The following is a 139,192-nucleotide window of genomic DNA, read 5'->3' as shown; positions in this document are numbered from 1 at the left end:
ATTTTGCTTCTTGGAAGGGTCTAGAATTGCCACTCATCCCAAATACTCTTAACATTATAAATAATATCAAATTAAATTAATGTTGAGGTTTGACTTGTCCCCTTCCACGATTATTGCCTGTGAAATGTAGTTATATCATGAAGGCCCGAATATGGTGTTGCTGTAAGGTTCCAGCTACTCTGGAAACCTGGGTTAAAGGCTGGGTGGGGTGGCTCCTCTCCCTTTGCTGTAACATTAAATAGTTTCTTTTATAGGATTTTGCAACTAGAGCAAAACTGGCTGTTCAACATATTGTGCAGAAAGTTGGATTCTTTGGCATACTCGCCTGTGCCTCTGTAAGTATACATAATGACATGGTTTAATGCCCAAATCATTTACTTCGTTAATATTGCTAATACTACTTTCTCAGTGTCATTGTAATATTTCTGTGAAATGCTCAATGTTTGATCAGAACGGGAAGATTATAAAATGGTGAAATCCTCATTATTCTACTTTCTAATTAAAGGGGGGTTGTGGTAGCCTAGTGTGTTAGGAAGCGGACTCGTATTCGGAAGGTTGCGGATTCGCATCCCGAAAAGCCAAGGTGCCACTGAGCAAAACACACACTTTCATGGGTGCCCTCTGCTCATAAAGGGTGATTGGATAAACGCAAAGGGAAATTTCTTTGTCTGCACCATCTGCTGTGCTGTGTATCACAATGACAATCACTTCACTTTGATTAAATGTGCCTATGCATTCATGGGCATTTTTCAGAACCTACAGTCAGTGTCAGTAATGTAAAGCTGCACCTTTTATAATCAACGACAAAAAGTGTGTGAACCATTTGTTCAGTGAGCATAAGGCAGTTTTTAAGTAGACTGTAGTATTATGATGGAGGCAACAATACATGCTTACCAAAATGAGCTTTTCTTGTTCTGCAGATCCCAAACCCACTGTTTGACCTAGCTGGCATCACATGCGGACACTTTCTGGTGCCATTTTGGACCTTCTTTGGAGCAACTTTAATTGGCAAAGCAGTCATTAAAATGCACATTCAGGTAATATGCTGTTCTAACTACTCAAGCTGCTGACACATGATTGGCACTTTTAATTTTCAAATAAAGTATAATGGGGTCCTATGTTGAGTTTCGATCATTTGAGATTTTACAATCATTTGCCAGGATGTGGTTTCTGCTCTAGTCCATATAAATCACTTGAATTCTCTTACCTGTAAAATTATTCCTCCATAAAATTGACCTCATCAAATGACTAACCAGACCCTGGCTCAGTTCAAACTGCTGTAATTCCCCCCACTACTTGAGTCACACGCAGCTGTGACTTTTTTCAGGTCAGGGGTTGAGGTGGGTATTCCCACAGACCCCCTGGTTTTATTTATGTCTGGCTGGTGGACATTAATCCCTATGCCCCCAGCATTGCCTGTCTTGTTGCCATTGCCTCCTAGTATACTGCACACATCACGAACAGTTGAATCACTGTCTGAGGGCTTGTGTCCATCTCTTTCTTCTCACAGAAACTGTTCGTTATCATTACATTCAGCAAGCACATAGTGGAGCAGATGGTGTCTCTTATGGGGTGAGTAATCAAACCCTTTTGAGGGGGTTGGGGTAACATTTTTCATTGTGTGAACTCCGTGTGAGGTTTCAAATTAAGTGTATTTGTATGATTCATGAGTTAATTTACCTGCCATTTACCATGCCATTTTTTTACCTGTGGACTTTGTGAAAATTCTTGAAACCCTGGACTGAATAAGTTGGATTAGAAAATCAATGGATTGACTGTTAAATGGTTAACAAAGATCGGCAGTCCGCTGACAAACTCCACTGATAAGTACTGCTCAGCAAAACCAAAAAATGAAGCTAAGCTCTTGACTGCACAAGGACACTTCTGAGTTAAACTGCGTCAATTAATTGCTGTAAGACCATGTTCCGGAAAGTGGGTGTTGGCCATGACTCATGCATCATGACTGTCTTTCCTGTACTCATTCTGATGAGCTTGACCAGGAAATTAATTCCAAATATGCATTATATACAACACAAATGGTAGTAACACGTGTATGACACAAGCCTTTTCAATAAGGGCCCTTATTCGATTACTCTAATTGTTATTTATTTCTACATACATAGTGTAACATTAGCATGTGTTAAATTGATGGGCTCCTAATATGGCCTTGGTAGAGGAGGAGAGCAGCGTTCCCCCTTACTCTCTGGGTGGTGGCCACGTCTTTGTGTAATGCAGTGATGACACAAGATCGACTCACTTCCCCATTAATTGGCTGAAACCAGTTCTGGCAGGGGTAAGAGCGATATAAGAGAAGGGCTCACTGGTCTTGTTCAGCATTCAGCTGAGGCTCTCTTGAGGACCCACCATGGGTTTTGTCACGGTATACCGGGGCTGTAACTCCCAGACCTTCTCCTTTCACTGTGGTGAGTAGCTTTGCTTTGTGTGTGTTCTGCTTTCTGTACAGCGCTGTCCCAGGAGTGGGGCCATCCCTTCAGAAGCCTTTTAGCGAGTACCTGGAAGCCCAGAGAACCAAGCTGCACCACCGAGCTGGAGAAGGCAGTCCTGCTGTAAGCATTTTTTCTTTCTTCTATCCTTCTACGTATTGACCTGGATAGCTTCTGAGCTATCTGTGAGCCCCACGTTAATGTCACAGTTTATGCGAGTTTAGTTGTGATTTTGTGTACGATGACTTTTAATAGTTAAAAATTCAGTGGAGGGCGTTGTGACCAATGATGTCAACATCAGACTCTAGCCATAAGGGAATCATGTTATAATAATGTAAACCACTTGAAAATGACACAAAGGAGTTGAAAGGGGTTATTTATTCTTTCCTTACAGGGCGAGAGCTGGCTATCGTGGGTCTTTGAGAAAATAGTGCTCATCATGGTCTGTTACTTTATTTACTCCATCATTAATTCAATGGCGCAAAGCTACGCAAAACGACTTCAGCAGAAGAAGTACTGTGAGGACAAGAGCAAATGAAACAGTCCTCCAGCTAACTCCGTGGCTTCCATCTGGATGGATGAGAAAGAAAAAAACTCATGAAGCTGAATGTTCAGAATGTTCTGCTGCCTTTGGTCTCTTTAGTTTGTATAGATCTTGTGTGTGTGTGTGTGTGTGTGTCAGGGGTGACCTTAATTAAACAAGAATAATTAGTTAATTTATCAATTTGTAATTCTTCTCCGGACTTAGCGAAACAGCATCTTTTTTTTTTTACTTAAATGTCTTATGCAAAATGGGGGAATTAACTGAGGTCTTATTTTATTGTGTGTATTGTACTCTGTATGAATGGCCAGAACCTGACATGTTGAGGGGAAGGAATACTGATGGTTTCACTGATTAATATAAAGTTAAACGCTTATTTTAATTTTACAAAAATAGCAATATCAAGTCGGATTAACATGGTATTGACATTTTGCACATTCTGTGAGTGGTTCTTTTTGATGGTGTTTCTTGAAGCCTGGAAAGGAAATGGTAACAGTGTGTACAACTTTTTTTTTTTTTCATTTTGTAAATGTCAGATCAGAGACTAAAATGCCTCGTTAAATTAACTTTTTTTTCCCCCCTTGCCTGGATTCGTTTTTGTCTCCCATCTGCTGTGATGTTTTGTAAAACGTTTTAGGAACTGGAACTATAATTGTTAGATAACTTGTAAGGTAACTTGTTGCTGTAGAAATAAAGTAGAAGTAATACATACAGATTTTTTTTATTACTTCCAAAAAATCTTTTGGTTCCAGACCTCTTTTTGTTAGTTTATTTCTACAAGGTGCTACCCTCCCCAAGATGGTTCTGGCTGCTGAAGGTAAGTTGTCAGCTACTGGAATATACAGAGTTGCAAATGAAATATCATGTATTCACTGCATTTTTATGGATGTTTTATGGAACATTATGTTAGTGTGGATGGGGACCCTGTCCGGATTCATCGCAGTCAAGATTTTTATTTTTTCAGAATATTCCATCCTGTCGGATAGCTTATCAGACTGGTGTTGGCTCTTTTATGGTAAAGCAACAACAGTCTGTAGGCTGTCTGACATTTTGGGCTGAAGCAGCAGGTGAATTGTGATGTCTGCACGTTGTGTACTCTTATGTGTGAAAATGATTAAACTTAAGACATTTTAATACAGAAATCTGCCCATTCTTTAATTTCTCAACATTCCACTTTACATTTTGTAATGTTCGATGAAGCTTTATTTACAGAGCAAAGAGAAAGGGTCATCAAAGTGCAATAAACTCACGATTCAAATTTTGAATCATATTTAACCTTGAGAGAAACCTCCATCAGAAATGAGTGTAGCTAGATATGACCTGCTCAAGGACTGTAAAACTATCCAGGAAATCCTCTTCTGAAATCCCAAATTTTGTGTACTGATGAATGTATGCCCTGTCAAATAAAGATCCATCAAAGAGGGAAATGTAAGTCCACAAAGAACAACACTTGTCACATCCATTCCATGATTCCACAACCCAGGCCAAGGAAATCCTGAGGCTCATAGCAAAGATCGTTTAAAAAACCATAAACATGAACTGTGTTGTATTAATGAAGAGTATTCAGGTCAAAAGGTCTAAAAATGCAGAATGTTTAAATTGTATAAGCTATAAGTGTAGAATGTATGTAATTGAGAACTTTTTTTTGAGAAGCTATTAACCTTACCTGGAAGCAAACATATTCCACGCTTTCCCAACTATGTAATCCAAGGGTTTCAGCAAAGATTGGCTGTTACTGACCAGAGTGGCAGCCTTCTCATATCCATTAAATGAAACCGTGGAATTCCAGGTACTGAAGGCCTCTTCCACTGGAAGCCAGGGTGTGTAAAGTCCAGGGTCTTTAAAACTGGCTGCCTTGCAAAAATAAAATGTGACATTTGGAAAACGTCTCACCGTCCAGTTTACTGGCAAAAATATGGTTTTGGGATTTTTTTTTCCCACCTTTCCAATGCTTTTCCATGTTTGTAATATGAAAGTATAGCCTGTTTCTACAGTTTTGTCCTGTTTTTTGGTGTTATCCCAATTTCACATCAGGACCAAAAAATGGATAATATGTATAGATGCTATAATTTCACATACAATCCATAAAAAAATGTTCTGCCAAAAGTGCTCAAAAATGAGAAAACTACTTGCCTGCATCTGCACTTGCAACATCTTTTCCTCGTAATATGAGTAGGTTTGCCAAGGATGTGTTGAAGCCCAACTGTTGTGAATTTCGCGCTCTCTCATTTCCAGTCCTGCCTGTGGCGGGCACACACACCTTCCAGTCAATACCTGAGAGGGAAATAAGATGAAATAAGCTTCCCAGAACTTCACCCTTACACACCCTGCAACGTTTAAGGGTCCACACCTTCTTCCATCTTGGAATCAGCCACAAGCATCTGGCGCAAGTGCTTCAGCAAGCCAGGCCAGGTGAAGCTGCTGTAGGCCAGGGAGGAGGTGGACATCTGAGGGATGTTATACACACTTAGCAATTTGTATTCAGGGTGATTGACCAGACAGCTCAGCAATTCACCTGTGGACAAAACATAAATTGGCATTAAACCAACAAATCTATATTTCCAAACCTCACATTTTATTATTTTTGTAAGATTGTTTTTAAAGCCCATATAAATTTACTGCCAGCATACATGAATAGGCAAGGATCTCATGATACGACATGTATCATGATACATGAGTCATGATGCGATTATATCACAATATATTTATATACTGTACAAATGTAATATTTTACAGTTCACTTAATATATATAGAATCAGCTGAAAAACAAGATGCTGTGATTAGTCTGTCTTGTTTTACAATTACACTCTGCCTGAGATGCCAAGCAGTACGTTGCCAGCTGTACAGCGCCATCTACAGGAGTGGAGGTGGTAGTATGTGGTAGTAGCCTAGTGGGTAACACACTCGCCTATGAACCAGAAGACCCGGGTTCGAATCCCACTTACTACCATTGTGTCCCTGAGCAAGACACTTAACCCTAAATTGCTCCAGGGAGACTGTCCCTGTAACTACTGATTGTAAGTCGCTCTGGATAAGGGCGTCTGATAAATGCTGTAAATGTAAATGTAAATGGAGGTTGTAGTCGCTGACTCTGCTGACCTCACTAAAGAACCTCAGGATGGACTAAATAATAAAAAAATATCGATATTTGATGTGCCTGTATCGATACAATATCGACACCATGTAAAATTTTGCATGATATATTACAGGTATCGATATTTTCTAACATCCCAAGTGTGTATTTTTTTCGGCTTCTTTGTCTTGGCAGATTATCTTCAAATTTAAGATTCTGTCACTAACCTATAGGGTTTCTGCTGTACAGGCCAGCCAAACTGCTTGTATATGTAGGCTGGAGCACGCTTCCAAGGTGGTGGGCGATGACCTTATTCACATCACTGAAAGAAATGTGTTTGATGTTCAAGAGCTGGGAGCATATTCGGTGCACCGTGTCATTCTCATGAACCAAAATGGCATCAGAGAACTGGTAGAGATGAGAGAGCGTGAGCACAGAGTTGTAGTTCTGGACAATGACCTAAAAGAGAACAAAGTAGAAATCAAGCAACACTAAGAATCAGATGTTGAAACAGACACATACAGAATCACCAAGAAAGTAGTGATCGTCCTTCCACTTCTCCTGTTACGGGTCGCCACAGCGGACCAACCTGACCTGGCAAACGTTTTCCACCAGATGCCCTTCCTGACGCAACCCTCCCCATTTACCCAGGCTTGGGACTGGTAACAAGAAACATTTTTCAATATGTTTTGGTTTATATAGGAGATTTCAATAATTCCACTTTTTACATTTTAATGGAGTCATATTGTATTAATCACCTTAAAGTGGCCTTCAAAAATACAGTGGGATGGGCCTTTCAACTTTTGGACAAGCAAATATACATAACCGAATATATGTTGAATGAACCTATGAAAACATGTTCTATGTAACTTTTACTACAATCTTGAGTGAGAAAATTACTCAAGTAATTTTTTTGTGTCCCTTACCTCCCCTGTGTTGTACGGCCAGGTCACATGATTGAGAAAGAGGGAATGAGGGTACATGTCCCGCAGACACTGAGTGACATAAGTACCCGTTCCAGACCCTGTGCCCCCAGCCATGCTCATTACTGTTAGGATCCCAGAGAGGCGGTCACAGTGCTCCACCTCTTTTTGTACAAGGTCTTGGATTGCCTCTTCATGACTGGGCCCGTGAACACAAAACCTGCAAAATAAAACCATGGGGTTGTCACAAATAGGCTCTCGGGTCCAGTTTGTGTCCTCCATTCATGAACATCGTCCTCACCCATTAGCCCAGTTATTGCCAGAGCCCTGTTTCTGAGAGAAGTGTGCTTTGTCGCTGTATTTCCATTTGCCAGATTTAGCTGCTTTTGTGATGATCTGAGAAATGACTTTTGGCTCCATATCAACAAGCACTGCGCGTGCAACCAGCTCTGCATGCAAATCAAAGTGACAGAAGACAAAGACTATGAGGCAATAAATACTATAATTAAAATTGCAGTTTGACTATACAAACACCGCACGTGCATTTTTTATTTTTACAAACTACAACTAAAGTGGCACATGCACCACGGGATGCATGCCGTACATGTAAAGGGTCAAACTAACCCACACTGTTCTCATAGTAATCGCAGGTAAAATGTAAACTGTAAAAAACAACAACAACTCTGCACCTTCACTCGGCCCGTCTCTGAAGAATCGCTCCCGGCTGCAGTCCCCATACCTCTTCTCCCTGGCATCGCTAGAGTCCCTGCAGAGCACGCCGAACAGCTCCTGGCCGACCTGGTTTCCACACTGGCCCAGCTGCACAGTCACCACGGACATGTTGACTGGTCGCCCAGACTCAAACTAGGCAATCAATCTTGGACAATGCATTAAGCTTGCATTTGGCTTCTTTTTTTCTCACAAAAAGTTCAAATGACTATTTTATCTATGTTACCGAAACCTGCAAGTCTAACGATCCCCAAATACGTTGTATTTACATAGGCAGACGTCATCATTTCACGGTCTGAATCACAACGATCAAAAATGAATCTAACCCGGAGGACAAAACATTTCTTCTTTTTTTAAAATAAAAGTTCAGGATCTCTTATTCACGGTTTCATCCCGTGCGGCACTTAGATACAACACGAACAAAATGTACCATTTACATTTACAGCATTTATCAGACGCCCTTACCCAGAGCGACTTACAGTCAGTAGTGACAGGGACAGTCCCCCCTGGAGACACTCAGGGTTAAGTGTCTTGCTCAGGGACACAATGGTAGTAAGTGGGATTTGAACCTGGGTCTTCTGGTTCATAGGCGAGTGTGTTACCAGCTAGGATACTACCACCCGTTTAGAAAAAATATCTAGTTAATAATTTGAGAAACGCTCTTGTTTAGGAAACCACTGGGACTTTTATTCTGACTCCATGTTGAATTCACTTCCGGGGCGAGTCCGGCTTCCGCTCGACGTCGTACGTTGTTTTGTTATTAGGAAGATGCCCGCTGATCTGATGTTTTAAACGTTAAAGCGCACCAGCCGACCGGCGGCTGCTGAAAACATGCCTCGGCTTCCCATCTACCAGCAGAAGGAGCGGCTCGTCGAGGCTGTGAGGTGCAACGCGTTCCTGGTCGTCACTGGCGAGACCGGCAGCGGGAAAACCACGCAGCTGCCGCAGTACTTGTTCCAAGCAGGTAGAGAGGCTGACTAATTCATGTCAATTACTAATTACTGGCATTTACTAATTACTGGCAATTAATCACTGTCTCGCAGTGATCGCTTCGGGTGTAAATGACACATGGTTAATATGAATAAGAAACGCCACATATCCAATGGCTCGGGCTGCTTTGTGTTTGTTAAATTCTACATTTGTTCTTGTTCACGTTCTCTTTTTGCTGAGAAAAAAGTGCGCGAAGTGTTGATCCAGCAGCGTTGTTGATTTGAAGCCATTTTATTTAACGCAGATCGTCTCATATCCAAAGAACTATTTACTCACATGTGCTTTTAGGTTTTTGGAAGGGTGGCAAAATTGGAGTAACTCAGCCACGGAGGGTGGCAGCCATCACCGTGGCACAGAGAGTTTCCCATGAAATGGGCTTCACGCTGGGTCGGGAGGTTGGCTATCAAGTGCGCTTCGATGACTGCACGAGCAAGGTAAGCTTGACATTGTCCCCGCTCTCATGTTAATCAGAACGTGTTCCCACGTAATAATCAGGTCTAGGTGTACTTTTTCCCACAAGTTCATACACACTTTTTGGGGGGGTAGCGTAAACCCGGCCTCCCGAGCGAACGCGTGGTTTGTGTGCGAACAGGACACGGTGATTAAGTACATGACTGACGGCTGCATGCTGAGGGAGATCCTCGCGGACCCGGGTTTGACACAGTACGGAGTTGTCATACTGGATGAGGCTCATGAACGGAGCTTAAACACGGTGAGTGCAGTTGCCTGTGGTATGTACGTTTTCAGCAGGTCACATCTAGGCGCATTCGAATATGTTTTAAATCATTAAGTCATTTTTAAAAAATTTTTTTTTTAAGGATGTCTTGCTTGGACTTATGAAGAAGAACCATTGCAGAGGTGGCAGCCACAGTCGTTCATCTTCCTTGAAAGTCATAGTTATGTCAGCGACCTTAGAGACGGAAAAACTCTCTGCGTTTTTTGGACGTTGTCCTGTGTTCACCATTCCTGGACGAACCTTTCCGGTGTCTGAGCAGTTTTGCAACCTAATTGGACCTAAAGACATTGACGGTTCAGGTTATGTCAAAGAGGTCGGTTATTCATAAATCATTATTTGCATACATATCTATAATTAATCATGTTGAATCCTTGTTGTGTAATCATACATGTTTATGTTTGAAAACTTTGCTTAGTACGTTTTGTACTAATTAATAAAAAAAAATTAGGAATTAGAACGATCCCAATCTTTATCTTCCAAATATAAATCTTTATGTATAATATAATTTGTTGTAATTTTTCATTTTACCACTGTATCTAACAAAATAGAATGTCATGAAAAAGATCATTTGTGTTCACAGTTTACTTCAAATAAATAAATAAACAACATTATGAAAATGAAAAAAAATAATAATAAAAAATAGGTTTTTGTCAATACAAAAAAAATGTATTGACGAATTTGAACCAGGGTGGATGTACTTTACTGTACTGAGCAAAACTTTTCTTGCCAAAGGTTAGGTTGTCAACATGGTGCTGGATGTCCACACCAGTGAAACTGCAGGAGATATTCTGGTATTCCTGACAGGTATGTAACCCCCCCCATCTCATTCCTGTTTGATTCTTTACATGCAATCTAATCAGTTCTTTTTGACCAATTATTTTGTACAGGACAGTCAGAAATAGAAAGAGCCTGTGACATGCTGTTTAAAAAGGCCGAGGCAATTGACTACAGATATGATGTTCGCGACCGTACCGTGGACGGCCTTCTGATTCTTCCCTTATATGGATCTATGCCAACAGGTCATTTCCCCTTTATTTTTACACAGTACTCTTACATTGTATTTCTCCATGTGTTGACAGCGTTGTACACTATACAATCATACATGATACAATATATTCAATATATGGAAATAAGTAACATGACAATAAAACAAGCATAAACAAAACAAGGTTTTAATGGTTTTAATAGCTGTAATGTCACTTGAATGCATTGTGCAACAGAAACAAATGATAATTGGGTTAACTTGGGCTTTTTCTGATGTGAATATAGAATCACAGCTAGTTGTTTGTACATGTGTACAGTCAGCCAGAGTGCTTTAGGAAAAATATATTTTAAAAATAAATAAATAAATAAAAAATTTCTCTTATCTTTTGCAGATCAGCAAAGACAAATATTTCAGCCTCCACCTGCAGGGGTGAGGAAATGTGTAGTGGCAACCAATATAGCTGCAACATCCCTGACCATCAGTGGCATAAGGTACATTCAGCATCAATACGTGGGCTGCAAAACAGGCTGTAGATTTAACTTGTATACTGTACATGTCCTGCCCAGCTCCAGAAAGACATTTACAGTACAAAACAGGAAGTTCACTAATTCAGCACATGTGGAAACTGTGACTGCTGTATCGTGATCACTGGGAAGAATTTAGAATTATTGTTTTAAGTAAATATATTCTAGGCTATTCAGAAATGAAAATGTTTGCATATTGTGTCCTGCTTTTCCAGGTATGTTGTTGACAGTGGATTTGTGAAACAGCTTGCCCATAATTCCAGGGTCGGCATGGATGTTTTAGAAATCGTGCCCATTTCAAAGTGAGTCGGGGGGAATGTTAATTAATATCTGAAAAGGGTGTTTTTATCTTTTATCACACTTTATCGCCTGAGCCTTGTCTATTTGTGGTTTTGCAGGAGTGAGGCTGAGCAGAGGGCAGGAAGGGCCGGAAGAACCTCCGAGGGAAAATGTTTCAGAATCTACGGCCGAGAATTCTGGGAGAAGTACATGCCTGATTACATGGTTCCAGAGATTCAGAGGACCAGCTTGACGTCTGTCATCCTTACACTCAAGTGCCTTGGTGTTCACGATGTCATTAGGTACTTACAAAATTAAAACATGACATTTATATTATATTGCAATAAATAAAAAAAATAAATTATATTTATTGAAAATAAAATAGATTTTTGTCCTCCAGGTTTCCGTATTTGGATGCCCCGGAAGAGAGATTTATTCTGAGTGCTTTAAAACAACTGTACCAGTTTGATGCCATTGACAGGTGGGTTTTATGGTTCTGTTCGCATGCATTTTTGTGAATGCGTACAGATGCGTAGGTTAGGTACTTCTATTACAATGTATTGAAAATTGTGAAAAGTCACATCAAGTGGTTTCACTCTATTACTCAAATTCAAAAATTGTTTGGAAATATGTGCAGCATGTTACAAACCATATGTGCATTTCATAAGGCTGCATCACGCTCATCTGCTGCTTCCTCCCTGTTTTAGGAGAGGTCACGTCACTGAGCTGGGCAGGCAAATGGTGCAGTTTCCCCTCCCTCTCGGCCTCACTCGAGTTCTGCTGAGAGCAGCTGCCCTTGGCTGTGAGGAACTGATGCTGCCCATTGCAGCCATGCTGTCGGTGGAAAACGTCTTCATTCGACCGGGTAACCGCCAGTTCACTGATTGGTGTGCGGAATCTTGAAGGGCCCAGCTAGACGGGCTGGTCCTATTTTGGTGCACTTTAAATTTTAAAATGCTCATCTTATTGCAATTTCACAGGACACCCAGAGAAACAAAAAGAAGCAGAAACAAAACACCGAGAAATAGCTTCGGATGCAGGGAAGAACAACGACTTCACCATGATGTTGAGTGTTTTTGAAAAGTGCAAATCAAGGTACTTCTGTTTTCATTAAAAATCTTAATGTCAACTCGCTATTATGGAAGTAATATGTACGTTGGATGCCACGGTACTCAAGTTCATAAGTTCTTATTAACCAAACAAGTAGATTTTCTCCAAAACCACAGTCTGATGACAGCATTGCTTCCAAATGTGTCAAATAAATATTTGCTGCACTTCTGTGATTATTCAAATTATGAAGAGGTTCAGAATGGGCCAGTTTTGTAAATTGGTTGTAATGAATCGGCAATCACTGGGTTAGGGCAACTTTAATTGTGTGCACCGTGTGCTGTTCCGTGTATCACAGTGTTAAAAACGGTCGCTTTCACTTTATAAGGTGTAAAGTATAGCCCATAAGATTCACGTGGCCTGTATTCTGGTCTTCTTTCAACAAGTCTCACAATGAAACTCTCTTAGAATAATTCATACTAATACCCATTTCCACCCTTGAGCAGCGAATCGCCTTCTTCGTGGTGCAGAGAAAACTGGATTCATTGGAGGGCGGTGAAATCAGCCTTCAGTGTGGAGTCACAGCTCAGTGAAATACTTCTCCGAATAAAACAGGTACCTGCTGCCTACCGGGTTTTTTTTTTTAAGACAGTAATGAAGCCATGAAGATAGAAACGCGGCACACATTTCCTTTTCCAGCAGAGGGATTTCTCCACTGAGGAGTTTGAAGGCAGTCAGAGTGAGCTTTTTCGACAATGTCTCTGCTCAGGATACTTTACGAATGTGGCCAGGAGGTGATTGTTCCTATTCCTCAACGTTTGTCACCATTTCACTAGCCTGACCCCTGATGCTTAAAGTGATTTATATATATATATATTTTTTTAATTTTATTTGTTAAGGTCCATTGGGAAGTCCTTTTGTACAATGGATGGGCACGGATCCACTGTGCACATCCACCCATCTTCAGCGGTAAGAACGAACCTCGAACCTTCACATGTTGCCTCTGCACCTGTATCGCCATTAAAACTTGGCCCAATGTGATCTGCAGCTTTTTGGGGAGGAGTCCCAGTTGGACTGGATCATCTTCCATGATGTGCTAGTCACCTCACGGATGTATGTCAGGACTGTGTGCCCCATTCGCTATGAGTGGGTGAAGGACCTGTTGCCTAAACTACACGAGGTGGATGCATATGAGCTGAGTAATGTAGCGAGGGAGGAGGTCACAGAAGAAGAAGTGGCCAAGTGGGAAAGCAAGGAGGCCTTCAAAAGACAAATGGGTAAATGGCATCACATTAATATAGCTGTGTTTTTTTTTTATATATTAAACACATAATTTATATGAGGAAAAAAAAGCTCTACTACCTAAAGCGGAGATGCCCAAACGTTCCATGCTACAGGTTTTAGGTGCAGCCATAACTTGACTTCTACTTAGAAACATTAGTGCACTTGACAGGATGCATAAATGTTATGAGAGTCGAGAACAATAACTTGAATATTGAGGTGTCAATACTGGTTTTGAAGGTGTGGAATTCATTTCAATTATCTGACCTTCCTGAGGCTTTCAGTTGTTATGTGATGTAATCCTGACTTTTTGCCCTGTGACCATTTTTCTTAATATGTGCGCTTCATATGATTTAACGGCCAGTTTATTTTTCAGGGGACCAATGTGACTCCTCAATAAAACTTGACAAAAGGAGCGACGAAAATTCCATCACAGAGGCTCGAGCTCGATACATGCAGCGGAAACAGAAGCGACGTCAAGAAAAACAACAGTGACGTCTGCATTCGTGGACTAATACGCGTAATAAACCCCGACACCACAGTACGGTTTTGCCATGGCGCGGAGACCGCATAGACGCTGTCTTAACCAGCATCTGGACATTACTCTGTGCAAGGTTGTAAGGTTGTATAGTACTTGTTTTTAAATACTTTCTCCAATTCGCTGACATGACAGTGGCACATTTTAAAATCTATATTTTGAACAATTTGCTTTTATCATTTGCTCACATGGAGGCATATGAGAAGATGTAAGTTAGATGCTGTGTGAAACCAATGTCTTTGTGCTGATTTTTTTTTTTCTTTCTTTTACATATTCATCTTCACATTAAAACTTTTGTGAATTCAAATTTATTTGTCACGTACACAGTCATACATGGTATGATATGAAGTGAAATGCTTATGAGACTGTTATAGACCACAATATTGCAAGTATTCCAGTGGAACCAATATGCAAATATTGTAAACATAACCAAATATTACAATTTTAGGTTTTTAAACATCAAATATGTGTAACAGGTAGGGTGAAGGTGTGCATATGTGTAAAGTAAAGTGAAAATTTGTGCAAGATTCTGGGGGAATTGAGTACAGAAGTGATTGAAAGTGAAAGTGCTGGAGTGTATTAGAGTTTTATGTAATGTTGTGATTGTTGAGAGCTCGTATGGCCTGCGGGAAGAAGCTCCTCCTCATTCTCTCTGTGTTGGACTTCAGGGTGCGGAAGCGCTTCCCTGATCGCAGCAGAGAGAACAGTCCATTGTTGGGGTGGCTGAGGTCCTTCACTATCTTCCTGATCAGGCCCACCACAACCGTGTTGTCAGCAAACTTTATGATGATGATGGTGTTGGAGTTTGTAGTGTCTGCACAGTTGTCGGTGGACAGAGAGTACAGCCGGCGGCTCAAAACACAGCCCTGGGGGGCTCCAGTGTTTTTGTAAGTATATGCATGTTTCCTCAAATGTATGAAGTGGTGGCCCCGTAATCAGAAGGTTGCCGGTTCGAATCCCGAAGTGGCAATGTGCCACTGAGAAAAGCACCGTCCCCACACACTGCTCGCCAGGCGCCTGTCATGGCTGCCCACTGCTCACCAAGGGTGATGGTTAAAAGCAGAGGACACATTTCGTTGTGTGCTGTGCTGTGTATCACAATGACAATCACTTCACTTGAAAATATGTCTAATATAATGGTTTCTCCTTAGAAATGTAGGTTAACATTTGATAGTAATATGACTGTCTAATACTAATATTCAGAATACTTCTAATTACATCATTATAGAGAATTATTTAAATGAATTAACAATGGGATGTGAAATTATACTATATAAAATATCTCTTGTGGTTGTTAATTTTTAAATGAATGAACCAGGATCTCCCATCATCTGCATCCCTGCAGCGCAGCGCTGCCTTTAGCTGAGTTCCCCGAAACGCCCGGAACTGACGTGTAGCTCCAAGGACAAACGATGTGGCAAAACGACGGAGAAGCGTCGCGACATCGTTCACGTCGCGAAACGCGTGTCAGGTCTACGCGCCATTTCTGAGGACCGTGCCCGCAGGGGACACCCGCTGTGGAGATCGCCGTGTCCACGTCCTTCCGACACACGCCGAGCGTCCTGGTGACGCGTGTTCTGGATTCGTTCACTGACTCGGTTCGTTCACCGAAGAACCGTTCGTTCCAGACATTAATATTTGATTCAGATCTGATTCAAGTCGAGGAAATTGAGTTTTCAACACAACATACATCATAATAAATGGTGGTAGTACCTATGAACCAAAAGACCCGGGTTCAAGAACCACTTACTACCATTGTGTCCCTGAGCCAGACACTTAACCCCGAGGGTCCCTGTAAATACTGGTTGTAAGATGCTCTGGATAAGGGCGTCTGAGAAATGCCATAAATATAAAACGTAACTACAATGCGTTAACGCCACTGTTTACAGGCGGCATGCAGTCAAATCTCTGCAGCTACTGCTACAACAGTACAAGCTATGCTTGTGAGCATGTTTGAGGTTCTGTTTCGTATTGCTCTATGCTGTTCGACTTGTTTCACCAGTGCGGTCATATATGACTATGTGTTCTGCTGAATCATTGTTTGGTTTTCATTTAGTCAGGCCCACACGCAGCAGCGTGCATGAGAGTTCATTTCTTCCTTCATTCACTGTACTGCACATGCCAGATCACTTCAAGATTACAGATTTTCTGTTTGTCGCATGCATAGTTATAATAGTGCAGTATGCATTGAATTGCACCCCACACCGCAGAGTTTTTAGTTAAATTCATTGTAATTATTAAATAGAAAGCAAGCGAAAAATATATATGTTCAAAGAAACCATAAGACACAGACATCACTAGGGATACTGCACTGACATAGTATGTAACCGAATATGAAAGATAATTAAAAATCTAGCAAAACAGCGAGTTACAGTGTAGAGATTATAACTAAAGTGCATTGTGTGTTGATTGTGCAGTGACCAGTGAAGCAGTGACATTGCAGGGTAGCGACAACACCGTCTAAAGGGTCTAAAGCAGGGGTCACCAACCCTGGTCCTGCCGCCACACCTCATTCAACTCAACAACTGGGTGATAACGAGTACAAACGTTGAATCAAGCGCGCTAAAACACAAAATGTGCAGGACAAGTGCCCTCCCTGGTCTAAAGCGTCAGCATGATATTTTTTTTTCCTGAGTCACTATAAAGGTTTTCACGTTCGCTTACGAGGCCAAAAAAAAAGATGCTCGGCTCGCCTAAATGAGTCGGCTCAGAACCGATTCGTTCACGAACGATGCCGTACTACCGCTTCCGGATTCTGACTTCGTAGCTGCTTCCGCCGCCATTGCGGTTTTTCGGAGTTCAGGCTCGGGACCACCGATTCTCGTCAGGGCGGCGGGGGAGAGCACGAACGGCTCGCAGGCCGGCCGGACGCGTTTCGTACCGCACCCAGGAGCCCCATCAGCCCGCCTCCCCCACCCCCCGCGCTCCGTCGCCTGCGACCGAGGTCGTGTGGCCGTGTCCGCAGGCCGTGAGGACCGACTGCACGCAGCGACCACCATGGCTCAGATCCTGCCCATCCGCTTCCAGGAGCATTTGCAGGTCCGTGTTGCGTTCAGAATCGCCTCCGTCAGCCAGCTGTTACCTCATCTTAACGCCGCCGGTGCGTTATCGGCACCGGGAATCTGACTTCCAGAGGGCGTCGGATGAATTAACCTCCCGCTCGTCGCCCCGTTTCCCACGAAGTGGCTGTGCCATCACGTCCCCTGACACCGATAAATCCACCTTAAACCTGCTCTGCGTGTTCAGCGTCGCGCACTGTGCAGTAATTGACAGATTTGTTTTTCGTTTTTGTTTATTTGTTTGTTTGTTTGTTTGTTTATCTCCGCCGTAATTTCACGTTTATTTCCACACATTATACGTATAATTCAATCTGTACTGCGCGTGGCCGCAGGAATGTGATTGATTGAAATGTGAACTCCCTGTGGGCAGCGATCCTGGCACCGTGGCATCCCCGAGGGTTTAAAATCCGGGATTATGCCGGAGAGCGGGTCACGTACGGACCCAGACAGGCCTGCAGCGCTTCCACCATAGGCTTCCAGAAGAAAGCAGAATCCACTTTTCACGGTAAAATCCGGATTTATTTCCGCAGCTCCAGAACCTGGGGATTAATCCCGCCAACATTGGCTTCAGCACGCTGACCATGGAGTCGGACAAGTTCATCTGCATTCGCGAGAAGGTCGGCGAGCAGGCGCAGGTCGTGATTATTGACATGAGCGACCCCAACACGCCGGTCCGCAGGCCCATCTCGGCGGACAGTGCGATCATGAACCCTGCCAGCAAGGTCATCGCTCTCAAAGGTAAGACGCCGGGAGATAAACTCGCGGTGGATGCGGCGTTGATGTGAAACCAGATGCCTTGGTGTTGACCGTAGTTTATGGCACCAGTAAGGTTCTCTTCCGCTCCGTATTTTCATGTAAATTACGCCGCCGTGGCATTGTCTGTTTTCTTGAACGGTGTGATGCATATGACTGATATTATATTGTGTACATTATAAAAGCTTTGCCCTTTTTTTTTTTGTCTTAATGCTTCTTATTTGCAGACGGTGAGTTCCGTTTTTGTTCTGAGTCGTGCGAGATGTTTCACTCCTTTTTATTTGTGGACTTTGTTCCCTCACACACGCCGATCAGCCATAAAATTATGACCACTGAGAGGTTAAGGGATGAGCCAGTTCCAGCGTGTGGGTTACGTTAGGCAGCGAGGGAACGTTTTGTTGGAAGCAGAACCTCCAAAACCACAGGACTTTGGGCATGTTCCTGGTCTCCAGTGTCCAGGAAGTGGTCCAAAGGAGGACAACTGGTGAGAGGATCGTGCAGAGCCAAGACCAAATTATAGTTAAAGGTGTCAGAACACAAGCTGCAGATGGGCAGCCTATGCTGACCTATGTCTGCTGCCAAAAGCTCCTACAGCGGTCACATGAGCGTCCGCTCTGGACCACAGAGCGATGGAAGAAGGTGGCCCGGCCTGAAGAATCCCATTTTCTTCTGCGTCGTGTGGACTGAGGAAGTCAGTCCTCCAGATCTCGACTCATTCGAGTGTCTGCGGGGTTATCTGAAAAAAAACATTCTCGTTTACGTCTGCACCACCTCGCATCTTGTGGTTCTTGTGGTGCGTGGTACTACGGCGTGCCTTCAGAGATGTAGCACAGTCCATGCCAGAGCAGTTATGGGGAGCGAATAGGTGGTCATAATGTTATCTCTGATTTGGTTTAGACACTAATTTCAAAATTGGAACTTAAGTATTATTTAGTATTAACATACATATACAGTGAATTCATAGCTAATGCGCAAGTCTTCGTTTCCAAAAAGATTTGCCCATTTCTACCCATTATCCTGTTGTTTGTGCAGTTGTAGTGTCAAGTGTTCTCTTCCAAGTGCATGCACAACATGTACACACATTTTTATATATATATATGTGTGTGTGTGTGTGTGTGTGTGTGTGTATATATATTGATTGTGTGTATGTGTAGAAAGATAAATATAGATGCATTGTGAACAATATGCCAACAGTATTCTAACTCAAAAATGTCCATTCAAGTTTCAGTTTGATATAGTTTAACTTCTTGTTGTTCTTCATGTTTTTCTTTTATTATTTGATGTAACATTTTGTGTTACTACGTAATAATGAATTATGTACTTTAATGAAGTATTTTAAAATAGTACTGTCCACATGACCTCTGCATGTGGTCATAATTAAGCAAATCTAGCTTCAACCTATTATTTTGTTCATCATAATTTCATGTGAATAATACGCGAAATGACAAAATTTCGTACGATTTGCGCGGCACTATAAATGCATTCAATGCTATCAATTCCAGCTGCAAAAACACTCCAGATTTTTAACATTGAGATGAAGAGCAAAATGAAGGCCCACACCATGACCGATGACGTCACTTTCTGGAAGTGGATCTCCCTCAACACGGTAGCACTGGTGACGGACAACGCGGTTTATCACTGGAGCATGGAAGGAGACTCCCAGCCGGTCAAAGTGTTCGACAGACACTCCAGTTTAGCCGGCTGCCAAATCATCAACTACCGCACGGACGCCAAACAGAAGTGGCTTCTTCTCATCGGGATCTCGGCGCAGGTAAACCAACGGCAAACGCATTCTGTGAAATGATCAAATATTTGAGATTAGTTTTTTTTAGTTTTAGTTTTTTAGTTTTTTTTTTTTAATTAGTATTTAATTACTGAAGGCTTTTTGAAACAATCCCTCTATGCTGCGAAGCCAGAGATTCTTCAGCATTCTTTATACTGGTTCTAACTTTGAGGCTTAATGTTAAAGGGCAAGAACAAATGCGACTAATGGATATAATCGGAAGTGAAAGGCGAATTATCTTTGGTTGGCGAAAGCAAAAAGCATTTAACTAACTCACCGGTAGCATTTTGAGGGGACACTTTTCAGAGGATGAGGAAAATCTGAGCGCTTGCGAAACCAATCATGGATTGAATCGCCCCTTTTAAAAGATGAATGTTTACGGATCGGTCATGTCTGTCATAATTTTAGCCAAAGTCTTTTAATGATGAGAGGATTTGCCCCCACACCCTTCAGCAAAACCGTGTAGTGGGAGCAATGCAGCTGTACTCAGTGGACAGAAAAGTCTCCCAGCCCATTGAAGGCCACGCTGCCGGATTTGGCCAGTTTAAAATGGAAGGAAACGCTGAAGAATCCACACTGTTCTGCTTTGCCGTTCGAGGGCAGGCCGGAGGAAAGGTAAGTGTGCATTTATTTTTATAGCATGTCATTCCTGTCAAAGATAAAATCACTAAAGCAACCCCCCCCCCCCATTTAGTTGCACATTATTGAGGTTGGAACCCCACCTTCTGGAAACCAGCCATTTCCAAAGAAAGCAGTCGATGTTTTCTTCCCACCTGAGGCCCAGAATGACTTCCCTGTTGCCATGCAGGTTGGTGTCCTTGTTTGACTTTCTATTTTTCTTCCAAGGTGAAGCAGGTCTTTGCGTCTGAACTCTCTGCATCTCTCACCACGACCTCTCTTCTATCTAGATAAGCTCCAAGCAAGATGTTGTCTTTCTCATTACCAAATATGGCTACATCCACCTCTATGACCTTGAAACTGGCACCTGCATTTACATGAACAGGATCAGCGGGGAAACCATCTTTGTCACAGCTCCCCATGAAGCCACTTCTGGCATAATAGGGGTCAACAGGAAGGGACAGGTACGGCCTCGCACTAAATTGGAAGAGAGGAATCTCACCAAGGGACATGTCATCAGCCATCTGCCATCTTTGGGCTTACGGGACTGAGTGTCTTAGATTGAGGGGAAAACAAGTGAAGCACGTCTGTGAAAGCGTGACTCGGGCGGCGGCGGCGGTGGGGTGGTGGCAGCAGTCATTATTGGTTTGCACTTTGTACTTCCAAGCCAAAGAACTACACCCAGGCAACCACATATGAAAACCTATCAGGCATTAGCTAGGAATTTGTTTAATTTGGACACACAGGCACAAGCCAGGCCATCGAGAAGCAGCCACCTACTTGCTGTCGGCGTGCTGTCTCGAATTGTGCTTGGCTTTGCGTTTTGCCTTGTTTGTCTCTGCCAGGCAAAGGTGTATTTATGGCACGCAGACATTTTATAAGCATTTGTAGTCAGCAGGGTAGGTCCACTAATAAACGAGAGCCTAGACGTCACATTCTCTACTTTCCATTTGCGGTCATCTACATGACTCACTTTATTCTGATAGTCCCGTGGGTTTTTATTCATATTTAAAAAAAAAAAAACAACAACTCCTTTTTGTAGAAGTTTAGTAGACTTGGTGATTTTTGTTGTATTCTTTTCTCTCATTTGTATTTGTCTCTCTGTGCTAACACTCTGTGACCTTGAAAATAACCATAGCAACAACTTAATGTCATGTACGCATGATGCACAGCGGAAGGCTCTGGTAGGATTTATAATCTTCTTATGGTGTTTACTTCATTGACAGTCGCACAGGCTGTACTATCACCATCCTTCTAACCTCCTCTTTTTATTCAGTGTAAAATATGAACCTAAATCTGGTTTATTTTCCCTCTGTTCTGTAATACACTGTTTAGCACTTGAAAGGATGTTGGTTGGAACAATGAAGCGTTCGTTCATGGAATGCCAGGTTTCACCATGCTTTCAGCTCTCAGCTCTCACTTGCCACCTCATAAATAAGGTTTCCTTGCTCAGGTGCTGTCCGTGTGTGTGGAGGAGGAAAACATCATTCCCTACATCACCAACGTGCTGCAGAACCCAGACCTGGCCCTGCGCATGGCCGTCCGAAATAACCTGGCAGGTGCTGAGGAACTGTTTGCCCGCAAGTTCAATAATCTGTTTGCTGGAGGAAACTATTCTGAAGCTGCTAAAGTGGCTGCCAATGCACCAAAGGTATATATTTTTTTCTCTTGTAACTATAAAATGTTACTTTAGTTGACAGCAAAAATGGGGCATGATGAAGATTTTACCCCAAATAGATTTACGGACTGGACTGGAATTAAGGCACTTTTGGTTTTGTTCTGATGGAAAAAAGGAACCTTCAGGAGGGCTTAAAGTGAATATCTTCAAACATTTGACCTCATACATTAAAGCAAAAAGAACAATATTCATTTGGAAAAATCTTTATAAGGTATTTCATTGCATACATTTTCTATGGTAAATACCTCTAGAAAGTAACACCATGTATTTGGGATTAAAGAACTTGAACAAGAAATATATAATTGCTGGTGGCGGTTGAGAACCATTACCAAGAAATAGTTATCACAAAATAGTTATGACAGGAAAACTTTAAATAAGTGCATGTATATTTCACTGTACCTTTTCAAAGAAGATGACCGTATTTGTTCATCAGAAACTGGAACAATTTGTAGTGTGAATATTAACCGTTGTAGATTCCTGGTTAACCACCAGGGGGAGCTACTGTTGGAGGCCTGGTAGTGGACACATACTAGAAACTCATTAAGTGAGGGTTTCGTTCTGAAATACATAATTTCAGACAACCCTTAATGGCTTCTCATTTGATTTTGATTTAGGGCTTGTCAAAAGGACTTCCCAAAACACTTAACTTGCAATTCTGTCTTGTCAGGGCATTTTGCGCACCCCAGACACCATCAGGCGTTTCCAGAGCGTCCCTGCCCAGCCGGGACAGACATCCCCACTGCTGCAGTACTTTGGGATCCTGCTGGACCAGGGTCAGCTCAATAAGTTTGAGTCTCTGGAGCTCTGTAGGCCCGTACTGCAACAGGGCCGCAAACAGCTACTGGAGAAATGGCTGAAGGAGGATAAGGTATAAGAGACTCTCTCATTTCTGCCAAAATTCTGGTCTGAGAAGATGTGCTGATGAAAGCCACCGAAACATGCTTATCTCTGACTTTTCTAGCTTGAGTGCTCTGAGGAACTTGGAGATCTGGTGAAGTCTGTGGATCCCACTCTTGCTCTCAGCGTTTATCTGAGGGCCAATGTTCCCAACAAGGTCATTCAGTGCTTTGCAGAAACTGGACAGTTCCAGAAGATTGTTCTTTATGCCAAAAAAGTAAGTGTCTGTCATGTCTTCTGTTGTTGAATCATTCAGGCTCTGTTTCTGTAGTCACCTTTCTCACGTTCATCTTGTGCTCTCAGGTGGGCTACACCCCAGACTGGATTTTCCTGTTGAGGAACGTTATGCGCATCAGCCCAGACCAGGGACTACAGTTTTCCCAAATGTTGGTCCAAGATGAGGAGCCTCTGGCCGATATTACCCAGGTTCGTAATTCATTGCATACTACTTTATTAACATTTTAAGGTGGTAGTAGCCTAGTGGGTAAGACACTCGCCTGTGAACCAGAAGACCCAGGTTCAAATCCCACTTACTACCATTGTGTCTCTGAGCAAGACACTTAACCCTAAGTTGCTCCAGGGGGGACTGTCCCTGTAACTACTGATTGTAAGTTGCTCTGGATAAGGGCGTCTGATAAATGCTGTAAAATGTAAATGTAACATTATACGGTAATACTAAGCATGACTGAGCTGCTCTCTAATATGCATCTTGTGCTGTTCCACCCAGATTGTGGATGTGTTTATGGAGTACAACCTGATCCAGCAGTGCACTTCTTTCTTGTTGGACGCGTTGAAGAACAACAGGCCCGCAGAGGGTCCTCTGCAGACTCGCCTGCTGGAGATGAACCTCATGCATGCTCCACAGGTGTTGCACTATTCACCTTCACAGCACCTTGTGTATCTGCGTCTCGTTTTAGCGTTCATGGGAAACCGACCATTGTATATTGTGCGCTCGTCTGTCTTCAGGTGGCTGATGCAATCCTTGGCAACCAGATGTTCACTCATTATGACCGCGCCCACGTGGCGCAGTTGTGCGAGAAAGCCGGACTGCTTCAGCGGGCTCTGGAACACTATACTGACCTGTACGACATCAAACGTGCTGTAGTTCACACCCATCTCCTCAACCCTGAGGTACGTTCAGAGATCCTGTTTAAGAGGGATTGGTTTTAGGCTGAAGCCCTTCAACATTTGTCAGATTGGTGCGTTGTCTGTTCTTCAGTGGCTGGTGAACTATTTTGGCTCTCTGTCGGTGGAAGACTCTCTGGAATGCCTGAGAGCCATGCTGTCAGCGAACATCAGACAGAACCTGCAGATCTGCGTCCAGGTAGCCTCCAAGTACCATGAACAACTTTCAACCCAGTCCCTCACTGAGCTCTTTGAGTCCTTCAAGAGTTTTGAAGGTAACTAAGACAACAAATATACACAGTTTTAAATGGTAAAGGGCCTTGCTTTCTTAAAACCAGCTTGGTCAATCTTTTGTTGCAGGTCTGTTCTACTTCCTGGGTTCAATTGTCAATTTCAGCCAGGACCCAGAAGTCCACTTCAAGTACATCCAGGCCGCGTGTAAGACTGGGCAAATCAAAGAGGTGGAAAGGATCTGCAGAGAGAGCAACTGCTATGATTCTGAGCGTGTTAAGAACTTCCTTAAGGTGCGATCAAATGACCAAACGTTGTGGGGGGAAAAAACTCCCAGTTTACTTCATAGTTTACTGAATGCATTTCTACTCTTGATTGACAGGAGGCCAAACTGACCGATCAGCTGCCCTTGATCATTGTCTGTGATCGCTTTGACTTTGTCCACGACCTGGTCCTCTACTTGTACCGCAATAATCTTCAAAAATACATAGAGATATATGTACAGAAGGTAGGATGGCGATGGATAGATGTGCTTTAATGTTACAGTATATAGTTTCATATTATGTGGCTTCTAATTTTCCATTCGCAATATCCCATAAACTAGGTGAACCCAAGCCGTTTGCCTGTTGTAATTGGAGGTCTGCTGGACGTGGACTGTTCTGAGGATGTCATAAAGAACCTCATCTTAGTGGTCCGGGGCCAGTTCTCTACTGACGAGCTGGTGGCTGAGGTGGAGAAGAGGAACAGGTTTGCAACCTTTTTGAAGAAATTTTGTTCAGACCTTCTCTCTCTTGATCTAATGTCCTCTTTGCATTAACAAATTATATATATAATCAACATTCTCATTGTGACCAGATTTTATTAGATGCCATAATTTTATTGAATTTGAGAATGACACAAATACTGGTTTTCACAAAGTTTGCTGCTTCAGTGTTGTTAGATCTTCTTGTTAGTTGTTTGAAGTATAATTACAATCATTTTAGAAGTTTCAAAGGCTTTTATTGACTATTAAATCAAGTTTATGCAAAGAGTCAATATTTGCCATTTTTTTCAAGCCCTGACATGCTGGCACTCAACTTCTGGGCCAAATCCTGACTGATGGCGACCCATTTCTTCATAATCCGTGCTTGGAGTTTCAGAATTTGAGGATTTTTGTTTGTCTACCCGGCTCTTGAGGATTGTCCAAACGTCCTCAATTGGATTAAGGTTAAGGGAGTATCCTGGACATGGACCCAAAATTTCAATGTTTTGTTCCCTGAGCCACTTAGTTCTCACTTTGGCCTTGTCTTGTCTTGACTCTTTGGTTACTTTAGGGACTCCCGTACACTACCCTTTGTTAGGTCTGACCTCTGTCCCTTGTATAAGAGACTTAATATGAACAACTTTCTGGTACATCCCATCTCTTTCCCTTGATGAGGTCTGATAAAATGGTTATAGGACAGGATTGCTGAGAATATTATTTTCCGTCAGGCCTTGTAAATCTTGGAGATTTTAAATGTGAGCCTTGGAAGATATAAGTGAAAAGATGAATTTACTCGATTTTAATGATTAAGGACAGTTTACAGCAACATCTTTTTTTCTCTACAGTTGATCTGAGTAATGTGTGACGCCGGTTTTCGGACCAGCCTTGGTCTTGGTATCGCCTTAGTGTGTCTTGGTCTTGGTTTCAGGGGATTATCTTTCATCTGATTACTCTTCATAACACTTTGGAGAATATGCCGATTGTAATAATAAATACGTAAGCAGCAAATTTCGTGAAAACCAGTATTTTTGTCAATTTCAAAACTGTACTTGCCACGATTTGTACTTTTCAGTAATTTCTGCTGATCCAGATCAATAATTTTATCTAGGCTTTATTTTTATTTTTTTGCTGTCCTTACAAAACATGATTAATTGAAAATTGTACTCCGATTTTGCCAAGTTTTTATATCTTAAATTAGTTTTATATTAAATGCGAGCGGTTCCTCGACAGACTGAAACTGCTGTTGCCGTGGCTGGAGGCTCGCATCCACGAGGGCTGTGAGGAGCCTGCTACACACAACGCTCTGGCTAAAATCTACATCGACAGCAACAACAACCCCGAGCGCTTCCTCAGGGAGAATCCGTACTACGACAGCCGCGTGGTGGGGAAGTATTGTGAAAAGAGGGATCCCCATCTTGCCTGCGTCGCCTACGAGAGAGGACAGTGTGACCAGGAGTTGATCCATGTAAATACGAACGTTCTCCACTCGTTTGTATAGTAGCTTTCGTAGAGCTCCATAAAGGAAGAGTTGATCATGTGACCAAAATAGTTTACAGTTCTTTTTTCTTTTTTTTTTTATTATTTACAGGTCTGCAATGAGAACTCTTTGTTCAAGAGCTTGTCTCGGTACCTAGTTCGCAGGAAGGACGCAGAACTGTGGGCCAGCGTGCTTCTGGAGAGCAACCCCTATAGGAGACCTCTAATAGATCAGGTATTTATGAGTTATTTTTTATTAACCGCTTTGTTAGTTCTTAGTTACCTATTTGCTCAGCTCCTATTTGCTAGGCTTCAGATTAATGATTTCTTGATAATCAGGAAATGTTTCCAGATTGGATTTTCAAATGGGTTTTCCAGCAAATATAAAAAAAAAAACGTGCTTAATTTTAGAATATGCCAAATTCTCAACACAGCAATAAAAAAAGAATCCCAAATTGTTTGGCCTCGTTTAAGTGCTGAGTAATGTTCTGTGGCTCCTGTTTAATCACAGAACTCATTTTGCAGGACTACATCATACACATCTGCCTGACTTGTGGGATTCCAAATAAATTTTGTCTTCAATCCTTCTTCTTTGAACAGGTTGTACAGACTGCACTCTCTGAAACCCAAGACCCGGAGGAAGTGTCCATCACAGTCAAGGCCTTCATGACTGCTGATCTTCCTAATGAACTGATCGAGCTCCTGGAGAAGATTGTTTTAGACAACTCTGTCTTCAGTGAGCACAGGTAATAATACTGGAGTGGACGTGTTCAGTAGATGCTTAGTTGAACCTGCATGGATGTCTAAATTGAAATGATCGAAAGATGATTGTCCTTCCGCAGGAACCTGCAGAACCTCTTGATCCTCACCGCTATTAAGGCTGACCGCACCCGTGTGATGGAGTACATCAGTCGTCTGGACAACTATGACGCACCTGACATTGCCAACATTGCCATCAGCAATGAGCTTTTTGAAGAGGCGTTTGCCATCTTCAGGAAGTTCGACGTGAACACTTCGGCGATACAGGTTTGTCTGGAGCCGCGGCCGTCTGCGCTTTACGTCGCTTTATGTCTCTTCTACAGCGTCCGCCGTCTCTGCACTAACTGTAGGTCCTCATTGAGCACATCGGGAATCTGGACCGGGCGTATGAGTTTGCGGAGCGATGCAACGAGCCGGCGGTGTGGAGCCAGCTAGGCAAAGCGCAGCTGCAAAAAGGCCTGGTGAAGGAGGCTATTGACTCGTACATTAAAGCAGATGATCCCTCAGCCTACATGGAGGTGGGACAAGCAGCGGCACAGAGTGGTAAGAGGAAAGAATGAATTAAATAAATGGTTCTACTGTTGGTTATTTGTCCTGGTGCGCTCAGATTTTCAATACTTTCACCTCAGGCAACTGGGAGGATCTGGTCAAATTCCTTCAAATGGCGCGGAAGAAGGCCCGGGAGTCTTATGTGGAGACGGAGCTCATCTTTGCTTTGGCCAAAACCAACCGTCTGGCTGAGTTGGAGGAGTTTATTAATGGGCCGAACAACGCTCACATTCAGCAGGTTTCTGATGCCTCTGGCTAGATACTTCTTTTTTTTTTTTTTTTTGTCCGTAATGTTTCAAGTTGAAATCATCCAATCACCTTTTTTCTGTATATCTGACAAGGTTGGAGACCGATGCTACGATGAGAAAATGTATGATGCTGCAAAGCTGCTCTACAACAACGTGTCCAACTTTGGCCGCCTGGCCTCAACCCTCGTCCACCTTGGCGAGTATCAGGCTGCAGTAGATGGAGCTCGTAAGGCCAACAGCACAAGAACCTGGAAGGAGGTGACAGAATGATTTAATGACAAATAATATCTGCCACAAAACTGGCCTTTACGGTTATTAGAAGTTGTGTCTGTTTTTTTAGGTTTGCTTTGCCTGTGTCGATGGGAAAGAGTTCCGTCTGGCCCAGATGTGTGGTCTTCATATTGTGGTCCATGCTGATGAGCTGGAGGAGCTTATCAACTATTACCAGGTGTTGCCTTTCTCTACACTCATTTAGTTCCTGAACACATTGCTGGACTTGATCAAAATATTACAACAGAAAATAATAATTGAGCATCCAATTTCTAATAATGTATTAGTACATTGTGCTTTATTGTTATTTGCATTTTTATTGCAGTATGTAAAAATGATGATGCTAATTTGGGGTCGATTATAGTGAAACTATTTTGTGCAGCATAATGACGTTTGTTCATTATGTAAAAAAAAAAAAATAATCTGGCTTGTGGGGTGGCTTTAGATAACAATTTCAGCTTTATATCGTCACGGATTTTGTTGTAGTAAGATGTGACATTAACTGATTACGTGTCCTATCTCTTCCTAAGGACCGTGGCTACTTTGAAGAGTTGATCACTATGTTGGAGGCGGCGCTGGGACTTGAACGCGCGCACATGGGCATGTTCACCGAGCTGGCCATTCTCTACTCCAAATTCAAACCGCAGAAAATGAGGGAGCACCTGGAACTCTTCTGGTCGCGTGTTAACATTCCGAAGGTACGGTGGGGGGGTGCGAGACAAGTCATTATTAAAGGGAGGTTCTGATCTGGACCGGTTAAGAGCGAGTTCGATATGTCTGCACGCTGCAGGTCCTGCGTGCGGCTGAGCAGGCTCATTTGTGGGCGGAGCTGGTGTTCCTTTATGATAAGTATGAGGAGTATGACAACGCCATCATCACCATGATGAATCATCCCTCTGACGCATGGAAAGAGGGCCAGTTTAAAGACATTGTCACTAAGGTAAAACGCATTGCTTTAACCCAGTACAGCCATTTGAAGGTCATTGTACTGTGCTGTTGTATTTCAAATTTTTTTGTTTTCTGTATCCTAGGTGGCCAATGTGGAGCTTTACTATAAAGCCACCCAGTTCTATCTTGAATTCAAGCCCTTGTTACTGAATGACCTGCTGATTGTCTTGTCCCCGCGACTTGACCACTCCCGAGCGGTCAACTTCTTCAGCAAAGTAAGAACTGTTGGATATATTAATTCAAATGACACACTTATCAAAGTGGTATTATATAAACCAAGGGGATAGACATCCCCACGTGGAGCATCGTGGGGTTTGGAGTATATTGTTCAGGGACACAGTGGCAATCAGACACCGTCAGCACAGTTTTGCGTGTTGTGATCGGACTATAACGAGGGGATCTCTCTCCATTTCAGGTTAAACAGTTGCCATTGGTTAAACCATACCTTCGCTCTGTACAAAACCACAACAACAAGTCCGTGAATGAAGCTCTGAATAACCTCTTCATCAAGGAGGAGGATTTCCAGGTGCGACATGATTGCACACTTGCATGCGTGGCGTAATCCGTATGTCAGAGAACTCCTACTGTAATGAGTATAAAATGTATATTTCTCCCTGCTCAGGCCCTGCGCACATCCATTGATGCCTATGACAACTTTGACAATATCTCTCTGGCTCAAAGCCTAGAGAAGCATGAACTCATCGAGTTCAGGAGGATTGCTGCTTACCTCTTCAAGGGTAACAACCGTTGGAAGCAAAGTGTGGAGCTCTGCAAGAAAGACAAACTCTACAAGGTGCTGATCTGCCTGTATTATTCTTCATCCAAACACACACTGAGTTTTACTTTTACTAAAACAAACCAATCAAGCAAAACAATATTCCAATATTTTACATACAAATCAAAATAAGATGGATTAACAAAATAAATATATAAATACAGAAAATGTATTTACGCCCTTTACAATATTCAGCTGATCAGCTCTGCAGTTGTGGTCTTCTGTTTCATTACACATTCAATGCATTAATCAGACGGTAACAATGGTAGTAAGTGGGGTTAGAACTTAACCCACTAGGCTACTAGCACCCACACGACAGCTACTGAAATGCATTTGATTGACACGAGATCTTGTGGTTCTGTATAGGATGCCATGCAGTACGCCTCCGAGTCGAAGGACACCGAGCTGGCTGAGGAGCTGCTGCAGTGGTTCCTGCTGGAGGAGAAGAGAGAGTGCTTTGCTGCTTGTCTCTTCACCTGCTATGATCTGCTGCGACCGGATGTGGTGTTGGAAACCGCCTGGAGGCACAACATAATGGACTTCTCCATGCCCTACTTCATCCAGGTCATGAGAGAATACCTGTCGAAGGTGAGCTGACACTAGTATTTTACCTAATAGTCATGTTTTTAGGTTTTATTAATTAACACTGGATTACTTGTCTGTTTGCCGCACATTTAAAAAAACACATCATATCCCATTCTTATTTTATTGTGTTTGCTGGGGCAATTTCTTATCCAGTATTTTGGTATGATGCGCCTTTTCCTCTGGAGATCCCCTTTCCTGATGAGAGAATTCTATTCTTAGGTTGACAAGCTTGATGCCTCTGAATCGTTAAGGAAAGAGGAAGAACAAGCCACTGAAGCTCAGCCAATAGTCTACGGTAACTGTCTTCTGCTTATTCGATTAGGTGAACGTTGTGGCAGTAAAGACGCCTGACATGAATGACAGACAGATGGATGCATACAAATATGGATACACAATTCTTTATTGATCACAAAGGTTAATTTAGGACCTTAAGAGATTGGAAGACTGCAAGGTCTATATGGAAAGTCTATATAAGATTCTTGTCTACTTTTCCTTGTTTATAATCACACTTCGCAACATATGCCACTGAATACCCATAAGCCTTTTGTAGTTGATAGTTAAGGTGTTAAATGTATAGAAAAATACTACTATTTATCAGTTCTCCACCGGGTTTTACCTTGAAACATGAAACATGCATGAAAATCCAGAGCTTAGTGGATGCACGTTGGACTGGTGCAAGTTCGCAGTTGATCACAATTTGTTCATTTCTGGTTCCAGGCACTCCGCAGCTGATGCTCACCGCAGGCCCTAGTGTGCCAGTTCCCCAGCAGCAAGCATACGGCTATGGCTATGCTCCACCAGCGGGCTACGCACAGCCCACGCAACCAGGCTTTGGTTACGGCATTTAAAGAGCTCTGTCCACCATTATGTCCATTTCTGTTCATGTTCCTGAATATGACTGTGACAGACATGAGCTACTAAAATTGTGCATTTTAAATTATTCTACTTCTTATACTTATTATTATTATTATTATTATTATTATTATTATTTCTTTACACTTGTAATGAAGGACTTATTTTTATTGTTCATGAAAATAATTGGACCATTTTTGTTTTCACATTCCATATGTAAGCCTACCTACATGTACCGGAGAATGAGGACTACAAATGGAGTTTGGGGCTTGTGATTTAAGAGCAGTTAACATGATAAAATATTGAAAGTAAGAAAATAAAGAGGAAAAAAAGAAAAGAGTTGCACTCTGCTGTGAGGGAAAAACTAACATAGACTCTTAACGTTGATGTACTGTATGTGGAAAAATGTAAACGCTTCTGCTGTTTGTCTGTATAATGCACTCATGAAAAAGACGACCGATTTTAATTTGATCTGAACGTGCCCATCTTCCAACACTAAGTATAACTGTTTGTTCTACGCTGAGGTGTAGCCATGTTACATTTATAAGGCATACAGGCATATATAAGTAAGCAATTTAACCCCTTCCAGCCTACGTAGACATCCCAGTAGACGTTACTAGCATCTTTTCATTTTGTCCATGTGTAACCGGTGACCTTCGTTGTGCTATAAACAGTGCTCTTGTGTGCGACTACTTCCATATGTGAGCAAGGGGATAAACAGAAAAGTCTTCTGATGTTATTAACCCACCCACTTATTTTAAGGTTTGTGTATGACCAATGTTGTGATGTTCTAGTTCACTATTTTGAGTGTACAGAAGAATGAATATAGAAGTGAATACAGCTCTCGTCTTGTGGTTTTGTTGGTTGGGGTGTGCTATCAAAGGAGAGAACAAAAGAAAGAAAAAACATACTAGTGCTTTCATGAAAAATGTGAAATGCGCTAAATACGGAGTCCAAAAGACAGTGAAGAGTTGCTATAGGATTTTTTTGTTGTTTTTTTTTTTTTTTTCTTAGTGGGGCTGGCTCCACTTCTCTAGCAATACCGCTCACACCATCAGCTTTAAGAAATCTTCTGCATATACTTGTAGTTTGTGCTTGTCTGGAGCATCTTGATTGGTCTTGATTGATTATTTATAAGTGGCATAAAACTATAATTTAGATTTGCTGTTTAGCCAGGGAAAAAGACCATATTTGACTGCGGGTAACCCCGAACTCTTTTTAGCTGCAGTTTCTGTTGAAGGGGTGTAGCCGCTTCAATTCGTGTGAAATGAAAGAAAAGGCACTGGAATCAGCATTTAGCTTCTTTTGGTTTCCCCAGTGGTGCAGTGATGATCTAGCGGGTAAGGAAGCAGTCTCCACCCTCTGCTCCCCGGGTGCATGTCATGGGTGCCCACTGCTCACCAAGGGTGATGTGTGACCGTATGCTGTGCTGCCCTGTATCAATGACAAAAAAAAAAAAAAAATCACTTTCATATACTGACAAAAAAAGGTGTCTATAATTTAAAACCTCCTTAACTCCCTAATATGTGATGTTTTTACTGTATAGTAGTTTTTTCCCATCTGTTTTTCCCCTCGTTTTGTAATCCTTGTCAGGGTATCTATGAAATTTATGGTAACTGCTTAAAATTCATGTCAGTTTCCGGATATTGTGCAACTGGAGAATTGGGGCAAAGAAAGTTTCCTGTTATGCAAGTTTTCATGAAAAGCCAGAAAGCGCTGTTTCCTCTATCTGAATATAAAGCCCCCCCCACTGAAAAGCAAATCAAACGGATCAAGTCGCAATGTCTCTGCTGCTGATACTCACCGGTAAGGAATTTAAAAACCTTTGGATTGGGAGCAAGCCATGAGTTTCTTTTGTTAAACCACTTCTGTTTTTTTTCCAGTTGTGTTAATACAGCCTTCATGGACCAAGCGTCCAGGAAAACAGGAAGGTGTGTAAATATTTCATATTATACATACTGTTATGTGATGTTCTGTCATGTGGAGAGGGTTTTGCATTTTCATGTATCATTGGATCCTTACATCCAACAGAAAATGCATTTTTAAGATTAATGGGTAGCAATGTTGGTTTTTTGTGTGGCTCTGCTGTCCAATCAAACATGCAATGCAACAAAATAATAATAAAAAATATAATTTTTGCATGTTAATGTTTTTCTGACTCGTGACAAATCAAACCACTTTAATGAAGTCAAATCAAATATGTTACTGTATATATAACATATATCAACACCAGGACTATAAATATATGGAAACTCACCACTTGAGTCCTGTCACTCAGGGTTGTGACTGCCAGAGCCCATCTGAGGGGGCATAGACACACACACACACACACACACACCATTCACTCTTACACTGACACTTGTGTTAAACTTTTGAATATGAAAATATATCCAATGTGATTATCTGCACAAGTGAATTGAAAACATGTTGACCATTATATTAGCTATTATATTTTAAATATAGAATTTCATTCATAACTTATATCTCTTGTGGGCTTAAGTGAATTTGATCCTAAAATGAAACCATCCTTGACAGTGCTTTCTATAGATGTGACACTCCCACCCCTCAGAGCTGTGGTTGAGTTGGCCACGGGGAGGCCAGAGCTGTTGTCAGGCGACTCATTTCAGCTGACCTGCCACGTGCCGGAGGAGCCCTCACCTTTCTGGAGTTTCCAGTGGTTCCGTAACGGGAGGTTGGTGGGAAATGCAACGTCATATGAAATCACTAAGGCTCGAGTCCAACATGGTGGCTTCTACACCTGTAAAGGTGCGAGGGAGACAGAGCTGAATCCTCAGGGTGTCATGCACACGCTCACCAGTCCTCCCCTCAAGATGCACGTTGATGGTAATTTTTTACTGATAAACTGAGATTGTACTGCTAGACGTTCTAGAAAACGGCCATACGGCCATACCAGCCGAAGAACGCCCGATCTCGTCTGATCTCGGAAGCTAAGAAGGCTTGGGTCTAGTTAGTACTTGGATGGGAGACTGCCTGGCAATAACAGGTGCTGTAAGCTTAAACTGTTGGGGCCGTGGTGGCCTAGCGGTTAAGGAAGCGGCCCTGTAATCAGAAGGTTGCCTGTTCGAATCCGCCAAGGTGCCACTGAGCAAAGCACCGTCCCCACACACTGGTCTCCGGGCGCCTGTCATGGCTGCCCACTGCTCACTCAGGATGATGGGATAAATGCAGAGGACGAATTTCACTGTGTCACATGTGAATCACTTCACATTTTTTAGAAAATGTACTGAGACAAAGCGGCTTTTCAGGCCTGTAACCCCAAGCAACGACAAGAAGGCTGAATCACATAATTTAACTCTAAATACCTGCTTCATAATATAAAATCCCTGTAATTACACAAATTATAAAACATTTAGCTTTTCTGTATAAATGTACACATCTTTTTACTTTGGCTTTATCATTTTAGGGGGTTGGGTCATCCTACAGGCATCTACTGATCCAATGATTGTTCAAGAATCACTCATTCTGATGTGCCGTATCCGTGGCAACCCTATCCCAAGTGAAGTCATCCTGTACAGAGATGGAACTGAGATTCTGAGACACCACCACAACATACTAGTCATACCCAACCTTACCCTGGATGACCAGGGAATGTACTGGTGTAGAGCTACCTGGGAAAACAAGGGGCTCTCCCAAGCTGCTCAGTCGTTAGCGGTTAAAGTCAATGTTTTAGGTAAGATCCTCTGTTATATTATTATTACAATAGTTCAGTATTCACATACCATTATCATAAACAGATGTACTTTAAACTACAATAGTCTAACTTTTAATAATGTAACAAAGTGTTGCTTTTTATCAGCATTTATATAAATGAATAAAGAATACAGATGAATAATGATCATTATATACTAGGTTGAGACATGTACATATTTTAACGTTTTAAAAGACAAAGACATAGAATGCATACTCTAGGAGTGCTAAGGGATTCATCTTCATGAAATAATCTGCAAAACAGGGTGTGTAGTAGCCTAGTGGGTAACACACTCGCCTATGAACCAGAAGACCCAGGTTCAAATCCTCCTTACTACCATTGTGTCCCTGAGCAAGACACTTAACCCTGAGTTGCTCCAGTGGGACTGTCCCTGTAACTACTGATTGTAAGTCACTCTGGATAAGGGCGTCTGACGAATGCCGTAAATGCAAAAAAAAAAACCAGAATGCATTTTTCACAATGTTCCTTTGTACCAAACCAAAATGAATATCATGAAATATGATGAAATCCTCTCAAAGGAACAGTGAAAAGAGTGAGGATGGATTTTTATTTTCTGCATCCATTTTGCTGCAGACATTCTAACAACACCAGTGCTAAAAGCAGAATCTGGGGACTCCACGGTTCGACGGGGACAGACACTGACACTGAAGTGCATAACAGAGTTCAACACCAGACAAACCGACTTGGTACTTCACTATTATTTCTTCAAGGATGACAAGATAATGGCTCCAGCCACCTCCAGCTCTGAGTTCTCTCTTCATAACGTGGCCCCGGGGAACGCAGGACTGTACCGCTGCAAAGCTGGTGTTTTTAAACTGGGACTGGAGAAGTGGAGTCATGAGTTAAATATACAAATATTATAGAGGCTCCAAATAACCATCATGCAACTGTGCTCAGATAAACTCTATTTAGAAACCACAGATCAACAAGAACACAGCAAAGCAGAGCTTATAAGACTCAATAATCAGGTTGTATGCTCTTCAGTGTTCTAAATCCATCCATAAATTAATTACAATAAATTGCATTAAAAGTTGCCATCTTTGTCATATTTGCATATTTCGCTTAAATAAAAGTTCAGTCTTGCATATCCAGTATGTGATTTTATTTCAGAAGTGAGCAAAACAGTGTAATGTCCAAAACATTGTGTTTGCAAATCGATTCGTGGAACCATTTTAATGCTCTAGCAATAACATCACTTGGACCAGCACTTTATTCTTCTACAGTTTACTGAGTCGCAACCTTTACTGTAATGTATAGAGATAGAACCAGTTTAAATAAAAAATGACTATACATACCTTGACAATAATAAGTGAAATCTGAAAAAAAAAAAATTGTCTAGACTACCAGGACTAGTCTGCTGCTGATTGTCAGGGGCTCCTGGGGGAAAGGGGGTGTAATTTTATTATTCAGTTCCGTATCCTCGGTTCCAAAGGTCAAGGTAAGTCTGAGTAGAGAAGGAACCCAGAGAATATGCTGTCATCCTCACTGCTGGAGTAGGCACCATTCCAATCCCTCAGTGTCTCCACCCAGACCTGGTCCCCTTGTGCAAGTCGAAGCAGGACCATATTGGACGCCTGGTCAATGTCCTGTCCATAGAGCGTGTCCCGGGAACGTACCCTGCGGACTCCGTTTACCACCAGCGCGGCTCGCAGGGGCCTGTTGCGCACTGTGATGTGGTAGGAGAAGACATAGACCCCCGGGTAGGTGCAGTTGAATTTGCTGGCCGCGAGGTCGTAATGACTCTCTCCGTTGTAGAAGACCTTGTCAAAGCGGACAGGAAAACCTGACGGAGGAAAGGACTTGCTGGGAAAGAGACCCATGCTGAAAGCAGAGCGGGGACGAGTTTCACTCAAACCGTTCGCGCCTTTCATTCCACGAGGTCCACGGTCACCTCTCTTCCCTTGAGGGCCTCGGTCACCTTTTGGTCCTCTCTGACCCCTCATCCCTATTTGGCCTGGGGGACCTCGCACCCCCAATTCCCCTGGGGGACCGGGTAGGCCTGGTTCTCCTCGTTCACCTGTCATGCCGGGGGTCCCATGCAATCCATTCAGCCCTGGTGTGCCAGCCTCACCCCGTAATCCAGGGGGTCCTGGGTCACCTTTGTCACCCTTAAGGCCTCTTTCTGCAAGTATTCCACATTCTCCCTTGTCACCCTTTTCACCTTTCCCTCCAGTCATGCCTTGGGGTCCTGGTGGTCCAAGCTTCCCAGATTCACCCATTTCACCTTTAGTCCCATTCTCTCCGGCCTCTCCTTTTTCACCTTTGTCACCTTTAACCCCTTGAAAGCCAATGTCACCTTTCTCACCTTTGAAACCGACCTCACCTATTTGATTAAAAGAGGAAATTCAATTAATAAAATGGCATAGGCAAGCTGTCATACATTGGTATATACAATCCCAAATGTGATTGTGTCTGTTTTTACTTAATTCTGTAAAGTTTACATTTCCTAACCATGCCACCCTCATTTTCTGTCATATTCCTTCCTTACAACCTCATATAAATACACAAATTATCTGTGATAATTCTTTGAAGTTAATATTGGGATCCATCCTATTTTACATAGACAAGTTAAGTGAATGAATTATAGAATTCAGTCTTTAATTGATCAGAATCAATGTGTTAAGGGTCATGACTGTTTAACTGCCTACTGAAGATCACCAATATAAAATACAACAAAGCATGTTTGTGTTTTACAGTGTTTCACCTCTTTCTCCTGGTTTCCCTGGAATTCCAGCAGCACCTCCAATGCCATTGTTTCCATGGTCACCTTTCTCTCCTATCCAACGAAAGTCACTGACATTAAATTGACATATCATACTGACAACATAATGTAAACTGGTTTCTCTTACAGAAGCATTTGCAATTGGTTCCAAGCCATGTGTGTATCCTTAAAGTTACCTTTATCTCCTTTTATACCCATAGTTCCAGTAAGTCCTGGAGGTCCAGGTGTTCCTCTAGGTCCTGGGTCCCCCCTTTCCCCTGGAGATCCTGTAAAAGGTTATAACCTTACAAGGGTTATTATAAAAGATCAGAAGAACGTACAGCCTGTCTGTATGCATACTTTCAAAAGTTTGGTATACCTGGCAGTCCCCTATCTCCTTTTGGCCCCCTTGGTCCCTTCTCTGGTGGGCAGCACTCACAGAAGTTGAAGTAGCATTCATTGTAGTCTAATGTATAGTTCTCCTGTGTACCCCCAGGTGCCACTGTTCCCCCAGCAGGATAGTCAGAAACCACATCGCTGGCATAAGTGGTGCTTTCTGTAGCTGAAAGCGGAGCTGGCGTGGGGTGGGTGGTGCCAGCACCTTTTCCAGGGCTGCTGTGCCACCCTGCATATGTTGTGGTCTGAGGTAGCTCACGCAGGGGCTTCTTCGTGTAGGAGTATTTGGGCTTTGGAGTGGTTTTGGCAAAAGCATGAGTCACAGTAAAGACCAATACTGTTGCAGCGAGGGCTACCAGTTGAGCAGCAGGCATTGTCATTATGCTACCTGCAGATGAAAAATTTTGAATCTGGTAAATTACTTTCTTTTCAGTGCCAAGCTGAACACTCAGTTGAGCAAATTATGTATGAATATAATCATATATTTGACTATAATAAACCGATTAATTTAGCAATATTCATTTACTTTTTTGGAATACAGACGGCAGTTTGAAATATGTTAGACAAATACAATACAAAGTCTGTTAAAGAAAATGATAATATTAGATATTTGAATAGATATTTGAACAGCAACCAGAACAGCCCTGATTCACTGAGGCATGAACTCCACTAGACCTTCTGTAAGTTGTAAGGATTGGTCACATCCCACAGATTATTAACTGGAAAGTGAAAGTGAAGGGATTGTCATTGTGAAACACTGCAGCAGAGCACACATGCACACAACTAAATGTGTCCTCTGTTTTTAACCATCACCTTTTGGTGAGCAGTGGGCAGCCATGACAGGCGCCTGGGGAGCAGTGTGTGAGGATGGTGCTTTGTTCAGTGGCACCTTGGCAGTTCTGGAATCGAACCGATAACCTTCGGTTCCATTCCCTTACATTTGGAGGCCAAGTCAACAGCTCGTCAAAAAACATTTTTGGTGTTCCTTGGTGTGGAAGAAAACATTATCCAGGGTGTTATATTTTCATGAAGGGGGTACGTGCCAAGGTAACATCCACATGACTGTCAGGACTCAAGGATTTCCCAGCAGAATATTCTCCAAAGCACAACACCAACTCTGTTGTTTTGCCTTCTTCCCATTGTGCATCTTGGTGTCATGTCTTCCACAGGTAAGTGACACAAATCCAGATGATATAGAAGAAAACAGTATTCATCAGACTTGGCTGCCTTCGTCGTTAGCTGCATTGTCCAGTTTTGTTGCTAACATACCCATTGTGGGCACGTTTGGTAATGGCCACCGGTCAGCTTCGACACCGTGACCAGTCTGTGGCAATGAGGTCCCACACCCAACAAACTGTGATGCACTGTGCAACCTGACACCTTTTTATCAGACTCAGCAAGAACATTTTCAGAATTTGAGCAACTGGACAACACGGGCCGGCCTGTGCTCCTCACATGGATCAGTGAACCTTGGCTGCCCATGACACAAGATCCTTCCTTGGACCACATTTGCAGACCAGGCAAATCCTGGTCACGAGCTGCAGTTTCAGTGATACTATGATCCAGTTGTTTAAGTATTAGAGTTTGGTTCTGTCAAAAAAAACTAAAATCTCTTATCCTTGTCCATGTCTCTGCTTCCAACATATCTACAACAACCAAATGTTCACTTGACGGCTAATATATCGTGCCCACTGCCACACGGTGAGCAGTGAATATTCTTAACATCACCTGTCAGTGTCATGATGTTACAGCTGATTGTCATGTATTTGCCTTAAATTATTCCCAGATTTATATATAGAGAGTGTTAAATAAAAATTATAATGAACTAAAAAAAGTTTGCCATGATGCAATCCCTTCTTTTTTTAACAATTTTGGTAGAATTTTTTACCAATATATATACTACATTTTTCACATCTATTCGATCACTTAATTACCAGGGCTGGAAACAATTCTTCTGATCATTCAACATCTGTTCACAATTTTCCAAATAATCTCTGACCTTTTCAGCGAAACTGGCTGATTCCAGCACTACTACTAACGTTATGTGGCTAATCATATCTCCAATAGTAGTCACTTTTCATACTTCTACAACAAATCTATAAACATCACACATCTAATCAATAATACCTAAAACTCTTACACGGCCATTGTGAACATAAAATACAGTTTTAGAAATAAACGTATGCACCGAAAAAAAAAACATATGCAAGAAAATAGTCAGATATTTGTCATGCAACATGGCAAAGATAGGAAAATAATCAGTGCAAAACACAAATTAACCTTCACGTACCTTGGTTTTGAGAATTTCATTCACGTGATCAGTTATTCTCAAAAAAATGAGGCATTCATTCTAGCATGTGAAGCGAACAGGAGTTCTAGATTGTTTGATATGGCTTTAATGCTTCAATAATCAACAGCTCTACCAATAAGACCCTGGGGGGGGCGGGGCTGGCTGAAATTTGAGGACAGACTAATCTTCTCGGTGCTTGGGGGTGGACCATGCAGAACCCACTGTAGAAGTGTACTTACTCTCTTTAGCTCTCTTGTCTGTGCTGCTTTTGTGATATGTGATACAGCACCCTCATGAATCACTCCATCCAAAACGCACTGAAAAAGTGGTGGGGGGGAAGAGAGTGAAAAAGAGGAAAGTCTGGCAGCTGGACCAAAGGGCGATGGGACCGGTCACTCGATATGGGAGGAATTCCTCCAGCATCCATCCTACCCCGTGGATGGATGAGCGCCAAGGGCACAAGATGTGGGGTCTACAGCCGAGCAATGCTGATACGTCAAGTAAAATAACTCCATTGATAAAACATGGATTCATGTGCAGTGATATTGCATTAAACTGATTTCTGTGCTTTTCTGTGTCTGCTTTGTGTTTATTTTAACTAACATTTTAAGCATACATGTGTACACAAACCTTTTGGGCATGAAACAAAATCATATCCAGTCTGTCGATGAATGAAACTATCATCCCAATCTCATTTGTAGTTATCCAGGAAATCTTTTGCACCAAAGAACATTGAAAATTGCACTCGCTCAGCCGAGTCTGAACTTAGAGAGTAACTTCTGAGTAAGAAGTTAAGACGCTAAGCTCACAGGGATAAATTGGCCAATCCACTTCTCCCTAAAAACTATTTACAGTTAAACAAGTCTAAGACATGTTCCCCAATGTCAAAAAAGAAAGAACTGAATTCTTATCTTTCTCTCCCCCACTTCCATCTTCCTCAAGGTCCTCAAGAAGCTCAAATTTGATCACCCCATGGGATTTTCCCTTAGAGCTCCCAAGCCAACAGAAGGAAGATAGGACTCTTGTCAGTGCTTACTTCTCCTTGGGATTTCATTATCAGTCGTTCCGACTAGAACTCGCAACGACAACAGTCAATTTACCTGTCTCCACATCAACCAGCCACAGTTCATGCCTTCTCTAACTCTGACCTTGTAAGACCTCTCAAGCTAGAGACAGGCAGAATAGATAATAAGGACGGGGTAGGACTTCAGAAAACCCATGAAATTTGGGTAGGAGGGTTACAGTGTCATCTGAGTCCCATGGACCTTTATCTTTCCAAATCATAGGGCCACTTGGGTTACTCAGGGTGTAAACACTTTTAATGGGTTTTTTTGTCACCTTGCAAAAAATGACAGGCTATAAACCCATTTTCCTGCCATTCACGTTTTGTCACGTCCCCTTGCTTTTTTTCCTTCAGTTCACTATCTAAATGACTGTATACTGCAGTTGACACTGGTTAATCAGGAGAAAATGGGTTCACTCTGATACTGGGGGAGAGTAGGCGATTGTCTCGAGAGATAAAACCAGGCTCGCTTTCTTCCTCACACATAGGCTTCTCGCATACTTTCTCATAGGTGAGTGGACTGTGTTGGTTCTGCACCAGTGGCCCTGACTGGACCTGAAAGCGATGCCAGGCCACACTGTTATCCACTGTGACCCAGAAACCTGACCCTACTCCCCTGCTCCCCTTAACACTTCAATACTTTCCACGAATGTGCCCTTCTGCCACTGCCTCCTTCTCTCTCTGTTTGTTAATTGTAAATTTCATGACATTTCAAATATTTCACGATCTTAGATTTCCCGAATTGAGTTTGCACGGCTGATGATGAATTGTATGTATTTTTAGTTTATGCAGTGTCATAAACTGCACCTCCCTCAGGCCTTTTCTCGGTTGAGCATTTAAAAAAGGAATATATTAGTGCACATACCGCACAAAGAAAATAATGTTAATGTATCATGGTTACAAATGTACAAAGATTGATGAAAAGAAAATGCCTTCAGTCATTGTGATGCACTCTGTCACCAAGTTTAAACCCTAATTACAAGGTTTAGATTTAATTCTGTGATTCTGTGATTGACTCGGGTGTGAGAGAGGAATTTCCACCATTTTGCCATCTGTAGCCACTTTTAGATAAAGCCAGAACATGAAATAGACAAAATTTTATCATTTTGACATAGCGGTCTTCATACTTCAGCTAAAAGTGCCTCTGTAAAGCTATTAGACATAAAAAAAAGTGAAAACTTAACTGCGGAAGTCATTGTGCTTTTTTGTTCATTTACTGCTCTACAAAAAGTGCCCAAAGAAAATGCCCATAACCTCACGACAAAACCGAGGAAGCTGGTCAGTTCCATGTGACCAGCTAGTCTGGCACTGACAAAGCACTTAACTTTAGAGTATACTTCCCAGGACTGAAAATAGATGGAGAGTCTGAAACTCTTGGTGAGCAGTGGGCAGTCATGACAGGTGCCCGGGGAGCAGCGTGTGGGGAGGGTGCTTTGCTCGGTGGCACCTCAGTGGCACCTTTACAACCTTCCAATTATGGAATTATCTAGGCCTCCACTGCCTAGCGGATGAGGAAGGGCCAAAATGCCAGTTCCAACGTTATAAGTTGTTTCACTCCTCATGGACATAAGTGACATTTACAGTAGAGCAAAGTCAGAAAATATTTTTTATAAAAAGAATTTATTCACATCCTTTTTTTGCCAGTGGACTTAGTCTATCGATTTCATTCGACACGTATATCTCAACTTTGTCCAAAGCGTCACCAAATGATCACGTTCTATGCCGAGGGCGCTCAGATTAATCTCGGCCAGCAGAGGGCGCTACAGCACCGCGTATTTAAAGTGCTCACCATGGGGGCGATCGTTTTGGTTTGTTTTTAATTGCCTCGTCCACTGCATTCAATTTGTCTCTCGGCCCTCCGATCACTCCGGGGGAGGGGGTTCTAATTGAATCATTTTACACAGGAAACGTGAAATCAACAACTCGCCGTGATGGAAATTCACCATGAATTCAGTCGTATGTTAGAGCCGTCAAAGTGTTTCTCCGCAGCCAATAAACGTGTGACTTAAAAAAATGTGCAAGTAAAGGCGTGTAAGCTGCGGGAATTTTGAATTTTCAGCAACATCTCGCGAAGATGCCGCCGCTGCAGCAGCAGGATTCCTGCCGGCGTCACCAACGCAGAAGCTGACCAGCAGACGCACGCTGGCACATTTAAACCATTACTTCCCATCCCAGGGACCTCGTAATGAAACAGGAAAAAAGAAATAAACGAATATAAGAAAGAGACGGTCGCGCGCGCCAGCGCGCCTGACGTCACGCGCCGTACTGCGGCGCGGCGCCGCCGTGCGCGCGCCTGCCAGACGCGACGGGGCCGCGGACGAGGGCCGCCCGGCCGCCACCCGCAGTCGCGACACGAGGGGTGGGTGTGGTGAGGACCGGAGGGTTAAAGCCGGCGTCGGCGGACTGGCAGGGCGGCCATTGGCGTGGATCCGTCCCGCGGTAAACTTTGTCCGTTCAGCAGCGAGAAGCCCCGACGTCGCGGAGGTGAGTGTGCGGGTTTTATATATAAATATGCCTTTATTTACCTGCTCACATTTCTAATGATTTCATGCATCCGAGAAGTAAATCCGAACTGCGTCAAAGTTGCTACCAAGACGCACGCGCCCTGTACATTAATATACGGATAATAATTAATATGATGAAAAAGAAGTCTTATTGCCTCATCTAAAGGTTTAAGACAAATGCTGTGATCCCAAACACCATTAGACTGAGAGATTGTGGCAGGCATGTCCAGAAATGGCATAAAGAGCACTATTACATATTTACACGATTTTACAGGAAATTTACAGAAAATCGTGTAAATATGTAATAGTGCTCTTTATGCCATTTCTCAGTCTAATGGTGTTTGGGACCAAAAATTGGGCATTCCAGGCAACCAAATGCACACACACAAAAAAAAGGAGTGCTAAAAAACATGAAAAAACGTGACATTCCCACATTACAGCAAGTGTCCGGTGTGCCTGTGGAAATTCGTGCCATTTACCAACAGAATGCGTCCAGTGCTGCTTGTGCTGTTTACTTTTGCCCTTTCTTCCTTGTAGCACGTACTCAAATCACGCATCACGCCTGCTGTCACCTCGCTCTGTTTATTTACTTCAAATTCGTCTAGTTGACTTTTAACATATTTACTTCACGTTCGCTCTGGTGTGACCTCTACACTTGTGTGTGTCGCGCTGTCGTATTGATCATGCACGGGTTGTGATGCTGCCTTGGGACACTCGTACCCCTGTGTGCATCCTTAGTTGCCCTTGGGATCCGGCCGTCCGGAAAGCCGTGTTCAAAATGGGCCCGTTACTTTCTGGAACTGACACGGAACCAGTCGGAGGCACAAGATGCCGTTTAATGCTCCCAACACAAAACATCTTCACCACATTTACTACACGAAGGCGCGGTTGCAGCAGGTTACAGTTATTGCTGTTTATGAAAAACAGATGCCGCTTCATAGATGAAGAGGAACGAGTGGCATTTCAGTTTCATCAATTTATTGAAGCAGTTTTTTTTTAATACCACATTGACATTATCGCTTTTTTGTCTGCTTGTTATCGTTACCTTTTGTATGTGTGTGTGTGTCTGTGTTTCTGTGCTTATTGCATTACCCCGAATCCCAGAACCCCCCTTCCCCCTCGTCCCCACTCCTCCGCGCCCACCTCTGCAAGCGCGACAGCTCAGGGATGGATGTGAAGAACATGAGGGAGTACATGGGCTGGCTGTACTACCAGTACTTGCTCATCACTGGCATCTATGTGCTGGAGCCCTGGGAGCAGTCCATCTTCAACACCGTCCTCTTCACCATGATCGGCATGGTTGTATACACCTCGTACGTATTCATTCCCATCCACGTGCGCCTGGCACTCGAGTTCTTTTCTGGCCTATGCGGCGGCCAGCCAGAAAGTACTGTGGCGCTGATGAACTAAGAGCTGGAGGCCCGCAGCTCCAGTGATTTATTAGCCAAAGCTTTAAACTCAGGAAGACGGTGGATGGACCACCGAGCAGAAAAGTGCAAGCTTTCCCCTAACTGGACCCAAGAATCTTTACCAAAACCTCCCCCCGACTTTTCCCAGACTGACGACATGCATGCAACACTTTGGCCAGCAATTCCCTTTGGTGTGACTTCCTGATGGAATTCAAACGTCCCAAGACGCTTACTTAGCAGGCTGAATCACAGTTACTATCCAGCATGTAGCACTGAAAGAAGGCACTCGCCACCCACTTCTACACTTTAAGCATTCACATGACAAACTCTTTTTATACATATATGTGTGATTTCAATCAATACGGTGTTACATATCATGATGCCAGTGATTAAAAGATGATAATGTTGGACTCTTGGAATTATGTGCAAGTTTTGCCATGTGGGAGCAAATATTGATTCAGTACCATTACAAGGCTTGGTTCTCTTCTCTTGAGCAACAGTCATTCGTTCCTGTTTACTGTGTCAAACATAAACGACAAAATTCATCTTCCCAGCATGCACTTGAAAAGATCATTTCATAAAGCATTGTAATGTTGTTTTTTTTACATGTATTTATGAAGGGTTTTGGTATCGGGCTATTTTTTTATTTATTTGCCAATGTCTGTCCAGAGCTTGACGTATTACACAATGGCTTGATTTGTATTTATGTACAGCGGTATCTACACCTTTGCTAGCTACCAAAATCTTTTGGATTTGTTTATCTATATTTTTATATTTTAAGTCAATTTGTCATTTTTTTTTATTCTTGTTTTCAGATGTATCACATTTTAAAACATTTTAATTATATTCTGTAATATACACTTAAACTTTCTCACATGTTATTTTATATTCATTTTTATTGTCATTTACAATAAAATATGTAAATCATTTGTGAATTTGTTTTTTGTGTTATTCCTCTTAATGACACTTAATAAAAGGTTTTTCCTAAAGTTTCTGAATGCAAATTGTTCAAAATGTTTATATTTAAAAAAAAATGCTCCATACATTTATGCATTAATGATAATTGTACTTTTATCAGTATGAATACATCACTAAGATATATTAACATGGTTTATAACCAGTAGGTTTATGCTGTTTCATCCAGAGTTTCTCAGTGTCAAGTTTCTCAGTTTGTAACCTACCAACACCAAGCAGTGCTCATCCAGCTCTACGTCACCAAAAACATACTTGCATCATAAAAGTGGTCAAACATAAACCATCATCTGGACACATAAGTTCTTAAACACATGGATTAAATTGGCATGCTCATTAGTAATAATACTGTAGTAAATGCAGTCTAATTCAAGTAATTAGGAACTCTAACCTATAGTGTAAGAGAGGCACAATTAGTTTATCACTAGAAGGAATAGCACCTCCACCTTGTTTCCCCCCCAGGAGGTAATACAATATGGCTGTTCTTCGACAAACGAGGCGTGGATCGTATATCGCAAGATAGAGCAGCCGCACCCAACACAAGGAGCTGAACCACCTGCACGGTGGCACTGATTGTTCTTGGCGTGTAGATCTATCTATCTAACCTTTAACATAGATAGTTGGATTTGACTCTGCCTGCTATAAAAAGTCTATTTTCATGGGAGATGAGATATTAACAAACCCAAACACCAGTAAACACATCAAGATAAGTGAAGGATGGGACAAAGTCGTTTTAAAGAGTGCTGATGTGTGTCATGAATTACTTAACACAAAATGAATATGGCCACTGAATTATAATAAATGTTTTATTAATGCCAACTTTTGTCCTTTGTTGCTATTCCTTTTCTAGACGGCCCCTGACACACACACACACTTCATAGTGGCCAGTTTACCTAGTGTTCATTCTTTTCGATGGTGGGAGGAAACCGGAGAACCCGCACCAACACGGGGAGAGCATACACACACACACACACAGTCGGCGCTGGGAGCCATGTCGCTAAGTGCTGCACCACTATGCATCCCTCCTAGTCAGCCATGATGTGTTAATTATAGAGATAGTCCTAATTTAGTGATTAAGTGCTGTGATCTGACAATCAGATGTTCTCACCTTTGCGCATCGGCAGGTTTTGACAGCAGAAGAACGTTCCACCCTTAGTTCCTGGTCAATGCCGAGTGAAGTAACACAGCTAAACTTTTATCTTCCAAGAACATCAGCCAGCCGCCATCAAACAATTTCACCAACAAGCAGTGCACATAAGATCAGATACAGTCTTCTCAAGCCTTGCCCCATGCGTCCATGAAAGCACTGAAAATATGCGCTGTACCTCTGGCCTTGTACCTTTTCAGTTGCTGTAATAATGAAACCGTATGTTTTTCTAGTCACATCTGAATTACTTTGATCCCATTTGCCTTTTGATATGCGTCTGCATTTGTATTTTGGGTTTTCCAACCTCATTGTTCTCCTAACTGAATGGACTCTGCTTGAAGCAGCCCACAGGCGCCACGACTGAATGGTCACTAATGCTGCCTGAACGGTTGCAGAGGAAGAAAAGAGGAGATGAAGTGACGCTGCACGCCCTGTTTGTTGGACTTACCCCACCAGCAACTGCCGCACACACGTGCTGATCCTCCTCACGGGTTTATTATCCCGCGTATCACGTTACAGACTGCGACAGCAGCAACGTACAGTTCAGAGCGTCGAGAAATTACATAGCAACCATAAGAAGAAAAAGGACAATCACAATTTCATTTTGTTAATATGCTAAAAGGTCACAGGCAAAAAATATCTTCAGTTCAGACAGTACTGTCTTTGGGTTAATTCTTCATAACCCAATGGGTGTGTGGATCGCTTTATCTTTTATTCCTCATTCTTAGTTACAGCTCTGCTGATGTCCTTCTTACGAGCCTGACGCCTCTACAGTGATTTAATTAAACAAAAGGACAGAATTAAATGCCACATATACTAAAGTCGGCAAATCTTCTTATACTACAATGCATCTACTTTTGCGATGGGGTAACAAAAGCTTTACCCAGGCCAAGGGGGTATCAAAGTACCAAGTCCTTTTAATACATCTGTCCATAGTATTTAGTTAACACTGATCTGAAGCCTGCAACAAACAGACTCTGAATGAACCAAGGGAGAGGCGCTCTTTTGATTTTAGGCCAGGCACTATCATGGCAGTTTAAAACAGGAGCAGAGTTACGAGAGAATTCCGTAATGTCAGACTGTTGACACATGGTTGAAAATCCTTTGAACCCTGACTGAACAAATGGGCCTAGGTGCAGCACTATGCGTATCCTGCACCTGTGGGCACACACCCGCTAGGTCAAGTCCAGTAGATAATATTACGCGTAAAAAGGAAACAAGCAGACATGTATGCAGCTCATTTAAATACACCAGAGCATATATAACTCATTTATAAAAAAAAAAAAAAAAAAAAAAGTGTGTGAAGGAGACCCTTACTTTGTATTGGAATATGTACATAACATCTCAACATAAAACTTTAATTATGATATACTCTACCGAATAAATAATTGCATTGCAGTAAAAGTTAAGTAGAATGTAGTAAAGTGTAGTTAAATGATACAAAATGTTACATTTATTGGTCTAGTACTAATGTTAATTGACATTTCTGCTTTCTAGATTTTGCAGACGACAGAGTTTTGTTTAAAGTTCTCTCATAAAGCATAATAACTTAAAGGTGTGACCAAGAGGAGAGAAAAGTGTGCAGTCTTCACTGCATACTTCCACTACAATGAGACGTGCGGTTACTTTCCCAAGCAGATCTGCTTTCCTCTGCTTAGAGCATAACATTTCCACAACACAACCTACAAGAAATAATCTTAAACCTTATATTGGCAGACTCAAGCCTTTCCTAATACATACCTTTCCATTTTCTCGCCACCCTTCTTCGACCCAAGGTGTACAAGGGGAGGTGGCAGATACGGTTTCAAAAAGGATCAAATGTTACTGTAACCAAGTCAACGTCACACAAACGAGTAGCATTCTTCCCCGTTTACGGTCTACATGCTAATTACAGAGTTTGTGGTGTTTACTGGAATCATAGAGAACATTGCTTAAGAACATTTGCAAGCGAGCTGTCTTTATTCAGTCATTTTAAAGTTCTTACAATAAAGTCAAAGATGACTGTAACCGAAGCTAAACGACTTTATTTAAATCATTCGATGTATGCAATTGAAATGCAGGAACATGCATTAACAATAACCACAACATTTTAAAGGGTGAATTGCATATCCAGGGATTTTTCAGATCTGGGCTGTGATGAGTCCAGCCACTCATCACTCCCTGCACTTCAGACCAACGGGTTTCAGCTTTAACTTCTTTTGATTTTTTCTTTCCCTATTTCAAATTATGTATAAAATACATAAACTGTATTGTACACTCACAGAAAAAAACGTCCATTATTATTAGAAAAACATGATTATTAACTGGCCAATTTATATTATTAGAGCCCCGTATTACTCAGCATGACTTGCCTGCCGTATATACAATCCACACATCAAACTGACTAAAGATTTTTTCCTACGGCGATCGGAATTTCATTTTGGGAATGTAACGCCCCCTGCTGGAGAAAGAAGAGAACATGCACCATAATGTACACACACACTCGGGTTTATGACTCCTTCAAAAGAATATGGATTTCGGCAGACCATAAAACGTGGGTCCTATTAACCACCACTGCAATATGAGTTTCTACACAGGCCTTGAGATGTGAAGTACTCAAGTAATCATGAACCGCTGGCATGAAACACTTCAAAATTGCCTAAGAAAGATTTAAAATATTATACAATATAATGGGGTGACTTGGAGGGTCAAAATTTACCAAATAAGTCAAAACAACTGGGGAAAAAAAGGACCTTGAACCAAAATGTAATTCTGTAATCAGTTATTTTACATTCTGTCTTCATCATGTAAAAGTCGTTGGAGCACTTAATTTTAGTAACAAACCAATTAAATCACAAAGTTCACAAAAGGCTTACAAATTTCACTTATATATTTATTTGTATGGCAATTCATTCAAAATGCCTGCGCCACCATAACATGGCTCTAAACTTATAGCATGTAATTTACATACCCCTTGCATGATTTAAATACAAAAGGAAGAGGAAGACTGTGGTATAGCAGTTTATATAGCATACAATCAACGAGGGCCATCAGTCTGTCATCATGTCAGCTCCTGATCCGCCTGTAGCATCGTTTAAGCTCAGATCTTCCAGCATCTCCATCAGAGAGATGCGTGGCGCACCCTCATCATCTGTGTCACTTTCCACTGCTATTTTGGAGGCATCTGCAAAAAAAGGAGATTACATGTATGCAAATCTATCCAAAGTCAAAAGGACTTTAATTTCTCTAATAACTCTATAATTTCTGCATAGTGTCCACCTACACAAATATAAAGGGTTCATGTCAGTTTTTCATGACCAAATGTTTTTTTCATGACCCAATGGGCCCTTGACACCAGTCAGTCGCATTGTATGAATCATTTGTGACAAAATCATGGTCTATTTCAATGGCCAGTGAGAAAAAAATTAAACATACATATATCTAATGTATCTTATGAAGTACTACTGTGAAGTGCTATGAAATGCAATGCTATGAATTAAGCAACTGAAATCAAAGGCCTCAGAAGGCCCCACCAACCTCTGAAGATGTTCACGTTCTTTCTCAATGCTTCGTCTTCCTCCAGATCTTCCAAGAAGTCCTGATATTGCCTAAGAAGACAAATGTGATATTGCTCATAAGTTTTAATCTTTATTTCAAAATATTTGGCCCTTGCTTCACTGATCATAGGCCTCTCTCCTCCTCCTTACCTCTCATCAGTGCTGTCCATGCCCTCTCGGTCTCGGTCCATCTCCTGTAGTTTCCAGTTGCGCCGTTTAACTCTCTTTGTACGGTTGTAACTCTTCTTAATCAAAACCTGAACATACAAGTCGTGTTTGATCAAAGTTCAACTGGTTTCACAGCGATTCTCAGATGTCCCCGGCACAAGCAAAGACTGCAAGAGGCAGCATTAATGGGAAGAAATGTATATAATATATATACAATACGTGGCCATGTGTGTACTCAACAGGAAAATCCATTCCAGTGCTTAGTTTCAGTAGTATTCATACCATAGCTTTAAAACCTGTATTTATATATTACATTTAGACTAAAATGGGGCATAAATTGAAAATATAAATTATAATTCTAAATTTATATAAGTTGATAATATTGATACTATGTTCAGTCAAAACACCCAGTTGCTATAATCAACCGCTCCTGCGTGGTTTAAGCGCCCTCATCGATGCTTTTTTTTTCTTTTGGATGCGTGTTAATGTGTCAACTTGCAGGGGTCACAGTTCAACAATATTCAACTTCGACTACAGAGTCGGCAGAGGCTCGCGGAGTGTTGCTTCAGGCGCACGCATCCCATAGGCTACAGCGGGATTCAGAGCACAGCGCGGCACTAGATGCGTTAAGACCTTAAGTACCGACGGCAAACTTTAATCCATGCCTTTCTGGTTAAGTTTGCCTGGGCTATTGGAGACAGGGAAGAGAAAATTCATGTGCTGTATAGCTGTAGTGCATTTCATGTAAGGAATCAAAATTAAGAAATTATAGGGAAATAAGAGTCTTGGAAACTCTACCAATGGCTCCGTCACAGCATTCACGCTGTAGCACGAATCCATTATAAACCCAACATGAACTCACAATAGATCTGATATGAGGACAAAAAATAAATGAGAGAGCTTACCACATCTGGCACGTGATGAGGATTCATCTTGTTGAGGAACTCATCGTTGATGTTTGCATTAGCAAAATCAAAGCTTGGGGAGTAAGAATGGAAATGAATCACTTTCAAATGCAAAAAAAGCAGGATTCAACAGGGCTGTTCGAGTCTTACCCAAAAACCAGGTCTCCAATGTTCAGCAGGTGGCCCAGGAAGGTGCGGCAGTGGTACTGCTGACCAGTGTTCATTTCTGAGGTCTTCTGCACCCACACTTCCGCAAGGGTGTGCTGGAAAACATGCGGCCAGAAACAATTTATTGTCTGCTAATGCAGTTGTCCAAATTTAAAGTGAAGTGATAGTCACTTGTGATACACAGCAGCACAGCACACGGTGCACACAGTGAAATTTGTCCTCTGCATTTAACCAATCGCCCTGAGTGAGCAGTGGGCAGCCATGACAGGGGACGGTGCTTTGCTTACTGTTGATCCTGCTGCGTGTCAGAACTTCATCTTCGCTGCTAACATAGTTGATGAAAACCCATTCCGAAACCGCTTACCTTATTAGATCTGAACCCAGCTCCCGCTCCTAATTTCTGATCTCGGATGATGTCTATATCCATGACTATGAACTCTTCCAGCTGTCGGGGGCTACAGAGGCTGCTGAAGGGGTTCCGCCAAAACGTATTACCATCCACCTCAGCAACTGTGATGAATAAAATGTTTTAAATAAGGAGAATCTGTATTTTCAGTGTAACGCTAGGAAGAAGAGTACTGCTCACTCTGTAGAGTATTAGGATCGATAAGGTGGATAGTGCTGGTGACCCGGATGCAGACGCAAACCTGACCCATATTCCCCAGGCTCTGTGCCAGACGTGGGGACAAGCACACCACATTGTCCTGGGAAATATAAAGTGGAAATATAAAGGATTAAGGAGTCACACAATTCATCTTTACAGGTCAAACTCCGGAATATGATACACCAATGACCCTGACCATAGGAAGCACATATTTTTTTAATAAGAAGCACAACCAAATAAAAAAAAGAAATGAGAAAAATGAAAACACAGCTGGACAACTTTATAGCTGTGCAAAAACCTGTCCTAATTAAGTGGCAAAGCACTTAAATGGCTTTACATGGAGATCGTTTATAATTGCGAGAAATACGGTGAAGTACCTTGCACACAGGAACAATCTCAACAGAGAAAGTGCTTTTGTAATTGTAAGAATTCGAATGGACATCATGGGAGATGAGGCGCTGGGAAGCTTTTGACCTTGTAAGGAAGGGAAAAAACACAAAGCATACATAAGAACACCCAAACCTGGACATATCGATCATTTCTCATCAGGGTAAAAATGCTTCATACCTGCAGGGAACAGTGCACTGAAGGAAATCCACCATCTTTTGTGCATGCTGCTTTGTGCCATAGTAGAAATCAATCCCCTCTGAATAGAGAGTAAAGGTTTACACTATAAAAACCATTGAAATTCATTAAATGTAATGGTTCAAATTAATCAATTTTACACTTGTTCCAAATGTTATTGATCATATCCAGTATCAAATGGCTGGAGGCTGAACTGCATAAGACAGTGAGAGTAAATAAGAATAGTTCAGTTGGTTAGTTGGTTAAAGCCATACCATGGATTTCTTTGATGCGCAGTGTATTCTGATGTAGCTTGTGCTTCAGAATCAGCTGTTCCAAGTAGTAAAATGTTTTCTTGTGGACAGTCTTTCAAAAAGTAAGACGTGAAAGTGAAGCTTTTTAGCTTTGGATGCCCAATAAAAAAATACATGCTTTAAATAACACATTATAAAACAACATAATTATAAACATTATAATTATTATAACCTAAATAATATATTTGGAATGAACCCACCTTCTGCCTCACTTGAATCACAGCCTTCCAGTAATCCTTAGCCTCCACTCTGTGGCAGTCATTACACATCTGGGACTGAATGACAAACTCCACCACAAACACTTGTTGGAGGATGGCTCCATTCATCACCTGTAGATACAAGTAGACAGCACCATCTGAGTCAAAAACCTGGCTTTTGTTAATTGAGATATGCGTTATGTTGAATACAACATTAACATACTTCTTTCTGAACAGTAAGTTTCATCTTGATCCTCTTGGAGTGGGGTTCTGTCCACAGGAAACCTGCATCAATCAGTCGAACCTTTTGGAAAGAGTTTAGTGGGACTGAATGATGACCCGAGCATTAATGACTGTAGCTTCCTGTGTAAAAGTTTGTACCTTAGACATGGATCCCTTCAACTTCTTGAGGCAGAGGGCCAGCAGCTCTCGGGACTCTAGGGCACACTGCACCCATGTCGCAGGAGGCTGCAGGTACCTGCGGGAATGGTGCCCACAACTTAGTAACATAGCATGGAGTCTACGCAAATAGTGGGGCTACAAAAGATACAATTTTCTTTACTTAAAATCTCTGAGTATTGGAACACACTAGCACTGGTTTCGTCTACAAAATTTATGATTAAATCTCTCATAAAACCTTTTTGAAGATGAGATGAGATGTACAATCTGGTCATGGGAAAATAACTACATCAAAATATATCATGTAATTTTGATATGCATTTCAGAAGTAAGTACATAATTCCACATGTGTTCATTCATAGTTTTGATGCCTTCAGTGAGAATCTACCAATGTAAATGGTCATGAAAATAAAGAAAACACATTGAATGAGAAGGTGTGTCCAAACTTTTGGCCTGTACTGTATATATCTGTGTTGTCACCTACTTCTTCCGACATTACATCGCACTCTGTCATGATTTGAGGTTGCCGCTCATACAGTCTATGCTTTTGTTCGACCCCTTTGATATGCAGCAATGTTAATATCGCCAATCATCATCTTAATTTAATTGTGGCACCCAAAATACTGATTAAAATTTTATTAATTGTGCAGCCCTATCTACTATCAAGAGATTAAAATACTATTTTCGTCGACTAAAATAATAATTCAGACTAAATTACAAATGCACAGACTTTTAGTTGACTGAAACTCGACTAGACTAAAATGAGTATGGATCATGTGACTAAGACTAATGAAGACTAAAATGACTCCTTGATGCTTAAGACAGGGTGCCAAAAACAACTATAGAACACACCATACTTCTAATCAAAGAAACATGCCGTTTAATTTCACGGTGCCCAAAGGAAATCACTGAAGCGATTGAGGAAGACTCCATTCCACTCTCCAACCCACAAGGTTTCTTCTCACAGTAATCTAAACTCCGGACAACCAACTAATCTACCAAGCAATAAACTAACAAACCCCTTCCCCGACAATGTTTTGTCCCAACTAGTATTTCCAGTGTTCAAGTGTTAAACGCAATGTGGCCAAACCTTTCGCACTGCTTGCAGAAGTGCACAGAGACCTGCTTCGGGATTCCCTCTGATATGTCCACCTGCGACCTCAGGCAGGAGACGCACATGTTGGCTGGGTTCGGCTGTACGGGGACGCCGCAAGTACAACACAGGCTGCGATGGGACGGAAAAAGCATCACCACAGTTACACTCATGGGCCCGATAAAATAACTAAACATTTCATAACGTAGTACAAACACATTTTCAACGTAACCCTTTACTTTTTTTTTTTTTTTACTTCTATGACGTAGTGGATTAAAAACGTACATGTTTCCATGAGTACTTGTTGCAGGGTTTTGCATATACTCCATGTCTGATGCTGTGGAGGGGAAAGAAAAAAAGTCTCAATGTATCAAATTGCTTCGAGCAAAATGCAAAAACATGCAATAAAGGTGTTAACAGACAGAAAAACGCTGCATGTCCTAATCATTTTCCCTGAGCGTCCAACCAGCTCATGTACGTGCATCGCTTATGCCTCGCATTTGACAGACATCGCTTGCTGTTTAAACGTAAATTTACAAGTGGCTGTCGGTGACATTGGTACAAAAGTCCTGTATCGAGTAATTCATAAGGCAGAAAAAAATAATTTATGGGGAATGAAGACGGGCATTTTGGTCAGTGCGTGGGGCGGCTACACTGCTAACAGCAATCGGACCAGCGCAGCCTCTCAGCATTAAACTCAAATAATGACATCGCGTACTGTTAAACAACGAGTAGACGAAACGACCACACAACAAATCACACAACAGGCATTCAAAACTCAAAAACTTTTACCCGGACTGCGGCCTATTTAGACACGCGTTTTCCACCAGACAGCGTGTGGGACCTGGACAGTGACGTCACTTCCTGGTCGTGCCTCATGGCGGAGGACCCAAGTGTGGCTGTCCTCAGAGCGCCGGACCGTCGTGATCAGGGAGAATTATCTGGTGACAATGCAGCGCAATTGTCTTTAGCTTGCAATGTGGGCCTAGCGGGTTACACACTTGCCTATGGCCCAGACCAGACGACCACAAAGTCCCAGGTTCAAATCCCACTTAGTACCATTGTGTCCCCGAGCCCTGTCCCTTAACCCCGAGTGTCTCCAGGGGGGACTGTCCCTGTCACTACTGATTGTAAGTAGCTCTGGATAAGGGCGTCTGAAAATGAAATAAAATCCTGCTGTCACAACTGAAGTGAGTAACATTGAATATCTGGGCAAGTGACAAGGACCAAATTGTGATGGTCCCATGAGCCGGTAGCAGGGTCATGGGTGGCCAAGTATGTTAAAAAACCCACTGTCCCATGGGGCAATGGAAGAATGTGCCCTGGTCTGATTTGCATCGCTCACCTGAAGAAGAAATGTCATCTGAAACAGCCTTCCTGCTGAACAATTAAACCCTTTGTGGAAACATCATTCCTTGGTGGCATTATTTTAGGAACAAAACATCCTGGACCATCTTTTTTATACTCACTAATGTTACAGTGGTCCGGGAGTGGAATGGATCTTTAAACATCCATTCCAACATGCAGTTGAGTTACATGCAGTTCTGATACAAGAACAGTGGTCGGAGGAGGGTCAGCACAGTGCAGTGATTCTGTTGTGCCAATTCAAAGTGTTTAGATGGGTTTGTGAAAGTGAAGTGATTGTCATTGTGAAACACAGCACACGGTGACACAACGAAACGTGTCCTCTGCTTTTAACCATCACCCTTGGTGAGCAGTGTGTGGGGAGGTGCTTTGCTCAGTGGCACCTTATGGTGCTACGGTCTTATGAAACAAAGCTGAGCTTCATTATTTTGGTGGAAAAAAAAGATGTTGAACTTTATCTTTATCCCAATTGAAACATACATCCAAATCAACATAAAACAACATTACCTGGCCACCCTTTTGAAATAGGGGTGGGGTGAGCTGAAAAGGCGAGTACATAAACGCATTTATTGTGCGGCACATATGCACCTTGTAGTTGTTTCATTACAGATATTGAGCAAACTAGGACCAAATGAACCAAAGATTTGACAATGAAACACAATGAGTGGGCGCCATCTCGTGGGAAAAAGGAGCAAGCGAATGTTTTGCCCGTGTTTTTTTTTTCGTCCACAATCGGTTCATGTATTTCTATAATTTATATCGATACATTATTCATTTTTATGACTAACAATGGTGGATCTGAGCATAATTCTGCTGACTATAATATAAGGCATCATTATAATTCTATTCTAATGATGTGTATTAAATGCAGCTTTTAAATTGCCTGGATGTGCAGGAAAACAAACAGTTCATTCATGTAGACTCATCAATATGATTTTTTCATTTACTTATAAACACGAATGTTAAACGCATGGTGTGATTGCAAAAAAATGTATGTGTTATGTTTAATTACTTTCTATATCACATTTTATTGAGCCCACATTCGGATCTTAAAGAGACCACCATTCGTCCGGATCTTTCAAGTGAACCGAGTCAGTAGATCCGGATCACCGAGAAGAGCCGGAATGCCCGGCGGCGGCGCTGACGGAACCGGAGGCTCCGCGGTCGACAGTCAGATCCCCACTGCGGCGCCGCGACCCGCAGCTGCCCGCGTCTCGTTCCCCCGTCCGGGTGTCGCGCGTTCGCCTCCGGCATGGACCCCCGTGCTTGAACAGTCGGAGGTATGATGACTCTCTTGTCCCTCCTGGGTCGGATTATGCGCTATTTTCTGCTCAGACCGGAGACCCTGTTCCTGCTGTGCATCAGCCTGGCTCTGTGGAGTTATTTCTTCCACACGGACGAGGTGAAGACCATAGTCAAGTCCAGCCGGGATGCCGTGAAGATAGTGAAGGGGAAGGTGGCGGAGATCATGCAGAACGACAAGCTCGCCGGGCTCGACGTGCTCAACGCGGAGTTCTCCAAGACCTGGGAGTCCAGGGGCAAGAACGCCGCGGTGTACTCCATCCAAGGCCGCCGGGACCACATGGAGGACCGCTTCCAAGTCGTCGCGGACGTCGCCAATAAGAGCCACCCGTCCATATTCGGCGTTTTCGACGGCCACGGCGGTGAAGTAAGTGGGAGGCTGATGGAGGGTCTGCGGAGGACGCTGGACACTTACACAACGGTCTCAATGTCCAAAGTCCATGTCCAACAAAATAATATTAGGACCATATTATCTAAATATTTTTTATATATATATAAAAAAATGCGCCTATAAGCCAGGAGAGAAGTGAACTGTTGGAGGCAGAAGATGAAAGGGAGGAAGGAGACATTTCTCATCTTCGGTCACGTTACTGACTGCACACCTCTGTGTGTCCTTGACTCTGATTTCTGGTTCTGGACAGAAATCGATTAGCGTTATAGAACACGTAGAACGTCCCCTAAACGTGAAGAGTTTGATATGTACATATTTAATAACACAGAGGGCATTTTAATGAAACACCAGACTTATATTTCACCTGGGCGTGTAGTGGCCTGGTGGGTAACGCACTCGCCTGTGAACCAGAAGACCCGGGTTCAAACCCCACTTACTGCCATTGTGTCCCAGAGCAAGACACATAACCCTGAGTGTCTCCAGGGGGGGACTGTCCCTGTAATTACTGATTGTAAGTCGCTCTGGATAATGGTAAATATTAATTTAAGTGTAATTACAGTATGGGATGCAAGGATCTCTGAATCAGGAGAATCTCACAGGTTTTGGATTGATTTTTTTTAACTCCAGAGAAGTAATTCTTAGTTTGCTGACATGGACTGAATTAAGATGTTAGCAGACCGGCTTCCCTAACAAGATATACCGCGAGGAGCTCAGCAGATGCGGCAGAACGAAATGAAAGTCATTAGGAAATCCGATTGCTAATGGCGGCCAGTGGAGTGCATGCGGTGCAGCAGAAAGAGGGGTGTGTGTGGGTTCAGGCCACGCCCATTTCTGATTCCCTACACCTGTTTTCCCTCCTTTAAAGGAGTGCCTGCACGTGTGCGCGGTCAGTGGGCTGGCAGGTCCACAACAACATTTATTTCTTATATAGCCCAAAGTCACATACAGTATGTCTCAAAGGGCTTTGACAGACCCCCCCCACACTTGACCATTCTGCACACAAAAAAAACTCTAGGAGAGAGAAAAAAGAAAGAAAGGAAGAAACCTTGGGAAGGAGTGATATAGAGAGGGTAGAGGGAGCCTGCAAGTGGTGTCAGTGCAGGGTTGGTGATGGTTTGTCCAAAAAGACAAAAAAAAAAAGTCCTACAGTTGAAGGGTTGGAGAAGTCCCGAGTGTAGTGTAGAGTCCAGCCTGGTACGTGTAGGTGGGTTGTGTGAGTGTGTGTGCGTGAATGGAATGTCCCCCGTGAGACTGAGCCTTTCCTTTCCCATATAGATTCCAATATGTTTGTCCTGCATTTCAATAAACTGGTTTTTGTTTAAGCACCTTCCTTGGTGTCGTCACATGTACCTTGTCCACACCCTACGTCTCAACCCATCCAGCAACGGTTATTGACAAGTTCACTGGGCAGATATTTTAATTGTTGGTTTTTGTCAATGTTGATAGATGGTTGCGGCATAGTCAATTATGGTAACAAGTAATAACAATCCTGCACCCATTGCCCTCAAATTCTATTTCAGATTAATTTTGCATCTGCATCATAGGTCCGACCCAACACAAGATGTAAACAAAATACATTGGTGTTAATTGCATTAATTTATTTGACCACGTTACATATTTGTGAACCAATGGCAGTGATTAAGGTGTTAATATTTACGCTTTTCCTTTTTATCTGCTCAAGGCAGACCTCAGGTTAGAGCAAGCCATTTGCATTCGCTCCGTAATGGGATGGAGGTTGTCCGTACCGGACTGTTTCACAGGGAACCGTTGGAATGATGGACGAACAGGGTTTGGTGTTCATGCGAATGTAACAGGTTCCATCTGGCGAAGGCAACAGCCATTTTTATCTGCAGACCAGATGGGGCAGTCTGACTGTTGCCCGGCGCTGAATGTCCTTGTCTCTTATCTCGCGTGTAGCTCCAGTTCACACCCTTCATCATATTCAGTTGAAATGATTCGCAAAAGTTTATTGGAATTTTTGGGCCCTCGTACGTTGGCATAATGTCCATCTCCCCTGTGTTGTACGAGAAGTTGTAGGAATGGCTTTTGCTTCTGGAGCAACATTTTCCAAGTCGAGCATCTGCAACCTCCGTGACACTTGCCAAAATAACTCCACACATTCCTGCTCCGGCATCTGCTTAGAGTTTCGGTCGGCCTCTGTGATGTGAGTTCTTTTCTTCTCATAGTTGCCTGAAAGTCCCCATAAAGAAAGATGCGACCGCAGTGCCATTCATGCGTATTCATGCAGGATTCGCTTTACTTCAGAAGGTGGGGCATTACATTTTTCTTTTATTTGTTTCTCTGAAGAATGGATGATTTTATCACACCGCTCGCATTTGCAGTCCGGGAGTTTGCATTTGTTTTTGTGGGTTTTCCCACACTGGCGGTGAAAACCTGAAACCGGGTCCTCCTTCTTGAGCCTAAGGTCTTTCCAAATGGAACGAAAAAGTGTTTGAATGGAACTCCGTGCTGACTGTATAGACGTTTGGGGTCGGGTCGGGTCAGTTCGCTTGGCGCACATGTCCACTTCCGCCGCAAATCACTACAAGCCTTCAGATTTTCTGCCTCATTGTGAGGAATTTGCTTTGACAAATCGAATGCTTTCTCATCTCAGGAAAGGCAGGCTTATGTTTCTGGTTATTTCACTTCGATCACTTCCAGCCTGCTGTGGCTCTGCGTGTCGGAGAACTGACACCCCGAAAATAAGTAAATTAGGCTGTATAGCCATTGAAGGCGTGTGGTGTATAAATATATATATATATGTGTGTGTGTGTGTGTGTGTGTGTTATCAGTCCAGGACAGACATGTTCAGACCCACGCCTCTAAAACCTCCGCTTGCTCACCCACACCGCAGCACAGGCACTGCTGCTCTGCCCTGGTGGTGCCGGCTGCCACATGACCTGACAGCCCCGTGAGAGATGAGCCAGGAAATGGATGGTGGGATGCGTCTCCCACAGCCAGGCTTCTCCGGGGAATCCCACGCAAAACACCACCCTGTGTGCACAGCATAATAATCTCCTTCATGCACGTTACATCCCCTTATTATATAAAGACTAAATCTTAGGAGAACCGAAGAAACCTTGTCGGTTTAATTATGCTTTTTACATTTAATATTGGGGCATAGTGGAACCCAACATTCTTATTCCGTTGAACAGACAGACTGTGAACTGTAGAGTTCAGGGTGAACTGTCCGCTAACGGATGCTAAACCCATGCCCCATTCCCAAGTGTCCATCCATGCTGAAAAATGACCTGACAAAAGGACAACGATCTGTCCAACCATCATCATTGTTCCTCTCAGTCTCTGATGGTTATTATTTCTCCTTATGTTTGCATATTATGTGTAGAACTGACTAGAATAACCTGGCTAAATAACCCAACCAATAAGTATGCATGGACTTTATTGGAATCGCAGTGGTGTTCAGTGGAAGCAGTTTCTGCTGCTGTAATTGAATTTCTGTTCTTGGAAAGCTGGAAGGACCGTCCAAGCGGGGTTCCTGAAAAGAAGCAGCCTTCCGATGGCCTTCTCGGACCACCTCGCGGTTCGAGTTTTTGACACCTGCCTGTTTGGTGGCCACAACTCAAGGTCGCCGAAGGCCCGGAGCTCTCAGAGGGAGTATTCATGCATTCAGTGGCGGCGCTGCGCCTATTGAATCGCTATTTCAGGAAAAACAGCGACCTCTTTCACCGCGGCCATAGCAGCAGCTGCCGGGTGCGACGCTGCCAGCCAGCCCTCAGCGTTTCTTGGGGCGCGTGCCCATGCAAAGTCACCGTTGTGTCACTCTGGCGTACGAGCGGCCATTTACACCGTCAGTGGCTCCCACGATCCCAGGAGTCCAGAGTGGTTCCTTTGTATTCAGGACTTTGTTCGCCACCTCACAAGCTAAGTCGTGAAAACCTCTGTGGTTTATGGGATGGAACACCTCCACGCATTCCACTGACACACCCTAAAGTGGAACCACTTCGGCGCAGTAGAAATGCACATCGAGTGAGCAGCTGTACTCAGCAGCACACACGGGAAGAGATTTATGGATCTTAGCCGGAACGGAGACCTCGTTAAAAAAAAATACATTTAATTTTTGGTTCTAAAGCAAAAAAAAAAAAAAAAAAACATTTCTGCAGCAACAAAATGGAAAAAAATGTCTAAAATAATGAATAGAAGGATGGCTAAAGGCAATGGAAATAATAGAGCTTCTAAAAAGCTTGCTGTTACTGTGAAAATGGAAGACTAATTTAAATACTGTAGATGCAACCTCTCCCCGGTGATCTGTCTTGTGATCAAAAAATGTTTTACGCTGAATGCCAATTTTCTGTGGTATTCCCGTATCTGGACTGGAATCCCACTCCTTTTCCTTCAAAATGGAGTGCAGCAATGCATAGGATCAGCACCAGGGATTACTTCTGTACGTGTGCCAGATTGTCCGGTTGCTTTTGCCCTTTCCTGCACCCTGCCTCTGAAACTGTAGGTTTTTACCGTGGTTGGTGTAAATGATTTACTTCTGTCATTCTTAGGCTGCTGCTGAGTATGCGAAGACGCACCTGATGGAGGGTTTGAAGAAGCAGCTGCAGACGTTTGAGAAGGAGAAAGAAAACAGCCTCCAGTCCTACCAGTCTATTCTGAAACAGCAAATCCTCTCTTTGGACAAAGAGATGCTAGAGAAGCTCTCCGCTAACTTTGATGAGGCAGGTGAGAGTACAGCCAACCGGGGGTTGTGGCGCCACGGAGTAACAGACATACAGTACAGGCCAAACGTTTGGACACACCTTCTCATTCGATGTGTTTTCTTTATTTTCATGACCATTTACATTGGTAGATTCTCACTGAAGGCCTCAAAACTATGAATGAACACGTGTGGCTCGTTCGAAACTCTGTGGTTCATTATACTAATTAAAACATGCTAGAAAACTGAAGGCCATGTTCCATTTATGACCATAAATCTCATCCTCAGTGACACATGTTGCACTTTTTAAGTGCAGCGGTGGTCTAGCGGTTAAGGAAGCGGCCCCGTAATCAGAAGGTTGCCGGTTCGAATCCTGTTCCGCTGAAGTGCCACTGAGCAAAGCACCGTCCCCACACACTGCTCCCGTCCCCACACACTGCTCACAAGGGCCTTGTTTACATTTCCAGTATACTAAGACATATAATAATACAGGTTTCCTTCAGTTCCTGAACTTTATTTATTTATTCATTATTATACGCCCTGAAACATTTACTATAATAGCATGTTATACCTGATGCTCCATGGGCAGTGGTTGCCTGGCGGTTAAGGAAGCGGCCCCGTAATCAGAAGGTTACCGGTTCGATTCCCGATCCGCCAAGGTGCCACTGAGGTGCCACTGAGCAAAGCACCGTCCCCACACACTGCTCCCCGGGCGCTTGTCATGGCTGCCCACTGCCCACTCAGGGTGATGGGTTAAATGCAGAGGACACATTTCACTGTGTGCATCGTGTGCTGTGCTGCTGTGTATCACATGTGACAATCACTTCACTTTATGTATCTGAAGCAGCAGGAATCCCAGGCTTAACAGCGCCTGAGAAAATGTGACGCCTGGTCCAACGTTGTCCTTCCTCCGGTGGTGGAATGTAGGGAGGCTACACTCAGCGATTGAAATCAGCGTAGAAAATCCTCAGGGAGTTTACTCTGTAGGAGGACCGATGGCGTCATAAACCTCCCCGACTGCATTTTTTGCTTTTGTGCGTCAAGCACTTGCCAAGTTCACCACTGGACAACATTGTCTCCGCAAAGCTGCAGGTGTAGAACTAGGGGCATTTGTCTCAGTTACTAACCTGCTTTTGTCTGATTTATCTGTGCATGCGGACCCTCTTCCTCTTCTCCAATTCCTGGTGTTGCACGAGGAATGTAAACATCCACAACAGGAAGAGTTATGATGGCATTAACCCACCGAGACAGCGCCGTTCTCCATTAAACTGAACACAACTTCGCAGATGCGGCTGTGTAGAGATTTCAGCAAGTCTTTGCGAGAAAATGAGTAGTTACATGCAGTCGAGGCGGATTTGTAAGATTAGGCTGCATGCCATGCTTGCAGTACCTTTTGATGGATGGACCCTTTAGGCAGAGCAGTGTCTTCTGTGCAGGTGCGTGACTGGTTCCTTTCCTTTAAAAAGGCGCTGTAATCCAGATCGTTTCTCCGTTTCTCTGCCGATCTCATTCTTAGGTACGACCTGCTTGGTAGCCTTGCTGTCAGAAAAAGAACTGACTGTGGCCAACGTTGGGGACTCCAGGGGGGTCCTGTGTGACAAGGATGGAAATGTAATCGAATTGTCCCATGACCACAAACCGTATCAGCTCAAAGAGCGCAAGAGGATCAAAAGGGCAGGTAGGATTTGTAACAGGGTGCTACATAAACTGTCCAAAACCAGGTTTTAAGCTTGGGGTGACATGTTGTAAAATGTTTTTTTTTTTTTTTTTTTAGGTGGGTTCATCAGCTTTAATGGCTCGTGGCGGGTGCAGGGAGTACTGGCTATGTCCCGCTCACTGGGTGATTATCCACTCAAGAACCTGAACGTGGTCATTCCTGATCCGGACATTCTGACCTTCGACCTGGACAAGCTGCAGCCAGAGTTCATGATCTTGGCGTCGGATGGGCTGTGGGATGCGTTCAGCAACGAGGAGGCGGTGCGATTCATCAAAGAACGCCTGGACGAACCGCACTTTGGCGCCAAGAGTATCGTGCTGCAGTCCTTCTACCGTGGCTGCCCTGACAACATCACTGTCATGGTGGTCAAATTCAAGAAGGTCACAGACAAATAGCACAGAGTCTTATGTAACAGCCCAGAGGGAGAAAGAAGGAAAATAGATATAGACAAAGGCATGTTTAACCCTTGTGTGGTGCTTGGGTATTATCTAAAATGGCCGAATTTCCTCTGTAGAACATAAGATAACACATATTCAATACCATATTCTCTACCACCACCTCCACTGGTCCCACAAGAACATGAACAGCTTGTAAAACATTGTGAAATAAGGTTTTAACCTAAAATACTGAATTCTATAATTATAATCTATAATAATAAAGCATACCAGCCATACCGTGAGCATTTACACGTCTGTGCTTTGTTATGTGATGTAACAAAGCTGATTATGTTGTAAATATCCTGCGGTCTCATGGCATTAATCACTCGGATCTGGGATCAATTTTTAACGTATGGCCGTGTACTTTTTTTGCTTGCTTAAATGCCATTCCATCCTCAGGAACAAATGCAGTCAACGGTGGGGAGGAAAATGGTTTATTTGGAGAAGCGTGTGTCAGTGTGACAGAAAGGCATCCTGTGTGTGTGTGTGTGTGTGTGTGTGTGTGTGTGTGTGTGTGTGTGTGTGCGCGCGCTAGATGCATTCACACAGTTCAGAGGATGTCTGGGCTCTGCGGCAAGTAGAATGTAGGCCCGCCTGCGTGCACAGTTTAAATGTAAGGAACATTGCAGCAATAATCACATCCATATCCATACAACGACTAAAATGAATTGCCTTTTTTTTTTTTGTAATGTCTTTAAAATAAAAGAAGGATCGTCCACTTTAAGAGTTTATACAAATTTAAATGGTAAGGCAAACGTTTAATGGTTCTGTTGATCTCGTTGTTTAGTATGTATATAAGGTTTTAACAAACAGAAATGAACCTGTCCATGATCAAGACGTTGTTCAGTGAGTATTCCAATGTCTTATTATCTGTATTCATTTTCCTCCCACATCAACCAGGTATTAACAAAACCCGACAGTTTAAAGAAAAACTATTTGCAATGTATGAAATGTTACTGTTGCCTTAATGTTACATTTTAAAAGGTAATTTATTGCCTTATTAGCACGTAAACGTAACTACTATGGCATGTGCTCATTCCTAGTCCGCTAAATAAAAACATTTAAAGTGCGAAGAATGGTTTAAATTTTTTTTTTTTTTTAGGTTTGTAATATTTAAAAGCACACTTTGGGCACACTGCACTCTAGTTTATAGTCTTGACGCTAGTGCTTCTCATGTGTTTGTCCATTTAATATAATGTTTAAATTATATAACAATAAAAAATTGTGTTCCAAGTTTAGGATGCAGCTTATTTTTAAATAAATTACTGTATAACTCGTAATTACTGTAATGGCCTGCTTCAGCACACACAGACAATTGGGTGGGTGTTTTTGTCTCCGTTTTAGTTTTAATGGACAGAAACAGTCTTGGACTGGGGATGCAGGGAAATGTTGCCATCCAGTGGTAGATTTGGTTTGTGTTCAGACACGTTAAATAGGTAGATTTGGAAGAAGGAGCTCTGTGCAACGCAGTGCAGACGAATCAACACATGGTTCCCAAGAAACCGGAGGTTAACGATGGCTGTGACCAGCCAAGAGGACAACAGGACAACCGTGACAGGGACACAGATCCTGCGGGTGACACCTGAGTAAAGTTGGCAGTGAGTTCTGTGTTCAGACATTCATAGAACTTTTCTCCTAGAAATGTCGTGCATGTCGGTGAACTTACACACACACACACACACACGTTGGTTTATCAATTACTGCAGACAATAAGTAGTGAAAATGATAAATAATACAGCCGCTCTTCCACTCGCTGAGGTTTTTTGACTCCATGCAACATTTCAAAATAGAACCCTCACCCCAAACCATATTATCTACCGTAAAGTATTATTACAAGTAAATTATGTAAATTCACGATTATTTGACCCCAAGCAGAAAGGCACTAAATTAATGTATATTAAACCCTTCCCTGTCTTTCCTTTTGGAATTTTTATTTTAACTGATACTGAGGTGTGCTCCAGTCCCACAAGTTCACGTTTTAGAGCGGCCATTACCCAGCCATCTAGCCATCACCATTTTGTCCCTGTCAAAGTCACTCTAATGCTTACCATATTTTGTCTCGTAAAACTGAGGGACAATATGTTAGCTTGCTCTCTAATAGTTGCGACCCTCTCTCAGGAGCCACTGCGACATGTAACCATCATCCTTGCATCAATATGCTCTCAAATGTCTTTAATAGTTCAGCCTGCTCTTTCATGCCTGTCGCCATTCTGGAACTGTGGCGTCTATCTAGCCAAAGAAAATTCTGTTGATTCGAAATCGCCTGGATGGTTAATGACCCTCGTATAGGGGAAAATGTTTCATGTCCACAGCGACAGGCCTGAGCTCATTCTAACCTGTGACAGAGGAGATTATATTGGTGGAGGATCCGGAGCACGAAAGTACTTTGCTTTTTGAAAGGAGGGGAAACACATGCCAACACAACCAGAAATGAAGACAGAACCTTCACCTATCCACAATCAAGACGTTGTTCAGTGAGTATTCCCATGTATTCATCCCATGCCAACCTGGTATTAACAAAACATTTTAAAGAAAAACTATTTGCAATGTACAGTACAGGCCAAAAGTTTGGACACACGTGTGTTCACTATCATGTGTTCATTCATAGTTTTGATGCTTTCAGTGAGAATCTACCAATGTAAATGGTCATGAAAATAAAGAAAACACATGTCCAAACTTTTGGCCTGTACTGTATTTCACATGAAATGTTACAGTTGCCTTAATTGTACATTTTAAAAAGGTAATTTATTGTTTATTAACTATAAAATTGTAAATAAAAAAATATCTGATCAATTAAGATAAAGTGCATTGACCATCACCCATACTGAACAGTGGGCTGCAGCCTGCGGGATTCGAACCGGCGACCTCCTGATTACGCCGCCCGACGCTCCCCGAACATATAACGAGATTATCGCGCGCCGACGTGACGCGCTTCCGCCTTGCGTAACGGTCCATGGGAATCCCCTCCCTCTCTACGCAGGAGCGGGGCTGTGTCACCGGCGTTCCCAGAGTGCACCGCGGCGCGCAGGCGAGAAGAAGAAGAAGAAAAAAAAAAAACAAAAAACAGTCGAAGTCCGGTAGCTGAACGGGCCGAAAAAAAAAGGAGCTTCGGCGACAACGAGATAAAAAAAAAAAAGAGGCATTAATTTCCAAGCATGGCCGACAACGAGAAAATGGAGAACCAAAGACTGAAGAATTTCAAGAATAAAGGTCGCGATTTGGAGGTAAATGTGAGCCCCTGGACGGGGTGTCCCCGCTCCCCGTTAGCGCCGTCCCGCTGCCCGGGTTCCGCTGTGGCGTCGTTGCTAATTTCCAGGCCTCGGGCTCGCACGGCCGCGGTTGCCCCGATAGGCGCGCCGTTTTTAGGCGTTTGGTGCCTCGCGTCGGGAGGAATCGGGCGAAAATCGGCGCTGCGGATGTTCGCGGCGGTTTTTGTTCCTCGCGGGCGGTTCGTGGCCGGCGCTGACGAGCACGACCGGCCGCTCCGACCGCAATCGTCCCGTCTTTCCCGCGTTCGGAGGTGGTTTGGGCGAAATAAACCGGCTGATGCTCCGGCTAATCTTTTTTTTTTTTTTTGCCATTTCAGTCCAAAACGCCGGTGAAGCTCATTTCCTCATAAAACACCGCGCAAACAATCGCCACGTTTTTTGTCGAAACGCTTCTATCATTATCAACATTTTACGACCTCCAACGACGCGAGTTCCTCTACTGTTCTTGTATTTTTTTAGGTTGTATTTTTCCTTCCGAATGAGCAGGGCGACGTGAGTTCGCGCCCGGCCCAGGCCTGCTGCTGTTAGCCGGCTAGCTTGTTTCGAGGGCGCAGGCCGTGCTGCTCCAGAAAACCGCCGACGCCGCCGGGTTTATGCCCCGAAACCCGCTTTACACGGCGACCGATCCGAACCGGCAAGGGCCACGAACTCGGGATTCCGCCGGTTTCCACCTCGCGTCGGCGGACGACCGAGAGAACCGGGGGCCATTTCACGTCTCCACAAAACAGACTTTCACATCCGCGTGTATCCGACTTACGGATCTGCTCGTCCAGAGAATCCAGGTTAATTGACCCGCTATTTCGGGTATTGATCTTTCTAATAGGCGTGTGAGTCTAAAAAATGCTTCCACGTACATTGGTGTTTTTTTTTTTTTTTTTTTAATTATGCGTGTTTTGGGCCAAGGCATTTGGCGTTTTCCCTGTTTTCGGCACCGCGCAAACGTATAGTTAACGCCTGGAAAACGTTTAATTTGCTGTCCACACCGGACCCTGCGCGGCGAAGGTTCGAGCCGACCTCGCCGTGTTCGCCAGCCCGCGAAGTGTTAACACTCCGTCCGGATTTCACCGGGGACGCCGCCGATAAGCTCCCGGTGTGGTGGCCACAGCCGATACAGGCCGAATTACGTCCAGAAATCCGCCCGACTCGCGAAACGGGTTCGGGGCCGCAAGCCCCAGCTTGTTGGCGCTGTCGGTGGCTTGCTAGCGCGTTTAACGCCTTCCTAAACCGGCGCTTTTAACCCCCCAAGTTCTAAATCTCGCAAGTGAACGTTTAACCGTGTGCGTGTTTTAAATAACCAACCCACGGCGAGCAGGCGTCTCGGCCGAACCGCGAGTTTATTCCGCAGTTGTACCGCTGCTAGCCTAGCTAGGCTAACCGGGGCCTACATCCTGAACTGCGTCGTGCCGCGCTGCTGAACTTTAATAGTCGAAGTAACGAACCGCGGCTGTGCGGTTTAAATCAGGCGAATTTTAAAAATAAATAAATACATAATACGTTTAGTCGTTAGTTCGCTATAAAAGGAACCTCTCGGCTGGAGGCTGCATCCCCCTCCTCCATGAATTAAACCACCAGCCGTCCTTGTTCTGTTCCGCAGGCCGTGATTAAGGTGTTCGTTCCCAAACTTTCTAGTGTTGTTGAAAAGCTTAAGTGTCTTGCTCAGGGACACGATGGTAGTAAGTGGGATTTGAACCTGGGTCTTCTGGTTCATAGGCGGGTGTGTTACCCACTAGGTTACTACCACCATATTACAGTTAACGCTGCAATAAACTCGTGCTTTTCTTATTTATAGACTATGAGAAGACAAAGGACTGAGGTGGTTGTGGAACTGCGCAAGGTAAATGATGAACACCACGTTGGTGGTTAAATGGACGATCATATTGTGTTCATGTAAGGATTTCTTAGTTTGCTGCCTTGAATGTTGTATGACAGAACAAAAGGGATGAGCACCTTTTGAAAAGGCGGAATGTGCCCCATGAAGACATCTGTGAGGATTCGGATGCTGATGGTGATTTCAGATCGGTAGGTCTGCTGAATTCTCTGAAGAATTTAATGTGCCAAATGCCTTCTTATGCATTTGCTTTAATTGAACGTGTTGCACTGTAAACCAATATTGAACACCCCCCGTATTCATAGTTTAAAAAAAACATTTCATTGCAATAGAATTCAAACATTTTTATCGTTAGCAGAAGCATATTATGTAGTGTTATCTAATGATTTCTGCGCTACTGTGATAAAGGGCATGTAGTTTTATTAAAATATTACAGTGCAAGTTATTATACCATAATATTATATTTGATATATACCAGTTAATGCCCACTTAGGTGAAGTTTATGCCGAAAATAATTGTTTTCCCTTTTATTTGCAGCAAAACACTTCTTTAGAAGCAATAGTCCAGGTAAGGATCTAAAGAAAAAAACATATGTTTATTAGTCATCATTCTTTTATGAATGTCTATTATAATTTAAACATCAGTGTTCTCCGCCTGTTTTACTTGCAGCAGCTATTTTCACTTTAAATTCGTTAAAAAAATGTTCTTCTCTATAGAATGCCACGAGTGATAACCAGGGGGTGCAGCTAAGTGCTGTGCAAGCTGCCAGGTAAGCCGTTTCTGTTCCCCACCCGTTTCTATGCGTAAATGTATGCTGGAGTCGGTGGCATGGAAGGTGCCTTAATTTGCTCTCATCATCCTTGCACTGTATGCACACCAAGTTTCTGGACACTTGCATGATGAAGACGCTGTTGCATGATCGCCCCAGACTACTAGAAGTCTGGCTACTTCAGAATTTTAATTTAGAATTAAGAATTTATGTTGTGGACCATTTGTTTTATAATCTGTCTTCAGGAAGCTGTTATCAAGTGACCGCAATCCTCCTATCGATGACCTGATAAAGTCTGGCATTTTACCTATACTAGTACACTGTCTGGACCGAGATGACAAGTGAGCACCCTCACAATGTTTTCTTTTAGTATGTTCTTTACAAAGATATATGTTCACAACCATGATTTCCCCCCCAGCCCATCTCTTCAGTTTGAGGCAGCCTGGGCTTTGACCAACATTGCATCAGGAACTTCTGAGCAGACCCAAGCTGTGGTCCAATCCAGTATGTTATTTTAATTTTTTATTTTAATTTTTTTACATTTAGTTGGATTTAGCTCCCACGTCCACAGAACAATGTATGAAATGCAAAGCATAATCTTGAAAAACTAATACAACTTCTGGTTTCAGATGCAGTTCCCTTGTTCCTCCGGCTGTTGCACTCTCCTCACCAGAATGTGTGTGAGCAGGCAGTGTGGGCCCTTGGAAACATCATAGGTAAGAAATTTGACTTGTGAGTAGGGACACAGGAAGTGTGTGTTCTGGATTTGCAGAAATAGACCTAGAGGGATAACAAAGGAGTGCTTGTATATCGGAGTAGAGAACCTGTATAATCCCACTTTTTTATTATTTTAAAATAATTACCATATATATTTAATCCTTGCCTTGTCGTCTCACACAAATGGTCTTTACATGACATTGTCCACTATCACACCAAACATACTGATAGATTTATTAATTCTGATACTAGTTATTCTGACGCACACCATGACTTGTAATTTAGTTGAGAACTGCCATTGCGTCAGTTTCTGACATGTAACATAACCTTTATTGGGTAACTTGTCTGAGTGGTTAACTGTTATGGTTCTGGGGCTGCTGTGTCATGGTTCTGAGTTCTTGTTTTGGCTGTTTTTTTTGTCATTATTTCATCATGTAAAGGCACTTTGTTCGGCCAAAACTTTGTGTAATTTCACTTCTTCTACTGATGTCGGAGATGTTTGCGATCATCCATTGCTGCTGGTTTTTCAATGTTCAGAAAAATTATCATCAAATTTGCATATCATCTGCATCTGAAACGCAAACATGCCGCTCTTTCAAAATTATTTTTATGACATTGTCCTGCTGCTGTCTAGTTATAGCTGTCAGGACATGACAAAAAAGGACATTCAATGCCAACAAGTTTATTTTTTTTGGACTGCAATTAGCTATATGTAGTCTCAGTGCTTGGAATTCAAGACTGTCACGTTTTAAAACTTCCAGGGATTATTTGCATGTAGGTGTGTAGCGAATGGATTCAGCAGAAACCCCATCTGGTCTTGAACTGGCCTTCAGGACCATTAAATATTTGGCTTACAAAACTGCTCCATTCCAGTTTGCTGGAAATGTGAACTATTTCTGGTCAAATGTCTTATTGTTTAGCAGCTATATGTATTATAATTAGGTGTTTGGTAGTCGTTTTGGTGGTAGTAGCCTAGTGGGTAAGACACTCGCCTGTGAACCAGAAGACCCAAGTTCAAATCCCACTTACTACCATTGTGTCCCTGAGCAAGACACTTAACCCTAAGTTGCTCCAGGGAGACTGTCCCTGTAACTAATGATTGTAAGTCGCTCTGGATAAGGGCGTCTGGTAAATACTGTAAATGTAATGTAAATGTTTGTGTAGTTTGAGGATGCTTTAGTCACACCAGGTACCCTTCTTTTTCCTGTGAAACACATCCCACTGTAGAGAAAGTGGGAATTAATAATTCTGTTAAACTTGTCACTTTAGGTGATGGTCCCCAGTGCAGAGACTATGTGATTGGCCTGGGTGTCGTCAAGCCCCTTCTGTCCTTCATCAGCCCTTCCATCCCCATCACCTTCCTACGCAACGTCACCTGGGTTATGGTCAACCTGTGTCGCCACAAGGACCCCCCTCCTCCTATGGAGACCATTCAGGAGGTGAGTTGGGCTGTGTGTAGTACACTTAGAGAACGCTGTGTGGTATCTATTCTTTCATTTGTGACCCACACGTATGTTTTCCACCCCATACAGATTCTGCCTGCTCTGTGTGTCCTGATTCATCACACTGACGTCAATGTAAGTATGTTACCAGGCATTTGCTTGCAGCCAATCAGGCTGTCATGTTACTTTTCAGTTGTCATTGGCAGCAGTTGGAAAGCTGCACATTTGAACAGAGAGACTATTACAAAACAAAACCTGATGTATGCAGTGCTTATTTACACAGAAATGGACCATTTTAGGATGCTCAAGTTTTATGTTAACCATGTTCCAATAAAACATTGTTGCACCCTCTCAAAATCAATTATATTGGACAGTAGCATATTTATGCAATTAGAATTAAGAATTAATGCAAACTTCTATGTCTGAGTATTGATACACACCCAGATTTGGGCTGAGCCTGATCCTTTCCTCCACCTCCCGTCTTGTGACAGATTCTGGTGGATACTGTATGGGCCCTCTCATATCTGACCGACGCAGGTAATGAGCAGATCCAGATGGTCATCGACTCTGGCATTGTTCCTCATCTGGTGCCTCTCCTCAGCCACCAGGAAGTCAAAGTGCAGGTACAGAATGTTCACCGGTAGCCTGTAAAGCCAGAAATACTTGCTGTGAGCTACGTATGCGTATCCGTACACGGCGGTGGTATTAACGTATGCACTGTGCGTCCTCCTCATCACCAGTATTCAGTGTCGAGGCCACACACCAAATAAATGAATGTGCATCTTAATACAGTCATCTGTTGAGATATCGCAACACTGCCCCTTTTAAAATTATTCAGGTATTTCATCCGTATACGTTCCGATAACGTGAGTACGTGAACAAATAAGGGCTCAAAGAACGCAGGGGTAAGGACCGCGGCTGTACGTACGTACATACGTAATTAACAGCAAGTATATTTCTGCCTCAACTCTTCGTGTTATTCATGTCGTGTTTTAAAGCTAGCCGCATGTTTTCCATTGTATATTTCTGTATATGCTTTTATGGAATGATTTACTTTTTTCCATATACCTGGAAACATGTACCATGCTGCTTTGACCAACAGACTGCCGCATTGAGGGCCGTGGGGAACATTGTGACTGGGACGGATGAGCAGACTCAGGTGGTGCTGAACTGTGACGCTCTCAGCCATTTTCCAGCCTTGCTCACACACCCTAAGGAGAAGATAAATAAGGTACAGAGTGCCTTTTTAATGTCTGTGATTCACAGTGGGAGGTTTTTAGCATGTTGGGCATGTTTGTAGACTGTGGGTCATGCCATGACTGATAATGTGGGATGTGATGACACTCAGAGACCGGTGCAAGTGTGATTGTGTTGAATGGTAGGCCTATGTACTGATCAGTGTATTATTTAGTTAAAGCAATGCAAACACCATAGAATAGGAACACATATGGTTTGATTGTGTGTGTGTGTGTGTGTGTGTTGCAGGTGTAAAGGGGGTGCTAAAGACCACAGTGTCATTGTAGATAGAGGAGTGCATCTGAGGCCCAGTCAATCAAAACAGAAGCCTTTCTGGGATTGGGCCAGTGATTATGGCTTCAGAACACCCCCTTTCCCCTGAATTAGCGCCCGTGTTTCGACCAGGAGCCACGGCCTTGGCGTGTGCCCCTGGAGTCTGATCCAATTCAGTTTGCAATTGCATATCTCACAGTCTTAAGTCCTTAATATAATTCTACGGAAGTTGTTTTGTCCCTGCAGTTTTTCTGATGGTCCGTTTTCTTTCTGAAGGAGGCGGTGTGGTTCCTGTCTAACATCACAGCAGGGAACCAGCAGCAGGTCCAAGCTGTCATAGATGCCAATCTGGTACCCATGATCATTCTTCTGCTGGACAAGGTGGGCAACTTGGAGCGGTGCTAAAATGTTTAGAGATCTGTGTTTGTGTGTGTGTTACCCACACACTCTGAATCAGCAGTCATGGCGCAAACAACATTCTCTAAAATTCACTTTAAATATGTAAGGTATGATTTACTTATAACAGACCCATTTATATAATGTATTTTAGGGAGCCTCTTTAAGACTTGCAAACCTACTTGCACAATCACAATTCTTTTTTGTAGTCAGTAGCCACCATCCACAACACATTCAACACAATATTACTGTTTGGTGAGGTACAGCTTGCTATTTGTGGAAAGGCTGTGGTGGATGGATCAGTGGCTGTGATCATGAAGAATGCCTAATCATTTTTTGTTGTTTGTTTCTTTGGAATAACAGGGAGATTTTGGAACTCAAAAGGAGGCAGCCTGGGCAATCAGCAACCTGACAATAAGTGGAAGGAAGGATCAGGTAAGAATTTCTATTTTTAAGTTTTCTTTTAGGATTTTCTATCAAATAGAGGCTGATGGTATGCAATGTTCCATTTGTACTCGTGGCAGGTGGCGTATCTGATACAGCAGCAGGTGATCCCTCCATTCTGTAACTTGCTGACCGTGAAGGATGCTCAGGTGGTACAGGTTGTACTGGATGGCCTGAGCAACATCCTCAAAATGGCTGATGATGAGGCAGAGACCATTGCCAACCTGATTGAAGAGTGTGGAGGTAAATGAAAATGTGTTTCTCTGGTTTGGTAGTAGGTAACACACTCACCTATGAACCAGACAACCACAAAGTCACAGGTTCAAACCCCACTTACTATCATTGTGTCCCTGAGCAAGACAGTCCCCGGGGGACTTTCCCTGTAACCACTGACATTAAGTAACTTTGGATAAGGGCGTATTTTTAAATATTGGTCTGGTGGGGAAAAAAACTATTAATCCATTGCATTAAACCGAGCGCTGTTGTGCTGAGCTCTTGCATGCAGGCATCGATTAAACCACTGTAATCCTCCTTAGAAGTTGTTTGTGATACCCCACAGAACCAATCGAAATTCCAGGACTGAGATTATTATGTTTATCAATGTGTGTTTCAGGTTTGGAAAAGGTGGAACAGCTCCAGAACCATGAGAACGAGGATATCTATAAACTGGCCTATGAAATTATTGACCAGTTCTTCTCCTCTGATGATGTAAGTGTCGACAATTTGTTTTCTTCTGTCCGTCACAGTGTTACTAATGTGTTGGAAATGTAGCTGTTAGTGGACAAATCATCCTGAGTGAGTCCTGGCGAGGGCTGGAGTATTATACAATTAAAATTCAGATTGATCTTAGTCTATTAACCTTTCCTGTCGTGTTATGGACTGGAGTCGGGGAACGCAGGGTAGAGCTGTAAATGAATTTCTTATCATTTAGTCTGGTCACACTCGCACGGTAAATGATCGGTCCGCAAACACGAACTTCTGGTCTTATTGTACCTATCCTTTCCGTATGATTCGCTGCGTGTAAATTTGTTTCTTGTGTTGTAAATAAATGTATTAGAATGTTTGTTTTAATTTGATTTGCAAATCTCTTCCACCGTGGTCAGGTGAAGGTGACCACATATACAACATATATAACTCCTGTTCTTCAATGTCAGGTGGTGAGCCAAATAAATGCAGAGAGCTTATTATTACCGAGGGCTTATTACTTTTCATAGTTTCGCAAAATGCTGCTTTTTCTGCTGTCGATTTTCTCCTGCGCGCTGCTCGCTCAATGTCTCTCTTCTGTGGTCGTTCAAGTTGACTGGCTTTATACAAAGCCAACCAATCACAGACGAGAATGGAAAACAGCCAATCATATTTAACTTCTTCTGGTCTGTGATTGGTTTTGGTTTGTTCTGTGGTAAAAGCAGCATTTTGCGAGAGAGGAAATGAATAAAATTCACAGAATAAATTTTAGTTCGCTCTGATATTTTCTGTGCACAGAATTTCACATTACGTTCGCTCAAATGCGCCACAGATATAACTGAATAAGAGCCACAGCACTGCTCTCTTAATGAGTCCTATGTATGAAGTCATCACATCAGCTCAGGTGAGAAGGGATATGGAGTCGGGCGACAGTGAACTCGTAGTTAAAGATACAACACCAGGCAACCCGACAAATTTGTATCAGCACCAAAAAAAACCTTAAAATATCCCACTTATATCCAGCAGTTCCTCTCTCTCTCTCTATTTTTTTTTATATATATATATATATATATATATATATAAAAACACGTCTTTGTTAAAATGTACCTGTCTTTAAAACAATTATTTTGCCAATTATCATATATCACAGTATTGATCAATATGACTTTCCTTTCGGAATCATGCAGCCCTGAAATTAGAAACCATAAATAGCACAGTGTCCCCTAGTGTCAATTCATACAATTAATATTGTACTTTTGAAGAGCAGCCGGCCCTCACTTTTTCTGCTGAGAAAAACCCTGGCCCTTGGACAAATGTAGTTGAAAACTGTGGTGAATTTGATGAAAGTGGCCTTTAAAAAAGTTCTTAAAATGTTTTGCTCCCTTAAACCTGCAGAAACCCTGAATACAGAAGCATTCGTTGTGTCCGTGACCTATTGGTTATTAAACTAATAACCAAATAGGTTATTAAGCTTTTTTTTCTTTTTTTTTTTGTGCCCCTCAGATCGATGAAGACTCCAGTCTTGTTCCAGAAGCTATTCAGGGTGGAACATACGGGTTCAACTCCTCCACCAACGTGCCGGCAGAAGGGTTCCAGTTCTAGGCTGCATCTTTTGTCACTGGAGTTTTGTTTGCGATGCAGAGCTCTGTTCAACTTAAAAAATAATTAGGAGAGAAAGAGAGAGCGCGCGCGAGAGTGTGAGAAATTAGATCCATTGTGCTTGGCTCATGGGATCCATGGCTGCATCTAATCCGAGAGAAATTGTATGGATTTTCGTTTGGCATTCCGAGGGAAACAGTCCAAATGAAGTTTGAGATGGCGAGTGGGTGGGTGCGAGTGAGAGTGAGTGGCTGCAAATATGTTACAAAAAAAATAATTCAACCATCCGCACTGAATGTGTTGAGACATTTTCGTGAACCTCTGCCGAAGTTATCAGTGTCTGCAACCAACAGCTTTGGGTGAAAGAAGAGCGGATGATGCTCGTGGAAGAACTGAGACGTCACAACTTAGCAATTGGGAGGCGAGAAACTACAAAGCAAGACACATACAATGCAAACAAAACCAACCTACGATCAGAGGGGAGGTGCCGCCCCGCCCCACAATCGGCCACACTGCAAGACGTGTGTTTGTGTGTGAATGGACCCATATTGTGTATGAGTGTCTGGACTCACCTGCTGAGGAGCCAGGTTCATCTCCTGAAACGAAAAACACACAAGAGAAAAAAAATTAAAATAGTCCAAGGACACGAGGGCTTCTCCAGAACCGAACGTAGGGCTCAAGAGTCCAGCGGACCAGCGTGTGCAAGAGGATGGACGAATGATGTGTGTGTGCGAGGCAAGACTGGATGGGATCGCATGCAGAGAAACCGACACTTTCAAACGGAAAAAGAAAACAATATGAAGAAACAAGAAAGGAAGACAAGCAGATGAAAAGGAAAAAAATTGCCTTTGGGAAATAAAAAAAAGGCTGATCAAATATGAATCCTTGTGGAAGAATAACTCAATTCTGTAATCTACAGCATCGACTTAGATGTCAACAGTTTTTTTTTTTTTTTTTTTTTTTTTTTTTTGTTTATTATTCATAAGTTAGTATTAAATTGACACTGGACTGTGCTGTTGGACGGTGGAGCAGTGTTGCATTGTGTAAAAGATATATTTGGTGGTTCGGGGGTTAGCGCTTTGCCCCCAAAGCGTATCTTTTTTTTATTTTCCATTTTATTTTTGACTTACTTTTAACGCTTATGTAAACTTATGCCCCACCTTCTCCCCGTAAAACACATTTTTATGATTTTTTTTTTTTTTTCCCCACCAGATTTTGGTTTGATGGCTGTGATTCATGCCATCACCGCTACCAAATAACGTTGTTCCCTTTTCTGCATGATTTAGTTTGTTTTTTTTTTTTTTTTTTTTTTCCTCCCCCTTTTGCGATGTCGCTGCCATAACATTGATCTTTAAAAACAAATTGTGTGGAGGGGAAAATGAGAAATATGGCCATTTTATGTAACTTTGTGGAACATAATCGTTGCATGTACAAAATTACAGCATAGTTCATTTTATTTTTTAGAGCTTTGTACAGTGTATTTTTTCCATTTGCCTTTTTTTTTTTTTTTTGTAAACAGTAGTCTAAATGTCACTATCTTACCGAAACCACCTCTCCCCATCTCCTGACTTAGTTTTCTGGTCGCACAAATTCAGAAACAATTTTGCACATGTCCTGAAGTCTGGGAGGCCTGAAGTCATAGGAGAGGTGTGTGGTTAACGCTTCAACGTTAATTAAAAAAAATAAATAAATAACCATGACCCAGCACCTTTGATTTTATGCATATTACAGTTACAATCTTAACTTGGACTATCCTCAGTCCATACATGCAGCGCAATGGCTAATATTTTCATAGATTTAAGATCCATGTCTAAATTATTTTTGCCTCCATGCCTAAATTATTGCTATTATTATTCTAATTTTTTTTTTTTTTTTTTTTTTTCTCCCCCCAAATAATAAACTCATCCTCCCCAGGCTTGGGGTCCACTGACCATGTTCGATTTCCCACACTCTTAGCTCACAGGTAGATGTGTGGTTGCCTTCCTTCTAGAGCACAAAAGATGCATGAACAAACTGTGCTGTACCTAAATACATCCCAGCAATTCTTGTACCTTTAGAGTCCCACTTTTTTTTTCTTTTTTTTTTCCCCCTCCTCTTTGTGTTGAAATTCATAACACTGTAGAAATGGATTTACACTTTGTGGTCATAATCTTCTGTTGGACATAGGGTAATTTTTTTTTTTTTTTTTTTTTTTGCAGCATTCCTTGTTAGCAAACGTGGTTTCAAAAAAAGATGAAATTTGGAATGAGGAGTGATGCTTAACCTGTTGGACTTGTGCTACAGGGTAGGTTGTCCGTGGTGAAAATAAACATTGAAACCCTACATGTGTGCCTTCTTTTATCCATTTTGCTGCCTTTTTTCCCATGTGATATTTTTTTTATCGTGTTTTCACTTTTACTGGTTTTGCTAGGAAGTTGCAATAAATAAAAAAATTATTTGATCATGCTACTTCATTTTTAAACTAAACCGATGTTCTTAACCACTGTTTGAGCATTGAGGAATGAGATGATCTATTTCCTTGTATATTTCTTGGGAAGTGTTACCCATCAGGTAGCAGATTTAATGTAACGTACATGTCATCATGGGGACTAATTCGTTCCTGAACAGTACGGCCACTTGCAGCTTAGTGATGTAAACATTTTCTTCCAACAGTACCCATGTTTGTATGATGCTTCATTTTATGTTTATTGGACTGGTTTATTAATGTGAGACGCATTTCGGTTTTTGACACTATAACTACCTGCTTCCAACGTCGTTCTGTTCAAAATCGCAAGAAAGAACGTGATTGGCCGAGAGACCGGGCCCGGCTGCGCATGCGCAGGAGGAACAGCCGCTCGGCCGGAAGGTAACATGACCCGCGCACGTTAATAGTTGGTTCGCGTCCGGCGCAACAGAATATTTATTTTGTTTTATCTTACTTTTTGGAAGCTGTCAGGTAGGCTCACGATCAAGCCGAGCGGACGAATGTCGATACAGTTCAGCTTAGGTTCTGGCCGAAACACGTGACCAGACGAGGTTGTTTTTTAAAGACAATGGCTCGCTTGTTCTGTAAAGGATTAATGTTCCAACAACGACGGTTGCAACTTTGTTACGCCGCTGTTGGCGAGGAGCGTCGACATTTTGTCCCCGTCGCGGGTCCCGTTACGGCTAAAAACGCTCCGCAGCCGCACTATAATGTCGATATGTCGCCTTCCCGCTCCCCTGGCCATGCATTCCTGTTTAAACCACTACATATCTCCATTTACCGAAAAGAGGGTACGATTCTGAGTCCAGTACCATCTCCACCTACCTGAAACATCATCAGTCAACTATGGTGCAGTTACAAGCAAGTTACAACTATTACAATCAAATATATCTATTAATATCTATAAATTTGCAGTACCTAGTTGCGCGCCCAGAATTAAACCGTTTGTAGACCTGTCAGAATCTGGTATACCTGGATCATGCCACCCATTAGTCTCCTCGGCTTGTGGCCCATCAAGCTCAGTACAAACGTATAAATCCCCTTTGTACAAGTCGTTCCTGTTCTGGCAGGACAATGTTGGAGCGTTGCGCTGGCTTAACTTCTGTTCTGCTCGTGTTCCTCCAGAAAACTGGCCCAACATGGATAACCTGGAAGAAGACCTCACGTGTTCCGTGTGCTACTCCCTGTTCGATGACCCCCGGGTCCTCCCCTGCTCTCACACCTTCTGCAAGTCCTGTCTGGACAGCGTGCTTCAGCTCTCGGCAAACTTCTCCATCTGGCGGCCCCTCCGGCTGCCGCTGAAATGCCCCAACTGCCGCAGCGTGGTGGAGCTGCCGCCCAACGGCGTCGAGGCGCTCCCCGTCAACGTCTCCCTGCGCGCCATCATCGAGAAGTACCAGTGCGATAGCCGGCCCCGGGCCATCAACTGTCCCGAGCACCCGCGCCAGCCGCTCAACGTCTACTGTGTCCAGGACCGCCAACTCATCTGCGGATGCTGCCTTACCATCGGTCAGCACCAGGGCCACCCCATCGATGACCTCCACACGGCCTACGTGAAGGAGAGGGACGCCCCAGCCAAACTGGTGGAGAGTCTGACGGACAAGCGCTGGACGGAGGTGTGCGCCCTGGTCGATCAGCTGGAGCAGGAGAAGGAGCGAAGTGAAGGTCTCGTGCGACGCGACCGCGATGCCGTCACCCAGTTCTTCCAAGGCTTGGACGGGGTCCTGGCGCGTAAAAAGGCGGAGGTCATGTCAGCGCTCGACCGAGCCGGCGCGGACCTCTCCCTTGCCTACGAGCCCCTCATTGAGAAGCTCAAGAGCATGAAGGCCGAGCAGCTGGAGCTGATCAACCTCAGTTCGTCCGTGGAAGAGGAGGAATCTGCGCTGGATTTCCTCGAGAAGGTGCACCAGCTTCAGCAGCGCGTCAACACTCTTGTCCAAACCCCTTTGCCCAAGGTGACGCCTTTCTGTATTTCCCCCAGCGTTGGGGACTTTCTGGCTGAGCACTGGCCCCGAGTCACCATCGGGGGCCTGGAGCAGGTTCCCGTTCCAAAGTTTGCCTGCAAGCCGAGAGGTCATTTGGACGAAAGCTCCGCCCCAACAGGCTGTACTCAGAGCTGGACAAGGACGAGGCTGGTCCCGGCCACTTTGACAGTCCTGCTGCTGCTTTTTACGGGGCTGTACCTGGAACGGGTCGGGACTGCATCTCTGGACTTGTCCTTCCTGTCCCACCTGAGCCACCTGCTGCACAACCTGACAGAGGAGTTCACCGTGCCTTTTCTGGAGACGGCAAGCCTGCACGCCGCGTTAGACGGGTTCTTGTCTGGATTAAGTTCACTGTTTGCTACCGTGGGAGAGACCACCTACCAACATGTCGCCTTTGTGTTTAAGACACTCCGGTTATTGTGACCGCTGATTAATAGTAGTGAAGTGACCGGCCTGAATATTCGGGCTGATGAACCGACTGTCCGACACGTAAACCAGCGCTGATGCTCAGAATAACGATACCGGTCACATGTTATAATTCACACGTTACTGCCCCCAAAATGAATTATTCAGCATAAAAATGAATATTTCAAAGTATTTCAGCCTCGTCACTCTGTAGTGCCATCTACTGGAGGTTTTCTGAAACGGCAGCCAGACAATTAGCGGCACAAGTAGATGGTGGTCGCGGAGTGAGAATGGATTCGATAAGCAATCGCTACTGCGGTAAACTCTCTAAAATGGCTCCCTGACCAAGGGAGGTCAGTTTATAAGAACGTGTGGAAGATATGATTCCCGAGACCAACGTATGGGTGGACATGTCAGTGCATTCCTGCTGAAAAACGTACGGCCCAAGTTACCGCGTCTTACATTCTTATTTTGTATTTCATTTCAAATGCCTTTTAATGGTTTCAGATTAAACTCGCAGTATATTAATGCTATTTGTGTCTGATGTACAGTTTATGGGAACAAAACCAATGTACACTACTCACAATAAGTTAGGGATATCGTAATTTACATGAGCGCTTTTCCTATTTGCTGCAATGACAGCTTGACGGAGACGTCTCATGCTCCTCACTAGGCCTCATGATGTTGTTCTGGGGCAATGCGTTCCACTCTTCCAAGTTCTACACGCTGTTCTGCCAGGTCACGTGGGGGTGGGGTGCGATCACTCGGTCTCTGCTTCAGCTGGTCCCAGACGTGCTCTATGGGGTTAGTTTGCGAATGGTTTGTCTGGAATCCCCAGTCTGTCATGAACTGTCAGTAGTTCTGTGTCTCGATGCAGATTTGCTGATGACACAAGCAACATCTGACTGACTCGAAGGCGCGCCATGGCCAGGTGACGCTGCTCATCTGTCAAGTGTGTTCATGGCTGTTTGAATGTTGAAATTGATGCCACGTTGAGAAAGGTTGTCTACTGCTGTTGGCCCATATATAAACGCACAACTGTACACAATGAGACCTTTACATGGAAAACACAAAATGAGGCGTATCTATCGTCTCAATACAATTACTTCCCTCTCCCAACAATGTCTGAAGTGGAACACCGTATGTATGACATCCACCATGTCTCTCATAATATCCCTAACTTATTGAGAGTTGTGTAGTTTAAAAGATGTGAATTAACTGCTAATCAACACTCTGAAAGTTAAATTAGACGTTTTAATTGACCATTAATTTCGCACCATGACAACGTTGCTAGATGCACTGTAATCACTAGGTCTTAAGCATTTGTCAAATCAGAATTTCAGCAAAGCAAATCTTAAACTTTCTTTAATGCAAGGCCGAGCCACAGTAGATTGAAACCGGGTGAGGGAACCACTGCTAGTTTCATGACTGTCTCTGTGTTTTACAATTTCCTTCAACTTTAATATCCAGGGGAAAGAATTCTTGATGCTATGAAAGTTGCAAACATGCTAAGATGAACACAGCCAGCCTAGAAGTATCAAAATCTCATGCATGACATAAACGACCTTTACTTAATTCAGAGCTGCCCACTGATCGGTCTCTGATTTACATGGAATTCGCCTTTGCAACTAAAGTTTCTGAGTTTCTACCCAGGACCATTTGGAAATCCTCTAGGAATATCAAATCCTCCCTATATTACCTTAGGGATGAGACTTTCATAAAGCATTGAGACGTGATCTGTGGACATCAGAAGAGAAGCATTCATAATATATAAAGGTTTTATTTGATAGTATACCAGTATAACAGAGCAGCAAAACATACAAATGTAGACATGAAAGGGAGGAAACAGTAAAAAACATGGTTCTAAAATAAGGTAATGAAGAAACATCAAAGATAACCATTGGGTTAAACAGAAATTCACCCTGATGACACCACCACCTCCTTGAGACTGATAGTTTTAGGGTTGATGGGCACACTCTTAGTGGTATTGTGAGTTTTGTAGATGCCAATCAGACGGTCTGCAATTTCAAACATGTTGTTTCTCAGGGAAATGATGATAAACTGAGCATTCTTGGTTTGTTCCTGGAGGAGAAAAAAAAAATTACAGGACCATGCCAAATTATAGGGGTCAGCCACATCTTCATGGAAATGTATTGGATTGGCAAAGATCACTAAAATGACATTATTGTAATATTGCATCATTGTAATATTTGCAAATGTGATCATTGCCCTGATAGTATGGAACTCTAAAGTGTTAAATTAAATGAATAAATAAAACATTTAAATAATGATCAAAATAAATAGGAGAATGATGTATAATAGAAACATAAAGTTGTGAAATAATTGAACACATTTTGATATACAGCTAATTATTCTGAAATACATTGAATTCCGCTATATAAAATGTACTTATAGTGAAATCTTATTTCATAGTCATTTTACAAACACAGATGTAAATCTTGGTCGGTGCCAGGTCATGTTCGTCCTCATTTTCTCAGTTTGAAGGCTCGGGTCGGATTTGGTCAAGTCCAGGTCATGCATTAAATATACTCAATCATGTGATGCATTTTAATTATTGATAAAAAAAAAAAAAAAGAGATACAAAAATCGATGCTGAAGAGCTAAAATGGAGGCAAGCCTCTGGTGATTATTTCTTAGACCCACACATTTCCTTCCCCTAGGGCCAGGCCATGTCGGGTCTAACTTTTTAGGGCCGATTACAGCTCTATATTTTTCTGAAATAAAATTAAAGGCATTTGAATTAATCTCTGTTGTTGAGGAAAAAATAATTAGCTGTGTATCAAAATATGTTCAACTATTTTATGTTGCTATTATACATCATTCATTTTTTTTTGTCCATTATGTCGTATTTAGTTATTTAATTTAGAACAATTTGGAGTTCTATTTGAAAGTCAAAATTAAGGAAACTTCAGTAACTAAAATGTCATGCAATCATACACATTATTAAGATCTACTTACATAAATGTAACATGCCACAATGGACACGTTCTTGAAATCGAGAGCAGCATCAATCTCATCCATGAAATAAAGTGGAGTAGGCTTGAAGTGGTGCAGTGCGAACACAAGTGCTAGGGAGCTCAGGGTCTTCTCTCCTCCAGAGAGGTTAAAGATCTTTTTCCAGCTTTTCTTGGGAGGCCGGACACTGACCGAATAGATGGGAAAATAGATTGAATTAATAAACAAATTATTATTAATAATAATAATAATAATAATAATAAATGCCATTACCTAAACATGATGCCCTCAGAGAAAGGGTCCAGGCTGTCCACAAGCTCTAACTCAGCATCACCCCCCTGTGTCAGCATCTGGTAGTTCTCCTTCAGCTTGTTGGTAATTATGTTGAAGCCAGCCATGAATTCATTGAGCCTCTGTTTGCGCAGGTCTTCGTAACCCCGCTTAAAGTTGTCACGCTGGGTAGTGATCTCGTCCAGTTCAGCCACCCTTTGCAAATAGAGCTCCTCCTGCACAGAAAAGATATATTTTCTTGATTGAGGATACGCAGTGGCCTAACAACGATCTGGTGGCCTAGCGGTTAAGGAAGCGGCCCCGTAATCAGAAGGTTGCCAGTTTGAATCCGTGGTGCTGATCGAAGGTGCCACTGAGCAAAGCATGTGCCCGTCATGGCTGCCCACTGCTCACCAAGGGTGATTGTTAAATGCAGAGGACAAATTTCACTGTCCACCATGTGCTGTGTGTGCGCATCACAATGACAACCACTTCACTTAGTATTATGAACTTATATCGGTCTTAATGGTCCACTTATACTATAATTGAAGCCTCTTTCTGAAATTTAGCCTTGGTGCATAATTACAACCACATTTCCCCAGGTCGGGCTGTTTCAGTGTGTGTAGCTTTAAATGCAAATGAGGAGAAGAGAGGTGGAACGAGAAGGAGAGCAGCCGATAGAAGTACCACTCTCACACACACTTCTACTGCCACTGCAGGACCATAGACAGGCTAGGGGAACTTGTATTCATGTTAAATATTTTCATAATAGGAGACCTTACAGATCCTGCAAATATAGCACCCCTCAAGCCCAATGCTGTCCCGACATTCACTAAAAGAACAAACATAAGACTACATACATCTGTGCATAAGAATTTAAATTAAGTTGCCATACCAAGTGAGGTAAATAAATAATTTTCCTTGGCATAGATCATTTAATATACTACTGCACCTTTAAATATGAATATCTCTAAATATAATTTTGATCATACAGAAATGGCCAACATTACAACAAATGCTTGACTGAGACTGAAGTACCGACTGTTCAACATTTGTAGTTAAATTAGAAAAACTAATGACTTTATAATCATTTTGAGATGCTCTACTAATAGAAAAGTGAGTAACAACCTTCTTTTTGAATTCAGCAATGGCTCCCAAGTTGGGTTTCATGTTTGCACAGCGGTCTTCCAAAAGGGCAATTTCATTTTTTATAACATCGCCACTCTTGACCGCCTCTAGTTCTTCTGGAGTCAGTGTAGGGAGCTCTTCCTCTGGCTTATCATCAATGGAGTGCAGGGACAGCTTTGTACCCTAAAGAGAGAATGAGAGAGTATGAGCTTACTGAAACTAAAGCCATGATCCAAATCGTGCTGTTCATTTCATTTTCCTTTACTTAAGTATATACCATTTTATACCCAAATTTTTATAAACTTGAGTTTATTGTACAACAAACAGGAAAAGGTATTTTTTTGTACTACACTAGATTTCAGAGTCTCCCACTTGTGATGATTCACCTCCTTCTGCCAGTGCTTGATCTTGCTCTGGTTCTCTGTGATGACCGTGTCGATCTGCTCCACTTTCAGCCGAACATTCAGAGACTCCTTCTGCAGCATATGTTCCTGTTCCTGGAGTTCTTTGATCTGCTGCTCCAACTCTCTGTGCTGATCCTGCATCTCAGGCAGCGCCCCCTTCAAAACCACAGGACAGACAGATATAAGGCTGCATTGCCACTCCACTTTTGGTACATTAAAAGTTAGATTTAAATAATGTTTCAAAGAAATTAAGACAAAAAAAGCTAATCTTGCTTTCAAATGTGACCCCTTGCAAATTTAATGAACTCATGCAGGTACCTCTGCTTCTTGGCAGGTCTTCATAATCTCAGCTGCTTCTTCTTCCAGTTGTGTTAGCTGCTCTTTTATCTCCTCCATGGTCTTCTTGTTATCCTCCATCTCAGCTTCTAGTCGAGCCACAGTCTCCTCTGATTTTTTCAAGTTACTACATTGTAATGAAAGAGATAGGGACACCCAATTTGTATCACGCACAAAAACCCCCCCCCCCGATCAAGACAAACCAAATTGACTGCTAATTCAATGCAAGAAAGAAAAGAAGCTGCAGAACCCACCGGCCAGCCGTTTTAATGGCGACCTGGGCCTTGGTGATGGCTGAAGAACACTCGTCCACTTCTTTGTTGACCTTGTCTAGTTTGTCTTGTTGGGCCTTCAGTTTGTGGCTGTTGATGTCAACGATGAGTGTATGTAGTCTTTTTACCTCTGACTCTACTTTTCCCGCTTTACTGGATGCAACTTCAAAATCTTGAATGAAGAGATTTATATTAAAAAAATTGGTCTATTGGTTTGAAATCTAAAATTTTGCAATAATCCAGATGAAATATAGTCAGTACCTTTCTTATAAGCCTCCAGGCTCTTCTCCATCTGTTTCTGCTTTGTCTTGTCGGGGGCAGCAGCAATGACATTGGCCTCTAGCTGCTTTACCTGACCCTTTAAATAGATCTCCTGATCTGCAAGACTCTAAGAGAGAAGGGAGGAAATGAACATCTTTAGAAAAGAGCAACAGGCAGTCCAGAGAGTCCATTTTCAAGACCACATAATAAAAAATTAAATTCAGTCTAACAAATTAACACTCATCTGCAGCAAATAAAATAGTCAAAATTTCAGAGACAATCCCTATATAAAAGATTGAGTCGGAAAGGTTTAGGGACTATTCAAATGACATCACACATTCAAATTATTTCCAATAAGAGACATGGATGCAAAGTTCTAGCAGTGCGTGCACACAATGCCTCTGCTGCTTCTGGACTAGGTCTGCAGAGATGGGAAATCGGGTATGACCAAATGAAAATATTTAAATGCAGACAGTGTCTCGTGGTACGCAGTTCAGTGTTTTTGAGGCATTGACTGAATCAGCAATCAGGCAGAAATTAAACAAGAAGATAATTACCAGACCAAACTACTGAGAAAATAATTTGCATCAAATTTGACCAGAGTCTGCCCATCTCTGCACGCTAATAATTCTAAATATGCAAGCATTAGTCTCAAAAATGTATCCTAACCAAGATCAATTAATTGCAATAAAATGACAGGGCTGTTATAATGTACATGGAACAGGATGGTTAGGTGCAAGCAGACCTGGATGCTTGCTGTGTATTTCTCCAGCGTGTTCTTCATGTCCCTCAACTCGTGTCTCAGACGGTGCACGTTCTCCTCCAGCTGCTGCCTTCTCTCTTGCCAACCCTGCCGCTGCACCAGCTTCTCTTTCAACCTGCTCTCCATATGGTCCAACTAAAAACACATATGCAAGCAAAATTAAAACACTTGTCTTAATACAAATGAACAGTTTTTGAGGTTGAAAAGAGGGGATTACCTCTTCTTGTGTGATTTCAGTCCCTATGGAGGAACCCATTCGACCCTTCATCACACGGCCACCTCCTCCAGTCATTGTTCCTAAACAAAAACAAGAAAACTGAAAAAAAAAGCCGCAGGGCCGGTGCGGTGAACACGGCTGATGTAAACGGGCTGAACAACAAGGCTGGTTCTGTTGTGGGTGTCAGACAGGAGAGCCTGGTGGAGGTGTCAGAGGAGAATGCTTCAGTAACAAGCTTCTCAACCCATACACGCCTCCATCATCAGAATGATGCTCCAGCAGAGCACACGCAGCAAAAGACTCATCGCCTCAACGCACAACTGAGCGCCACAGGAGGTCTTTCTTACCCAATTCTTCTGAATGTTGGTTTCTCATTCATCACTGCATGCTGCTACCTCTGTATGGCACAACACTGTCACTTTTTCAAATCACTTATCTAATTAACGTCACTATTATTCTGTTCGTATTTTCTCTTGTTGCTTTGAGGATAAAATTTCCCTTGAGATTTTTTCTCTTATCTTATACAGGTTTTCATATAAACTGCACACACGCACCTGACTGTTCAATGATCTGTCCCTGCAAGGTGACAACTCTCCAGCGCTTGTTCTTCTGAAATGCCACCCTAGTTGCCTGTTCCAAGTCTGCAGCCACCAGTGTGTCCCTGAGGGCAAAGTAGAAGGCAGGGCGGACTGCCTCATCCTTCACCTTCACCATGTCAAACAAACGAGGAATGTTCTCTGGGGTGCTGATAGAACCCATGGCATTTTCCCATACCTTCATCTGAGAACAGAGGGAGAAAACTATTGGTAAATAAAATTGGCAATTTAAATATTACATGAATACTGAAGGTAGTGAACAGTGTTGTGGATGTACGGTCATAAAAAAAAGTGATAAATCATGCATAATAAATTGAGGAAAAACGGTGAGTCGCTTTGACATTGAGTTCTATTTTTCATATGAAGACTTCATAAGAAGTCTATTTGGCTAAATGATCATGCTTTAATATTGAATTACTTTTTTTCACATCATTGATAAAAACAAGATAGTGGCTGATATTTTGGAATTGACCAAGAAAAGCGGACATAGAAAAAGGTTTTTGTAAAAACAAATAAATAAACAATAACACACACACACACACACACACATATACATTTTATGTACACACACAGGCTAGCGGGTAAGGAAGTGGACCCGTAATCATATGGTTTCTGGTTCGAATCCTGAACAGCCAAGGTGCCACTGAGAAAAGCACAGTCCTCACACACTGCCATTTTATGGCTGCCCACTGCTCACCAGTGATTGGTTAAAAGCAGAGGACACATTTCGTTGTGTGCACCATGTGCTGTGTTTCCCAATCACTTTCACATATTGCCATTCATATGTAAAGTAGTATTTCCCTAAATTTGGATATTTTATGCAATGAGTGTTTTGTTGCAATGAAACTGACAGTGACTATTTAAATGGTGGTAGTACCCTAGAGGGTAACACACTGGCCTATGAACCAGATCCGGGTTCAAACCCCACTAACTACCATTGTGTCCCTGAGCAAGACACTTAACCCTGAGTCTCCAGGGCACCGTCCCTGTAACTACTGGTTGGAAGGCGCTCTGAATAAAGGCGTCTGATAAATGCCATAAATGTAAGCCACTACAAAAAAAAAAAAAAAAAAAAACACACTTTTGTAATATCTCAAGAAACATCCCAAACCAATCACAAAAGTCCTGTCTATGCGGTATTCTGTTCTTTAATATGTGAACAGTAAGTGATATACAAACCTTGTCCAAGCCTATAAATGTGGCCACCCCGATATTCTGGGTTTTGAGGAAGGTGACACATTTTTGGGCTGTGTCGATGGTATCGACCAGGATGTTATCCAAGGAGCCACAACTAGAGGAAATTGCAATATCATATCTCTCATCTATGGCCCCCAAGTCACCCTGGTTAAGGGGAAAAAAATATTGTGTAAAAGACAACACAACACATCACAGTGTGAAACAACCTAGAATTTGCAATTCGCAACCATAACCAAATAATGTAAAAAATATTGCTGTGCAACATTCCTTTGATATACAGTATTTTTGCACTACTTTGTATAAATAAAAACTACACAGGAAGTGTGAATTCCTTACCAGTCTTCCCAGGATGCCAGGAATATTTCCACTCCTCTTTTGCTGCATCAAGGCATCCAGCACTTTCCCACGACTGCGGTTTGAGGACAGTGAGCTTTTGGCCTCTTCCACTTTCTGCCTCAGGTCTCTGAGAACCTCCTGTACTTGACCATCGTTCTGGCTGACTTGCTCTAGCTCTTCTTCATCCTAATCAGATAACAAATGGCACAACATTTATAAAATTGTACAGTTGTGACAAACTTTGCCCTCATTTGAAACAACCATTTTAAAATGACCTTCTTCAGTTCCTGCCCACACTTTGGAATTTTGACTTCGAGCTCTTTGATAGCTGCTCTTCTCTCCTTGAGGGTGTCAGTGGTGCTCTGCAGGGCATCTGTGCCCTGGTTGAGCTGGGTCAGGGCTGTGTTATGCTGGCTCAGGTAGAGGTCTAGTTCTGACTGAGCCACATCCATCCTGGACCGGGTCTCATTCACTGACTTGCTAAGCTCCATTAGTTCCTTCTCTTTAGACTGAAAACATGAGAACAAACAAACAATCAGTGTCAAGCTGACTTTCTAAAGACTGAAGGCATAGTTTTACAAAGAAAGAGTTCTGCAGAAGCCTTACCTCCTTATCCTGTTGCAGACCTCTTGTCTCCTCCTTCAGGCTCTCCATCACCTGAGACAGTTTTTCCTCTTCTTTTACCTTCTGCTTCTCCAAGTCCTCTTTCTTTGAGGTAGCCTCGAGAATGGTCTTCTCACTGCTGGCAGGGATGTTCCTCACTTCTTCAAGCTACAACACAAATCAGTGACAAACCATGCTTCAGCTCAATTTTAGACCACATAGCCTCCAAATAAACTGTGCAGCACATAATATAAAATATATTTTTGTGCAAGAAGCAGATACATTGTTACGAATATGATGCTTTTTAAATGGCTAGATTAGTTTTAATAAGACAGAATATGAACTCACCTTCTCCCGATCCTTCTGCAGTTGTTTCTCAAGTTTCTTGGCCTTGCTTTTGCAGTGCTTGAGTTTCTCGCGAACCTCCACATCCTGAAGGTCCATCTGGGTGAACTTTTCTTTCTGGCCCTCAATGTACTTCGTAAGCTTACCCAGTTTCCTGGATAAGGAACCCAGAAATTCTTAACTCACACCAGTTAACGGTTCATTTTTAAACACACTGTGCAAGCATAACAATGAACACAATATTTATTAAAAAACAACAATGATAAATGTAAGAGACTGCTGACTAGTACTCTTACTTTTCCACAGTTTTAATGTCTTGGTTCTTTTCTTTCATGTGCTCAGCCAGTTTGTTGTTCTTCTCGGTCAGTTCCTTTGTGTCCTCTTGGATCTGAATTTTCTCTGCCTCTTTCTCAGCCACACGCTTCTGTAGGTCATGACTAAAAACACCACCACAGGCCAAACGCTACTTAATCTCTAGAGAATTACTGATCTTGAATCTACCCAAAATATTTTAAACTATAGCACCAATGAAAACAGTTCAGATGTTTTTTGAATCAGACTAATTTTTTCTTTAAAGAACGTGTGTTTGATTCAGGAATAGAGCAGATTTTTAATGAACATTGAAGTGGTACCTCAGTCATTTCTGAATGGTAACATTTGTTAGACTGAATTTAAAAATGCTCTATTAGTATAAAATGGTTCTAAATGAAACAGTTGGCAAAAGATCACTGTAGATAAAATTAGGTGGGATTCCATTAACCTGCTTAATTAAAACTGCAAATTAAAACAGCAGCTGAAATCCTTCAGCTTCACACCTACTATACATCCATCTAAACATCTACAACTCACAGCTTCATACAGAAAAAAAATAAAATAAAAAAATCAACGTAACAAAGGAAAACAAAATGAAAGTGATTGGCTTTTTTGTACATACATATGGTAACAAAATGTAATATGAGCATTCAGAATTTTGAACTAGTCACTAATACATACAGATATATTATGTGTGATCATAGAATTTGCAAACTCACACATAAAACTGGCAAAGCTGGCTTCTCTTCTTAAATATTTGATTTTCCAGAGTGAGAAACTCAACAGCCACATTTTTCTCCCCCTCCAGTGCCCTCTTCTCTTTCTCAACCATCTTCACACGGTTAAGCTGCCCAGCAAAAAGAAGAAAATAGTAAAACAGAGCAAATTAGAGCCTCACTTCATCAGCGCACACATTAAAACGAAGGGAGATGCACTTTAGACCACAATACACTCCTTGTGTACAGTCGCCATTACTATTAGAAATCATTAGCTGAACAAATACTCCTACCAGACACAACAGTGCTTTAAGTGCTTGAAGCATAAATATTCTAGCTAGGTTAATAAATAAAACAAAACACCAGTATGAATCAATTGTTTTACTTAAATTAAAATTTGTCTGAAAAACCCTTTCACATGAGCAGAAATGTGATATTCAAACATTTTTACTGGCCACAACAAAAAGGAATGATGATATTTTCTTCATAATACAATGTTCCTCTCAAAACAATAAAAACAAAACTATGAGCAAGAAGAGTACAATTATCAGTACTGATAAAATCTAAATAACCAGCTCAGCTTATGACCTTATACACTTAAAATTTTACAATCAAACAAACCTTTCATATAACATAAAATAATCTATGTAGTTATACTTTAATTAAAAGGTTATTCTAAAATAGTGTGTCCCAATTGACAACATTCATGCTTTAACAATTTCTTTAGACTTGTGAAAACATTTCACAAATCAATCTGGTGTAAGCATAATGCTTTGATGTCTATTACCAAAACAAACCAGGGGTGGTGGTAATGTAATGCAATGCTAACTTCACGTCAGTAATTATTGTATTAAAATTAAATAACTACATAACTGCGGTGTTCAATAATTTACATGCAATGTGTTAAGATTGAATGACTAAATAATGCATATACACAAATGTAAATGGTTTCAAACATCTCCAATAGCAATTTACCTTTTAACATATTTGCTACTAATATGATATTAACAGCAAAACATACACTAGTCATCCAATGAAAAATGTAGTCAGAGCGAATGGCAGCTATGACACTGAAAAAGCTACAGGAGAGATCAGAACTGACACCTACTGGTGAAGGAGTACATTTAAAAGAGCAAGGCCACTTGGAGAAGGAAAATGTCTGAACTACATGATTTTACTCCAGTTATGGTACAAACCTGAAACTAATAACTTGACATTCAATTCATACATTTTTTGGTGTTACTAAGAAGTAACAGAACAAAGACTTAAACTGAGCCAACTGAAATGAGATAGGTACATTGCAAATAACAAAACTAAAATAATTAAGGGTAATAAAATAGCAAAAAAGAAAAAAAATGTTTAGTACGTAAGAAGACAATACTCAGCCCCACTTCATTCACTAATAAAACTTAAATCAAGCAAAATCAAAATGATACACAGAGTGGCGTAAAACTGCTACCTTCTCACCAAATACATACCTGGACATCCAATTAAATACCTTTATAAAAATAAAAATAAAAAGTTTCTACTCATCCTGTACTTTACAGCTAATTCAGGTCAGACTGTTGCTTTCCTTAACAGTGAAATGCTAGAAAAGTGCACCATCACTAGACACTGCTTGTGCTTCACCCCTACATTACAAATATTTTTTTCCACTAATGGATCCTTACCAAAACAGACTAAGAAAATCTGAGGAAAAAAAAAATCTATTTTAAATGGTAAAAAATAGACAAATGTACAGAAAAACAGGGAGAAAAAAGGAATACAAAAGTAAAATGCCTAATAAATAAATAACTTAAATAAATAAATAAAAAAAACACACACAAGTGATAAAACCAGAAACGATTACGAGAAGCAACATCTACCTTCTCTCCTCTTTGCTCATTGAGATGCTCCACGCAATGGCACAGTGTTTGGATGGGCTCCTTCAGACGGCATGAGCCAATGATGTCCTCCAGGTATTCCAGCATGCCCTCATCATGCTCAGTCTGACCTTTAGGCTTCATCATGGCAATTTGTTCCACTTCACCCTTAAAAGCACACAAACAGAACAAGCATGTCAGACACTATTATACATACAAAAAAAATAATTTAACGTAAACATTTACTAATTGTATAAGAATAAACTCTCCTGAACAAAATATTGAAAGGAAATCCTTCCATAAATTGATTGGAATTCCAGGTCCCAGAAGTATTAATTATTATTATTAATAATAAATAATAATAAACAAGGTCTCACCAAATAGAGACCTACCACCAATTCTGATAATTTCATTATATCTTAGTAACAAAGGAGAATTTAATATAAATAATGTATGGCATTGCAAAGACCTAACACACACACACACACACACACACACACACACACACACACACACACACACCACTTAAAGGCCAAATGAGAAAAATAAAATAAATAAATATTTTTTTAAAAAAATTATATTTTATTAAACTATTGTATAAAAAATGGTAAACTGGATAAATATGGAAAAAAAAAAAAAAAAAAAAAAACAGGAAAGAAAAATAATAAATAAAAAGATGCTTTTTCCTGTCACACTGAAGCAGCACAAATAATATTGGGGTTGGGCTCTGTTTTCACACACACCAATATTTACATGCTGCTAAAGCGTGGAAGGAGAAGTGAAGATGAGGGGACCTCTGACCTTGTAAAGAACCATCTAAGGCAACATGTCCGAATCTCCTTAGAATTCTACAGCAGCAAATCATGGTTTGCAAATTCAGTATTTTTGAAAACCATGATGCGCTGCTACAGCAGCCCAAGGTTTAAAATATATATATATAAATAAAAAAAGAAAGTCCATAAGTAAAACTATTGTTGGGGGAAAACTGCAAAAAAGATGGAGATTTCAAACATTTATATACAACTTTGATCAAGCAATTTTTAATTACCTGCAAAATCAAAAATCGATTATGATCCAAGTCAATCCCATGACTACGCAGCAAAGTTCCAACATCTTTGAAAGTGGCTTTTTTGCCATCTATGTGGTAGACTGAGGAATTATCTTTGTTGGCAGTTCTTGAAACAGAGAAGTTGCTGTCAGGAATGACTTCGAAGTCGTCTCCTTCCTGGAGTGGGTGGGGGGAGGGGCAAACCATCATAAGAGCTGAGAACTTCCAAAATACTAGACGAAGACTTCAGTAATAGACAGAGCAACCAAATACCAAATGCAAACAAATTACAAAAAATACTGAAAGCAATAAAAGACTAATAAAAGTATTTTTTATAAAGATCAGTAGGTGACAGTTAGGTGTACAGAGCCAAGGAATACTATGCATACAAATAATAATTTAATTATTGTTGACAAAACTGTTTCAACCCCATAGCCTGTATCACTGGGACTAACAAAAAGCCACAAATCTTGCAAATGTTGTTTAGCTAAAAACCACTCTTGGCTTACCTTGTCAATAATTTTCTGAAAGTGCACCTCCACAGTGCAGCTTTGCACATCTTTGTGCTTGTCAGAGCTGTGGATCAGGACTGATAGTTTTTTAGACCTAATTTTTTGGGCTCTGTATCCAAACACAAAGAGCATTGAATCAATCACATTGGATTTGCCACTGCCATTCGGCCCAATGATGCAGGAAAATCGCTGTGGAAAGCAGAGCAGGAAAAGGAAACAATTTATAGTTCATTTTTGCAATCCAACCTACAAGCCTTTAAATAGAAAACATGAACCGAAGTGACTGAATAAATCAACAGTGTCTCTCTCTCTCTCTCACTCACACACACAGTTTTATTCATTCGCAAAACCATGTCACAGTCGTGAATCTTCACACCGTACCTTGTGAAAAGGTCCCAGGATCTGTTCACCTGCGTAGGACTTGAAGTTCCTGTTGACTATGTGAGTGATCATGAGGCGCGGGGCGCCCGGCTCGTTGGTCATGGCTGGCGGTGGAGGTGGGGGGATGCTGGCGAGGATCTCCTCCAAACTTCGCCCATCAAGCGCCGCAGCTGGCGCCCCTGGGGCCGCATCTGGAGCGCAGAGTTGACACCTTTACCCCCTCAAAGCCCCTTAGTGTGCTATAAATATATATATCGCAACGGTCAAATGCGAATTTGTCATATAGAACCCCCCACGGTTTTCGAAAATAAATAAATAAATCGATCGTAACGCGTGTGGAATAAAAACAAAGCAAAGGACGCAGATGAAGTTGAGTCGAGTTAGCAGCTAGCCTCCTAACCATTCACTTTCAAGCCTGAACAAAGCAGCCCCCAACTCCGAAAGCCCAATGTGACTGACAAAATAAACAAACGAATAAACAAATTTTAAAGAAAAAAAAAAAACCCCACTCGTAAATATGTATATTTCCCTCCATAATTGACTCCTAGGTGCTGCGGGTGAGTTTACACAAAGGAGCGCGCGCTCCCGCGCGACTCCGGGGGCGCGCGCCGCGCCGCGAAACGCGCACAAACAAACATCGCGCCGCTCTCGTGCTCGCTCGCGGCGAGGCTGTCGTGGGTGCGCGGCCGTGGCGGCCGCTCGACAGCGCCGACGCGTTTACGCGGAGCCCCGCGGGGGGTGGAGAGGCAGGAGCGGATTAACGGAGTCTCTTTGTTACTTGCCGTCTGTCAGTGGCGCTCCTTGGTCCTCCTCCGGGCGGGCTGGTTTGGGGGGCGCATCAAAGTCCTCGTCGGAGTCATCGCGGGGCTGCGACCCTTTCCCCCGCTTCTTCGCCGCCGTGGAAGCCTTGCTGGTTTTAGGCGGCATGGTTTAGCTGGCGTGGAGAGAAGCGATAAATCCACGTTTGGTGATGCTCCAAAAAAAAAAAAAAAAAAAATTACGAGCACATACCGGTCCACCTTCTCGCACCCCCACCCTCCAAAATGTTAACTTTCTCCCTTCTTCCGGAAAGGAGTTGCCCACGGACGAAACGAGGGCCGTCGTGCCCTGCAGAGTTATTCGTGCCAACAAAGACGCGCAGGAGCCCGCAGCCTACCGGCTCTCCTCAATGAGCGCCGTCCCTGCCCCCCCCGGGGGCTTCACAAACTTGTCGGCCCGCAGAGCCACCCAACAACTCCCGTCGCGGATTCAGCTGCGCTCCGGCGTCCAGAGAAGTGATTATTTAGGATATTTGTGTATGTATGTATGGTTTTAAACGCAGGCGTCGTTGCGCCACGTTAGCCCCCCACCTCCACCACCACAGACCAAAACAAAAATGGTGACGCCTCTTGTTGTCAGCAGCGGGGTCAACATAAAAAAAAGCCACGAAGCTCGTCACGTAGCCAAGCTACCATATTCTAATACATTCGTACGGGGGTGGGCGGATCATCAAATACACGGAACGCGTTACAAAAAAAAAAACTAACAAAAAAACCCACGAGAGAACAGCAAAGCTTAGACAACTAACAAAGTCACGAAAACGTCGCGAAAAGTGAAGCGGACGAGCCTGGCGGACCGTGTGGGAGTTTAGTTTATACGCGGTTATAACGCTTCCCGTCTCTGCTTCAGACAGAACGGATGCAAAGTTAGTTCAGGGGGGGTAAAAATCGTTTATATATATATATATATATATATATGAATAAAATCCCAGGATAGTTTAACCAAAAGGTTGTGAATCCGTGGCTCTTTCCACGAGTCACGGAAGATCGTGTTTCCACCGCGACTAGTCGACGTTGGTTAACCGTGTGTTGACAGGTGGGGTCCGAGCTGGAAATGGCAGCCAGGCTCCCTGAAAACTGCGTCACAGGGCGCCTCGCTTTCTGCCCCGGCCGGACTGAAGCACCTTTGTGCGGGCAGGGGGGAAGAACTACTCTGGCCGTGCTAGTTGTACCGCTACAGATATGGATATGAAGCAGCGACGCGTGGCTACTTTCCGTGGCAGATTTACAATCTAATCCCAGTTCGATTTCCCGGGTCCGAATTCGAATGTCGTGCTTCGGTCGATACGAACCGCGACCTCGTTTAAAAAGTGTCACGATTTGGCGGGTTCCGCCGGCGGACACGGTCGCAGCACCGTCGGTCCCGGTTGTCTACCCAACGGGGACCACGGCGCCCGGCCGAGGTTAACCAGAACCGGTCGAAAACGTTTTGTCCGGGCGCGTTAGCTGAAGAGCCAGTTTTCCCATGTCGTACCAGCGGCTTGGGCGCAGGCTGGCGGGTAAAGGCGTCACGGTTTTTACCTTTCTCTTTATAACGCGCGCGTCCAGGCAAAGTCCCCCGAATTCCCTCCTTGTTTTTATCGCATGTATTTCGCTGCGCCCGTACAGCGGCCGCCACGCTCGGTGCTCCCCGCCGACCGCTGGAAAGCCGCTCACACTCGAAAATGGCGCTCAAACAGTTTTGACGAACCAAGAAATTCGTTACAAACCCCGCGCGGGGCACCATGGGAGTTTCCGTGCGCGCTGAAAGGACATTTTTAAATAAGCGCCGCCCCTTTATATTTTATTTGAATTTCGTTCTGAATCCATAATTCACGCCTGGGATGATTAAACGCCAAAGATATTCTCGCCAAAATAGCATTTAAAATGACCATATGCCCCGAACCGGAGTATATTACGCGGAAGTCACATACAGTGGCTATGAGTCTGGCCATTTGGTTTTTGTTGTACACCCTCTAATGACACAGTTTGTGGACGTGCACTCATAGCATCGTTCCAGAACAAAAAAAAAACGAAACAGAAAAGAAGAAATCCGGTCAACGGGGAAAACCGCAAAATTAGTCGACCGTCAAACCATCAGCTCTGACAATCTGCAAGGGAACATGCCATATAGATCTGATCACTAACGCGCCGCTGATGCAGTGAGCTGCGTGAAATCTCGCGATAGCCGTGGCGTTTGTTTCACGAAGCTTCGGGTTCTGGACGTATAATTAGCCCCTTTTCTTTAAACTGGGCCGCTGGATTTTCCTTTCGTTTTGCGGCATTGTGAGTAACGTTAGATATACTGTAGGCAAACGCAGCTAGCAGGCGTAAGCAATTTGGGTGTTTGGTTAGAATACATAAGAGCGGTTAAGTTAGCAGGAAGCTAGCCTTGCACGGGGTAAGTAAACGTTTCCTTAGCAACGAGACGTACGTTCCCGATGTAAAGTAAACAGTGCCCGTCTATTTAACCTTTTGAATCGAATGGCAGGGACTTTATTCCAACATTTGTCCAACCAAGCCCACGTCGGGTGAATCGATCAACTTTCTTATTTAACTTGTCGATGATTTTGACTCTGCCTTGCCCTCAACGAATAGACGTGCTTGTCAAAAATAGGGAGCGAACTCGAGAGAAACCAAATTCATTGAAATGAGACTTAAAACGTCTCTGCTTAAGGAGCCTAAACATATCCTTTTATCTGGTTTAACATATTTGACCAGACACATGTCTTCCTTTAATCAATGGTTAGTATAATGCTTTGAACACTCAGTTATTAGTTGTATGTGATTGGCTGTGAGTACTTTGACAATGTGAGTACTTTTTAAGGATAAGTGTCAAACCCATCATATCAACACCAACGAATTAAGCTCCCTAACAGCCGAACACACAGAGAGCTGGTCAGCTGTGTGGGATGGACCACTGCTGATGAGCTGTACTCGTGCAGTGAAGATCACCAAATATTAAGATGGAACCTCCTGAACGGTGAAACCTCGGTTGTAGTGAACATGCAGGACGACATCTACCCCACTGACCTACACTGGTTTCCGAAGACCAGTAGTGGAAAGAAGCAGGCCCTGGCAGAGATCTTTGTGCTCACCAGCACAGATGGTAATGTAATGATTTCTTGTCACATACTGCATGTATTCAGTGTTGGTGTGCTACCAACTATTCTATTTTATGTTATTGTCATTGATGTGAGTTAAAATAACAAACTTATTTTTTTCACTGCTCTCAACGTGAATGTGTCATTTACTGCTTATGGTTCAACACATTGCATTAAATATATTAAATATTTAATACTCAATGGTTAAATTCAATATATTTGAGCCTGTAAAGTATTACAGTAATACGATATAATCTACAGACCAAATGTCTGGGCCACTATCATATGCTTTTATTTTTTTAAATCACAAGAAAGTAGAAATACTTTCAACAAATGAAACTGGTTTTGAGTATTTCACACTCAGTGGAATAACAATAAATTTGCCACAAAGGGCCAAACATTTTGAGCCTTGTCTTTAGTGCAATAACATTCATGTTGCATGCTTGAAAAGGTGGAGGGTTTACACACAAATAGTTTCCAAAACTGGCTGGAAGGGACGCAGAGATTCTGTGCTGCTATGATAAAGGCAAGAGTGGTTCTTTTGCCAAAATCATAAACACAGCCATTATATTACGCACACACTGTATGTTGTTTCATTACACTTCAAGAGCGTTCTTGTACACGTGTTTTACATGCTTCTGACTTAAATGTTCTGTATTACAATAATAATTCTTTGGGTTGAAATGGACTTAATAAGATCCAGTGCAGCTTGTTTGAGTTTCCCCCTCCGGCAGTTCCTGATTGTCATGCACTCATGTCATTTGCGTCTGATGTGCAGCCACCACAGTAATGGCAGCGGTGAGTTGCATAAACACCCACAAATGGAGGCAGCAATTTAGTTTGGCACTACCCCACCTCCATGAAAGCTGCCCTGTCACTGAACTCACTTTACTTTCCAGGCATCGAATTGAAAAAACGAAACCATTTGTTTAATTGTGAGACTATGCATATGCAGAATTTATGTTGTATGCGGTAGACTTGCCCTCTGTGTTCATGTTGAGTTTGATATTTAGTGAAATTAATCTTTATTTATGTTTATATACAGCATAATGCTGTCTTTTACCATTTCAATGGCACTGTCTGTCAAACGCCCAAGAAAACATCTGCGCCCACTCTTCTGGCTAAAATGTCATTTTCTCTATCATTTCTGTTTGATGCTCTGCTTCACAAGCTTTCTGAGCGAGCAGAGCAAAAACCACGGATGTGTGATGTTGGCGCATGTAGAAAAAAAGTTAAAAGTCACTTTTGAGGGTTTCACCAATGTTGTTGACTGCACGGTCTCTGTACTCAGATGTGCAGATATGTAGTTTGGGGGCACTTCACATACCCAAATCATGAGTAGGTGTTTCATCAAAGCCCAAATGCTATGTTGACTTTTGTTTTTATCGCATTTAATGGCTGCATTAAAAAAAACTGTCCTCATGGCCAAAATCTACTTTCAATTCTAATAAGGTTACTACAGGCAAATTTGCAATCAGAATATTGATCATTTGAATAAATATATATATATAGCCTTACTGAATGAGCACTGAGGTTCTTAAGGAGATAACTGAAACCCCTTAAGTCATCCACTGACTGGCTTGACTACTATTATTATAATAATAATATATTATTAATAATAATATTTTTGTGAATACCATTCAAACTAACATTCAATCTTCATTTTTTCAGGAAAGTTCCATTTAGTCTCAAAAACAGGGCGCATAGAGAAGAGTGTGGAGGCTCATCGGGGTGCAGTGCTTGCTGGACACTGGAACTACGATGGCACTGCTCTCATCACGGGTAAGACCAAATGTGGTGCTTATAGTTTGGAATATGACTGCAGGGCAGAACCCTTGATTGTGAGCGCCTTAATTGAAACGGCATAATCTGACAGGCTTCCGTTTACATGACATCTTCAGTTGACCGTCATGTTCAGATATGCTGCTTTTGTTATTTTAAGTTACAGATCCTTCATTATAGGTTTAATTGTCACTAAAAAGTTGTGCAACCACTTTGGGGTCCTTTATTGGTTTTACTGATACAATTTGATTCAATTTCTGAAATAGGCAATTTTCATGCAACAGGCAATAAAAACAGGGCCACGTGAAGCTTTTCTTTTGAATCCAGTCTCCATCTCAGGGATAAGAATATCTCCAAGGCTGATATTTTACATTACTTGAAATCGGTTGGGATACAGTTGTGGATCATGCTCTTTTAAAATCACTCCTTGCACTTCATGGAGCAAGTCCTCAGATACATTCTCTGCTGACAAAGCAAATCATGTGGTTTATGGGAAAATATACCCATTCTCGCTGGCAATGGCAGAACACGCTATGTTAATACCTCCAAAAATACATTAGAAGCTGCCAGCTTTCTGATGATTCTTCCTTCTGTTGAACTCCCAGATTTCACTCATGCACACATAATACTTTTCCGCTAAGCAGTAACACTAAAACCAGGTTTTTCAGCTTGCAAAGTGCAGAGCGACATGAACTGTTTAGCGTATTAATTTATTGTTCATTCAAATAGGTTTAACTTTCTTAACACATGAAACACATCCACTCTTCTCAATTCATGGAATTAAGTGAAGTAAAATGCAATTGGTAGGTACCCAATGCACTAGGTATCTTAATGAATTTTTAGAATAATTTGGAATAGCATTTAACAATTTCTTAATTTTCTTCTTTTAGCTGGTGAGGATGGTCAGATCAAAATCTGGTCAAAAAGTGGCATGCTGAGATCAACACTTGCCCAGCAAGGTAAGCTCTACCTGTGTCGTCGTCATCATCATTAACATCATGAGTTGTCAGACAATATGGTTACACTCCAAGAACAGTCTGTTATTTTGCTGTAGGCATCATGTCGAATGGGCAAAAAAGATCCAAAGTCACTTCCATAAGTAAAACTAAATTTATCTGATGTAAAACATTATAGTATTGGGGAATAGATCAGGTTTAAAACACATACCAAACATTGATCAAATACCCTTTAGTTTTTCTTTTGGCTGTTCATCCAAAGTGCCTACAAAGTGATGAAACTAAGTTGGCATTTTAAGTGTTTTGTGCTTTGGAGATATTTTCCACAAAGACAATAATTTCCTGAATAATAACACGGAATAAAACTGAGTCTGCTGGAGGAACTGTTTAACACATGAGTGTTTATGAGTAATATTAGAGAATTGTGTGATCTGTGCAATGTCTGGATTGTGTTGTTATTATATACTGTAGTTAACCTCCAAGCATACAAGCAGGTTCATCTCACGGTCTGCTTGTCTTCTTCTCAGGATCTCCAGTGTACTCAGTGGCCTGGGCTCCTGACTCTGACAGGGTTTTGTACACGTCAGGCAAGCAGCTCATCATCAAACCCTTGCAGCCCAGTTCCAAAGTTTTACAGGTACAGGGCAAAACTGAATGAACAACAACAATTTATTTTTGTATAGCCCAATATCACAAGCAGTATGTCTCAATGGGCTTAACAATCAGTAGAGATGACGCCCCAGAAAGGGTCAAAGTATAACGAACAACTCGAAATGGAAGAAATCCTGGAAAGGTGTATTTCAGAGAGGGACGCCCTTCCAGGGTAGAATTGGGCATCAGTGCATTGCTACTGTTAACACTGGGTTAAGAAGTCGATTATTTCTAAGATTGTCCATGCCGACGATTCTCACAGTCATGAGTCCATCTTTGAATCGGCAGCACCCGGGTTGGTGGGGCCAGAAGTCCATGTCTACACCTGCACCTCTCTGGTTATTGGACTCTGGAGGTGGTCTGGTCGCTTGATTCAGTGCCTCGGAAAGAACAAACAGAAACAGCAACAGACGGTGGCATTGTACAACTGGTACAGAAATCCGTGGTTATGCTGGCACATTAGTGCAGTCCGAACCCTGAACCGGCAAGCCCTTCCACAACCATAAATAACTAACAATTCACTCAGGTACTGCAGCGAGACCATTGAGTTCTTTATAGGTCAAAAGAACTTCAAACCTAAATTTGATGGGTAGCCAGTGCATTGAACGTAAGACCGGGGTGATGTGGTCTTTTTTTTTTGTCGTTCTAGTTAGAACTCTCGCCACGGCATTCTGAACTAGCTGGAGTTTACTCATGCACCTACTAGAACATTGAGACAGTAATGCATTGCAATAATCTGACTTTATGAGATCATATTTCTTATCTTTGCAATATTTCTAAGGCGAAAGAAGGAGAGACCTTAGTGATATTATCTACATGTGAATTGAATTAGAGACCTGCGTCAATAAGGACACCTAAATCCTTAACTTCTGCACTTGGTCAGATAGAAAGGCTATCCTTATGATACACCTTACGTCTGAATCAGAAACCTTTATTAATCTCAGAGGAAATTGCCTAAATCATGTGTGGTTAATTTTTGTAAATTATGAAATTGCTGAGGATGGTAATAGTCTTGTTGGTAACACACTCGCCTATGAACCAGAAGGCCACAAAGTCACAGGTTCAAACCCCACTTACTACCCCACTTACTACCATTGTGTCTGTGAGCAAGACACTTGACCCCGGGTGTCTCCTGGGGGACAGTTCCTGTAACTACTGATAGTAAGTTACTCAGGATAAGTGAGTCAGATAAATGACAAATGTAAAATGTATATGTTTAAAGCCGTCATTATCAAGCATGGGTGGTAGTAGCCTAGTGGGTAACACACTCGCCTATGAACCAGAAGACCCGGGTTTGAATCCCACTTACTACCATTGTGTCCCTGAGCAAGACACTTAACCCTAAATTGCTCCAGGGAGACTGTCCCTGTAACTACTGATTGTAAGTCGCTCTGGATAAGGGCGTCTGATAAATGCTGTAAATGTAAATCAAGCAGATCTATATAAACTATGGTACAGCAGCCGGAACGCATGCACCACTGCTAATAAACGTAATTTTGAACTCATTTGGTGATTATCTGAAATGTGTGTTTATATGTGTGCATGCGTGCTCTCCTGCACGTGCATACACACACACAGGGAATTTCTCACTCACCAGTGAATACGCTGTATTCCTGCTCCTCCGTGAGTCTGTGTGTGTTTATTGTTCTGTTGGAATCGGCACTGGGGGCCTTGGGCAAACACCCCCAGGGTTCAGCCAGGAATCCCCACCCTTCTCCACCCTGCAGCAGCTGGTATCCCCTTAACAACCCCCTCTCCCACATCCCCCACTTTTGAATAGTATGTTCTGTGTATCATTCTTTTTCACAGAAGAGACTTTTTTTTTTTTTTAAAGAACATGTAAACATTGTAGATGATACAGCACCCTTTCAAAAAACACTCAGATAATGTCTCCATTTCAGGCATTATCAGTGTAGTGACTATGCAGCTTTGTAGAATTAAATATTGAGGTTAGAGGAGACAGGGCTGACCTCGTCCTCACGTTCATCCCTGTTTTTAATTAGAAAAATGGACAGTGTTATAACAGAGAACATGCTTTATTTTTTTGCTTTTCTACACATTTACACTCAGCCATCACCTGACAAATTCTTAAGAAGGGATTAAAGTTTGAAAGGTGTGATGTGAACAGGCTCTTGCAGGATGCACACATACATTTTTTTGATAGATTACATCCGATTGCTTGAACGTCCTCCCAAATGAATTGTTTTTCCAGATCACTCCAGTTCTTCTAGATTTATGAAAATGATATGAATCATACGTTTAATAACTTTTGGTAAAGTGGTGTCCATCCCTTCAGCAGAGGAACTGAGACGAAGAACACAGAGTTTGTTCTGGTGGAGCTAGGCATAGACAGGAGAGGAAGGCCCACATGACCTGCTCTCATGCCTCTTATCTTTGTTCTCTTCAGTGGAAGGCTCACGATGGGGTCATTTTGAAGGTCGACTGGAACTCTGTAAATGATTTGATCTTGTCTGGAGCCGAGGACTGCCGATTCAAGGTAGCCCAGGACTTTGGCATCCCAGATGTAATGGCAAACTGAAAATGAGAGATGTAGTAATAAAAACTAATTGCTCTAACCTAAGAGAATTCCTTATAATTTATACACTGGAGAAAAAGTGACTGGTTATTAAAATGTAGATGCATACATTTCACCTCAAGTGCTGATAAATAACAGATAATCCAATTATTCCCCTTGAACAGATTCATTGATGCATCTTTTATGATCTAAAAAATTGATGATCAGCATATGATCATATAGCAGATATTTGAGATATACGCCTTTTTGTTATTCTGTGTGACATAAGAAAGCACGGCTGGAGGACATACAGTTTGTAGAAGATCTGTACATTTTGTGGTCTCAGAAACCTACACTCGTGCGAATATATAAATGTCAAATACAGTGCCTCCAGTGTATAATCAGTAGAATTACATGTTGAGAAACAATTGATATATAGTTTTATTTCAGTAAATAATTGGTTAATTTACCAGATATTTTGTAAAAACCAAAACTGACACTCCACAAAACCATTAGGGCTGAACACTGTTCTGTCACACCAGGTGTGGGACAGCTATGGTCGTCTCCTCTATGTGTCCTCGTCACATGACTACCCCATTACCTCGGTATCCTGGGCCCCTGACGGAGAGGTGTTTGCAGTGGGATCATTCAACACTTTAAGACTTTGCGACAAGACTGGGGTAAGGTTCCTCACCATACTTTTCATGTTACATTATGCCCTATCAGGATTAAACTTACAACTGAAGATCTTAAGTATTTGCAGAGTGATAAGACCACTTTTATATACTATATATTATTTATATGTATACTCAAGCACTGTTTTTTTTTTTATGTCCCTCTTGAACACTGAGACATGAACAGCGAATGATACCAAGATGGTCTGTATTATTGTTATTGGCTGGTGTGAGCAGGCTATTCGAAGCTGGGTATCAAAGGAAAGAGTTGCTCCTCTACAATACCCCATAAGCGGGTGGTGGAGCAATTGTTTTATGTGTAATGTTGATATGTAGTACTGCACATCCATAAAAATACTACCAGGACATAATTTCTCCACAAAAATATGGTCTTTTCTATATCATTCAGTAATATCTGATTGCCTATATACACTTCGAGTTCCCCACTCACTGTTTAACGGCAAACTTAAATCAAGCACCTAAAGGAGAGTTGACAAGAACAATGATCATTGACCCAGACACACACCACTCATTACTGCCACCTGTGGATTTGAACTATGACCTTGAGGCAACACATGGTTTCTTTTAGCGGCAGTCAAGGTCTAATTGAATGAAAAGTTATTTGGAATAAAACGTTTAAGCTATTATACCAAACCATTGTGTCTTGATTGCATGTGCATCTGGCTTAAAATGTAGCTCTGTCGGACTGAGCCCTCAATGCTCATTAGAATATTGTGTGTAATGACTTGAGCTTAAATTTGCTCTTGGACACGCAGTATGTTTGTCTTTGCCTACCCAAATTCTCAACGGCTTTAGAGAGAGTGATGTGGGTGTGTCTTTGAAGTCGTGTGGGGAGAAAGGAGGGGGCTGTAGAAGAAACCAACTCTCGAAGTTTCCAGCCTCCTCCTCCACCAGCTGTCTTTTGAAGACCTGGTGGCTTGTCCTGCTTACGGAGTAAAACAAGTGGTGCTTCTCTCTTTCTCTCTCGTTCTCTCTCTCCCCTCCCCTCCATTTCTGTATTTCTGTCTCCCTGTTCGGTCCTCTGTCTAAATCTCACTCCTCCCCCGTTTTCTCTTGCTTTTTTTGTCATTTTTTTCCACCCAAACTTCTTTTTTCCTGTTTCTCCCATTAAGCGATAGCTATGCTCTGCTGTTTAGGATGGGGAAATTGTCCATTTGAAGGTGTGTGTGCATATATATATATATTTTGGAAATATACAGTTTACAACAATAGATGTGTAGTTAGTGCATTTTTTTAAATTACAACTTTTTAAATATTCTACCTTTAACTTTTGAGCCTTTTTGGTGTGTGTTATATTACTTTGCCTCTGTGCTCGAAGGGTTAAAAGCTTGCAAGGAGTCTCAGTGTTACTACCATAACTAATCTCCAGGAGTTTCATTCTGTATCTCATACAAACCTGAAACCTTGCACTTTACAGAGTGCTGGCTCAGCAGGATCAGGCCGGCCTGTTTAACCCTTCACCTCCTGCAGGACTCCACTTAGCTCCACGGGACACATGTTGTGCATTACACCCTTTATTATCTCCTGAACGGCGATGGGGGGAGTCGCCCAGACTCCTCTTTTATGTGTTCTGACCTATTCAAGTGCATACATTACTATTATTATTATTGCAATTATTACATGAGTGAAAATATATGAGTGTCTGGGCATATGAAGAGAGAACATGAACAACATAGCAACGTCTAGCCCTAGCACATACAGTTTTGGCTACAAGCCTTTTGGCCGCACAATGTTCTTTATTTTTTCATTATTTTTTTCTATTCAAATTTGGAGAAAATTTAATATTATAATTGAATAAAACAGCTTATTTTCATGACTGAAGGCTTTGTTTTTGGGTCTTTTGAGGATTGTCCACTTTACTGTTTAAATGTTTGTGCCATGAGCATTTTCCACACCTTTTTTACAGCCCAGGTTCTAGTTCAGTGTGGTTCACTCCATTGGTCCAGTATTTTGTTTCCCTGTTTACACTTTTGAGCCTTGGCAATTTTTTTTTTGTTTAGTATGCTGTTGGGTCAGATAATTTTTGCATATTAAATTTGCCTCCTTATTTGCTCCCTCCATTTGTCATGGCGTCATGGTGATCTTTTGGTGTTCTGAGGTCAGTCTGCCCCACAATTTGCAGGACTTCCAATGTATGTTCTGTGACGTTTGTTTGGCGTGGATGTACACAAGCACTTGAATGAATGGAAAGCGCTTTCTCTTGCATGTGTGTGTATGTGTTAGTAAGAGCATTTGCACACATGGGCCTGCAAGACAACAGTCTATTTACGAGTAGCTGCAGCTGGTGTCTAGCGTCTGGACTCTGTCACGATCCCTGTCTTTGTGTCTCGCATGCTAACATGTATGGCTCATTCCCTGCACTTCTCACACGACGTGGACACATGGCTCAGGGCGGATGGAGGCAAAGCCGGGGTGCACTATACTATACTACACTATACTATGCTGTACTATGCTGTACTATACCTATGAAGAGCATTTTACTCTGTAGCAAGTTGAGCCCCAATGAAAAAGTTCCCACATTATGAGAGGCACTCATCATCTCATTCAGGCGACTGGTTGTGCACTTGGGGAAGCAAATGAAGCCTAGCATCAGAGCAAAACCACCAAGCAGAACCAATATGAAGAGCATGCCCTGGTTAAGGGAGGGTATACTTAAACCGAGCCAAACTTGTGTTGGGATGTTTTTTTTTTTTTGTTTTTTTTTACCACCCTCCTTAATCTGTTTGGGTGTCTTTCTTGCCTTTCTTCCAGTAACTTGTGTTTGAGATGCTGCAGAAACCTTTTTAGAAATAAATATATATTTTCCTTTATTCATTGGGCATTTGAGTGAGAAATTTATGAAAATGCATTTTAATAATGTTTAAGAGAAAATGCATGTATTGTAAAAACTTTCACTATCACTATCATTTGGCTGAACTGGTGGTTCTGTCAGTAGATAATTCTCAGTAGTCAGAACTGAACACAGTGGAAATAAGTGGCAGTGGAACCTAGAATAGACTCAACTTTTGGAACTCTGCAGGGCCAGTTAAAAAAAAAAAAAACTGAATCCATTGACTGTGCCATGGCCGGTGGTGCATTTATTTGTATTTTTATGCCCCTTTTTCTGTGTCCCTTATCTGTTTTCATCATGTGAGGGATGATGGTTACAGAACGGTGCAGATGGAGAAAATGTCACCGTAAAAATGAAAGATTGGATTTGGGGGGAAAGAGGAGTGTGAGAGGGCATAACTTGTGGAAAAACAGCAGATGTGGAGGGGTTAGACAGCAGAAAGAGAGAGAGGAGCGGGGTGGGGGGGGTGGGGGGAGGAGAAGTGAGCAGCAAAACAAAGAGAGTCCTGAGTCAGCAGCAGCAGTTTTCTCCTCAGGCAACTGGGCTAGGCTCCCTCTGACTTCTCCTCTCCGCCTCCCCCAACCTCCAAAACTCATTCAGCCGCTCCTACGTACACGCGGTGAAGAGGGCACACAGGATCTTGCCTGCCGAGACCGCAGCTCACTCTAATTTTGCTCTGCTCTACTCCAAATATCACATGCTTCGGCGTATCTCACATTTAACCACAACGGCTGGGCCATTTGCTGCAGATGCCTTTCAGAAATGTAGATAACTTACCTGGTCCTGCATTGGATGAGGTGGAGTGCAGTGGGCGCTTAAAAGACATCTGAAAATTTGGCAAAAATGAAGCCAGATTTCCCCAAACCCGGTTTACTGGAATGACATGAGGACTCATACCAGCTCTCCATGTAATCATCTGTGTGTTTTAACACACCCTTAGAGCAGTTTGCTCTAATTAGCCCTTTGCATTGTTACCATTTTAGATAATAAAGCTGCTTGCACACCTCACACGCTTGATCCAGCATGCAGGGTTTTTGATTATTGGTGCTTTTGTTGAGGTTTTTGCCTTTTTATTCTAATAAAAAAGTGATATTTATAACCATACATACAAACACCATATAACATACTCCACGGTGTACATACCTCGGTTAAAGCCCAGGTTTTTGTGATATCAAAAATGAGACCACAATAAATAATTTCAAACTTTAAACATGTCACCTTTTTAATGTGACCTATAATCTGTAAAACAATAATGAAATTGTTCCTTGTGGAAGCCAAGTTGCAAGTTTCTGCGAAAGGCTAATGGGAAAACTGTTACCTCCCTTTCCACCAAACGCCAAACACTGTCATTCTGGTTCATTCAACAGATTATATATGCATGTTGACCAAAAATAAATATGGTAAATTGACCTGAACCTGAAAAATTCCAAGACTGAACCCAAGTGTAGTCCACCATCTTGCTTACAGTTTACTTTTGTGGAGTGCCCCCCCAAGATAACACATACCCATATCAGGCATTCCGGCACACACTTTTAATGCAATTATGATTTATTCTGTTCTTGCTACCTATCAGAAAGAATGTAACCATCTCCTCAATCACGTTTGGAATTTTGGCCACAAATTAATAATCATGGCAGAGTTCTATTGCAAAGTGTGGCCATATTGAAAAAACAGGAAAAAAACATGCAGTTGGGGGGTTGGAAGGCCTAGTGAATGCAGTCTAAAAGAAAACTAAAACATTTTGGGACATTTTATAGGTTAATGTTGTGGGCTGCTTGAACTATATAATTGTAGACTGCCCTGTAAAAGCTCTGCTGTTAGTGATTGCATGGATAGAATAATAAATTACTAAAGGAAATGCATTTGTTTTTGGTGGTACAAAAAGGGGATCATTTGAATTGGAATTAGATGTTTCAGTACAATACCATTTATGGGCAGGTTTTTATTATATGTTTTATTATAAGAAGAAATGTCATGCAAACTCCTCTGAGCCCTTTGTACACATTTCAAATGTGAACCATGCTACTGTCATACTTCTCTATTTTATCGTATAAGCTGGCCAGAAAGAATGCTCTCTTTCACGGGCTCACCAAAGTGAGTGACAGACAGATGCTGTACTTCAGCCCACCCCACAACTGAGACTGCAGTTGTGCACATTTCTGCAAAGAGAATATATGACAAATGTGTATATTGTATATTAATTCAGGTTTGCATCAGAATATCAATAATATGTTTATTGATCTGTCAGGCCATAACCTTTCTTAAAAAGGGCTTTTATGAAACGTATAACTTAACATAAGAGAACTCCACAGAGACAACACATTGACGTGAGGGTCCTTATGTTTCAGTGCACCAGCCTCTAATAACAAGTGAGACTCAATTAGTGTTACACCAAGTTCGCGCGTGGGGTCAGGTGTCATGTTTGCCTAACCCCGGCAGTTTCACTTCACCCTGTTACAGACCTTCAGCGCCCTCAACCCATTCGTGTGGCTTATCAAGTTATCCACAGGAGAGGGGTCCGTCCCGGCGGGAGCCCTGCACACATGTTCTTAAAACATGGACCTTTCACTTCTCATTTTGTGTTGGAGAAGTGAACACAGTGGTGCCCCCACTGGTGACTGGTGCCACACAAGCTTCGTTTTTCTTCTTCTTTTTCTTACCACAGTCAGCTGAATGCTGATATTCACTGTTTGGTAAGAAACTTCAAGCAGCTGATCAATTGAAGTCAATTCGAATATGGCTGACAGGAGCCGTTTGGAAGTGCAGAGCGGCGGCACAACCAACTGTATAATAATAATAATAATAATAACCGACTGCAGAGTGCGATGGCTGTGGTCCCTGAGACAGAAGCCACAGTGTTCTGGAAAGAAGCAGAGGTTAGGAGGTTAAGTACAGCCAAGAGCGTTGCTGGGGTAGGAATCACACGACTCATTTTAGTTTTTTTTTTTTTTCATCCAGGACACTGAGAATAGCTTTGCTTTGCTAGCAAATAGCCCTTGAAACAAATTAACTGTACATCGTAAATGTGTTTTTGGACAACTTCCTTTCTCTTTGTAGTCACCGTTAAGGCAGAAAACACTGTCTTTTAGTGTCATTGCAAAATGCAAGTCAGTTTACCCCCTCGTGCCTACATCTGCATTATAACCTGATATGACTTTAATGCTTGGCCGTGTTTTATAACTGGCAAACTCTACCCAGACACTTCTCCAGTGGGCCTCCATGTCTTCCTTCTCTCCGCTCAGAGCTGTGCCATGTGTGTTTGGGCACTCCCTCGCTTGTGTGTGCTGCTAATTGAGTTCGGCTGGTCAGTGCAGCTGTGTCTGCTGATGAGTCCCAGGAGGGCCACTGAATGTGTGCATGGTTACGATGTTGAGGCTGCAGGACATGAGCAAGGACCTGTGCGTGTGTGTGTGTGTGTGTGTGTGTGTGTGTGTGTGTGTGTGTGTATCCCCTCTCTCCCCACTTCGCCCCCTCTGTCTCCCATTAAGCCCGCTGTTAGGTAACCCTGCAGGAAAAAAAAAAAAAAAAAAAGCTTCTATAGGCATCTCATTGGCCAGATGCGAATGCTGGTGAACGGTGAACTTGTTTGCTGCTTCTGGGTTGAAAATCAGTCAAAATTTATCCAGAAGCGTTCAACAGCTTTAATGGCACTCAACAACGTGAAGCCTGCTTCTACCATTGTTTCCCTGAGCAACACACTGTCCACCACTGTCCACTTCTCCGTCTGTAATTAGCGAATGAAAGTCAGCTAAATCGAAACATGTAAATGGAAGCAACTTATCCTTTGACTTTGTCACGATAATGACAAAGTAGTAATTGCAAGCTTGTGGTTTTCTATACCTTTGTTCCGCAGCCCTTCTCCATTTTGGTTTGCAGAGACAAAAAAACAGAAAGCAAAAAGGCTAAAAATATTTTTTAACAAATATAATTGTAACATTTCATAACAAATATAATGCAAATGTTATGTTTGTCTTCATTCTTCAAGATATGCATAGCGAACAGTTCTATGCATATGCATATAAACCTACAGCTCATTCAAAATGGAATTTTCGGAGCAAACATATTGAATGGACACAAAGACATTAAAATTTTTTTTATATTGTTCCTTCACCAGATAGATTCCCATTATCCATGTATCCAAAATTGCATATGAGCACCTAAACTGAATGCTCTGACCTTTATCTGGCTAATGCCCTTAATTTCGATTAACGTGTGCATGATAAAAAATCTTTAAAGCCATCAAACTAACAATGACTGCAATAAAAGCGGTACTGGTCAGTGTTGTCACGCCTGATCTCCCATTTATTTTTGAGAGTGACAGGAAACTGTCCATTGTCACAGCATGTCCTTGTTCACTCCTGTTTCTTTTTTTTTTTTTTTTTTTTTAAAAAAAAAAAAAAAAAAAAAAAATATATATATATAAAAAAGAATATGTCCAGTCATCAGCTCATAATCTGTGTGCCTTTAAATGTCTTTCTACCCTCGTCTATTTTTCTTCTGTATTGCATACATAGACGTGCAAAGCGCGCCTGTGATTTAGGCAGCTCAGACAACGTGGTGCCAAGGGAACATTTGAAGCCGGTTTTTATGGGCTGAAGGCCTTGTTTCGTTTGATAGCATGTAATTTAATGCAGTAGGTCAGACTTTATTATAAAGCACTGCGCATTAGATGCACATCTCTGTGCACCCAGGAGTACATTTTGCCTACTTGTTTTCCCCGTAATGGTTTGTTGTAATTTTAAAGGCTTTATTTTAGGTCAATGACGTTTTTTTTTTTTTTTTTCCACACCCCTCCCTTTTTTTATCACCCGAAGCAAACCAAGGTCAGCATCAATTCAGTAATGGGGGTTTGACCTGTTTTTCTAAGTAATAAAGACAGTCCATGGAAAATAAAGTCTTCTTCAAAGTGTTGAGGCACTGAGCTACCCTAGGAGCAGTCATGTATTTTTTAATAAAACTGGAAAGTTTTGTATTGCCTAATATCTGATGTTGATGTTGACACAGGTTTACACCAACTAGTCAACCTGTTTAAATTCGATGGCAAATCCATAATGTAAAATCGGGCACATTTTTAAACACACAGAGCCCTGTGTTTGATATGATGTCCTCAGTTACTTCATTAGGTGAAGATGTGCCCCATCTGTATTTTGGTGGAGGTGTGTGTACAGCAGAGCCTGTATCTGAGATACTTCAGTACAGGGATCAGTACAATTCAGTGGCAAAGACATCTAAATTATGTCATAATAATATCATTCACAACCTTAGCAGCTCACCTCTTTTCTTCTTTGAATCCTTTGTAAATATAATTACAGTTGTTTAATTCTATTCTGTTTAAATTTCTCTCTTTCAAATGTCACATATGTGTTTGCGTAGAGATAGAATCGGTGTGCAACAGTCAGTCTGCACTGCATGTGACCAGTTGAAGTCCAAATGGAAGGTTTAAAACTTTCTGTATGATTCTGAACGTTGCAAGTGCCTTCTGAGGATGCATGTGGCCGTGAAATCAATATGAGCAACAACCACTCTTCGGACTAAAAGAGCTCAGGAGCAATTAACAAAGATTAGTGGGGCTATTTCTGCCAGTGACTGGGGAAGGGTTGGTGTGATTAGAGGTGAGCTGGAGAAACAGACGCACACATGGGATTCTCTTGCATGGGATTTTCTTCATTCACTAGATAGATAGAATGAAAGAAAGAGAGAAGTGGAATTTCCCAGGCCCATGTTGGTTGCTATCGCTCTTCACTGACTGTGCACTAGATTGCCTCAAGGTTTTCCCCATTTCCATGGTTTATGAAGCAAGTGATAATGATAAATTATGCCAATGAAGGACAAGACTTTTAATGAAAATTCCTCGAATCTCTCCACCAGTGATGGCTGACACGGGCCATCACTGCACCAGCCTCACAAACTCCCACCTGTGCAGCACAACCACGCACACACTTCAACTGCTTTGTCCCCAAACTCTCTGGCAGTTTGCTTTTTTATTCATGAATCAGCATTTGATGTATGGATATATAGCTCTGCTTAGCCTTGTCGTGGCTGTGTGCGCATGTACGAGTGTGTTCCTGTGTGGATTTACACCCTATAACGGCTCTGCCAGGACTGGCTCTCTCATGGGAGCACTGCAGGGTTAACCGAAGCCAGCTGCTGGTCTTTTTGCCTCTGATTTATACTGTTACGCCAAGCGCAGCCTCCTCTCCTCTGACAGCATGTGTAAACACTGACCAAAAGGCAGGAGACACTCCCCTCTCCTGAAGACAGATGGGAGCTGTGTGTGTACACGTGGACGCAACGTCCTGGTCCGTGCACATGCCCCCCATGCGGGGTAGGAGTTCGGAGAAGAGACGCAGGCCTGGTGTTGCTGGTCCACACTGACATTATTTAACCCGCATGATGTAATGATGCCAAATCAGCGTGTAGAGGGGTCATTTCCACACACACACACACACACACACACACACACACACACACATACATACATACATACATACATACATACATGTAATGATGCCAAATTACATCAGACATGTTAAATAATGTCAGTGTGGACCAGTAACCTCAGGCCTTCGTCTCTTCTCCGAACTCCAACCTCACATATGGGGCATTTGAACGGGCCAGGATGTGTTGTGTGTGTGTGTGTATAATATATTCTGATTCATTGACCTGTATGTCTTTAAACCAGGGCGTTAATTCTGCACATTTATTGTGAATATACCCTAATTTAACATACCTGATTCAACTTCTCTTCCTGTTTCCACCCAGTTCTTGAGTTATATCAGGTGTGGTGGATCATGGAAAGATCTAAGCTGTGCAGGGCTGGTGCCCTCCAAGACCAGGGTCCAGGACAACATTCTGATGAAAGTATATAGTTTTTTTTAACTGCTATGAAGCTTTCCAATGTGCTGCATGTTTTATTATCCAGGTTTACCCTAGGCTACACGTGGGCCACTTAGACCGTGTATATTGTTGCAGTTGTGACAACATGGGAGTAAAGCATTTATATAGATCTTCTCTTTGGCTGTATGCAATCCTGACTCCGTCTTGTTAACTTTACTCCATGAGCATATTCTCCAGAGGCATGTGTTCTGGCCCAGTGGAAGGTTCTCTATAATGTGGTGGGATGAAATCTGGTCCCAAAAAAAACATTGAGAAATGTTTTCTATAAATTGTATGCTGCACACTGAAGGTATGTCAAGAAAGTGGGCTTTGTGTAACCCCTGTTCTCTGGTGAGTTTCATGTGGGTATTCTACTGGTTGGGCCAGACATGGAAAGTGGTAAATTTTCCCCTTTAATAGTGAGTGTGTCCAAAGCCTTATTTATACATGGACAGAATGAGTATTTTGTTTATAATAAATTTTGTAAGTCGCAAATGCATGGAGTATTTATTTAAAATTTGGGCCCAGGCTGGCTGAAGAATCTAATGGTAAACCACATACACAAATAAAAACCTGCCGAGATATTAATTTCCTTAATTCTTTCTCTTCTGCACCTATTATTCTATTACTCTTTTTTCATTTATTTGATTGATCGATTTATTGTTTATTTCATTATGCATTATGGTTTTATTACAGCGTCTTCCGTAATCACGCTACCGTAAACAGTTTACATCGGTTGTGGAGCGTTTACTGTTGAGTGAACAGTCGCACCCACTCAAGCTGCTTTGCAATCCATCATTCAAAGGTTGGAAATCTTCGGCAAGATCTGCTGCTTTGAGGGTCCTTGTCTACAGCCAGCAGGGTGGGTTTGCTCAGCTCATTTATAACCCGAAGCCTGACCTGCAACGATTCTAGTGTAGTCAAATGTTTTTAGTATTTTTCATTTACCATCATGTGATTTGACAATTTTTGACCTCTGTTTTACCCTTCTGGTAAGCCCATTAATATTTGGATGCGTTCTGCTCTGATTTGCTGGTTTACGGTCCACATCTGCAGTGGTCTGGGATTTAGAGCAACCAGATGCAAACAGGCACAATGTGGGACGGGGGTGTGTGTCACCGTAGGACAATGTGGGACAGGTTACCAATGCAATTGTGGCGACCTTAAAAATGTGTCCCCTATTTTATTCCACATGACATGGGTCAGACCATAAATGACACACTGATGCTGACTGTCATCATTCCACATCCACAGAGCCACACTGTACTGAAAGAATGTGGTCTATTCAATGTGGTCAGGATATCACTGGTTTGTTGGGCAAAAGATATTAATGTGCACATAACTGTAACGTCATAGCAGCAAACGAACTCGGCAGTAGCCAAGTGGGTAACCCACTCGTTTACGAACCAGACGACCACAAAGTCGCAAGTTCAAACCCCACTTGCTACCATTGTGTCCCCGAGCAAGACGCTGAGCGTCTCCAGGGGGACTGTCCCTGTAATTACTGATTGTAAGTTCCTTGGGATAAGGGCGTCTGATAAATGCCGTAAATGTAGAATATAACTGTAGACCTTTTTCTGCATTGCCCTTCACACATAACGAGAAGTTCTGCACGTATTGATTCACTGTCCACCTCTCAGTTATTGGATGTCACAGCTGTGTTTAGCTGTCACAGTATTGCATTTGGTTACACTGGTTTTGACAAATAATTACATAGAGAAGAAACTTCTCATGTGTCAACAGTTAGAAGCGGATTTTTCTTAATCACAATTAAAACAAACACTTGTTCCAGTAAATGTCCCATTGGGACATTTACGTTGCAGTGCAACGCTGTGGGACACCTGGTCACCTTACTGTGATTTGGTGCTTGTCTTCTCTTTACTGGTACTGAGGAAATCCATATAGAAACCTGTTTTCTTGAAGAGAAACTAAAGTGGCAGAACTTTCTCTCTGTTCTCTCTTTCTCAGCCTCCTTTTGGTTTAAACATTTCGGCAGTGGACACCATGAAAATACAGCTTGCCTGGACGTGAGCCACTGTCTTTTCTTTTGGTTCCAATAAAATGTGTCAGCAAAAATGCTGCTGAACGATCCTGTCTTACACACACACACACACACACACACACTCGCTGTACACATTGCCTCCTTATTTCTGCTCTGCAAGGGTTTCTGCAGGTTTACACATCATATAAATATCCGAAGACATTACTGGCCCTCAGGATAGTCTGCAGCGAACGTGAAGCATTTTGTGTTTTAATTGAAGATCAGAAAAAAACTGATCAACAAGTATGGTTCCGAGACACAAAATGAAGACACAAAGCCTTATTCTGAGAGCGTGAGAGAGATGGAGAGTCCGCCTGGGAGCAGGAGAGACAGAGTTAAAAGGAGGCAGAACAAAGGAAAAAAAAAAAAAAAGTGGAGTTTAGAGAGTGATGGGGTCACTCAGAGGACAGCAGGCTAGTTGTACTTTTGGAAGAGATATTTTATGAGTGCTGGCACCTAGCTCCAGAGTAACCAGGCTTTTGTCCTTCTCTCCTCCTGACAGGAGGGGTGCGAAGCCCACCAAGCCCACGAGTGTCCCTCTCACTTCGGGGCCTGACAGAACTGCGAAATGTTTAAAAGGCACCTTTTATTTTATTCGTTTTATTTTACACAGCAAGACATACACAAAAGTGCAAAAGAACAGTATAAGTGCAGTTCTTTTTTGTCTCGGTCTCTTTCTAACTCGCACAATGCTGCAGTGGAAGCCAGCTAGTGTGTTAAACACATTAGGTAAGCACAAATCCAGAAAGTGTTTCCCTGGGCCGCTATCATGTGTCTTGGCTCATTACCATCTGCTGTATACGTTCAGACGCATCCCTGACTCAGCTGCTTCTCCCGAGACCTGAAGCGCCCCACGTTACCACGATTTCAGAATTAATATTTTAAATGTGCCGGTGGAGACTGTCCAAACAAAGCACTTGTAATGTTTTGGGAAGGGTACATAAATGTAAACTTCAGAGATCTCTGGGTAAACTCATTTTTTTTTGTTATTGGCTCCAGTCCATCCCCTCATGAAGAAAAACTTTTTAAAGTATTTTTGAAGGGGTTTTAAGTTGTCTGAAATATATGAATAAATACTGAGAGGTCCCAAAATAAAAGTTAAAAGTTAATTTTGAAGAATTTTATGTTTCCGGTTTGTTGTACAAGGGCGGAATCTGGCCAAAGGAAACCCGCCTGCCCCGCAGCCTTAAAATAGCCTGAAACCCCAGCACATCAAACGGCCCTAATTGGCCATGTCAACTGCAGCCGTCCACCTTGATTGACTGGTGCGGAAACAACGCCTCACCTCAGAATCTGAAATTAAGGCCGTTTTCCTGCAGCCGTGTTCCACTCCATCCACCTGTGCATATAGAAAGAGCTGAATCGGCAGGGTCAGGGGTCACTCAATGGATGTCAGCACAGTTTGCGGCTGATGGCACGCGGTGGAATGCCATCATGCCAGCCACAGGAAGAGGGATTTGTTCTGGAGGGAGAGGGAATGACAGATTTGTAAGAAAAATCACAAAAGTTGAAACGAGGGGAAAATGTTCCCGATTTAAAAAAGAAGATCCAGAGAAACAACTGACTGCAAAGACAGTCTTATGAAGTGGAATTATTCATAGAAAATAAGCCATTCATATAATCAGTTCATAAATAAAATGTATTGTAAACAATATTGAAAAAAAGTCATGTAATGTTGATGGCTGTTGAAACCAGGTTCGTAATGCAGGCAATTGAGCTGGGATGAGTGTCACACTGTATGCCCTTCCTGGCACAACCCTCCCCATTCATCTGGGCCTGGGATGGGCACGGGTACCTTGCAGGTAAGGAAGAGGACCCGTAACCGAAAGGGAGGGTCCAACCCTCAAGATGGGGAGGGTAACGTGAGTTACAAATCAGCAAAGTACCGTCCACTCACACTGCCCCCCTGGGCGCCTGTCATGGCTGCCCACTGCTCACTAAGGGTGATGGGTTAAACACAGAGGACAACTTTCATTGTGTTTACCATGTGCTGTGCTTGCTGTGTTTCACTTCACGGTCACATGTGTCCTCAGTATCTGGGTTAATAATCTGTGCTTTATATTTTTGGCAAAAGATTCATGTGGAGTATATTTGTTACCGGAGTTCCTGTCTTTGTGGAACCTACCAAGTGAAGGACTGTCTGCAAACTACTACAAGCTGTGCAAAATGTGCTGGACTCTCCCGGCCCCTTTTGCCTGGGGGCCCCAAAGTGCCCTGAAATGTTACTTAATTTAATTTTACCACACCTATGTAATAAGTACTGATGTCTGTGTCTGCAGTGGTCGTACGCGTTGGAGAAACCCAACACGGGAAGTGTGTTTGCTGTGGCATGGTCGGCAGATGGCACGCAGCTCGCAGGGGCGTGTGGCAATGGGCACGTTATTTTTGCTCACCTTGTGGAGCAGCGCTGGGAGTGGAAGAACTTTCAGATCACACTCATCAAGAAACGCACCATGCAGGTATCTCGCAGAACAAAACACAAGTGGACTTTCTGAAACTCATAACTCAATAAAAACAAATGTAATCATACATATAAAACAGTTTAGATTAATAATAGATTTTGTTTATAAAGTTTATTTGTTTGTAACTGTAAGACCCTTTAATGTTGACCCTTTTATTAAGTCACTATGGTTAAAAAAATAAATAAATACATTATATACTCATATAATGTATATATAATGTAATACTATATAATAATACTAATATAATATAATAATAATATATATACACACATACATATACACACACATAGGCACACATAAATATATACATATATATTTATACATATACACACTCATATATTTATACATAGGTACTGATTATCTGTCATGCCTATAACAGCCACACCCTCCCTTTTCAAAAACATTTGGAAATTTTATGTCTCTGCATTGTGTTCCAGGTTTTGGATGTTTTTAAGGGGTTATGCCATAAAAAATGGCATAACCACAGTAAGGCATCAGCTAAATAAATTTAGTGCTACACTCTACAGCTGTGAGCTGGCTTGAGGTGGTGTGTTGTGTAAAGTAATGGTCTATTTAAACGAGAAGAAAGCACGTATTCCCTGGGCGTCAGCACTTTAGACCATACATTATGCCATAAGTCTCCCTCTGTACGCTGGTGACAATGGCCAGCTTGTCTGGGGCCTCACTGCCACTGAGTGTGTTTAAACTCCTGCAAACCACAAGGTAGAGTTTATATGCTGCCAACACACACACAAACCATAGACAGCTCCAGCCAATCACTGGTCAAGCAAACACATCTGAGCTGGACATACTTTTTACTGTCTTTTTTTGTTTGTTTGTTCATCATTTTACTTGAAGAACTATTCTCTCTCTCACAGACATTGGATTGTTTGTTGCGATTATACCCCAAATCGGCCTGCAATGTTTATATTAAGATTATTGTTTATTCATTTATACTGGGAGACTGTTTTGTACTTTTTTTCCCATTTGACCACACTTCTGTTCTTAAAAAAACTGGCAATGTTTGTGTGTGAGATTCAGTTCAAGCTGCAACACTGCTTTTATGCATATGTGTGTTATAGGTTAGGAATGTCCTGAATGACGCAGTGGATGTTCTGGAGTTCAGGGATCGGGTGATAAAAGCCTCTTTTGCCCACAGCCATCTGGTGGTGACCACCTCCCTCCAGTGCTATATCTACAGGTGTTCCCCACCTTTCTTCTCTACCTGTCACACGTCTTTGAACCCCCTTTACTCACTCATTCATGCGCTTGATGACACATGATGATGAAAATATAGATCTTGTTCCCTGATAGAAACTAGCCACTTTTTAAAATATAGATGCACAAGCAATTATGCTAAATCACCTCCTGTCATTTTGATATAATTTAATTGCGACTTACTTTTTACTTTTTATAAAAATTCTAAATCTTGCATAGAGTATATTTTATGGAAAGGAAAAGCAGGCACATTACTGCTGTGCAAAATACACTGATGCAGTTCTGTGATTAATTATATCAATTAGTGCTAATAATGTTGTTACTGAAAGTAATTTGCTGTTGGTTATGCTGCTTGTCCTGCAGTGTTAAAAACTGGAACACACCACTGATCTTTGACCTGAAAGAAGGAACCGTGAGCCTGATCCTCCAGGCAGACAGGTGAGCACTGATGGGAGAGGGATTCAGGGTATCGCTTCCCCCAGAATGATTTCAAATACATATATACATGCAAATGTTTAAAGGAAAACTGGCATTACTGGCAATGGTGAAATCCCCCCGCTCCCCAACTTTTTAGTGGGCATACAGAATGGAGTTTGTGGCTATCCTAAATACTGTGCATCCATAAAGTATTCACAGCACATCATTTTTTTTTACATTTTGTTATGTTAACAGCCTTATTCCAAAATGAATTAAATACACCTTTTTCATATAATATATAAAGTTGTATAATATTAAAACAATCAAACAAGAAAATATATAGTTCTAGAAATGAAAAAACAGTGAACGTGTGTTGTAAAAAAAGTCTGTCAGTATATACATAGAAAATCTACATAAAAATATACAAATCTACATAAAAATATAAAAATCTACATAAAAAAGGACAAAATTCTCTGGTCTGATGAGACAAATATTGAACTTTTTGGTGTGAATGACACGTTTGGAGGAAACCAGGCACCGCTCATCACCAGGCCAATATCATCCCTACAGTGAAGCATGGTGGTGGCAGCATCATGCCTGCCTTTTCAGGTGCAGGAACTGGACAAGTCAGGATGGAGGGAAAGGTGACTGCAGCAATGTACAGAGACATCCTGGATGAAAACCTGCTCCACAGAGTGCTCCAACAGTTCATATTTCAGTAGAACAATGACCCTTGAGAGATGCTGAAAAGAGGATAAGATAAGATGATCCTAGATGACCTGATGAATCTAGTTCCACAAGTGGGAAATTAACATTGTCGCGGCAGGAAGTGGACAGTATAAGACAAAAGCAGCAAAAAACAAACAAACAAAAAAATAGCACAGACACAAAATGTGGAAAAAGTGATGCACTGTGAATACTTTCCATTTACACTGTACCTACCAGAGCCACCTACCATTTATTTAGTTTTAATCATTTCTGAACAATAAATTTAACTGGTCTAAAAAAAATTAACTGGGAACTGCCTAATTTTGAGTGGCTCTGCCTATCACAGAGATCTGCCTATTTTATTTACAGAATATAACAAACTCATTCATTAATGATTTTTGTTAAATGCCTATTAGAAGTGTGAATCTTCACTGGTCTTAAGACTCGATTATGATTATCAATGCCTCGATATCGCTGCATCACGATGCGGCCCGTTAATTTTCTACATTGGTCAGATGATGTTCAAACGCTTTGATTTGCTACAATGAGCAGAAACATGGTATCAGAATCAGATGGAATCATGGAATCAGATTTGTGCCAAAATTTTGAAATAAAACTTTCCTAATATCAAACAAAAGTACAATGTTGAAATATAAAATAAGAGTTTTTCAACCTACGTTTTTGCTTACATCTCGCTGTTTTTTTTTCATTTTCGCTTGTGATACTTTCAGTTACGCTGCTCGTTTTGACAGTTTCACTGCTGGCTTTTCGGACACTCCGCCCCATTTAATGTTTACGCTGCCTGAGAATTTGGTTGGACTTCTGGCATGTTTCTCTCATGTGGGCGGGGCTTCATTGGCCAGCAGGTATTTGAGTGACAGTTCTGTTCCCCAGAACTCCTATCACTGCAAGATATGTGGGCTTCAAGAACAGGCAGAGCAGCATCTGCAATTAGCAATCACATCATAATCAATGTATTTACTCAATACTTACAATAGGTAAATTGTGCAGTTGATCGTGTGCACAAATCTCATTCCATAAATGATCGAAAATGGCTGTTACTGCTGTGCCTGTGCACGTGCATCTTGCCTTACTTGGCAAATATGATTTATCAACACACAAAACATGAAAAAGAGCGATATGTAAGCAAAAACGTATGTTGTTAAAATTCAAACCCCTTATTTCACATTTCAGCGTCGTATTTTTGTTTGATATTCAGAAAAGTTTTGTTTCAAAATTTTGTCACAAATCTGATTCCATAGAAAAACACCTGGTTCAGGCGTCCGTGGCATCAGGTGAGCGAGCACTGAACACAGACCCTTTTTCTGTTCATTGGAGAAAATCTAAAGCCATGCTATGCATGGATTATACGATTTATTTAATGCATACACACACACACACACACACAAATATATATATATCTGTTTATATATCTGTTTATATGTAGTGCACCCTTACCATAGTGCTGAATCACAAATCTTTCAATCGCAAACACTTTCAATTCCAACCAGACACTTTCTGCTCGTGGATGGTGGTGGAGTTTATGTGTTTTCCTACGAGGGCCGTCTGGTTTCATCTCCGAAGTTTCCCGGAATGCGCGCAGACATCTTAAATGCTCAGTCGGTCTCACTCAGCAATGACACTTTAGCTCTCCGGGACAAAACTGATGAGAAAGGTAAGATTGAAGGCATCTCTTCTGACAAACCCAGAAACAGCTCACTAGTGCATATTGCATGTATTATACTTGTCTTTTTGTTGACTCCCTTTTTGATCGTAATGTCCCTTCTCCAGTCATCTTTCTGTTTGATGTCCAAACGGGCAAGGCTCTTGGTGATGGCAAACCTTTAACTCACAAGGTAAGTGCTTCTCTACTTCCTCCCCTCCCATGTACAAGGTTAGGAGAGGTTAGGCCTGCTATTACTGACAAAGTAATTTTTATTTTATTTTTGGTGTGTCTGTTCCTCTAAGCTGGAGGTGGTAGAGATTGCTCTGGATCAGAGTGGGCCAGCAAGTGACCGCAAGATTGCCCTTGTAGACAAGAACCGTGACCTGTACCTGACCTCTGTACGCCGTCTGGGCCGTGAACACAGCATCATCAAGATAGGTGAGAAAGAGGGATCAGACTCAAGACAATTCATTGCATTATTCATTCATAATCACTACAGCAGCTCCTGCTATCACTGGGGCTTCTACTGTATATGCAGTATAAGGGAAACAAAACAAAATGTGTCCTCTGCTCTTAATCCATCACCTTGGTGAGCAGTGGGCAGCCATGACAGGCACCCGGGGAGCAGTGTGTGGGGACGGTGCCTTGCTCAGTGGCACCTTGGCGGCTCCAGATTCGAACCTTCAAACCTTCCACTTCCTTACCCGCTAGGCACCACCCACTAGGCCATTATTTCTAACAATATACAGACAACATCAAAAAACTACACAAATAGAAAAAATACATACAGGCACCATGGGATCAAATCAGATAAAAAACATTCTAATAATTTGACAAGAACACACTGTTAAAATTGTCAAGATAAAGAGTGAATTGAAGCTTGCCATCACTAAGTGAAAATGCTTTCACTTTCTCCAAAATACTTTTATAATGCATTAGACTGTTCTTAATCAATTTTTGTGTTTTGTTGGCTTAATGCCGGTCAATAATTTAACATTTCGGAAATGCAGAAGCATCTTTTCCACAACCATTGGAATATTGACTGCAGTAATTAACCAATCAAGAGAAGAATAAAATGCATTGTGGAGGAAGATGTCAGAAGGATTTAAAGTGCTCCCTAACTAATAAGACAGATAAAATGACTTTGTTGAGAATTCCACATGTATACATTAAAATGTGTTCTATAGTCTGCCCTGAAAAGCTTGAAAGAATCACATGTTTTTATTTATTTTTTTATATCTTCCTCACAGGCACCATGGTGCAAACTATGGCCTGGAATGATGCTGCAAACCTTCTGAGTGGAGTTCAGGATGGTCAGTTTACAGTGTGGTGCTACCCCAGTGCTGTGTTCGTGGACAAAGATCTGCTGCCCAAAACTCTCACAACAAAGGACGGCAGGTTAAGACACACAAACACACACACATATTCAATGTGTTTTCTTTATTTTCATGACCATTTACGTTGGTAGATTCTCACTGAAGGCATCAAAACTTTGAATGAACACATGTGGAGTTATGTACTTAACAAAAAAAGGTGAAATTACTGAAAACATGTTTTATATTCTAGTTTCTTTGCTCTGATTACTGCTTTACACACTCTTGGCATTCTCTTGATGAGCTTCAAGAGGTCGTCACCTGAAATGCTTTTCCAACAGTCTTGAAGGAGTTCCCAGACGTGTTTAGCACTTGTTGTCTCCTTTGCCTTCACTCTGCGTCCAGCTCACCTCAAACCATCTGGATTGGGTTCAGGTCCGGTGACTGTGGAGGCCAGGTCTCCACTTTTTGTTAAGTACATAACTCCACATGTGTTCATTCTAGGGCTGCAACAACGAATCGATTGAATCGATAAAAATCGATTACTAAAAGAGTTGGCAACGAATTTCCTAATCGATTCGTTATGTCGCGCGATGCGGAGACGTTTGATTTATTAAAAAAAACTTTATTTGAGCGCGGAGCAGAGTGAACACACTCGGTCTCTCTCGCGCACAGATACTAGCTGATTTTGGCGCCTCATAGACAGCGCGGAGCAAAAAAAAAAAACGAGCGGAGGTAGAGGACAGATACATGGCGGAGGCAGAGAAATCTGCACGAAAATATGCAAAAGCAACATGGCACGGCACGGGAGCACCACGGCAATGATCCAGCACCTGAAACGCAAACATGTTGGAGTGTTTGAGGAGGAAGAAGGGAGTTCAGCAGCAGGGTACGTCCCTACAGAATCCTACTTTTGTTCCGTTTTGAAGTGAGGAACGTAATGTCCCTGGTGCTGGTGTTGAACTCGCCGCGGAGGAGAACTAGACGGGGACTTACAGCGCCACCTACAGGTGTGGAGGGGGATGAAACAGCGTTCAGACTGTTCTCTGCGTCTCCGTGTGGACTACTCGCCTATTGTGTCCCTGAGCAAGACACTTAACCCTAAGTTGCTCCAGGGGGACTGTCCCTGTAACTACTGATTGTCGCTCTGGATAAGGGCGTCTGATAAATGCTGTAAATGTAAATGTTTACCCGTCATCCAGCTTGACAAGCATGACGAGTTAGCGCGTTAATAACAGTAGTAAAGCAGGGGTGCTATAGTTACTTTGCATTAAAAGACTAAAGACATGTTTTTATTCACTTTTGGACCATAAATTTTTTCAATCTGTTGTCATGTATAGCTACACTGCAAAAAAAGCCTTTCTTACCTAGTAATTTTGTCTCGTTTCCAGTCCAAATATCTAAAAAATCTTAAATCAAGATTACTAGACAAGAAAAATGGCATGAGAAAATTAAGTGATGCTTAAAACTTCTGTTTGAGATTATATCTCATTAAGATTAGTTTTCTTACCCCATTGGCAGATAATTATGCTTGTTTTAAACAATCACTTAATTCTGAGATGTTTTATCAGAAAACAAGACATAATTTCTTATGCTATTTCATGTGTCTAGTAAATGTATCTTGATTTAAGATTTTTTAGAGATTTGGACTGAAATCAGTACAAAACTACTAAGTTAAAGCATTTTTTGCAGTGTGTGTGTGTGTCAGTGTGAGAGTTTGTGAGTGTGTGCATCTGCAGTGTAGTGTAGAGAACAAGTTCTGACATTCAAACAAATCCTGTAAAATTTTCTGATTTGTATTGTTCTTTATTTTTTTTTATAAATTATCGTTCTGGCAGCTCAGATGGCACTTTATTTAAAAAAAAAAAAAGTCTATATTTGGCAGCTGTAAAGCATACATGTGTATTTTTTTGTGTTAGTCGATTTTTATTTTATTTTATTATTATTATAACAGCTCAAGGAGCAACAAATTTTGGTTCTGTTTTTGAAAGTGAAAAGTGAAGTGAAGTGATTGTCACACGTGATACACAGCAGCACAGCACACAGTGAAATTTGTCCTCTGCATTTAACCCATCACCCTGAGTGAGCAGTGGGCAGCCATGACAGGCGCCCGGGGAGCAGTGTGTGGGGATGGTGCTTTGCTCAGTTGCACCTCAGTGGTACCTTGGCAGATCGGGATTCGAACCAGCACCCTTCTGATTACGGGGCCGCTTCCTTAAGCACTAGGCCACCACTGAATAAAGGGTTGGAAATGAATGCTTTTCTTGTTGTTGTGGGTTTTTTTTATCCGATTCTACGATTAATAAAAAGTAATCGACAGATTAATCGATTATTAAAATAATCGTTAGTTGCAGCCCTAGTTCATTTGTAGTTTTGGTGCCTTCAGTGAGAATCTACCAATGTAAATGGTCATGAAAATAAAGAAAAAACTTTTAAATGAGAAACTTTTTGCCTATACTGTAGGTGTAGATCCACAGCCCATCAAACCAATCAACCCATCACCATTTCATAATGATCACAAACTCAAAGAGGGGCACATGTCTACTTGCAGTGTCAGATGTTACATTTATACACGCACAAATGCATAATTCAAGGATTTTTAACAGCAGAAGCACCCCAGATTATGTAATTTCTTTTCTCTGCGCTCAGGATCAATCCATCCTGCAAAGCAACAGAAGAGAAACAGAAGCTTTTTTTGTCCGCTTGTTGCCATTTTAGTTCTCCAAATTACTAACAGCCGATACTTGTGATGTCAGCCAACTGCATTTTTCATCAGCCAGCTTACAAGTGTTGCCTAGTGAGCAATAGAGCAAAACAGAAGCTCTTTAACCATGACTTTCCTCACAAATAACTAGGTTTTGTGTGGAAAATGCTTCTCTGACCATCTCCTTCCTATCCAATGTTGTGTTTCTTGACAAGTTTGCTGATACCTCCGTTGATGCTGACTTCATTCCATCACAGATCTGACATTGTACATTGTGGTGTAAGCGAGAGCCATCACATGCATGATTCCTTCCCCCTCTGTGTACACTACAGCGAATTCAGCAGCACCCCTCACATCCTGAGCTACGTGGGCACGCAGGTGACAGTCAGACGGGCAGACGGGTCACTCATGCACAGCTGCGTCTCGCCCTACCCTGCCATCCTGCATGAGTACGCCAGCACGGCCCGCTGGGAAGATGCGCTGCGCCTCTGCCGCTTTGCCAAGGTGCCGTACCACACAGAGGGGCTTTGCCTCACTATAACCACCATCCGCATATGTGCTTGCATTGGTGTAATAGTGTATGGGTTTGTGGCCTAAAGTAGTTTAGATAGCCTTTGAATTAGGCAACTGAAGAACGGCATACACCAGCTTCTCTAAATTTGCCGATTCGATTTTGGTGGTCATAATCTTGCAAAATAGCCCCTAACAAACTATGCTGTGGTGGGTACTGCTAAGCTAATTTGATAAATATGCTGTCAGAAAATAAAGAATAGCACTTAGGTCAAGTGTAGTTAATACTGATGCAACAAAGCAGAAAAAAACCCTGCCTAAGATTCACTAATGAATGTGTGAGGACATTATTATTTAGTTAGCTACTGACCAGTAGAACTGGTAACACTATACGAATACAAAATATGCATAAGGAGAAGGCAAAAAGCTTAATTCAGCACACTTTTGTTGTAAATGAAGTCAACATTGTATTTAAATCGTTAATATGGCTTTGACCAGAAATCGTTGCAATGCAGGAGCACAAGACATTAACATTCATAACCTGGAGTGTTTAAGAATATTTGTCCAGCACCTATCCTTCAGTGTAATGATGTCAAATGAATGAATCCTAAAACGGCGTGCCAAATCTGGACATGGCCGAGCACCACAGAGTGCGAGCTGAGAGTCGCCCCTGCGAGGCCCTGGTTGTTGCGCTCGCAGGCGTTTGTTGCACCTAATGAGAACCAGTCTTCACTCTGCACTGACGCTCTGTGACGGCCTGTTGGGTGCCTCTGCGTGTGGGAGAGAGATGTGTGTGTTTGTGCGTTTTCCAGTACACTGCGGTTATTATGATGTGTCTTTTTGTGTGTGGGCGTGTACATGCACGTGTGCAGATTTGATTGTGTGTTTCGGTGCACTGTGGTTTGGCTGATGGGTCTCGTATCTCTCCTGTTGTGCATCTCCATGTCCGTTGGCTCATGGTTTGTGGCGTGCTCTTCTCCCTCTCTCTCTCGCTCTCTCTCTCTGTCTCTCTGTGCAACTTGTCTGAAGGCCTCTGAAGAGGAGGTGAGTCCTGGGGCCTTCAGTCTTCAGTGTTTCTTCCTCTGAACCCACCCCCTCCCTCCCCTCTTGGCCGAAAGTCCAGAACTTGTGCATTGTGAGATATGCGCTAGTGGAACATTTATTAAATCTGACGTTATCGCTCGCATCCTAACCATCCCTGCAGTAAAGGAGCGTTTTCTCACATGCCTCAGAGTAGTGCACTTCCCTGTGTTCTTCCCAATGCATCATCCTCCACCATGATGTAAAGTGTCCTCTCTGGGACAACTGTGGTCTCCTTAGTGCTTTATGGATCTGTGGCTAATATTTATAGAGTTGCATAGCATACAATTTAGCATAGAATGTCTGTTTTTGAGACTGGTGAGTCATTGAAGCAAGTCCAGCATAGTGGGGAAAAAACAGGGCTGTGTTGCTAATTTATTCCTCATTAGCTCATGTGCCATTTACCGCACATGCCCCCTCCCCCTCCAAACACACACACACACACACACACACACACACGCACAAACTCTTCCGAGTCCACTGTGAGCTACGTCACGTGGTGGCACTTTATGATACAGCAACCGCAGCCCCTCGAAGAGACCGACTGGAACTGGGGGGGTAGGGGAATGGCCAGAGAGAAGCGGGTCTCATGGGAAGAAGCCACAGATGGCTTCTCGTTTTTTTTTTTTTTTTTTTTCTTTGTATTCCAGCAGCGAATCCGTCTTCTTCTTCTTTAAACTGCTTTTAAAAATTATGCAAAACTGCGATTAAAAAAAACAACAACAACACAAATGTGTTGGCAGCAATGCTTCCTTTTACAGTGCGCTCAGACTGCGGTGACAGTGAACTCCTTCCGTCCTGCATATGGTATGGAATGGGTGGGGCCTTCTTTTTCATCGAACGGATTTTCCCGCAATGTGTGATGTCAGTTTATTAACTTTGGAGGAAATATATTCATTATCGCGGCACCCCCTCCCCTGCCGGGTCTCTCACATTCTCACATTATGATGACCACCAGGGGACAACACCCTCTCTCCATCTGCTCTGTCCCCACCCTTGCTTTCCCATACCGAGCCATGAGTCAGTCTTTCTTCGCAAGTCACGGCTGCCTGCCACCATTCAGCCCAGGTTCCCCTCCTGTCGAAACGCAGGCCTGATCCACTTTTGTGTGTGTGTGTGTGTGTGTGTGTGTATGACTGCTATTAGAACACAACTGTACAAAACAAATGCAGATTTTATACATTGCATTCTTTGTAGGACCAAACTCTTTGGGCATGTCTTGCTGGCATGGCAATGGGCAGCCGGGAGCTTGCAATGGCCGAGGTGGCCTACGCCGCCATCGGCGAGGTGAGTCAGACGCAAATCAACTCGCATGTGTGCAGCTCTCTTAATGGCTTCATGGTGTGACGCGACATAACAAATGCCGTTGGTCCGCGGGCTACAGGTGGACAAAGTGCAGTACATAAACTCCATAAAGGAGCTGCCGTCAAAGGAATCTTCCCTGGCTCACATGCTCCTGTTCAGCGGCCACGTGCAGGAGGCCGAGGCCACGCTGCTGCAGGCAGGCCTTGTGTACCAGGCCATACAGGTTCACATCAACCTCTACAACTGGGACAGGTTGGTCTGCGGGCGGCTTCTCGTGGGGTTCGCACGGCTGTCGTTGTGTTTGACTTTTTTTGTCATTGTACACAGGGCTCTCGAGCTAGCCGTGAAACACAAAACTCACGTGGACACTGTGCTGGCATACCGTCAGAAGTTCCTGCAAGACTTTGGCAAGAAGGAGAGCAACAAGCGCTTCTTGCAGTATTCTGAAGGGGTGTGTGCTCAACTTACCAGGCAAATCTTAGCAGTCAAAAATAGGACATTCACTTTTTTTTTTTTTTTAAACTTTGTGCATTTTACGCAGGTGGAGGTGGACTGGGAGAAGATCCAGGCAAAGATTGAGATGGAGCTTGGCAAAGAGAGGGAGCGAGCTGCCAACGCATCAGTCCGGAGCAGTGTAGCCTCTCGCCGCTGAACAGCCAATAAATCCTTAACTCTGATCTCATTATTCTATCCATATTTATTTCTTTGCATACAATATCTATTTCTTACTGCTATGTATATGGAAATGTATATTTCTTACTGTTACTGTTAGTTTTGTGATATATTACAATGCCTTATCTGTCAAATATGTTACATTTGTGAATAAAATCTAAATCTTGAAAGAATATTTGGTATGTTGACTACGTTGACCCTGGTTGACCCCAGCCGTGTGGAGGTAGGTGATTAAATCTCACCAGACTGTCCGTTTTTGAATTGTATGAGTGAGTGTGTGCATGATTTGAGGTAGACCGACAGAATGCTCTTGATAGAACATTTTAAACCAATGGAGTCAGACTCAAGTCCACAACCCTCGAGTACCCTGGTCAATCAACAGTGTTACGTTTCATAGCCCTAATGCAAGGGACAAATGAATGAATTATTTCTATTTGTCAGAATATGTCCCTCAAAAATTAAAATTCTACAAACAAAAAAAAAACATCAATCAAATAGCTTGTTAAATTAAAACAACCCACTGAGAAATTGCACCACTTGAAAGAACTTACCGTGTTGGCTGGTGTTTTTACTCTGAAAGTGATGCATTGAAATAATAATAGAATTCATACATTGAATATTACACATATTCCGTTTTTCTTAGGGTTGCTAGGGGGCGCTATGGCTATAGGCGCTGTCTTGTGTCCAACATGAAACCTGATGCATGATACCTCGCTGAAACGGGTCGTGTACGGTTGCTCGCTCTCCCGTCACTGCGCCTGGTTTTGGTACAGTTGAAATCTTGCTCTTCATTCATGCAGCAGACGAATAGTTATTGTCAAGAAGCTACTTCATCCACACCACCATACTTTTTCCAACAGGCCGTTTAATGGCACGTAATGCCCATTGATCCCGGCCCACTTTGTTCACCATTTGGTCTGCCGAGAGGAGTATGAATAACTGCGCTCAGTAGTTATTTTTACTAGAGACAATAAACCTGATGCTTTTTTTACACCTACCTTAAAACCGGAGATGCTGATTCTTGGCTTGTGTGTTGCCATCTACCTTAATGAACCAGCACATTATTTTCTGCGCATGTTGAACTTTCAGACTGTGATGTTTTCTTCCAGATGTGATTTCACTACGAGGAAGCAAGTGACCTGCTTTGTGAGCTCCTGCACTGTGCACTGTGTTGAACGTAAAGTTATTTATAGTCTTCAGCCCAGCAAAGTCACTAAAGCTTACAGGCGATGCCATAAATTGCAAATACGCTGTAGCCAAGATGTTGTTTTACTTAATGGGCCAGAGAATATTACCTGGAACAGACATGCATTATACAGCGAGCACACGTTCATGCGGATTTACCGCGGCAGAAGAAGATGGTGTTACACTTACACCATACAACAGTTAACAATTATCAGGTCACTGCAAATGCAGTGGTCTCTAGACAAATTCACAATGCCAGAACAAATCTTATTGGCGGTTAGCGACATGGACGCACACCTCCAAGATTGTGAGACTGAATCCCAGCTTGGATCTGGTGTGTGCATGCTCTCCCCGTGTTGGTCTCCTCCAGGTTTTCATTCTTCCTGCTGCCGTCCAAAGGTGTGTACAGTAGGTGAATTGGCAACTCTGAATTGACCGTAGGTGTGTGTGTGTGTGTGTGTGTGTGCGCCCCGCAGTAGGCTGCCACCCTGTCCTGAGTCCCCGCCCTGTGTGCAACCCTGAGTAACAGGTAAAATTTTTTTTTTTTTTTTTTTTTTTAATAACGTGTTAATGGAAACTGTAGCATTATGGGTAGTTTTATGTTAACTATTAGAAGAAATTTCTGCCTCCTTTACGCTTGGCTGTACTTAAGCCTTTAATGGTAACAATATCTGCTTATGCGGAAGCACAAGGATGACAGAAGACATGCTTATGAAGTAGGACATTTCAAAGGTTTTTACTTCTGTTCTTCAAATGTATAAAACCAGTCCATGTGACAGTCCATCTGCACTCTTTTCAAGGCCAAACAGAGGCACACAAGTGGTTGAGGAATTGAATTAATAGTGAATTAATATAGTGGAGAGCCACAGACGATTGAGACCAGGTCAAAGAAAGAAAACTGTTATTGAGACATTGTGTGATTGAAAATGAAAATCTGCTGAGATTTTGACTGAATAATCAGGGACGGGATGGGCTGTTAGAGTGAATTATTTTGCGTGTTTTATTTTCTCGTCTACATTTTTTGCAAGAATGCCGTTTAGCCACGTGATGCTGATCATGACTGCAAAGAAATGCAAGTATGACAGCACGCTACAAAACAAGAGTCTGAGAGTCACACTCAGTTCTTCACCTTTTTAATGTCAGTACATCAATTAAAGATTCTACACGACTCTGTCATTCTCATTTTCCTTACAAAACCTGATGGCTATGTGGCACAAACAGCAAGACAGGATTACAAGGAACCAAGAGCACTGAAGAGCAATGAAAGCTTTGCTCACGTTTAGCAGTCGTGACATAGATAAGCAACATACAACCAGAAGTGATGTCAAGGGAGTCGGGGAGTGGACTGGAAGCTCAATTGCATCTTTTAAAACAAAAGAAATTCATGTCAACTGGGCCTATATTTAAGATGCTTTGAAAAATAAAATTGTTCTCTGCTTTAATCACTCTAGCTTATAAAATAATAATAAGCAGAGGATATTCATTAGTCCTTCATTAGCTGATCTCTGTGCCTCTTAAAACGCTAATCACAGACTGACCGTGTCGAATGTCCATTAATAAACATGAATAAATATGTCGTTCAAGAGGTGGGGAAATTAAAGAAATGTGTGTGTGTTTATATCCTTGCCAGAGCGGCATGCTGTAAATAGCAGGTTGAGTGCTTCCCATAACCAACCAGTTCAAATGTGTCATCTGGTCTGAACATCCATACTGTTGCTATACAACCATCATGAGACACTGGCGGCATCAAAACCAGGATATATATACACACACACACACACACACACACATACACACATACATACATGTGTGTGAATGCATGTGATTTTGGGCGTATATGCAAGTGAACATTGCACATTAATGAAAATACAGACTTTTCTGTCTTCATCGTATTTGTCCCATGGCCACTTATTTAACTCTTAATCCGATTAAAATCTGATTAAAATAATCAGTACAAATTCTGGAAAGCCACCTCGTAGCTTAAATGAATAAAGCGTAAATAAATAGATGGATTCATACAGATTTCCGCGTGGCCCTCGTGGAGCCCCCCGTCCCGCGCCTGTCCTCTCCCAGCCCGGCCGCGCCGGGCGACGCGGCCACCAAGTTCTCGTCCGATCGGTCCCTGTCCAGCTCCCGCATGCTCTCCTCGTACGTGGGCAGGTACTTGACCACGTCGTACGCGGGCAGCGGCGGCGAGCCGAGGTCCGGGACGCGCTCCAGCAGCGAGTCCTGGGACCGCGCGGCGTGGCCCCCGCGGGCCAGCAGGGGCGGCTCCTCCGCGCCGTCGCGCTGCCGGCGCGGCCGCGGGCACACCAGGCGCTGGATGAAGTAGCCCATGGCGAAGAGCAGCAGCAGGATCAGCACGCCCGACAGCTTCCGGGTGATCCAGGTGAGGTGGTCGAGGAAGCCGGGGCGCACCTTGCAGCAGCTGACGGGGGAGCCCCCGCGGCAGCACTCCTCGTCCTGGCGGCACTGGGACGCGCAGTCCTGGCGGCTGCACAGCACGAAGAGGGACAGCAGGGTCGCGCACGTCCCCGCGGCGCCACGCGGCAGCCGGAGCATCCTCGTGGAGTGGCGGTCCGCGGCGCCACCCCGATCCCGCCTCTCGCATCAGGACGTGCCAGGAGAGCGAGAGGGGGAGAGAGGGAGAGGGGGAATAAAAAAAAAGGAAAAGAAAAGGAAAAGTCAGCATCAGATACCCACCTTATTAAAAATGCATGGCCCGTTTTTAGTGTGGGTTTCAATGGATCGTTAAATGCGTTTACGGCCACGTTCCTGTCAATGGACCCTGGAGAACCCTACAGGAATTACTGCTGCGCCCCTAAAGCGTGGCCCACCCTGTACCCCCGTTTCTCTCAGTCTTCATATTTCCAGGCCTGCCTGGCAATCGGCTCTGTAACTACCTTGCAAAGGTTAAGGGTCATTTAGAAAAATTACATAAAAGTCAGTTAATAATAATAATCATTGACAACCTTTGAAATAATCCCACTTACTACCATGGTGTCCCTGAGCAAGACACTTAACCCTGAGTGTCTCCAGGGGGGACTGTCCCTGTAACTACGTGTTGTAAGTCGCTCTGGATAAGGGCTGTAAATGTAAATGTAGGTGAACCGGTCCCCGCCCTGCACCCAGTGTCCCAGAATGTCCTCCGGCAGCCACAACCCTGAGTGACAGAACTTAGCGGTTATGGGAGGTAATGATGTAGTCGAACCAACGTCTGCTGACGCACCTGATATCGCACTAGTGTGAATTTTGAGTTTTATTGCTTCTTTAATCGCTGCAGTTTTCAGCTGTACTAAAATAATCTTATAGGCTTTTCTTATAATGAATGAAGCTTTTAAAGTGACTCTCTTGGGTTAATGAACACAGCAGCACTGGAACTCAAGACTTATAGTTGCTGATGAAGTTCCTGTCCACATGTTTGCAGATATTCCATCAGAGTAACAGACATTTCCAGCAACCCATCACTCATTACACAAACAACCAACAACTTTTTCATGCTTCAAACTATTGTTTCCTACCAATTTTTCAATGACTCTAAACTTTTGAATGGTAGTATAAGTCCCAATTAATGCCTGAACGATTACATCATAATGATCCAATAGCGTTGCACACACACACACACACACACACACACACACACACACACACACACACACACACACAAAGCAATAGACTTACGGCAGTTTACAGCACAGCAGGTTCCGCAGCTGGACAACAAGTGAATAAATGTCCCCATGTGCCCCCATGCTTCTGGGGGAACCACATAAGCGAGAGGACGCCTTTTATACAGTGGCCGACATTGCAAATCAAATGAACAGAGACTGTACATGATGTCTTGTGGGACTCTGGGGCGGAGCTTTTAAAAAAGAGAACACCTGTGATACTTAATTGGGTGAAATGAAGAATGCGCTCGCTGCAGCAGCAGTCCACTAGTGGGAGTGGGAGTGAACAGGCGTGTAGTGGGCCAAAGCATGCACTGGCACGGCTCACCACAAACAGGGGTTTCATACAAACAAAACAGGTTCACACAGCCGCATGAGACGGACATGTTAAGTACCAGACAAGGCTGAAGCACAAAAGGCAACCATTTATACACTGCACATGATCAGGGTCCGAATCGCAGAGCCAGAGTCCCCCCACCGGAGTCAGAGCCCCCGGACCCCATTATGAACCCGTCGACAGGTC

At 42.4% G+C, this 139,192-nt stretch overlaps 14 protein-coding genes and 1 pseudogene across 24 annotated transcripts in view; 10 read left to right on the top strand and 5 right to left on the bottom strand.

Moving 5' to 3' along the window:
* Positions 1-3,725, top strand: part of vmp1 (vacuole membrane protein 1) — a 9,798-nt gene extending 6,073 nt beyond the window's left edge. For both annotated transcript variants that reach the window (XM_028961993.1, XM_028961994.1), the window contains exons 8-12: positions 255-335; positions 921-1,037; positions 1,511-1,572; positions 2,465-2,567; positions 2,839-3,725. In XM_028961993.1, the coding sequence (XP_028817826.1) occupies positions 255-335; positions 921-1,037; positions 1,511-1,572; positions 2,465-2,567; positions 2,839-2,982 (507 nt within the window). In that variant the 3' untranslated portion in view covers positions 2,983-3,725. The remainder of the gene's footprint in view (positions 1-254; positions 336-920; positions 1,038-1,510; positions 1,573-2,464; positions 2,568-2,838) is intronic.
* Positions 3,726-4,113: 388 nt separating this feature from the next.
* Positions 4,114-8,149, bottom strand: tubd1 (tubulin, delta 1). 3 transcript variants are annotated; one of them, XM_028962095.1, is made up of 8 exons: positions 7,672-8,126; positions 7,284-7,431; positions 6,986-7,202; positions 6,287-6,518; positions 5,336-5,500; positions 5,123-5,259; positions 4,652-4,839; positions 4,114-4,381 (listed from the first exon to the last, which is right to left on the bottom strand). In XM_028962095.1, the coding sequence occupies exons 1-8, from the start codon at positions 7,820-7,822 to the stop codon at positions 4,279-4,281; spliced, it is 1,341 nt and encodes a 446-aa protein (XP_028817928.1). In that variant the 5' UTR covers positions 7,823-8,126; the 3' UTR covers positions 4,114-4,278. The 3 variants fall into 3 exon arrangements, with proteins under 3 accessions (XP_028817928.1, XP_028817929.1, XP_028817930.1); XM_028962096.1 differs by lacking the exon at positions 7,284-7,431 and having other exon boundaries at positions 7,722-8,149; XM_028962097.1 differs by lacking the exon at positions 7,284-7,431 and having other exon boundaries at positions 7,672-7,788.
* A 286-nt stretch (positions 8,150-8,435) lies between these two features.
* dhx40 (DEAH (Asp-Glu-Ala-His) box polypeptide 40) lies at positions 8,436-14,360 on the top strand. The gene is made up of 17 exons (XM_028961813.1): positions 8,436-8,675; positions 8,990-9,135; positions 9,294-9,413; positions 9,520-9,750; positions 10,175-10,241; positions 10,325-10,456; positions 10,814-10,913; positions 11,162-11,248; positions 11,345-11,527; positions 11,626-11,706; positions 11,933-12,090; positions 12,206-12,320; positions 12,779-12,887; positions 12,972-13,066; positions 13,172-13,241; positions 13,321-13,549; positions 13,930-14,360. The coding sequence occupies exons 1-17, from the start codon at positions 8,543-8,545 to the stop codon at positions 14,046-14,048; spliced, it is 2,175 nt and encodes a 724-aa protein (XP_028817646.1). The 5' UTR covers positions 8,436-8,542; the 3' UTR covers positions 14,049-14,360.
* Positions 14,361-16,837: 2,477 nt separating this feature from the next.
* On the top strand, positions 16,838-32,279 carry LOC114769115 (clathrin heavy chain 1-like). 2 transcript variants are annotated; one of them, XM_028961864.1, is made up of 33 exons: positions 16,838-17,130; positions 17,681-17,888; positions 18,131-18,133; positions 19,406-19,674; positions 20,140-20,301; positions 20,381-20,494; positions 20,595-20,768; positions 21,758-21,955; positions 22,650-22,850; positions 22,944-23,096; positions 23,183-23,305; positions 23,607-23,744; positions 23,846-24,010; positions 24,099-24,279; positions 24,365-24,528; positions 24,618-24,743; positions 24,840-24,982; positions 26,208-26,442; positions 26,566-26,688; positions 27,054-27,199; positions 27,296-27,479; positions 27,563-27,755; positions 27,842-27,999; positions 28,103-28,267; positions 28,350-28,457; positions 28,810-28,977; positions 29,070-29,219; positions 29,311-29,442; positions 29,643-29,753; positions 29,850-30,020; positions 30,369-30,590; positions 30,807-30,882; positions 31,305-32,279. In XM_028961864.1, the coding sequence occupies exons 1-33, from the start codon at positions 17,089-17,091 to the stop codon at positions 31,433-31,435; spliced, it is 5,037 nt and encodes a 1,678-aa protein (XP_028817697.1). In that variant the 5' UTR covers positions 16,838-17,088; the 3' UTR covers positions 31,436-32,279. The 2 variants fall into 2 exon arrangements, with proteins under 2 accessions (XP_028817697.1, XP_028817698.1); XM_028961865.1 differs by lacking the exon at positions 18,131-18,133.
* Positions 32,280-32,489: 210 nt separating this feature from the next.
* On the top strand, positions 32,490-36,163 carry LOC114769458 (high affinity immunoglobulin gamma Fc receptor I-like). Its single transcript, XM_028962488.1, has 5 exons — positions 32,490-33,245; positions 33,323-33,370; positions 33,975-34,283; positions 34,864-35,130; positions 35,743-36,163. The coding sequence occupies exons 1-5, from the start codon at positions 33,221-33,223 to the stop codon at positions 36,030-36,032; spliced, it is 939 nt and encodes a 312-aa protein (XP_028818321.1). The 5' UTR covers positions 32,490-33,220; the 3' UTR covers positions 36,033-36,163.
* LOC114769790 (uncharacterized) lies at positions 34,337-34,455 on the top strand (annotated as a pseudogene).
* A 359-nt stretch (positions 36,164-36,522) lies between the features above and the next one.
* otol1b (otolin 1b) lies at positions 36,523-38,646 on the bottom strand. Its single transcript, XM_028962803.1, has 4 exons — positions 38,250-38,646; positions 38,068-38,157; positions 37,874-37,945; positions 36,523-37,492 (listed from the first exon to the last, which is right to left on the bottom strand). The coding sequence occupies exons 1-4, from the start codon at positions 38,644-38,646 to the stop codon at positions 36,603-36,605; spliced, it is 1,449 nt and encodes a 482-aa protein (XP_028818636.1). The 3' UTR covers positions 36,523-36,602.
* Positions 38,647-43,931: 5,285 nt separating this feature from the next.
* sptssb (serine palmitoyltransferase, small subunit B) lies at positions 43,932-46,297 on the top strand. Its single transcript, XM_028962600.1, has 2 exons — positions 43,932-44,103; positions 45,228-46,297. The coding sequence occupies exon 2, from the start codon at positions 45,291-45,293 to the stop codon at positions 45,531-45,533; it is 243 nt and encodes an 80-aa protein (XP_028818433.1). The 5' UTR covers positions 43,932-44,103; positions 45,228-45,290; the 3' UTR covers positions 45,534-46,297.
* Positions 46,298-50,507: 4,210 nt separating this feature from the next.
* On the bottom strand, positions 50,508-56,474 carry nmd3 (NMD3 ribosome export adaptor). Its single transcript, XM_028962598.1, has 16 exons — positions 56,392-56,474; positions 55,885-55,936; positions 55,597-55,731; positions 54,489-54,585; positions 54,331-54,411; positions 54,111-54,239; positions 53,872-53,962; positions 53,600-53,678; positions 53,410-53,506; positions 53,015-53,132; positions 52,793-52,938; positions 52,411-52,523; positions 52,261-52,333; positions 51,338-51,444; positions 51,168-51,238; positions 50,508-50,814 (listed from the first exon to the last, which is right to left on the bottom strand). The coding sequence occupies exons 2-16, from the start codon at positions 55,926-55,928 to the stop codon at positions 50,681-50,683; spliced, it is 1,515 nt and encodes a 504-aa protein (XP_028818431.1). The 5' UTR covers positions 55,929-55,936; positions 56,392-56,474; the 3' UTR covers positions 50,508-50,680.
* A 1,605-nt stretch (positions 56,475-58,079) lies between these two features.
* Positions 58,080-66,564, top strand: ppm1lb (protein phosphatase, Mg2+/Mn2+ dependent, 1Lb). The gene is made up of 4 exons (XM_028961891.1): positions 58,080-58,633; positions 63,169-63,343; positions 64,834-64,995; positions 65,092-66,564. Exons 1-4 carry the CDS (start codon positions 58,247-58,249, stop codon positions 65,427-65,429), a joined length of 1,062 nt encoding a protein of 353 aa, XP_028817724.1. The 5' UTR covers positions 58,080-58,246; the 3' UTR covers positions 65,430-66,564.
* Positions 66,565-68,505: 1,941 nt separating this feature from the next.
* Positions 68,506-78,993, top strand: kpna4 (karyopherin alpha 4 (importin alpha 3)). The gene is made up of 17 exons (XM_028961890.1): positions 68,506-68,695; positions 70,530-70,574; positions 70,670-70,759; positions 71,106-71,135; positions 71,285-71,337; positions 71,583-71,678; positions 71,756-71,841; positions 71,967-72,053; positions 73,324-73,493; positions 73,587-73,631; positions 73,988-74,119; positions 74,599-74,727; positions 75,282-75,386; positions 75,765-75,836; positions 75,926-76,088; positions 76,459-76,553; positions 78,033-78,993. The coding sequence occupies exons 1-17, from the start codon at positions 68,627-68,629 to the stop codon at positions 78,129-78,131; spliced, it is 1,566 nt and encodes a 521-aa protein (XP_028817723.1). The 5' UTR covers positions 68,506-68,626; the 3' UTR covers positions 78,132-78,993.
* Positions 78,994-79,451: 458 nt separating this feature from the next.
* Positions 79,452-83,515, top strand: trim59 (tripartite motif containing 59). Of its 4 annotated transcripts, none has more exons than XM_028962581.1 (2): positions 79,452-80,412; positions 81,718-83,515. In XM_028962581.1, exon 2 carries the CDS (start codon positions 81,732-81,734, stop codon positions 82,998-83,000), a length of 1,269 nt encoding a protein of 422 aa, XP_028818414.1. In that variant the 5' UTR covers positions 79,452-80,412; positions 81,718-81,731; the 3' UTR covers positions 83,001-83,515. The 4 variants fall into 4 exon arrangements, with proteins under 4 accessions (XP_028818414.1, XP_028818412.1, XP_028818413.1 ...); XM_028962579.1 differs by lacking the exon at positions 79,452-80,412 and adding an exon at positions 80,871-81,063; XM_028962580.1 differs by lacking the exon at positions 79,452-80,412 and adding an exon at positions 80,885-80,973.
* Positions 83,516-84,746: 1,231 nt separating this feature from the next.
* Positions 84,747-100,011, bottom strand: smc4 (structural maintenance of chromosomes 4). Of its 2 annotated transcripts, none has more exons than XM_028962577.1 (24): positions 99,857-100,011; positions 98,300-98,451; positions 97,518-97,708; positions 97,134-97,325; positions 96,625-96,801; positions 95,580-95,744; positions 93,718-93,845; positions 92,983-93,123; positions 92,690-92,840; positions 92,345-92,509; positions 92,014-92,247; positions 91,739-91,924; positions 91,385-91,546; positions 90,164-90,389; positions 89,610-89,689; positions 89,375-89,527; positions 88,630-88,756; positions 88,351-88,540; positions 88,079-88,223; positions 87,743-87,916; positions 87,357-87,539; positions 86,232-86,464; positions 85,962-86,145; positions 84,747-85,064 (listed from the first exon to the last, which is right to left on the bottom strand). In XM_028962577.1, the coding sequence occupies exons 2-24, from the start codon at positions 98,442-98,444 to the stop codon at positions 84,900-84,902; spliced, it is 3,897 nt and encodes a 1,298-aa protein (XP_028818410.1). In that variant the 5' UTR covers positions 98,445-98,451; positions 99,857-100,011; the 3' UTR covers positions 84,747-84,899. The 2 variants fall into 2 exon arrangements, with proteins under 2 accessions (XP_028818410.1, XP_028818411.1); XM_028962578.1 differs by lacking the exon at positions 99,857-100,011 and adding an exon at positions 98,529-98,864.
* Positions 100,012-100,507: 496 nt separating this feature from the next.
* ift80 (intraflagellar transport 80 homolog (Chlamydomonas)) lies at positions 100,508-133,992 on the top strand. Of its 3 annotated transcripts, none has more exons than XM_028962813.1 (20): positions 100,508-101,001; positions 101,202-101,423; positions 103,090-103,200; positions 104,091-104,159; positions 104,684-104,793; positions 107,215-107,304; positions 107,865-108,002; positions 122,044-122,223; positions 123,309-123,427; positions 123,808-123,882; positions 126,081-126,244; positions 126,361-126,425; positions 126,538-126,673; positions 127,486-127,633; positions 130,585-130,756; positions 131,792-131,806; positions 133,040-133,129; positions 133,227-133,399; positions 133,475-133,598; positions 133,689-133,992. In XM_028962813.1, exons 1-20 carry the CDS (start codon positions 100,965-100,967, stop codon positions 133,797-133,799), a joined length of 2,349 nt encoding a protein of 782 aa, XP_028818646.1. In that variant the 5' UTR covers positions 100,508-100,964; the 3' UTR covers positions 133,800-133,992. The 3 variants fall into 3 exon arrangements, with proteins under 3 accessions (XP_028818646.1, XP_028818648.1, XP_028818647.1); XM_028962815.1 differs by having other exon boundaries at positions 100,508-101,059; positions 101,142-101,423; XM_028962814.1 differs by lacking the exon at positions 131,792-131,806.
* A 2,300-nt stretch (positions 133,993-136,292) lies between these two features.
* Positions 136,293-137,566, bottom strand: c15h3orf80 (chromosome 15 C3orf80 homolog). Its single transcript, XM_028962802.1, has one exon. The coding sequence runs from the start codon at positions 137,564-137,566 to the stop codon at positions 137,018-137,020; it is 549 nt and encodes a 182-aa protein (XP_028818635.1). The 3' UTR covers positions 136,293-137,017.
* Positions 137,567-139,192: the final 1,626 nt, after the last annotated feature.

Source organism: Denticeps clupeoides, chromosome 19, assembly GCF_900700375.1.
Source record: "Denticeps clupeoides chromosome 19, fDenClu1.1, whole genome shotgun sequence".
Taxonomy (NCBI): Eukaryota; Metazoa; Chordata; class Actinopteri; order Clupeiformes; family Denticipitidae; genus Denticeps; species Denticeps clupeoides.
Note: the sequence above shows the minus strand (reverse complement) of the source record. Positions and strands in the feature narration are given on the sequence as shown.

Excerpts from the sequence above, each read along its gene's own strand:
- otol1b (XM_028962803.1), bottom strand. The coding sequence starts at position 38,646 with ATGACAATGCCTGCTGCTCAACTGGTAGCCCTCGCTGCAACAGTATTG. Across the intron at positions 38,158-38,249 it reads AGGAGATAGGGGACTGCCAG|GATCTCCAGGGGAAAGGGGG; the intron begins GTATACCAAACT and ends AACCTTTTACAG. Across the intron at positions 37,946-38,067 it reads GGGTATAAAAGGAGATAAAG|GAGAGAAAGGTGACCATGGA; the intron begins GTAACTTTAAGG and ends TTCGTTGGATAG.
- smc4 (XM_028962577.1), bottom strand. The coding sequence starts at position 98,444 with ATGCCGCCTAAAACCAGCAAGGCTTCCACGGCGGCGAAGAAGCGGGGG. Across the intron at positions 92,841-92,982 it reads GACATTAAAACTGTGGAAAA|GAAACTGGGTAAGCTTACGA; the intron begins GTAAGAGTACTA and ends TTCCTTATCCAG. Across the intron at positions 92,510-92,689 it reads TGCAGAAGGATCGGGAGAAG|CTTGAAGAAGTGAGGAACAT; the intron begins GTGAGTTCATAT and ends TTTGTGTTGTAG.
- sptssb (XM_028962600.1), top strand. The coding sequence starts at position 45,291 with ATGGATGTGAAGAACATGAGGGAGTACATGGGCTGGCTGTACTACCAG.
- trim59 (XM_028962581.1), top strand. The coding sequence starts at position 81,732 with ATGGATAACCTGGAAGAAGACCTCACGTGTTCCGTGTGCTACTCCCTG.
- LOC114769115 (XM_028961864.1), top strand. The coding sequence starts at position 17,089 with ATGGCTCAGATCCTGCCCATCCGCTTCCAGGAGCATTTGCAG. Across the intron at positions 29,754-29,849 it reads TCAAGGAGGAGGATTTCCAG|GCCCTGCGCACATCCATTGA; the intron begins GTGCGACATGAT and ends CTCCCTGCTCAG. Across the intron at positions 30,883-31,304 it reads AGCTCAGCCAATAGTCTACG|GCACTCCGCAGCTGATGCTC; the intron begins GTAACTGTCTTC and ends TTCTGGTTCCAG.
- kpna4 (XM_028961890.1), top strand. The coding sequence starts at position 68,627 with ATGGCCGACAACGAGAAAATGGAGAACCAAAGACTGAAGAATTTCAAG. Across the intron at positions 70,760-71,105 it reads CTGATGGTGATTTCAGATCG|CAAAACACTTCTTTAGAAGC; the intron begins GTAGGTCTGCTG and ends TTTTATTTGCAG. Across the intron at positions 73,632-73,987 it reads TTCATCACACTGACGTCAAT|ATTCTGGTGGATACTGTATG; the intron begins GTAAGTATGTTA and ends GTCTTGTGACAG.
- ift80 (XM_028962813.1), top strand. The coding sequence starts at position 100,965 with ATGAGACTTAAAACGTCTCTGCTTAAGGAGCCTAAAC. Across the intron at positions 108,003-122,043 it reads GACTTTGCGACAAGACTGGG|TGGTCGTACGCGTTGGAGAA; the intron begins GTAAGGTTCCTC and ends CTGTGTCTGCAG. Across the intron at positions 123,428-123,807 it reads CTCCAGTGCTATATCTACAG|TGTTAAAAACTGGAACACAC; the intron begins GTGTTCCCCACC and ends CTTGTCCTGCAG.
- ppm1lb (XM_028961891.1), top strand. The coding sequence starts at position 58,247 with ATGATGACTCTCTTGTCCCTCCTGGGTCGGATTATGCGCTATTTTCTG. Across the intron at positions 58,634-63,168 it reads TCGACGGCCACGGCGGTGAA|GCTGCTGCTGAGTATGCGAA; the intron begins GTAAGTGGGAGG and ends TGTCATTCTTAG. Across the intron at positions 63,344-64,833 it reads CGCTAACTTTGATGAGGCAG|GTACGACCTGCTTGGTAGCC; the intron begins GTGAGAGTACAG and ends TCTCATTCTTAG.
- tubd1 (XM_028962095.1), bottom strand. The coding sequence starts at position 7,822 with ATGTCCGTGGTGACTGTGCAGCTGGGCCAGTGTGGAAACCAGGTCGGC. Across the intron at positions 7,203-7,283 it reads GGCAATAACTGGGCTAATGG|GTTTTGTGTTCACGGGCCCA; the intron begins GTGAGGACGATG and ends TTTATTTTGCAG. Across the intron at positions 6,519-6,985 it reads GGCCGTACAACACAGGGGAG|GTCATTGTCCAGAACTACAA; the intron begins GTAAGGGACACA and ends GTTCTCTTTTAG.
- nmd3 (XM_028962598.1), bottom strand. The coding sequence starts at position 55,928 with ATGGAGTATATGCAAAACCCTGCAACAAGTACTCATGGAAACAT. Across the intron at positions 54,240-54,330 it reads AACTTACTGTTCAGAAAGAA|GTGATGAATGGAGCCATCCT; the intron begins GTATGTTAATGT and ends TTGTATCTACAG. Across the intron at positions 53,133-53,409 it reads AGATTGTTCCTGTGTGCAAG|GACAATGTGGTGTGCTTGTC; the intron begins GTACTTCACCGT and ends TATATTTCCCAG.
- c15h3orf80 (XM_028962802.1), bottom strand. The coding sequence starts at position 137,566 with ATGCTCCGGCTGCCGCGTGGCGCCGCGGGGACGTGCGCGACCCTGCTG.
- dhx40 (XM_028961813.1), top strand. The coding sequence starts at position 8,543 with ATGCCTCGGCTTCCCATCTACCAGCAGAAGGAGCGGCTCGTCGAGGCT. Across the intron at positions 11,249-11,344 it reads GAAATCGTGCCCATTTCAAA|GAGTGAGGCTGAGCAGAGGG; the intron begins GTGAGTCGGGGG and ends GTGGTTTTGCAG. Across the intron at positions 11,707-11,932 it reads CAGTTTGATGCCATTGACAG|GAGAGGTCACGTCACTGAGC; the intron begins GTGGGTTTTATG and ends TCCCTGTTTTAG.
- LOC114769458 (XM_028962488.1), top strand. The coding sequence starts at position 33,221 with ATGTCTCTGCTGCTGATACTCACCG. Across the intron at positions 33,246-33,322 it reads TCTGCTGCTGATACTCACCG|TTGTGTTAATACAGCCTTCA; the intron begins GTAAGGAATTTA and ends TTTTTTTTCCAG. Across the intron at positions 34,284-34,863 it reads CCTCAAGATGCACGTTGATG|GGGGTTGGGTCATCCTACAG; the intron begins GTAATTTTTTAC and ends TTATCATTTTAG.